Genomic DNA, 140,599 nt, shown 5'->3' with positions numbered 1-140,599 from the left:
GGGTTGTATCATTGCACTGTATTTATTCAATCTACATGCGAAGCAAATAATCTGAGAAGCTGGACTGTATAATCAAGAACAAGGCATCAGGATTGGAGCAAAGCTTATTAACAACCTGGACCATGCAGATGACACAACCTGGCTTGCTGAAAGTGAGGAGGACTTGGAAGACTTGCTGATGAAGATCAAGGCCAGCAGCCTTCTGTATGGATTACAACTCAATGTAAAGACCCAAATCCTTACAACTGTAACAAGAGGTAACATCACGATAAGAGAGTCAAGATTGAAGTTGTCAAAGATTTCATCTTGCTTGGCTCCACAATCAATGCTCATAGAAGCAGCAGTTAAGAAATCAAAGGATGTATTGCATTGGGCAAATGTAGTGCACAAGACCTCTTTAAAGAGCCAGGGTGTCACTTTAAGGATTAATATGTGCCTAACCCAAACCATGATGTTTTCAATTGCTTCATATGCATGTGAGAATTGGATCCTGAATAAGGAAACCTGAAGATGAGTCGGTGCATTTGAGAAGAATGTTGTAAGCATTATGGACTGCTGGAAGAGCAAGCACATCTGTCTTGGAAGAAATGCCACCAGAGTCCTCCTTAGGAGCCAGAATGGCAAGATTTTGTCTCCCACACTTGAAGAGATCACTCCCTGCAAAAGGACACCATGCTCAGTAAAGCACAAGGGCAGCAGAGAGAGGAAGACCCCAATGCAGTTGATGGACATGCTGGCTGCAACCACGGACAAAACAAAGCACTTACGAAGGTAGACCACGACAGGCATTGTCTCCTTCTGTTGTGTGTGGGGCAGCCATGAGGCGGAAGGGACGGGACAGCTCCATTACAAGAATACTCTTGAGTTCTGGCAAGATGGTGAGCTAGGCAGACATGCTACTCGGGCCCCAGATAGCCTACAGAAACGCCTTCTGGGACACAGCTAACCTTCCCGGGTTTCAGTAGGGAGAATCCAGGTCTATACCAGTCCAAGGCCGATTGACATAAGGCAGAGGTCAAAACCAGCTCTATCCTCCAGGGCTTTCTACCATGTCTGACATCACCCTCCCTCCCATAACACTCTACTTCTCAGCCTGAGTTTAATAATCTACTGCAATGGCTCCCCCAGAACGAAAACAATTAGTGGTAGTTGACAGGGTACCACAAGTCAGGATCAGAAAACATGAGGGACACAAACTTTGGCCCACAGGAGTGCCTATGCTCAGCTAAGAGTCAAGTCTCTTTTGGCCCACAGCCTCCCACCTGGTGGTTCAGTGGCCTCGGTCTCTGGAGGCTGGGAAGTTTGCCTGCTGCTCTGTCTCATGGTCCCGCCTCTGGCACTTCACACGGGGATCGCACACAAACCAAGCTGGTGCTGTTTCCTCCTTGGCAACCCCAAGATTCTCTCTTTCTACGTCTGAGATGGCAGAGGAATGGCAAACTGGACCAATCCCCAAGTTAGAGTCCCCTATACTTTATTTTCATGGTCCCACCCAGTTGTTGGGTGGGTCTTATAGAGAAATGGATAAAAGAGCTATAAGTAATTAACTTCATGTCACTATGACAGCAAAGACACCAGAGATCTACTGGGACAGACACAGATGAGAATCCTGGAACCCTATGACTCAGAAGAAAGGGCGAAGATTCAAAGCCCAGACTGAACACAGGCAGCTAGAGATTTCAACTTATGTGGCAGTTACATCATCTCCTGTCAACTTGAGTGAAGGGGTGGAGTCTGACCTGTCAATCAGGTCATAGCCAATGATGCCTCTGTGTGGGCGTGTCCTCCTCCGGAGGATTCTGGGAACTCCTGCCTTCCTCCCTGGAGGCAGGACACCCACTCTCTCTGCTACACATTCTGTTGACAAGCCACATGCAGACACGCTGATGGCAGCCAGAGCCCTGGAGCTGGAGGAGCCCCATTTAGAGTCGTGCCAGCGCTCAGATGTGTCCACAAGACTTTTAACCCATTGACCTGTGTTCTTCTGCTTTCATCATCATTGCATGTGCTGTTTGAGTCTGTAGAAGAATTTGTGGTGTAGTATTGGACATATGAGCTAGTGTCGGACTTAAGGGCTATCAAACATATAGACTCGATCTGGATTGGGCTAGGATGCATTTTTTTTCTTTTTTTCCATTTTATTAGGGGGTCATACAACTCTCATCACAATCCATACATATACATACATCAATTGTATAAAGCACATCCGCACATTCCCTGCCCCAATCATTCTCAAAGCATTTGCTCTCCACCCAAGCCCTTTGCATCAGGTCCTCTTTTTTCCCCCTCTCTCCCCGCTCTCCCCTCCCTCATGTGCCCTTGGTAACCTATAGGATGTATTTTTAATATACAATTACTCTTGGATATAAACCTCTCTCTTAACACACATATGAGTGTCTCTGGATTTGCTCCTTAGCCGACCCAGTGTAACACAATTTGCAATGAGCACAATGAAACATGAATAGGAGAATAGTGTAGCTATGGGATTTTCAAATGGAGTAATTAATTTCAAGATTGAACAGGCTTTTAAGCTTGGGAAGAAATTCATAAAATGCAAGATAACTTCTAAGAAAATTAATAAGCCTCATCAAAAGAGAAAATAGTAAACACTGGAATATCAGTAATTAAGAAAATAACAAGAAAGTCCATAAACAAAGTGAGCCATGCACAGACACTTGTGTGGCAGAAACGAGGTCAGCAGCACTGCAAGTAGTCGAATGCTGGCAGCAGAACAGCATCTATCGACAATCACCCCAAACACAGAGGATTAAATGCCCGCGACAGTCAAAAGACAGGGAAATACAAACAGGGCCCGTCAATATTCTGTCTGCTAGAGACACAAAGACAGAGACCGACTACAGCCAAAGATGGGCAAAATATCACCCTAAAGGCAATCCAAGGAGAACGGGAGGGCAATATTTATTTCTGATGAACTAGACTTTAGGGCAACATCAGCATAGAAGACAAAGCAAGGCCCATGTAAAGGAGAAGGGGTCAAATCTGTCTTGGAAGAAGTACAACCAGAAGCGAGGATGACGACCTCATCTCATGTCCTTGGTTGTCAGGAGAGAACTGATCCCGGAAAAAGACATCATTCTTGGTAAAGTAGAAGGTCAGTGCGTGAGTCTGGGTGGACTACAGAAGCAAATTCATGGACACTCATCTGTGTATAAGAAAGAAATTTATCTAAAAGCGCAATTGGATATTGAGAAAACATCCCAGCCCAGTCCAGATCAAGTCCATAAGTCCAATATTAGTCCAAATGTCTGATACCAATCTATAAAGTTCTCTTCAGACTCACGAAGCACATGCAATGATCACAGGTCAGTGGGTGGAATCTTGTAGACCCAGTGGTGGTGGGAGCATCTCGGTGTGTGGCCCCTTCTGCTCCAGGGCTTTGGCTGCATCGGTGTAGCTCCATCAGGCTCCTTGTCTGTAATGTCGCACAAAGAGTGAGCGTGTGTCCCACCTCCAGCGAGCTATGTCTCTCCTTAGTGCCATCAGGCTGCGACCTGAATGACAGGCTAACCTCCACCCCTTCACTCATAAGTCTCAAACTGACAACAGATGGTGTAATGACCACAGTCAGCAGAAAGGAGGAAGACTCTGAATGAGGTAGAGTGACATGGCGACTCAGTGAGCTCAGGCATGCTAGCGAGTGTGAGGTCAAGCAGGACAGGGCATTGTCTCGCTCAGTTGGGCATGAGTGCAATCTGACTCCATGGTTCCTAATAACAGCAACCAACCAAGGGTCAACTGGAAAGAAAAGAAGGTCACAACCATAATAAATAAGTATGCACCTAATTAAAGAGCCCCAAAGCACTTTAATCAAACTCTTACAGAACTGGAGCGAGAAAAAGACAGTTCTACAATAATGTCAAACTCAAAACTCACTGGCACTGAGTCCATTCTGATGTCTCATGACCTCGCAGGACAGAATAGAAGTGCCCCTGTGGGCTTCCTGGACTGCAACTCTTCACAGGGGTCAGCAGCCTCATCTCTTTGCCTTGGAGGGGCCGATGGTCTCCAACTGTTGACCTTTCTTTTAGCAGCTCAATTTATAACCACGATGTCACTAGGCCTCTTGTCTTTAACACATTACTTTCAGTGCAGCAAAGAGCAGCTACAAATGAACTACCAAAGGCACAAAAGAATAACGCAATTGACGCTCCATCCAGCCACAGCACTGCACACTCTGAACATTCTCCAGAGTTCCACAGAAGTGAGGCCACAAATCAGCCTCAGTAAGTTAAGAAAGTAGCAAGATAGTACAAAGTCTCTTTCTCATATCACAATGGTATAAAGTTAGAGATGAACAGAGGAAGACCAAGGGAAATTAAATATAACACTCTGCTTAAAACCTACTGATGTAGGAGGCAAAGGGCATTTATAGAGGTCTAAATATAGCCATGTACATATGTAAATACACTTATATATGACGATGGGTAGATAGATCTATATACATATATTTATAGGTTTAGTATTAAGGTAGCAGATGGACATTGGGCCTCCACTCAAGTATTCCCTCAACGCAAGAACACTTTGTTCTATTAACCTGGCATTCACTCATGCTCACCTTCCTGACCCGATCACTGAAGACAAACGGGTGCATAAGCAAATGTCACGAAGAAAGCTGATGGTGCCCGGCTATCAAAAGATATAGCGTCTGGAGTCTTAAAGGCTTGAAGGTAAACAAGTGGCCATCTAGCTCAGAAGCAACAAAGCCCACATGGAAGAAGCACATCAGCCTGTGCGATCACAAGGTGTCGAAGGAATCCGGTATCGGGCATGATCAGAACAAAAAATCATATCATTGTGAATGAGGGGGGGAGTGCAGAGTGGAGACTCAAAGCCCATTTGTAGGCCACCCTTACAGAAGGGTCTCAGGGAAGAGACGAGTCAGTCAGGGTGCAGTGTAGCAACAATGAAACAGAATTTTCCTCTAGTTCCTAAATGCTTCCTCTCCCACCCCCAACTATCATGATCCCAATTCTACCTTACAAATCTGGCTAGACCAGAGGATGGACACTGGTGCAGGTAGGAACTGGAAACACAAGGAATCCAGAGCGGATGATCCCTTTAGGACCAGTGATGCAAGTGGTGATACTGGGAGGGTAGAGGGAAGGTGGGGTAGAAAGGAGAAACCGATTACAAGGATCTACATGTGACCTCCTCCCTGGATGACGGATAACAGAAAAGTGGGTGAAGGGAGACGTTGGACAGGACAAGATATGACAAAATAATAATTTATAAATTATCAAGGGTTCATGAGGGAGGGGGGAACAGGGAGGGAGGGGAAAAATGAGGAGCTGATGCCAGGGGCTTAGGTGGAGAGAAAATGTTTTGAGAATGATGAGGGCAATGAATGTACAAGTATGTTTTACACAATTGATGTATGTATGGATTGTGGTAAGAGTTGTATGAACTCCTAATAAAATGATTTTAAAAAAGAGTTGTTGGAGCCCCCAATAAAATGATTTAAAAACAAAACACAACAATAAAAAAAAGAAAGGAAAATTCCTTGAATGAAAACACAGTATACCAAAACTTTAGAGAATAGAAAAAGTTGTGCTCAGAAGGCAGTTGATAGCAACAAATGCACATATTAAGAAAAGAAGAAGAAAAAGAAAGAAAGAAAAAATAAAAGAAGAGTCTTAACTGAACATCTTTAAAGTAGAAAATAAGCCCACAGTCACCAGAAGAAAACAAATGTTAAGGATCAGAGTAGAGATGAATGAAACAGAAAAACAACAAACAGAAGATGTGGCAGTTGCATAATCTCCAGTCAACTTGTGAAGGGGTGGAGTCAAGCTTGTCAATCAGGTCGCAGCATGATGATCTCACTTGTAGGCACTAAGGAGATACATAGCTCACTGGAGGCGGACACACGCTCACTCCCTGGGACACATTATGGACAAGGAGCCTGATGGAGCTACACCGGTGCAGGAGAAGCCACACACGCTGAGATGCTTCCACCGCCACTGGGTCCACAAGGCTTCCCTGGCACTGGCCTGTAACCTTCCTGCATTCAGCATCATTGCATGTGTTTTGTGAGTCTGAAGAGAACTTTATAGATTGGTGTCGGACATATGGACTAATATTGGACTATGAACTTGATCTGGACTGGGCTGGGATGTTTTCTCATTATCCAATTGCTTTTTGATATAAGGCTCTTTCTTATCCAAATGAGTATCTATGAATTTGCTTCTCTAGTCAACCCAGACTAACACTGAATCAAAAGTTGGTTCTTTGAAAGGATTCACAAAATCAAAAATTACTGGCAAATCTAACAAAAGAAAAGAAGATGCAAGCAATATGAATTATAAGTGCAATGGATGAAATCACAACAGAAACAGCTGAAATTTAAAAAGGATAATAACAGAAAACTGTGGAGAACTATACTCCAATCGATTTGAAAACACAGAGGAAACACATTTCTGGGAACACATTACATACCTAAACAGACACAGACAGAAGTAGGAAACCTGAACAGATCCATAACAAAAGAAGAAAATGATCAGGTCGCTAAAAAGCTGCCGGAAAAAAAAAAATCAAGACTCAGACAGATTCCCTGGTGAATTCTATCAAACTTTCAGAGAAGAACTGACACCGATTCTACTCAAACTTTTCTAATAAAAACTCACCAATTCATTTCATGAAGCAAGAATAATCCTGATGTCAAAACCAAGCAGACAGAACCTCTGAAAAAGAAAATTACAGACCAACATCTCTCACTAGCATAGATGTACAAGTTCTCAACAAAATCCCAGTCAGTACAATCCAGCAATATACTTAACATAAAACAAAACAAAGTGACCAAGTAGGATTCGTACCATCCAGGAAATCGAGGATATTTCAGTATTACAAAGGCAGTTAATATAATCCACAACATAAATAAAACAAAGGAGAATCATATGATAATATAGATAAAACAGAAAAGGCATTTGAAAAAACCCAACACCCATTCCTGATAAAAACATTCAACCAAATAGGAACAGAAGGGAAATTCTTTATCATAATGAAGCTGGTGCATCAAAAGATTTCACTGACAGAGGAAGAAGAGAAGCTGCAGACTGGTGTGTGTGTGTGTGTGTGTGTGTGAGTGTGTGTGTGAGTGTGTGAGTGTGTGTGAGTGTGTGTGAGTGTGTGTGGTGTGTGTGTGAGTGTGTGTGGTGTGTGTGTGTGAGTGTGTGTGTGTGGTGTGTGTGTGAGTGTTAGTGTGGTGTATGTGTGAGTGTTAGTGTGTGTGGTGTGTGTGTGTGAGTGTGTGTGTGGTGTGTGTGTGAGTGTTAGTGTGTGGTGTGTGTGTGAGTGTGTGTGGTGTGTGTGTGAGTGTGTGTGTGAGTGGGAGTGTGTGTGGTGTGTGTGTGTGTTTGAGTGTGTGTGTGAGTGTTAGTGTGGTGTGTGTGTGAGTGTTAGTGTGTGTGGTGTGTGTGTGTGAGTGTGTGTGTGGTGTGTGTGTGAGTGTTAGTGTGTGGTGTGTGTGTGAGTGTGTGTGTGAGTGTTAGTGTGTGTGGTGTGTGTGTGAGTGTGTGTGTGAGTGTTAGTGTGTGTGGTGTGTGTGTGTGTGTGGGAGTGTGTGTGTGTGGTGTGTGTGAGTGTGTGTGGGAGTGGGAGTGTGTGTGGTGTGTGTGTGTGAGTGTTAGTGTGTGAGTGGGAGTGTGTGTGTGTGTAAGTTTGAGTAGTGGTTTATGGACAAGGGACTAATCTCTAAAATTTATTTTTAAAGCTTCAACATCTCCTTCCGCCGTGGTACCCACCGAAGAGTCGCCGCCATGGCTGTGCGCTACCCTATGGCCGTGGGCCTCGACAAGGGCCACAAGGTGACCAAGAACGTGAGCAAGCCGAGGCACAACCACCGCCGCGGGCGCCTCACCAAGCACACCAAGTTCGTGCGGGACATGATCCGGGAGGTGTGCGGCTTCGCACCCTATGAGCGGAGGGCCATGGAGCTGCTCAAGGTCTCCAAGGACAAGCGGGCACTGAAGTTCATCAAGAAGCCGGTGGGCACACATATCCAGGCCAAGAGGAAGAGAGAGGAGCTGAGCAACGTGCTGGCCGCCATGAGGAAGGCCGCTGCCAAGAAGGACTGAGTGCCGTGCCCCCCTCCCCCACCCCCAAAATAAAGTCTTTCCAGGAAAAAAAAAAGCTTCAACATCTCAACAATAAAATAATAATAATAATTCAATTAAAATTGGCAGAGAACATGAGCACATGGCAAAAATATTACAAAACATAAAAAGGATTCCTCTTTGATGCAACAGTTATCTCAGAGAGAGACAGAGAGAGAGAGACACACGCTTCCAGCAACTTGTGGGCTCTTTGGGAGCAGTATTGTGTTGGTAGTAATGCACACAGCACTGTGCTCACCAGATAGAATGAAATGCCCCTTGATCTCATCCCCTGTCGTTTCCCTCCCCAGGTGCAGCCAGTCTTCCGTTTCTTCTGTGACCCTTTGATAGCATTCTCAGTAGGCAGGCGCTATGGCCGAATGACTCGTCACTCTACTATTTTCCCTACCGTTTTCTTTCATAGCATTGCGAAACTTACTTACTCTTATTTACCAACCTTCCTTGCCGCTAGAAGCAGCCATGTGACTGGGTTCTGGCCAATGAGGTGTAAGCAGAGCCTGCTGCGGGGAGCACCCAGGGGGTTCCACCTGCTCAATAAGATGCCCTACTTTCTCCTTGACTTGGACACTGTGCACTTTTTGAGATGAGGTTGCCCTTTTGCTTCCTCGAGGAAACCAATCTGATGGTGTGTGAGTCTGGGTACTTTAGAGAAACAAATCCACAGAAACTCAAGTATAGGAGAGAGTTTTATATAAAGGCTGAGTGCACATCAAGAAAACATCCCAACGCAGTGTTGCCCAAGTCCAACATTAGTCCATATGTACAACATCAATCCACAAAGTCCTCCTCCACCTCACAAAACACACACTGTGACACCAACTGCAGGAGGAAAGCCAAGTCAGTGAATGTGTAAGCATCTCAGCGCTGACAGGGGTCTCCACACGGCTGCTCCAGCACCCAAGGCTACATCGGGGTAGGTCCATGTGGTTTCTCCTCAGGGATGTCTTGCAGGAAGTGAGCCTTGCCAGCTGAAGCAGGGAACTGGCAGCTGCACCCTGGTCCGACCATCAGGAAGCAAGAGACACCCCCCACACACACACACACACATTTCATTTCACCCACAGAAAGCATGTCTGTTGGATACATTCCTAAAAGTGCAGATTGTCACCTTTATGAATTTGAATCTTCCTATGCAGGAACACAGCACGCCCCTGCTTTCAGTCAAGTCTTCTGTGATTCTCAGCAACAGTTTTAAAGTTTTCTGAAGCCCTCCACCTAATTCATAATAAGAAACTCATTGAAAGCACAATAACGTTTTTCTGCATTTCGATTTTATGTTTCTCCTGACGTTTACAAGGGGGCTTCAACAAGTTTGTGGGAAAGTGGGATGCAAAGGCAATGGAGGTGACCGCTAGACCTGCTTTCTGGCAGAGGACAGAGACCCTGAAGGTGTCCCTGGTGCCCTTTGTCCTGAACATGGTTGCACAGGCAATGGAGCCCCGCTGGGAGGGCGGGGTGGGGACCATCTCTTCCACTGGAGGTCCTGTCACTAGGCATTCGCTGTCACCAAGCTAGGCTCCCATGGCGAGTTTGACGTCAACACCAGGAAGTCGACCCTGTTCATCCCCAAGCTTCCTGCCAGCCACAAGATCCGTCCCAAGGAGCATTTCAGGGGGCACTAGGCCTCGGACGACGCCAGCACACAGAGGATGGCCTCTGTCCTCGGCACTCTGTGTGGCGTCCACAGGGATGGACGACACGATGGCAGCGTCTGTAGGGAGGCCTCCTTCGAGGGCATCAGCAGGTTCGGTGCCGATAACTGCACCGTTCACCCCGAGATGGTGGAGTCTCAGGTATTTAAGACAGACCTGGAGCAGGAAGGTCTCGGCTACACCAAGAAGATTAACCGTGTGGTCCTGTGGGGGGTGGTGAAGGCTGGAGCAGTGGGCACGAGAGGGTATGGGACGGAAAGCCTCTCCAAGCACTACTGCCCCTCTGGGTGCCGCCAGCACCACAGCGCCGACACCTGCGCCAGCCACAGTGGAGACCGCACCACACCGAGACGTGGGCCTCCCAGCCGGGGTGGCCAGGATACTGCTGCCCCTTTCCCGCCAACAGCAAGTGCGCCTCGGGCCAGAAGGCCATTTGTGAGTGAAGCCAGATGTCTGGGAGCCCAATATGCACCACGTGGTCGACCAGAAGCAAGCCCGCATCACCATGCTTAGCGGCAGTGTGGATGCTATGGGGCAGGCCTACCTGGGAGCTGTGATCATGCCCCACGGTCTGGGCCACTTCCTGGGCATTGACGTGCATGACATGGGAGGAAGGCCGCCACGGGGGCGTGGAGGGCATCGACCAGCCGGGCCTGGAGCTGGGCATGGTGCTGACCGTGGAGTCGGACGTCAATTTCCTCGACCATCTCCTGGACGAGGCCCTGCTGGACGCCGCTCACACTTGCTTCATGGTCAGCGATGTCCTGCTGCGTGTCCGAGGAGGGCGTGGTGGTGACTGAGAGCAGCATGGGGTCGCTGACCTGGGTGCTGCTCTCTGGAGTGGAAATACAAGCCTACTGGCTGCCAGGACAAGGCCCCTGGCCCCAAGTAGAGCTGGCCAGCCAGCCCAGACAACACGGCCTGGCCCTGAACCCACTCTCGTCAGCGCTCAGTCCCCAGACTGCCAGCCCTGCAGGGGCAAGAGACGGTGCTCAGAACCTGAGACTTGATTGTGCCAAAGAGTGCGGCTTCCTGAGGGGACAAGAGGCTTTTCTATTAATCTTGACCAAGATCACATCCTTAGTCTAGTAGGGACAGTGATTTTTCAAACGTTGGATGAAAGCAATGCTCTTCTTTCAGTAGCAGCCAGAACTTGTCTTGCTGCATTTGTATTCCTTTGTTCAGGAAAAAAATGTGTTTCCAAGGTGTTCACTCAAAAGTCAATGCGTAATAAAACGGTTCGTAAAATAAATAAATAGATAAATGGCAGTGGAATTTTTCCCACAAACTTTTTGAATCCCCTGGTAGATCAAAGTACCTGAACTTTTCAGTATCACAGTCATTGAAAACATTTCCCCTCTCATTATCCTTTCCCTTGACAAGCCTCCATCCACCCCTACCTCACCGATGATGATGGTTATTTTGTCCCCACCACAGTATTAAAACACTGGTTTAATAGAATTTAAATTATTCCTCTTGGATTTTCCAGGAACCCAATCCTATCATCTGCAAATAGTGATGTGACACTGTTTATTTTACAACTCGTATACCTTTTCTTCTGGAGCTCAGGTGGCAAAATGGTTACAGATTGGGAGGCTAACCACGAAGTCAGCAGTTCAAAATCACCAGCTGCTCCTCAAAAGAAAGACGAGACTTTCCACTCCCCAAATGGTGACAGTCTCAGAAGCCCATCGGGAAGGTCAACCCTGCCCCGTAGGGTCACTGTGAGTCCACACTAACTCTATGGCAGTGAGTACAACCTAGCAAGTCCAATGCCCATCGCATCATGACAATGCGGACAGGATCCGGTGATGCCTTCTGAAAGCGAAGCCATTCTTCGGCTCAGCTGCTAAAGCATGTCTGCTTGGACGTTCTAGTCCGTTAGGAGCCATCTGCATGGGGTCATGTTACCAACAGCAACTTGAAAGAATAGAGAAGAAACTTCAGGGGGCACAAGATTATGTTAAGGAGGGAGACGCAACTTTGAAGAGACAGATACACGTAGAAACTGTTGAACTGGTGTATATTTTACTGCGCATATTCTCAGTAAAAATAATAAATAGATAGATAGATAGATAGATAGATAGATAGATAGATAGATAGATAGATAAAGGGACAGTCATCAGACCATGAAAAGGCAGGAGAAGGTGACCCCTAATCAAGACAAAAAGAAACCAAGAGAAACAATTCCCCACTTACAGGATCTTGAAATTAACTTTAAACCGCTATCAAAAACCTGTCTGAGGATTTAAAGAAAAAAAAATAGACCCGATGAATGGACAAATGAAGAATTTCAACAGAGAGATAGAAACTATAAAAAGAGACGAAATGGAAGATTTACAGCTTAAAATGGTATCTTAAAAAAGGGAGATCTGAGGGTGTGTTAAACAGCAGCCCGGGTACTGCAGCAGAAAGTGAAAACAGGCAGGAAGGACAGCAAACTAAATGATCCAGGTTGAAGAACAGAGAGAAAGAACACTGAAAATGCATGTTCACTGAGCAGCGACCTGTAGCATCTGAAACACGCCCAGTCACAGTCTTCAAGGAGAAGAGAGAAAGACGTGGGCAGAAAAAATACTTTGAGTAATAATATTTATTATTTGATGGAAAATCTCCCCAATTAACAAAATTAACATACTGACTCAATAAGCTCAATCTATTCAAGCACAGTGCACTCAAACCCCTGGCACATCATAGTCAAACGGCTGAAATCCAAAGATTTGGAAAAATGCCGTTTCGCCACAATGAAACACCACTGTGTATGTGCTTTACTGATGAAACTAAACAAGGGTGTTAATAGCACATGCGGGTGAAGCGGAGGGGCAACTAGAAGCCACAGATCGCTGGGAGAAGCATAATGTGGCCCAGTCACTCGTCAAACGCTGGCAAGCGCACACTACCCAGCGTAGGCCAGCCTGCTTGGTAAAGTACAGGGTCAGCTAGGGAGAGAAAGGCCCTCCAGGTGGGTGAACTGGGCGGCCGTCTGGTCGGCTGGGCATCAGTCCCTGTGAGTTGAAGTGGCGTGTAGCATGGGCCCAGCGACTCCAATCCCATTGCTTTTCCTCAGAGGGAAAAGGTCATAAGACCAACCACAACGTGCACAGGGATGTTTGTCGAAGCTGCAGTCATCCGAGGAAAAAGAGGGACGCTATCGAAATTGTGACGTCGTCCTGCAATGGAATATGACTCAGCAAAACCAAGCTGGCACGGACCCCACATGGATGAGTATGAGAAACTTTTGGTTGAGCTTTTAAAGGCCAGACACAAAAATGTGTATACTTCTTGATCTATGTCCATGAGACTCAGGAGCAGGCAACGCGAGTCTAAGGTGTTTGGGAGCAGGGTTGTTTCACCCCAGGGGTGGGTCACTTTATGCAGCCGTGGAAATGGTTTCTAATCAGATTGGGGCTTTGGCTACAAGGGTGTAGCCCTTGTCAGATCTCATCAAATTGTGCAGACAAGACCTGTGCACTGAAATGCTAGTCTCCACTCCAGGGGACCAGTGATTTGTGGGGGTAATGGCTACACTGGGCTGGACAGAACACCGGAAAGTTCTCGATTCCAGCCTGTCCTTTGGTGGTCACTAAGGCAGTGTGCTCTGGAGAAAGACGGCACTTTCTACTCCGGCGAAGAGCTGCAGACACCCCAGGGGCAGTTCTGTCCTGTCCCGCAGGGTCTCTATGCGTCGGTGTAGACTCAATGGCAGTGAGTTTGGAAGAAGGCGCTCACCAAATGAAGCAGCATGTCAGAAGGACACCAGAGTGGGCTTGTCCTGGGGGCCAAGTCTGGGGCAATCTGAGTTGCGGAGCACATCAGGAAAGCAGCCCTTGGCACACACAGAGGCGAACGAGAATTCATGCATCTGTGCGGGTTAATGCCAGAGGTCCGGTTCACACGTGCGAGACTTCATTCCAAACACAGTGTGTTGACACACATGTTGGCGACCCGTCTGCCTGCAGACAGGCTCTCTCAGCTGTACACTTGTCTCAGGCTCCTTAGGGTACCCTCAAATCACGACCATAGTAAAAGGTCCAATTGAGGTAGTGGCTGCCAAGGGCACCTGCTTGGGCAGAGAGGGTAGGCAGCTCAGGAGGTGGTGATGGCGGCTGCGTCTGAGATTCAGAAGGACCTCTCTTGGCTGAGTTTCTGGACGGACACAGGATCGTCATGGCATAGACAACAAAAAGATGTTAGGAAAACCGGAAACCGTGTCATGAAAAAAAGGCCAGGAAAGTTGGGGTGCGGAACATTTCCCAACCCAATAATGCTCTCGCTCCTCCTTCAAGGTGAACAAGGGATGTCCTCTGAGCATCTCTTGAGGCCTTGCCCCGTGCACCCAAGTCCCCGATCCTGCCCCTCAGACTTTCTTTTGGTCCCAAACCCAAAGGACATTTCAAGGCACCAAGGCTTGCGTGCTCTGAGGATGCCAAAGTAAGTTTCCCTTTTGATGTGTGAGGAGTTGGCTCCTTGGGGGTGGGGTTGGGAGAGTGGGGCAGGGAGGGAGGGACCACCGCCTTCAGAAGTGGAGCCTACATGAACACAGATCATATGTCTTTACTAGGCTGTTGGTTTTCAAGTTAGAGCTTCCTAAAACATATTAAATTTCCAATGAAAAAGAAGTGCGGTCTGGACGGAGACCGTGTCACGGACAGCCGCCTCCTATTTTGCTGTTTCAGACAGAAAGCTTTCTAGGAACAAAAAGCCCGATCCGCTCTTTTTGAGCTGCCCAGTGTGCAGCTATAAAGTGATGAGCGTCCCGAGATGGTCACCTCCCCCTGGTGCTCTTACAGATGCCAAGGGGCAAGGGCTTCCTCGCGTGGCGCAGTGCTGACACCTGGAGCCCGGCGGCCATGCCAAGGAGGAGGTTATTTGCTTCCGTCAGTCACCTTCTTAAACAAGGTTGTGTGTTCTGACGCTCTCTCCTGTGGAGCAGCTGGTGGGTTTGAGACGCCGCTGACCCTGCCGTTGGCAGCCTAACCCTTAGCCTGCCATGAAGGTAGTGTTGAGAAGCCATCCGAACCAAATCAAGAACATGCTACCACCAAGCGACCTGTGAAGGCCATGGAGTCAAGGAAGAGAACTGGTCCCAGCTGACGGAGACCACAGCGATGGAGCAGCTCCTTGCAGAGTGTGGTTCAGGACCGGTTCTCTGGCTGTGAAGGGCGGTATTACAACCACGGGCACAGGTTTCCTGACACTTGAGCTACAAATGTTGACCCCTCCCCTCCCCCAAGACCCAGAGTTGCCACTGGGAAGACTGGCTCAGCTCCCCCCCCCCCCCCCCCGCGTCAGATTAGAGCTGTGCCCATAGGCTCTTCCGTTACCAGGCTTTCCCTCCGAGGACTCGGGAGATGTGAGCGGCAGCTTTGCGGTTAACTCCACAGCATGGTAACCATCATATCAGCCAGTACCGAGCTGCCTCTCTTTATCGCGAACGCAGTCCCAAGCAATTACCACATAGACTCGTGTAGAAGCCGAGCTTTTCCGCACATTTTTAAGGCAGCTTTTGTGGTCATATTAGGTGCCTGGGCTTATGGTGGCTCTTAGATCGTTGCGTGAGATCTACCCATCTATTGACTCTTCTTTTATTTTTATGATCTGCGCCTCTTTAAGGATCGGTGCCCCTCATTCCCCCTGTAGGCATGGAGCCCGATCCAGTATCAGCATCTCCCATCGCAGGCTGCTGAGGACAGCTCAGGGCTGCCCAAGATACCCACCCTCTGCCACCAATGTGGGTGGGTGAGCAGGTGGGGGTCCCCAGTGCCTCCTTGGAGATCAGAGCTGGGTTCTTGGTTCTGATTTGAGGGCTTCTTGCCACTGCACCTCACCAAGGCATCTCTCCCTCATCCAGGATAGGTGCTGCTAAAGGCAGGTTTCAACAGCCAACCAAGAAAAGAGAAAGAAGCACTTCCAGCTCCCCGAGCTACAAACCCCAGACCTCGGGTAAACGCATGGACCCCCAGAGATTCAGCCCCAGCTGCAACGCGCTCTTCCTCGCCTGGGCTGGCATTTATAGAAATGCGCCCCGCCCCCAGTCTTCCAACAACATAAATGACAAATCTGGCAAACCTTTGATGTACAAGCCTTCTCTTCTAGGCTGGGCTTTGTGCTAGGCCCCCTGGGACGTGCTGGGATCTGATTCTAATTGCAGGTTTGAGAGCACAGAGTGGTGGTGGTGGTGAAGCAGCTGCCTGCAAACTAACCACATTGGGCCAGGTCAGAGCCAGGTCTCCACACAGGGCAGGACCAGACTCAGCAGAGCGGCGAGAAAGGGCCCTTTCTGCTTGGTGAGGACGTTCAGGTGATCTAAGACACCCCAAATGCCTCTCTCCATCTCGGGTCCAAACCTTTCCCAGTTACTCTTCTGAGTTCCTCACAAGAGGCTGGACGGGGTAAAAACCCAATCCAGCAACCCGCCGAGCAACACTAACGGCTGATGCTCACACGCAGCAAGGAGACTATGTCAGTGGTGACAGGAATGTTCATGTCCTCTGTGTTCGTGGATCTAAGACCCTTCTCCCTCTCCAGTGCCATTAAGAGTATCCAAATGCCTCCCGCACACTTCCTGGTCTTCATGCCCGCCACCATGTGCTGCTCGTTGCCTCCCACCGACCCTCCACCGCTGTGTGCCAGTCACTCAAGATGCCCCATCATTGACCAATGGTACCTGGATCCTCATGACCTGAAACCCAACCAGGTGCCATGTCAATGATCCCAGAGTCTTACCCTGGAAGATCTATTGTGTGCACCCAGTGCTGCTAACAAACCCTGAGCAGATCAGGATACAAAAACAGTCCTGGATAATTTTAGCAGCAAGGGACTGAATTCCGGAATAAAGAGCACTGAGAATGCCAAATTGGGCAGGTGTGTGCTTGAACTTCAGAAATTACTCTCAAAACTACATTGCAGAATTAGCCGATGGGGTGATTAAGGATGACCACAAGTCTTTCCCAGCTCCTCCACTCAATAAGTGGCCTCTAGTTCACTACCCCTGAGTTTGGACTGGACTTGTGACGAGCTTGGATCAAAACCATGCATTAGAAGGAAAACTGCACATTTAGAGCCTAGGTCTCAAGAAGTCACATCGCTTCTTCTCTTGCCCTTGTGGGAAGTGGAAACCTTGTTGAACAAGTCCAAGGCAGTCTTAAGATATTGGATAACTAAGGATGCCAGCTAGACACATAAAAGAAGTCATTAGGGACCGCCCCCCCCCCCCACTAGAGAACCCACCAATCTGTAGAATCATGACCTGGAAGCCCATGCACGAGTATGGACATCCAAGTCCAGCAGATGAATCTCCCAGGGGAGCCCAGCACAAATTGTCAACTGGCAGAATCGTGACCTACACTGATGTCTGTTGTCTTCAGTCACAGAACTGTGGGGCAACGTAGTACACGGAGAAAGGATGACGGTGAGCGGTCAGGAAGGTGGGGAAACCAGGAGATGTCGTCCGTGCATTGCTGCTGGAACTGTATTGCCTCAGGATTGCTTACTTTGGACAGACCTCGCTAGACGCGAGTATCATGGATGACGGAGCAGATGGCCAGCGAACATGCGGGAAGCTCACGTCTGGACTTGCAAGTGGGAAACACGAAAAGCTGCAAGGGCAGGCACCGCGACACTTGCCCTCCAGTTTCCTTTGAGCCCACTGGAGCGGTTTACCTGAGTTACCTGCTCAGTTCAGCACTGAAGAGGACAAACCAGCCGAAGATCTCCTCCAGCTCCATTTGTGGGCCTCACATCACCACTGACCCTAAACTTGAGAGGGAAAGGCCGGGCATGCTCTAGGGTCCCCCTCAACTCCTCCACAGTGGCTGCACCAGTGGGCTCAAAGGTAACAATGGTGAGGATGGCACAGAGCAGGCGAGCTTCATCCTGCTGTGCATTGGGCACTGTGAGTCGGAACTGATTCGACAGCTCCTAGGACAACCACAGAACCCTACAGAAGGCCCAAAACCAGACGTGACAGAGAGAGACTGATGGGTGTGATAAACAAAAGTTTAAAACTTCTGATCAGCAAATCACATCTTAGCCAAAGTCTCTTGTGGCACATAACCCAAAATGAGGAGCAGATTTGACCATTAACAATTAATTAACAATTTGCATTCAGCAAGGGACACCCCTCCAAGTTTGGGAGCTTACTCGCAGCATGCATAATGGATGAAGTGACAGACTCCCTGCCCTGTAGAAATTAGAAGCATCTTGAAGACATCACAGACAAACATCACGGGGGCAGGCTGGGGCACAAACGAGGTCTCATGTTCTCATTCTTCAAAGAAGACCCACACGGTCCCATCCCGGAGAAGCCGGTCCCTTTCCGGGAGCTTTCCACGGGGACAGCCGCCCTGCAGAGTGGCTTGGAGACCCCGTTTCAGCAAGCTCGCTCTTGGCACGGTGCACCCGCTCCAGTCAGCCTGTTTCTCAGCAGCAGGATTGCTCAGGTGGCTCCCGCAACAGCAGCTTGAAACGCCCGCCACTAGGGTACTAGAGAAGGTGCTAGAAACCAGTGCTTCTCCCAGCAGAAAGCTTGAGACTGACAGGGGCTAAATGTTGCTGTGAGGAGCCGTGACTTGGCGACCTTCTAACAGAATGAAATGTTGCACAACCTGTCCCGTCTGCACGGCGGTAGATAGGCTGGAGTCTACCGTTTCAGCCACACATCTATCCAGCTCGCCAACAGCCCCCCTCACCTTCCGTTACCAGCCATCCTTCCGTTACCAGCCATCCTTCCGTTACCAGCCACACGGTCCTTTTCTAGCCCCTGATCTTTCCCGATGACGTCACTGTCACCACCATCACTGCAGTCTCCTGCTATGTGTAGGGCCCAGCTGCCATCTCGCCACCACACGGAACCACTCCGTGTCGCCACTCCATGTCGGAGTCAAAAACAGAGGAGCTTCTCTTACCCCCATGTTCTCATTCCCCACAAGGGCCTCTTGACCCAGAACCTCACTGGAACCCCTTTGGCAGGGAGTCAGGGGACGATGTCCTTGTCAAACTTTTAGCCCCTGGACGGAGCAGGGGGAGGCAGGGAGGGCGTGGGGAACATACAAGGACTGGTGTGGGGTGGAGTGGCCACAGACAGAATCTGATGGGTATTCGGTAGGAAAGTTCTGGTATCCACAAGGAGGACAAGGTGGTCAACCCTGACCTTCCCAGCAGCCACGTTCAAAGCTGAGGACAGTGGATGTCCACGTCTCCTAGAGCTGCTGTGACAAAGTCCCACAGCACCGTTGATGCCTCAGAGCAGATGTCTGCTCTCTCATGTTTCTGGAGGTGACATTGAACTCCTAGCAACAGCAGGGCTCATGTGTACAGCACAGCAAAGCACTGGCCGGTCCTGCTCAGTTCACACAGGCACAGGCAATAGAGCTCACGAGGATCGTCCTCTTCTCCAGGGACTGGATATCCTGACAATACATCCAAAGTATGTGCCCCTCTCTCCTCCACGGAGCACTCTGGCTGTCACTCCTCCAGGACCGCTGTCTCCCTGCTTCTGGCCGTCCATGGAATATTCAGTATGCATTGTCAATGCCATAATTTAAAGGCATAAATTCTTCTCTGGCTTTTTTTAAAAGACAGTTTTATTGGCACTTCATTCCATGTCATACAATTCAATAGTTCAACTGTATCAAGAAGAGTGTACAATCATCACCGCAATCCATTTTAGAACATTTTCCTCTCCCTTGTTGTGTCAGCCAGGGTGGACTAGAGAAACAAATTCATAGACACTCACATGTGAATAAGAAAGAACTTTATATACAAAAGCAATTGAATATTGAGAAAATATTTCAGCCCAGTCCAGATCAAGTCCATAAGTCTGATACTAGCCCATATGTCTGATAACAAACTATAAAGTCCTCTTCAGACTCATGAAACACATGCAATGGCACCAAATGCAGGACGATCACAGGCCAGTGGGTGGGAAGCCTTGTGGATCCAGTGGTAGTAGAGGCATCTCAACACTGACAGGGGTCTCCACGTGGCTTCTCCAGTTCCAAGGTTCTGGCTGCCATCAGCCTGTCTCAATGCGATTTGTCAGCTGCAATGTCTCCCAGGGAGTGAGCCAAGAGCGAGAGCGTCTCCAGCCTCCAAGGAGGAATGCAAGAGTTCCCAGAATCCTCAGGAGAAGGCCATGTCCACACAGAGGCCTCATGGGCTAAATCCTGATTGGCAGAGTAGACTCCACCCCTACACTCTTAAACCTCAAATTGACACCAGATCATATAGCTATCACGTTTGTACTCATTGTTGTTGCTGTAGTTGTTATTTTTTAATTGTGACAAAAGTATGCGCCACAAAATGTTCTCCAGTTCAACAACATCTTTGTGTCCAATTCAGTGGCATTGATTATACTCTTCATGTTGTACAGCCACTATTGATGTCCCTCTCAAACTATTCCACCACCATTAATGTCAACTCCATGGCCCTTAGGCAACGACTCTTCCTCCTTCACCCATGGTAGCCATGGGTCAAGTTTGGTTTCTTTTTACTTTATTTTAAAGTAGCTTTCTTGATCTAATAATCACATAGCATACACTTCCATAGTTAAGTCACTTTTTAAAAGAGTTGTATATACGTTGTCACAGGTAGTTCTAATGCTCCCTCCCCCATCTCTCATTTGTTGCTTGCTCCCCATTACTCTCCCCCTTGCCTCCCCCACCCCTTTTCCCAGGCATCCCCTTTTTCCATGCTTCATAAACTGGGAAATCTAACAGAAACCATTTTTAAAATGAAATGAAACAGAAAGACGATAATAATAATATAAAGATAAAAATAGAGTAAGAAAGAAAAGACTACCAATAATATTTTAAAAGCCAGAGAAGAAATTTCTGCCACGGAACAAGCTAGAAATGTTTGAGCCTAGAGTAAATTCAGATTCAGTCAAGAGGGAGGTCAACTGAGTAAGTATTGTATTATACCATGGTTTGATCCACCATGGTCAAGTTTACAATTGTCTCTGTCTGATAGGAAAGCTGTTCGAGCCCCTCACCTGTGGCCAGAGGGCATCTGCCAGAGACCTGATCCGACCGACAGTCTGCAGATGGGTTTGGGGCTCCCACTGCCCTCCATTGTCTTCTGCAAATTGGATGCTCACAATTTAAGCTCTTATATTTCCCCCTCCATCATATTTGGATGTTGTTGTCATCTTTGTGCTTACTAAGGTGATGCCTGACTCAGATGACTGATTTGAATACAAGCCTTTAAGACCCAAATTGATAGCTGGGCACCATCTGCTGTCTTTATCACACCTTGCTGTAACTCCCTTATCTTCAGTGATCTCTTCATGAAGGTGAGTATCAGGCAGAGCCATGATGTGAAAGCTAGCTGTCCTTGGATTGGAGCAAGAATATTATGATGAAAACCAACCAGAACAAAGCAAACAAACAAAAACCAACGAAGCAACAAAACAAGCATTTTTACTCACCGCCCCCCCTAGGCTTATGGGTCTGTTGGGTTTTCAACGTCTATCTGCATTAATTTGAGTGGGTGCTGTCTTTCTATTTCATCTAGATTGTAGAATTTGTTTGAAAATAGCTTTTCATAGTGGTGTGTTATTATTCCTTTTATTTCATGTGGAGCTGTTGTAATGCCACTCTTTTAATCTCTTATTCTGGGTACTTGCATCTCCTCTCTTTTTTCCTTTGTTAACTTTGCTAGTGGTCTGTCTATTTTCCTAATCCGTTCAAAGAACCAGCTTCTTGTCTTGTTGATGTTTTTCATTGTTTTTGGTTTGTTTTGTTTGCCATATCATTTAATTTTGCTTTCATTTTTATGATTTCTTTCCTCCTTTTATTGGAGAGTTTATGCTGTTCTTGTTCTGATTCTTGAAGATGCTGTGTAAGGGTGTTGGTTTTGAATTTTTCCTCTTGTTTCGCATGTGTTGATGCTATCATTCTCATTTGTCACAGGATTTTAAAAATTTCCTCTTTTATTTGCTTTATCACCCTGTCACTTTTCAGTATTGTGTTGTTCACTTTCCATGTGTTTGTATTCACACTTCTGTTCTTTTTGTGATTGATTTCTCATTTTATAGCGCTGTGGTCTGAGAAGATAGGTTGTAGGATCTCAATTTTTTTTTTAATTTCCTGAGGCGTGCTTTGTGGCTGACTGTGTGGTCTGCCCTTGAGAATGTTCCATGCGTACTGGAGAAGAATGTACACTGTGTTTTTGTTGAATATTCTGTATATGTCTAAGAGGTCGATTCTGTTGAATGTGGTGTTGAACTTTTCCGTGTCTTTATTGAGCTTTTTCTTGATGTTTTTCTTTCCTTGTGAGTGGCTTATTGAAGTCTCCTGTTGTTGTTCAGGCACCGATATCATTTTCCAATTATGTGAGAATTTGATGGATGTATTCTAAGGGTCTTTCATTGGAAGCATATATGTTTAATATTGTTATGTCTTCTTGGGCTATTATTCCCTTGATTGTGATGTAGTTTCCACTTTTGTCTCTTTTTATGTTGTTTTCCTGGAAGTCCAGTTTCTCAGAGATTAATATCACTACCTCTGCTATCTTTTAGTTGCTGTTTGCTTGGTATAATTTTACCCAGCCTCTGATTTCTAGCCTGTTCATGTCTGTGCTTGTGAGGTGTGTCTCTTGGAGACAGCATATTGATGGATTTTGCTCTTCTCTATTCTGCTACTCTCTGTCCCTTTATTGGTGCATTTGGCCCATTAACTTCTAGTGAGATTATTGATATGCATGTATTTTTAACAATCATTTTGATTTATGTTTGTGAATATTGTGTTCGAGCATGTATGTGAGTTGTGTTTAGTTTCTTTGTTCTTCCTGTATTACTTTGTTGTTTTGGATGTTGCTCTGTGTGTGTTGGCCTTTGTGAGGTATTGTCATGTATGTTGGTTTCAGGTTTGTGTATGGTTGCTTTTTTGGCCATAGCACTTCATTGAATATTTTTGTAATGGTGGTCTTGTTTTGTGAATTCTTTTAATTTCTCCTTGTCTTGGAATTCTTTTTTTCCTCCATTATATTTGAGTAATATTTTGCTGGGTGTATGATTCTAGATTGACAGGGTTGCTGTTGTTGCTTTTTTCTTAAGTAATCTGTATTTGTCACTCCATTATCTTCTGCCTGCCTAGTTTCTGCTGAGACATCTGAAGTTATTCTAATTGCCTACGCTTTGCATGTAACTGGCCTTTTTTGTCTGGCTGCTCTTAGAATATTTTGCTTGTCATTGATGCTAAACATCTTAGTTACAATATGTTGGGGAGTGTTCCTTTTGGGATCTTTCCTGATTGGGGTTCCTTCAGCTTCCTTGAGGAAAGTTGTCTTGCAGGAGTTCTTTGACTCATTTGCTTCCACTTCTTCTGGAATCCCTGTAGGCCGGAGGTTGTTGCACTGGATGGTGTCCCACGTTGTTCTCAAGCTTTCTCAGTCTCTTTTGCATTTTTATTTGTTATTCTTTTGGATTGGAGTCTACAGAGTTGTCTTCAAGCTCATGAATGTTGGCTTCCATCTCTTCAGCTCTGTGTCTCTGTTCTTTGATAGTATCTTATAATTCTGTTATTTTAGTGTTTGACTTTGTGTTTCTCCTTGGAGTAAGCCATGGAGTGAGGTCCTTAGCTTTCCTATTATTCACTTTTCCTCTCAGACTCTTCCTTCATCTGTGGTAGGAGTGCTGTCATCTTTTCTTTTTATTTCTGATAATTCCATAGCCTGTTCAATTTCAGGCATTTCATTGAGGTCTTTTTGGTATTTGGTTATTTTTGTCTGTTTTTCTTTGTTTGTTTGTTGTGTGTGTGTGTGTGTGTGTGTGTGTGTGTGTGTGTAGCAATAACTTCTATCATTTCCTTGACATCTTGGTGTAGCTGTTAGGGGTGTTAGGGAGATTGGATTATTGGGGAAGTGGGAATAGACTCTATCAGATGGTGCACATGAGAGGGGGTTAGACAGTTTATATTAAGCATCTGGAGGAGAGTGTTAGAGAATAGATCAAAAAGTGGAAAAGGAAGTATTAGAAGAGGAAGAAAGGGAAAAGGAAGCAAAAAAAGAAGGATCAAACAGTGTTCGTTGGTGGTTTAAAATAAAGGAAGTTAGAGCCCAAAGCCTTGCTTTGCCATTATTGAGGACTGGGTAATGATCTTTGAGAGAGAGAGAGAGAGAGAGAGAGTGGAAACTGTAAGTGCAGGGTCAGCTCTGGGTTTTGTGAAGATGAGAAGGGAAGAGAAGGATGAACAGGAAGACAAGGAAGAGGGAAGATGGGTTAAATGGGCTGTGAACCAGAAGTTTATATATTAAAAATGTATAAAGAAATGCAAGGAACAAAAATATTAAAATAAAAATAGAAAAAATACTAGAGTAAGACTCAGAAGAGCTGTTCATGTAGGTTTGTTTGGGCTCCAAGCTTTGCCCAGGAGCGGTCTCTAATGTGGGTGCTGACTTGTGGATTGGTGATGTATTGAGGGACTACAAAACACACAAAGTAAATTGAAAGCAAAACAGTAAAGTAATAATATTTCCCCTGTCTTTGCATATGCTAACAGATAGGGAAGTCCTGATTAAAGATTAATTATAAGAACAGTGCACAACTTTTTTTTCAAGGGGGGAGAGTATAGGAATGCTAGAAGACAGAGCAACAACAATACCAACAGAAGAACATCTGGGGTCTAGACCTTGTTCTGGGGGGAAATCAGGACTGTGGGGAACAGAGGTCTTATGAGCAGTTGGGGATGGTGTCTGGTATTGCGTTGTTGTACTAACTTGTGGTCTTTTAGGATGTCAGGGTAGGTGTGAAATTAGGGCTAGGGGAATGATTTTGGATCTCTGGTATGGCTCTAATGATTTGGGTTAGTCGTCTTAAGGGAATAGCCCTGTGATGGATCAGGTCAGAGGGAATGGGGTTCACTCTTTTCGGATGATGGAGGTGACCAAATGGAGAGGGGCTATACCTGCCACATACCTAGGTGATCTAGAAGGGAGGAATGAAACAATAGCCTACTCAGAGGGCAGGTTGCTTATCTGAGCAACTTAGGGCGTTTACCAGGGGCTGGTGTCATGAGACAGCCAGCAAATATCTAGGTCTACCCAGTATGTCAGCCAGGAGTGGCTTCTGGGCCCTGTGCCTTTTAATCTTTGTCTCATGCCCAAACTCCCTGTTTGTGTGCTTTGTAAAATAACTATTGCAGTTTCTACTTGTATTGTTATGCTAGTACCTTTAATACCTTGCTAATTGGCCAGGTGTGTGTTATCTGCTAACCAAAGAAGTTTTTAAAAAAGCCTTAAGAAAGAAGGGGCCATGCAGAGTTGTACCTCAGGGACCGTGCAAGGGGGAGCAGGGGGACGAGGATTCGTTTTGTTGAGTGGGTCGGTAGGCTGTGCTACCCCTGCTGTTTGGATGGTCGGGCTGTGAGGATATCAGACCAGAGCTCCTTTGGCTTGGGCCAAGAGTCAAGTTTATGTGTGCTTATATCCACCACAGGCTGGTCATGTAGCGCTATGTCCCTGCAGTTCTGCCAGTCAACCACCCTAGCTAGCTTCCGGATCAGGAAACACCAGTGGGGAGAGTTGGGGATCTGTGCTCTGCTGGCTTGTGCTGAGGGCCAATGACAGAGGGGAGTCTACCAGCAGATGTTGCTGCCCTTTTATTTTAATAAATTTGCGTCTCCTCATCTTTATGCTGAGATTCTTGCATCCTGGGAGTGTAGGACACCCCTTTCTGTGGCCCTTCTGTGCTGGTCTCTGCAGAGCTCCTACTGTGTGGGCTACTCAGTTGCCGTCTTGCTCCACCAGCCTGACTTGGTCTTCTTTAGTCCTGGTTCAACTTTCAGATGTGCTTGAGGTGGTAAAACATGCCATGGCCTAGGTGAGGGGTATGTTAGTCCTCAAAGTGACATCTTTGCTCTTTAACACTTTAAATAGGTTTTGTGCACCATTTGCCCAATGCAATGTGCCATTGATTTATTGACTGTTACTTCCATGAGCATTGGTCGTGGATTCAGGTAAAATTGAATCCTTGACAGCTTTGATCCACTGTATTTTTCACTTATCTTGATGTTGCTTGTTGGTCCAGTCGAGAAGATTTTTGTTTTCTTTACTTTGAGGTGCAATCCACGCTGAAGGCGACGTCTCTGATCTTCATCAGTAAGTGCTTAACGCGGCTTCACTCTCAGCTAGAAAGACTGTGCCATCTGCATGGCGTAGATTGTTAACGGCCTCCTTCCACTCTTGATGCCATTCTTCTCGTAATCCAGCTTCTCGGACGACTGGCTCAGCATACAGATTGGTTAGATGTGGTGAGAGGATGCACCCTGGCGCACACCTGTCCTGGGTTTCAACCAGGCATCATCCCCTTGTTCTGTTAATACAACTTCTTCTTGTTCCAGGTCCAGGATCCTTAGGTGCCATGTTGAGTCTGTCTGTGTCTCTTCTCATCTCTTCCAGAACCCCCCTCAGATGGATGGAGACCCCAATGTACCCTTGTGTGACCTCAGGTTGTCCTCACCAATTGCCTCCACAAATACCTATTTCCAAACAAACCACGTGTTTTGGGGGTAGGAGAAGGGTACAACTCAGTCTCTGATAGAGGTGAGCCAAGGATTGCACACCACCCCTTCACATGTATGTAAAGAATTAGATGTGAGACAACCTGTCAGATTGTGCTGCCTTGAATCCTAGCAATGACAGCAATAAAATCGCTTGGTAAGCCTACACACGGAAGTGGGAAGCAGACCAGGTACAACCAGAAAAATAAATTATTTTAAAAACTTGATATGTTATAGTCATCCAGTCGCCCAGTGAGCATCTACAACATGCCAGGTTCTGGTTTACATGTAGGGACAGAGCACTGAAGAAATCATCACTTTCTGGAGAGAGACCAGAAACAAACCAACTGTTAGTCTGGGTACATTAGAGAAGCAAATCCACAGAAACTCCTATGCATAAGAGAGAGTTTTATATAAAGGATAAGTTCACATCAAGAAAACATCCCAACCCAGAGCTGTCCAATCCCACAAGTCCAATATTAGCCCACAAGTCCAACATTAACCCATATGTCTGACACCAATCCACAAAGTCCTCCTCCATCTCACAAAACAGATGCAATGATGCCGACTGCAGGAGGAAAGCCAAATCAGTGAATGTGCAGGCATCTCAGCGCTGGCAGGGGTCTCCACGTGGGTGCTCCAGCACCCAGGGCTGCATCGAGGTAGGTCCATGTGGCTGCTCCTCGGGGATGTCTTGCAGGAAGTGAGTCTTGCCAGCTGAAGCAGGGAACTGGCTAAGGCAGCTGCATCCTGGTCGAACCATCAGAAAGCAAGAGACCCAAGAACTAGAAAGGGGAGGCTCACTGAGTCATGTATCCCTCTGCCCTTCAATTAACCCCACATTTGTTTATCGGCCAGGTTGGCACAGTAAACTTTAACTACCTCACCTACCAATAAAAAAATATTGTGGCGCTGTGTACGTGCTGTGGGGAATCCAGCAGTGAGAGAATTCCCATTTGGGTCGAGGAGTTAGCAGAAACAAAGGCCCTAAAGTGACCAGTGTCTCCACAGGGCAGAGAAGGAAATGAGGGATGGAGTTGTTAGGATATTTATGGATTTTGTCTTTTCTCTGAAAAAGGAAGAAGGCCTTTGGCAGGCTTTAATATTTCCACATAGAAGAACAAGGAGAGGATGAGGAGGTGAGAGTGAATGTGGAGGAGAAAGTGGGGGAGGAGGAAGAGGTGAATGAGGAGAATGAGGTGGGGGGAGGAAGAGGAGGTAAAGGAGGAGGAGGGGAGAGGGGAGGAGGAGGTGAAGGTGGAGGAGAGGAGGGAGGAGGAGGGGAGGGAGGAGGAGGTGAGGGAGGAGGAGGGAGGAGAAGCATCATCGGAGTGGATGCTGATTGGAGCTCTCCAGTCCCCTTTTCCAGATCAGCCTCTGTGAGGAGGCCACTACGGCTCTGCCTGGGAGTCAGGACATTCTGGAGAAGATCTGTGATGAGCATCAGCTTTTCTTAAGTCCTGATGTTAAGCCTGTCTCCGCTCCAAAGGCCGTTCCGTGTGCTTCATTCAGCCTCCTAGGGGAAAGACTGATCTTGTTGTGGAGGGGAGAGCGACGGCAGATCATGGACAGAACCAGCCTGACAGGGCAAGAAGGATGTTGTAACCAACACAATTCAGAGTTGGGGACCAAGAAGGGGTGCGCTGCACCCTCATGTCACTAGAGTCACCCTCCTGAATTGTCTGAAGTTGATCCACAACATGGTCCTGGCATTTTAAGACCATGTTTAGCACCTTGCAGACATGGACTCAAACAGGTGCTTCATTGCTATTTTGTTATGGACATGTGTGTCGACAAGGCTACATAAAAAGGATGGAAGGCCACAGTGGTGGCACAGGACAGAAACACTGAGCCCTCTGCCGAGGATCCCCACAGCCTGTGTCAGATGGGGTGAGGAGAGACTGCCCCACCGTGGGATGCATTAGTGTCTCCAGTGTCTAGTGCTGCTATCACAGAACTACAAGATGGCTTTTGTATTCCTGCACAGTGGAGAAGGCCAGACATCTGAATTCAGGCCACCACCCCTGGGAAAAACTTTCTCACTCTGCAGGCTCAAACAGAAGTTGCTGTCTCCTTTCACCACGTGCAGTCCCGGCATCCCTTGGAGAGCTGCATGTGTCTTGGCCTTAGACTTCCTCTGGGTCTAGGAAGTTCTCAGCTCAGGGACCCTGGGTCCAGAGCACCCATTTAGCTCTGAGCTCTTCTTTCTTGATGGTATTGAAGTCTTGCTCTCTCTCTGTTCACTTCTTTCTCCTTTTACTGCTTGTGAGACCAAACGTGATGCAGGCCACACCGAGAGAGCTCCTCTTACATCCTATCCTGGCTCTGAGCTGAGTTAGGGTACTGCATCTCACCCTAACTCCCTCACGATCAATTGACTGGTAACATTATGGAAAGATGGTTACATCATTCCATAACTGCCAAACCACTAAGAATCATGGTCCAACAAAGTGGACACGTATCTTTGGGGGGCACAACTCAATCCACAGACCACGTACTTGGGACTTTTAAAATCTCTTTCAACAATGATTTGTGATGTGTGCATAAGCAAGTGTGGTGAAGAAGGCTGATGGTGCCCGGCTATCAAAAGATATAGCGCCTGGGGTCTTAAAGGCTTGAAGGTAAACAAGCATCCATCTAGCTCAGAAGCAACAAAGCCCACATGGTAGAAACACATCAGCCTGTGTGATCACAAGATGTCGAAGGAATCAGGTATCAGGCATCAAAGAACAAAAAATCATATCATTGTCAATGAGAGGGAGTGCGGAGTGGGTACCCAAAGCCTATCTGTAGGCCACTGGACATCCCCTTATGGAAGGGTCGCGGGGAGGAGATGAGCCAATCAGGGTGCAGTGTAGCAACGATGAAACATGCAACTTTCCTCTAGTTCCTAAATGCTTCCTCCCCCACCCTCCAATATCATGATCCCAATTCTACCTTACAATTCTGGCTAGACCAGAGGATGTACACTGGAACAGATAGGAACTTGAAACACAGGGAATCCAGAAATAGACTCTCTTCAGGACCAGTGTTGAGAGTGGCGATACCAGGAGAGTGGAGGGAGGGTGGGGTAGAGAGGGGGAACTGATTATAGGGATCTATATATAACCTCCTCCCTGGGGGCTGGGCAACAGAAAAGTAGGTGAAGGGAGACGTCGGACAGTGTAAGATATAACAAAATAGTAATTTATGAATTATCAAGGGTTCATGAGAGAGGGGGAGGGAGGGAGAGAGGGGGAAACAATGCGGAGCTGATACCAGGGGCTTACGTGGAGAGCAAATACTTTGAGAGTGATGAGGGTAACGAATGCACAAATATGCTTTATACAATTGATGTATGTATGGATTGTGATGAAAGTTGTATGAGCCCCAATAAAATGATTTAAAAATAAAATGAAACGATGATTTGTGATTTTTAGTTGACAATCTGACAGTGGTCTGCTAGGCCATAGTTTTCAGTATTATATAACCACCACCCCCATCTTGTGATATAATTGTCCTCCGTTTTGTAACCTAATGTCATTATCCTATTTGTTGCGAATCCTTGCATTTATTATGTTAATGAGGCTAGATTAGAGGTAGTTATGATAATGTGGCAGGATGCTCTCTACAGGAATAAAAATTGAGTCAGTCTCCTTTAAGATATAAAAGCGATTTAAAAATAATAATATAAAAATAAAGATATAAGAGAGATTAAATAATCTAGCACATATCAAGATCTACTATCACCAAGAAAGAAGAGCTGGGATCCAGGTGCATCCCATGGACCCTCAGTTCCTGCACTGAGAAGCTCCTTAACCAGGGAGTGACTGATGCCAACACATGGGGATACGTCCAAGGAGCACCAGGCCACAGATGCGGAATGGAGACAAGGACCCTCCCCCAGAGCCAGCACAGACAGAAAGCCTTCCCCTAGAGTTGGCACCTTGAATTCAGACTTCTGCCTCCTATAGATAATACATTTCTCATTTGTTAAAGTCGTCTGCTATGGTGCTTCTGTATAGCAGCACGAGATACACATACGAAAGCATACATGCTCATGGATTCACATGCCAGACTCTTAAAACTTATGCACGAGGGGTACCCAAAAAAACCCTATGCTCATTTGTTTTTTTGATGTGAGGGGTGATAGTGCATTTGGAGTTCATTCCACCGGATCAGACTGTTAATCAGCTTTCTATTTAGAGGTCCTGAAAAAAAATGTGCAACAGTGTTCATCAAAAAAGGCCTGAATTGTGGCAGGCAGGGGGACTGGTTTTGCCACCACAACAATACACCTACTCATGCAGCCATCTCAGTGCGCCAGGTTGTGATAAAGAACAGCATGCCTCTCTTGCCCCATGCACCTTACTCACCTGACATTTCTCTGTGCAACTTCATTTTTTTTTGTTTGCCCTGTATGAAGAAGGACATGAGAGGACAGTGATTTGACAAAGTATAAGAGGTGGGGTGGCGGGGAATGAGGGAGGTGCTGTCAGCCATCCAAACAGATGAGTTTGAAATTTTGTTCCTAGAATGGAATCACAGATTTGAAAAATGTATTAAGTGTAATAGAGAATACTTTGAAGGTGATAAGTTTATTTTGTTTTAAAAAATGTAAATACATAACTTTGGAAAAAAATCCGGGTTGGGGGGAGGTTCCCCTTGTATGTACTCAATAAAATCCCAATTGGAATGATACTGCAACTCTGGAAATCAGTCAGTAGTTCCTTATACGTTAAACATATACTAACTGCATGACACAGCAACGGAAATCCTAGGCATTTATCCCAGAGAAATGGAGATCTATACTCTTAAAACCATAAAACAAAAATTATACATTAGTGTCCAAAGCAGTTTTATTTGTAACAACCCAAAGTGAAAACACCCTGAATGTCCTTTATAGGATGAAAGGTTAAGCAAACCCTAGTGCAGCCACACAAGGCAATCTTACTCAGCAATAAAAAGGAATGAGCTATTGAGACATGCAGCAACTTGGGTGGATCCCAAGGGAATGTTGCTGAGTGGAGAAAGCAAGTCTCAGAAAGTTAGATACTGCAGGATTACATTGATAGAATATTCCAGAAATGACGAAGTTACTGTGCTGGTCTGGGTAGACTAGAGAAACAAATCCATGCACACACATATGTATATAAGGGAAAGGTTTATATACAAGAGGAGTTGAACATTGGGAAAACATCCCAACCCAGTCTAGTCCAAGGCCATAAGTCTGATATTAGCCCATATGTCCGATACCAATCTCTACAGTCCTCTTCAGACTCACAAAACACATGCAATGAATCCAGATTCAGGAAAATCACAAGCCAGTGGGTAGAAAGTCTTTGGGTCCAGTGGCATTGTAAGCATCTCAGTGCTGGAAGGGATCTCTCTGTGGCTTCTCCGACTTCCGAGGTCTAGTTGCGTCCATGTGGCTTGTCTTCTACAATGTCTCCCAAGGAGTAGCAGAGAGAGAGAAGAGTGTTTTCCCCTCCAAGAAGGAAGTGCCAGATTTCCCAGAATTCTCAGAAGAAGGCCATGCCCACAGAAGTCTCATTGGCTATCTCCAAATTGACAGCCTAGACTCCATCCCTACACTCTTGAACCTTAAATTGACACCAGGTTAGGAGACTGCCACAGTTACAGAGAGGGAAAGCAGCCTTCACTGTGGATTATGACTCAAGGTAAACAAGACCAAAAATCCTCACCACTGGCCATTAGGTCACATCATGAGTAATGGAGAAAAGGCTGCAGCTGTCAAGGATTTTGTCTTGCCTGGTTCCACAATCAATGCTCATGGGAGCAGCACAAGACCCCTTTAATGTGTTGAAAAGCAAGGATGTTATTTTGAGGACTAAGGTGTGCCTGACTCAAGCCATGATATTTTCAGCTGCCTCATCTGCATGTGAAAGTTGGACAATTGGATAATAAGACCAAAGAAGAATTGATGCATTTGAATTCCCTGCTGGAAACGAATATTGAAAGCACCACAGACTGCTAACAGGACAAACACCTGTCTTGGAAGAAGTAAGTCCAGAGTGTTCCTGATAGGCAAGGATGGCCAGACTTCTTCTATATTTTGCCCATGTTTTGATGGGCTGCTTCGGTGGCTGCCACAAAGGGCTCAGGCACAGGTACAACAGTGAGGGCGGTGGGGACCAGGCAGGGGCTCCGTCTGTTGTGCATGGATCCCTACAGGGTGGAACTGACTGGAGGGCTCCGAACAATAGGCTGAAAAAACTGAACAGTCAAGAAAAAAATGGAAATTTCAGTTGCAATATTAAAGAACTATATTGAAAAATAGTGAATGATGCAGGAAGCAGCAAACAAAGATGGAAAGAATACAGAGTCACTGCACCAAAAAGGACTAGCCAGCATCCCACCATCTCAGGGGCTGCACATGAGCAAGAACCAGTGGCGCTGAAGGAAGAAGGTCAAGTTGGACTGAAAGCATGAGCCTAAAGCAAGGCTCTGGAATGGATGGGACACCGAGTGAAATGTTTCAATAAGCTGATAAGCACTGGAAGCACTCACTCATCTGTGCCAATAAGTTTGGGAGACAGCTACCTGGCCAGCTGACTGGAAGAGATCCATATTGGTATCCATTTCAAAGAAAGGGGACCCAGCAGAGTGCTCAAATCATAGAACAATAGCATTGATATCACCTGCAGGCGAAATTTTGCCGAACACAATCCAACAACAGTTGAAGCAGTACATTGACAGGGTTCAAGCCAGATTCTCAAGAAGATGTGAAGCAAGTGACGCCAGTGCTGACATCAGGTGGATCTTGGCTCAGAGCAGAGAACACCCCAGAGGTATTTCCTGGTGTCTTCTTGACGATGCCAAGGCAGTCAACATGGCTTAGAGCAGCGGCTCCCCGCCTTCCGACGCCGCGACCCTTTCATACAGCTCCTCATGTGGTGGGGACCCCCAACCATCGAAGCATTTTCGTTGCTACTTCATCACTGTAATTTTGCTACTGTTATGAATTATAATTTAAATATCTTATATGCAGGATGTATTTTCATTGCTACAAATTGAACATAATTAAACATAAATTAAAGCATAGTGATTAATCACAAAACGATATGCAATTATACGTTGTGAAATAGTTATGTGTTTTCCAATGGTTTTAGGTGACCCCTGTGAAAGGGTCGTTCGAGGGCTTGGGACCCACAGGTTGAGAACCGCTGGCCTAGGTCCATAATCAATACTGATGGAAGTAACAGTCAGGAGACAAAAATGACGCATTTCTTTCTTTCTTTCTTTCTTTTTAAACATTGTATTGGGGCTCGTACAACTCTTATCACAATCCATACATACCTCTATTGTGTCCAGCACACCATGATGCATTCCAGTAGGTAAATCTACCACACGAGCCTTCTTTATGGTGTTGGAAAGTGAGAACATTACTTTGCGGGGTAAGCTGCACCTGACGCAAGTGTGGTCATTTCAGTGACCTCGTTTGCATATGAAAGTTGGACACCGACTATGAGGAAGGCTGAAGAATGACGCCTTTGAGCGGTGTGTGGAGAAGAACACTGAAAGCACCATGGACTGCCAAAAGAACAAACAGCTCTGTCTTGGAGGAAGACCAGCTTCTTAGAAGCAAGGACAGGGAGGCCTCATCGCACATGTTTCGGCCCTGTTGTCAGGAGGGAAAGGAGATCAAGCTTGGTAAAGTAGAAAGTAGAGACAAAGAAGAAGGTCCTGGATGAGATGAACTGGCACAGGCCCTGCCACAGTGGACGTGAGCATAACTACTGTCCAGGTGGCACAGGACGACTGGGTAGTGTGCACTTCTTCTGTACACGAGATCATTAGTGTTAGATCAGACTCAACAGTCGCTAACAACAACAGGATGGCCAATCTGTCGAACCCCCTCAGAATCTCATTTCTTCAATCACAATGCACCTCGTCAATGTTGTTGCTATTAAGGGCCTTCAAGTTGTTTCTGACCCACAGTGACCTTATGCAAAGCAGAATGAAACACCACCCAGTCTGGTACCATCCTCACAATTGTTCCTATGCTTGGGCACAGAGCTGCAGTGTGCCAAGGTACCAATTCATCTCCTGGAGGGGCCTTTTCTACTTCGTTCTCCTCTACTAAACATGATGTCCTTCTCCCTAGGAAACATGTCCAAAGTCTGTAAGACAAAGCCTTTTAGCCTTGCCTCTAAGGAGCACTCTGAACTTACTTCTTCCAATACAGACTGGTTTGTCCTTTCAGAAGTCCGTGGTTGATGGCAATTACATAATCTCGTGTCAACTTGAGGAGATTAAGAGTGGAGGGGTGGAGTCTAGCCTGATGATGCTTCCTTGTGGGGGTGGCCTTCTCATAAGGATTCTGGGAACTTCCTCTCATTCTCGCTGGATGAGGACCATGCTCTCTCTCTGCTCCACCTTCCTGTTGAGGAGACACACTCAAGAGCTGGAGGAGCCACAGAGAGATGCTTCCACCACCACAGGATCCACAAGACTTTCCACCCACCAACCTGTGGTCTCCCTGCATTCAGCATCAGTGCATGTGCTGCGTGAGTCTGAAGAGGAATTTATGAACTAGTATGGGACACATGGGCTAATATTGGACTTATGGACTTGATCTGGACTGGGCCAGGATATTTTCTCAATATACAATTACTCTTTGATATAAAGCTCTCTTGCACACATATGACTGTCTCTAGATTCGTTTCTCCAGTCAACCCAGACTAACACAATGGTACTTTAAATATTCTTCTCCGACACCACAATTCAAATGCATCTATTCTTTTATGGTCTTCCTTATTCAACATCCAACGTTCACATGCATATGGTGCAAGGGAGAACACCATGGCTTGGGGCAGGTGCACCTTAGTCCTCAAAGTAACATCCTTGCCCTTCAATACTCTACAGAGGTCTTGTGCAGCAGACTTAGCTAGCGCCATGCCTTTGATCTGTTGATTGCTGCTTCCATGAGCATTGATTGTGGAGCCAAGCAAGACAAGATCCTTGACAACGTCAACCTTTTCTCCACTAGTCATCATGTGACCCATTTGTTCCATTGTGAAGAAGCCGGTCTTCTTGACAGTGAGTTCTCACCCAGAGTGAAGACTGCCGTCCTTGATCTCCATTGGCAAGGGCTTCAAGTCCTCCTCACTGCCAGCAAGCAAGGTGGTGTTGTCTGCATATTGCACACTGTTAATAAGCCTTCCTCTCATACTGATGCCACACTCTGCTTCATATAATGTAGCTTCTCTGATTACTTGTGCAGCACACAGATTGTTGTCCACCCTTCCTGGTTTTAGACTTTTCAGTATTCCCTTGTTCTGTTCGCACAGCTGCCTCCTGATCCATGTGCAAGTTCTGTGGGAGTGCATTGAAATGTTCCAGGATTTCCATTCTTCTCAAGTTCATTGACAGTGTGGATGGCCCACACCATTGCATGCCTTGGTATAGTCAACGGAACACAAGTCAACATCTTTCTGGTATTCTCTTTCAGCCAATGATATCCCTTGTTCCACATCCTCTTCTGAATCCGGCCTGAACTTCTGGCCATTCCCTGTCAGTGTACTGGGGTAAGTGTTGTTCCATGATCTTCATCAAAATTTCACCTGGGTGCGATATCAATGACCCTTCTATAGTTGGAGCACTCTGTTGGGTCACCTTTCTTTGAAGTGAACACAAATATGGATCTCTTCCAGCCAGTTGGTCAAGTTGCTGTCTTCTGAATCTCCTGGCATAAACGATCGAGTTCTCCCAGTGCTTCTTCAACTTGCTGAAACATTTCATCCATTCCTGGAGCCTTGTTTTTAGCTCATGTATTCAGTGCAGTTTGAACTTCTTCCTTTAGCACCATTGGTTCTGAATAGGTTACCTCATAAAATGTTGGCCATAGCCTTCTGCAAACCAGATCTTCACAATTTAAGTTCTGATACTGTTTCCTCTTCTGATTTTGGATTTTATTATGAGCAAGCCTTGAATTACACAGGCTGGTGTGCTTCTGCTATGTGGATTTAGTGGACGCCTTGCTTCAACGGCAGTCTGTTTGAACACAAGCGCTTAAGATCCCAGATGCTATTCTTTCTGATAACTGGACACCATCTAGTTTCTTTACCACACTTTGCTATGGCGCCCATATCAAGTAGACTCTCAGAGTACTTTTTGAATCTGTCATCCACGGCGTAGTCAACTGTATGATTTTCTGATTCAAATTGGCCCAAACCCTCCATTTCGTCTCACTAACACTGAGATTCTCTCTCTTTGTGTGCTCCATTTCACATTTGACAACTCATGCTTCCATGTGAGTGTATGAAGGTAGGTCAAAAGTATTGCCACAAAATCACAGAAACCTCGATTAAACAAAGACATTAAAAATGTGAAGCTATAATTTCTTGAACATACCTCCATCTCAATACCATCCTAAAGATGATGTTTCTATCTGCAACCTTTGCCAGCGATTCCGCACTGTTTGGTTTATACCATGCCAAAGTGGCATCTTCAAAGGACCTTGTTCTTTGACTTTGGAACATCATCCACTGGAACCTAAACCTCACTAAAGAATAATGATGAAACTGTTGACACCTCGTGGCATGGATGGATTTGGAAGACACCATGCTGAGTCAAGTTAGTCACTCACACAAAGACAAATATTGCATCAGACCACTTGTAGTGGTGACATAATTTCTTGTCAACTTGATGAATAAGTGTAGGGGTGGGGTCTAGCCTGTTAATCAGGTCACAGCCTGATGATGCCTCTTTGTGGGCGTGGCCTTCTCATGAGGATTCTGGGAACTTCCCCTCTCTCTCTCTCTCTGCCTTCCTCTTCCTGTTGATGAGCCACTTCGAGTCATGCTGATGGCAGCCAAAGCCCCAGAGATGTGTCCACTGTCAATACATCTACAAGACTTTGCGCCCGCCAGTCCGTGATCATCCCGCATTCGGCATCATTGCGTGTGACTGTGTGAGTCTGAAGAGGAGTTTATGGACTAATATCAGACTTATGGGCTAATATTGTACTTATGGGCTTGATCTGGACTGATCTGGGATGGTTTCTTAATATACAATTGCTCTTTGATATAAAGCTCTTTCTTATACACATATGAAAAGATTTTCCTGCCAAAAGAAACTGATTTTGATGGTATGGGATGGAGAGGAAGCACATTTTAACAAAGAATGAGTGTGCCTCCCATTAGCTTGTGCGTGTGTAGGTTATGGGCGGCTGGTTCTTCCACCTGTCTCTGCGCTCACTGTCGCCAGGCTCTCACTATGAGCACCCAGGATCATGAAGGCCTGGGGGCACTGTGGATTGGATATCAGACTGTTAACTGTAAGGTGGGCAGTTCAAAACCACCAGCCTCTCTTGGGGGGAAAGATGGGTTGGCTGCCTCTGTAAAAATTTACAGTCTCAGAAACCCTGTACGTGGTCTCCAGGGGTCAGAAGTGACTTCATGAATTTGGTTTTGTTTTGGGCTTGGGGGAGTGGGCGAGTTCTCAGTGTGTGTGTGTGTGTTTCCCCATGTAGTAGTGCTCTACAGTTACAGGCTTGTGGTCAGGCACCTGTCTCCCCAGTGAGGGGGAACTGAGTGCTGCCTGGGCATCAGTTAGGTGGGGAATCCACCCCTTACTGTTCCAGCTGTCACCCATTACTCCCTGTCTAGAAGGACAAGCCACAGAGCCCTAGGCAGAGCAGAGTCTCAGCCTCAGTCCCTCTCCGATCCACTCCCTCCATTTCTAGGGTGCTGAACTGGACTCTTCGTTTTTTAAATCATTTTACTAGGGGCTCGTACAGCTTTTATTACAATCCATCCATCCATTCATTGTGTCAAGCACATTTGTACATTTGTTGCCATCATCATTCTCAAACCATTTTCTTTCTACTTGAACCCTTGGTATCAGCTTCTCATTTCCCCCTGTCCCTCTCCCACCCTCCCTCCCTCACAAACCCTTGATAATTTATATATATATATATATTTTCATGTCTTACACTGACCGATGTCTCCCTTCACCCACTTTTCTGCTGTCCATCCCCCAGGGAGGAGGTTATATGTAGATAATTGTGATTGGTTTCCCTTTTCTCCCCAAACTTCCTCTTCCCCTCCTGGTATCTCTACTGTCATTATTGGTCCTGAGGGTTCTATCTGTCCTGGACTCCCTGTGTTTCTGGCTCTTATCTGTACCCATGTACATGCATGCTCTGGTCTAGCCAGATTTGTAAGGTAGAATTGGGATCATGATAATTGGGGGGGGGGTTAGCATTAAAGAACTAGAGGAAAGTTGTGTCATCGGTGCTACACTGCACCCTGACGGGCTCCTCTCCTCTCACTACCCTTCTCAAAGGGGATGTCTAGTTGCCTACAGATGGGCTTTGTGTCTCCACTCAGGAGTCCCCCTCATTCACAATGATATGATATTTTGTTCTGGGTCTTTGATGCCTGATACCTGATCCTATCAACACCTTGGGACTGCATAGGCTGGTATACTTCTTCCATGTGGGCTTTGTTGCTTCTCAGCTAGATGGCCGCTTGTATATCTGGAAACCTTTAAGACCCCAGACACTATATCTTTTGATAGCCGGGCACCATCTGCTTTCTTCACCACATTTGCTTATGCACCCGTTTTGTCTTCAGTGATCGTGTCAGGAAGGTGAGCACCATGGAATGCTGGGTTAATAGAACAAGTGTTCTTGCATTGAGGGAGTACTTGAGTCAGTCAGGTGAACTGGGCTTTTCTATCTGCTTGGCCTTCTCTTGGCCACGGCCCTCAGGGGGCAGTGAGTGGGGTTGGTGAGTGGCAGAGTGCCCACACTTACCTGGACAGCCCCCCTCTGGTTGGGAGCAGGACCCCTGCGGCCACCCCTCCTGCTGAGAGTGTGCAGGGTGTGGGTGGGTGAGAAGTCCAGTGACCATGAGCCTTCCACAGCATCGCAGGAGGTCCACGTCCAAGTCCACGCTGACCCCCAGCAGGGAGAGAGTGGGGACCCCGTGGGCCAGTCCTCCATTCTTGGGCTAGAAGCACTGGGCCTCTGCCAACTGCCCTGCCCAAGTTACCTAGACTTCCTCCGTCCTGTCCAGGCACTGGGGGCTCAGCTCTCAGCTTGGTCACATGGAGCCAACACCCCTCCCCTCTGCTCTGGCCTCCTCAGGTCCTGCCCTGCAGATGGAGAACCCCTCCATCCACCTCTGTTTCCCTCTGCCCCCCAGGACTGCTGCCCCTCTCCTGCTGAGTCCTTGAAAGCCACCCTCTGCCACACCTTACCTCCTCCCTTGACTGTTCTGGACCCCCTCTGACCATGGATGCCCCCACTGCCAAGCCCTTGCCCTGGGGAGGAGCTCTCTGAGGGATTTGTAGTTAACAGGGGGGGTGGGGGTTCAGGGGAAGGATTCTTTCTCTCTATTTCTCTCTCCCTGCATCTGTCCGACCCCAGACACAGCCTGCCATGCCCCCAGAACAGCAATCCCCTCCCCCCAGTGTCATCCTCCAAATGGTGATCCCATGTCCAATCTTTCACACCTCCGGAACAGTGACCCCCTAAACCCAGCCTGCTCTATGCCCTTAGAGCAGTGACTCTCTAGGCCCCAGCTTGTTTTACACCCCCAGGATCAATGCCCTCCCAGTAGTCCCCAAGTGCCTGTTCCACCTGTGGCTTTAGAAGGCCCCTCGCAGACTTCACGCCTACCCTGGGGCTTCTTGTCCACCCTTGGTCCCTGGCTCTGAGGCTGGACCCTTCGAGGCAGGGCTAGCCAGGGTAGGTGAGGTCGTTGGAATCCGCTGGCCGCCTGCTGCCCGGCCTGTAGGGGTTAATGGCTAACTGCTTGGGATGGGCTCCTGGGGGACGCCCCTCCCTGCTCCCTGGGGCCCGTTTCTCGGAGACACAGAAGCCAGGGCTGTCTCTGGGCAGAGCCAGCTGGCTCACTCCCCCGGGCCAGCTCCCAGGAAGCAGCGGGAGGCGGGCAGGCAGGTAGCACTGCCTGGTGGCCTCGGAGTGGCTCCATAGCTGCAGCCACATTCACTCAGGACACTGTCCCCATACAGCTCAACCTGGCCAACCTAGGTCCACTGGGGACCACATGGCACACAGAAGCTGGGGTGGTCTCCCAGAGCTGCACACCTTCCCTGCTGCACCGGAGCCTCAGTGGTCAGTGTCCTCTGCACTACCCTCAGCTTCATGCCCTCCCCAGTATCCCCATACACACCAGACCCTGGCCTGGGGCCTCAGGGACCCTGAAATCCCCTGTACCTAGATCCTCATCGCAAGAGCCTGGTAGCTGACGTCCACAGGCCCCAGGCTGCTCTCACCCCGACCAATAGCTACCCGACCCCGTGGCCACAGCCCCAGCTATTCTTGACCACACAGCATTTGGACCCAGGGCCCCAACAAGGCCCCCCAAGTGTGGGTCTGTGGCTCCCCCGACCCTGACCAGGCTGTGCCTCTGAGCCTCTGCCTGCTCCCCACCATCAGACTTGTGGGGGGCAGACTTGCTGAATTCCTTTCAGGCTTAATCCCTGCAGGCCAGGCCTTGCTGCCTCCCGCTCCCACCCACCCCGCCGCCTCATACTGTGCTAGGCAGTTATGATGGCTTTTTACAGACCTCATGTCTGCAAGCTGTTTTTCCCCTGCCCCTGACCCCACAGAAAATGTGCTCCTGGCTTTGCTCCCGAATCTGCCCACCACCTGGTGCCCTTGCAGGAGAGTGACTGAGGGGTCACCTGAGGTTGACATGTAGTCCCAGTGTTCACCTTTGACCTCTTGGCGTCAACCTCACCTTTGACCTCTGATAACCCCTAGTCTCCCCGTGTGTCTGTCTGTGTCACACTCTGGTGGCTTGCATGGTGCTGTGATGCTGGAAACTATGTCACTGGTATTTCAGATGCCAGCCAGGTCGCCCAGAGTGAGCAGAGACAATAAGGAAGGGCTGGGCTGCCCGCTTCAGCGGGATGAGATGCCCTAAACCTTAAGCCTCACATGGAAACGCCGTTGGATACTGAAGGCCTACTGAATATACCCGAGGAAGGGTGGCTTGCTCAAAGTCATGGCAATGGAGGAGAGCCTTTGGGACCTTCATTTGCTGATGGGACATTACTCAAAAGAAGAAGAAACAGCTATAAAACAGGACTAACAATCAGAACTTGGAATGTATGGAGTATGAATCTAGGGAGATTGGAAGTTGTCAAAAATGAAATAGAGCACATACAGACCGATATCCTCAGTGTTAGTGGCCGAAACGGACTGATAGTGGGCATTTTGAATCAGAAAACCACATGGTTTACTATGATAAGAATGGCATAACATAGAGGAATGGCATTGTATTCAAATTCAAAAAGGACATTTCAAGGTCAATCTTGAAGTTTTGTCTGTGATAGGATACTGTCTATCAGCATATAAGGAAATTAAATCATTCCAACTATTATTCAAATTTACACACCAATCACTAAAACCAGTAATAGACAAATTAAAAAATTCTATCAACATCATCAGTCTGAAATTGATTAAACATGTGATCAAAATGCATTGATAATTATTGATGAGTGGAATGCAAAAGTTGGAAACAAAGAGGAAGGGACAGCAGTTGGACAATAGTTGGTGAGATAAACTAACTGGAGATCACATGACAGAATGTTTCAAGACTGACAACTTCTTCAGGACGAACATGTTTCTCAACAACACTACACATGGACTTCTCCAGGTGGAATACACAGAAATCAAATGGATTATCTCTATGGGAAGAAACCCTGGAGAAGCTTGATAGCAGTAGCTAAAAGCAGGCCAGGGCCTGACTAGGGAACAAACCATCAATTGTTCACATGTAAGCTCAGGTTGAAGCTGAAGAAAATTAAAACAAGTCCATGAGAGACAAAATATAACCTTGAATCTATCCCACCTGAATATCAAGAACACCTTAAGGGCAGATTAAACTCACTGAACACTGATAACAGAGACCTGATGAGCTGTGGGAGGACATCAAGAAGGTCACTCAGGAAGAGAGTGCAAGGTCATGAAAAAGGCAGGAGAAAGAAAAGTTCAGAGTGAATGTCAGAAGAGGTCTGAACCTTGCTCTTAATTGTAGAGTAACTAAGGCAATGGAAGGAAGGATGGAGCCAAAGAGCTGAACAGAAATCGTCAATGGGCAGTTCAAGAAGACAAGTAAACTGTTCTAATGAAATGTACGTAGCTTTAGTTAGAAGACCAAAAAGAAAGAACATGCTCAGCATGTCTTACGCGGAAAGAACTCAAGAAAAATGTCAAATCTCAAGGGGCAATGTTGAAAGCTTCTTTGGGCAAAACATTGAATGATGCAGGAAGCATCCAAAAATGATGGAAGGAATCCATAGAGACACTGCACCAACAAGAATTAGTCAACATCCCGCCATGTCAGGAGGCAGCACATGAGCAAGAAGCCATGGTGCTGAAGGAAGAAGTTCAATCTGCACTGAAAGCATGAGCCAAAAGCAAGGTTTCCGGAGTTGATGGAATTCCCATAGAAATATTTCAATAAGCTAATGAAGTCCTCGTAGTCCTACGCCAGGAAACTTGGAAGATAGCTGCTTGGCCAACTGACTGGAAGAGATTCTGTATCCACTGCAAAGAAAGGTGACCCAACAGAATGCTGAAGTCATAAAATAATATCATTAATATCACATGCAAGTAAAATTTTGCTGAAGATCACCCAGCAAACATTGCAGCAATACATTGAGAGGGAACTGCCAGAGGTTCAGGCTGGATTCAGAAGAGGACGTGGAACAAGGGATCTCATTGCAAAGTCAGATGGATCTTGGCTGAAAGCAGAGAATACCAGAGAGATATTTATGTCTCATTGACTCTGCCAAGGCACTGACTGTGTGGACCCTAATACACTTTGGATAACCTTGAGAACAGTAGGAATTCCAGGACACTTTATTGTACTCACTTGGAACCTGTACATGGATCAAGAGGCAGTTGTGTGAACAGAACAAGGGGCTACTGCGTGGTTTTAAACCAGGGAAGATGTGTGTCAGGGATATAACCTCTCTTCATACTTATTCAATCTGTGTGCTGAGCAAATAATCAGAGAATCTGGACTAAATAAAGAATACAGCATCAGGATTGGAGAATGGTTTATTAACAACCTGTATTATGCAGATGACACAACCTTGCTTGTTGCAAGTGAGGAGAACCTGGAGCTTTTCCTGATGAAGATCAAGAACTGTAGCTTTCAGTATGGATGACAACTCATTATCAACAAGACCAAGGTCCTCACAACTGAACCAGTAGATAACAGCACGATAAATGGAGAAAAGATGAAATTTGTTAAGGATTTCATCTTGCTCAGATCCACAATCAAGGCTCATGGGAGCAGCAGTCAAGATCAAAAGATATTTATTGGATAAATCTGCTGCACCTCTTTAAAGTATTGAAAGGATGTTACTTTGAGGGCTAAGGTGTGCCTGACCAAAGCCATGGTATTTTTCAGTCACCTCACATGTGTGTGAAAGTGGAACATGGGATAAGAACATTGGGTTCTCTGAAGGAGAATCCGCGCTGCAGACGAATCCTGAAAGCACATACCATGGCATGCCAAAAGGACATGCACATCTGACCACCAGACGTTCCTTAGAAGTCCAGGTGGTGAGCCTTTGTCCGGGGACACCAGTCCCCAGAGGAGGAACTCATGCTTGAGAGGGCATGAAAAAGGGGAAGGCCCTGGAGAAGATTGGCAGACAGCCTTGGGCTCCCACCTCGGACCAACTGTGAGGATGGTGCAGGACTGGGCAGTACTTTGTTCAGTTATACATAGGGTTGTGACGACTCAGGGCCGATGGGGAGAGCCTCCCGCCAACAAAGCCCTTAAAAAGTGTTTGGTGGCTCTGGGCCAAGCGATGCTGAGCCAGGCTGCGAGCCTTCCTTTAGCTGCATTGACTAGGAGCGCTAATGCACCAGGTGGCTTTGCCCAGGCCTCGAAACCCTACACAGGACCTGCCTGCGGTGTCTACCCTACACAGCACTGCCCCACCCGTGCCGCAAGGAACAGAGGAGCAGCGTTCAAGGAACGGGGGAAGCCAAAACCTTTAAGTTATTAAATCAAATATACAGAGTGATTCATTTAATATGTACATATTTACAAAAATGCACTTTCACAAGGGGCGGCAGGGCCAGGGGCAGGGCAGGAGGTGGCCAGGTGCTGACGTCACAGGGGAGGGGTCTGAGTGAAGGCACTTGTCAGGAGCCCCGCGGGGCGGAGCCACGGGAAGGTCACTTTGAAAGCACAGTGGAGGCCTCTGGGGTGGCGGGGAGCTGCAGCGGACATGGGACAGCAGGGCACAGGCCAGGGAACGGCCACAGACCACGTCGACAGAGCCGACAGCCATGGGTCCCGGCGGCACCCAAGGACCCCGCCGGCCACCATGGAACATGCTGACCGCCATGGGCCACACTGACCGCCACATGTCCAGCCGACAGCCAGGGGCCCCAGCGGACCTCTGGCCCCGAGCCTCTAAGGTGCCCGAGCTAGGAATCAAAAGAAAGGTTCTGTAAACAGTGTCCAATATCTGGTAGCAAACACGGGATTTGGTGAGAACACAACCCCCCCTACAAAAATAGCCACTCTCCAGGGACACGCCGAACCGCCACTGCCGGACCCTCACCAATAATTTATACAAGGTTAGAGAAACGTAGAAAATAAACATTTGTTTTTTGCCTTTTTCTCTTTTTTTTACACAAAATAAAGACACTGTGCGCCCCACTGCCCCCGGCGCGGGGCCACGCCTACTCCTTGGCAGCGTCCAGGGTGTGCTTGGCGCTCCAGACGGCCCGGTTGTCCACTTTGGGGCCCGAGGCCCAGTGGGCTGGTCGTCCAGGCGCGCAACCCGGGTCTTTGGTGCGTTTGGGGGCGAGGAACTTGTCCACCTCCAGGGAGTCCTCCTCGGGCCGACCCAGCTCGTCGTCCTCCTCGTCCTCGCTGCCCGCGCGGCCCGCCGGCCCGGGCAGCGTCTCGGCCGCCCTCCGCGGCGGCGGCGTGAAGTTCTTGCAGGGGTAGAGCGCGTCCTTGGCCCCGCCTGCCGGCCGCTCGATGGGGTTGCGGATGGGGTTGAGCGGGGCCCACTGGTTGTTGGCGCTCTCCTCCCGCGGCAGCCGGCTCCGCTCGCGCTCTTTCCTGCGCTTGCGGGTCCACCAGACGCACACGGCGATGCAGGCCAGCCAGAGCACGATGAACGCGCTGCACAGCGCGGGCACCAGCAGGCCTGTGGGAGGGCAGCGTGCTGGGGCTCAGGCAGCCCCGAAGCCACCCGCAGGGCCCAGGGGGTGAGGCAATTGGATAAAGGAGCGGGGCATGCAGCAGACTGCCCGCCTGGCCCAGGGGTGAGGCAGGGGCAGGTGGGAGGATCATGAAGGTTGAGATGGGCTGGGCAGCAGACCTGCCTGCCCAGCCCCGTACCTGTGGTGGCCCCACCCAGCATGGCCGTCTCCACCTTGACCTCGGTGACGGCCAGCAGCAGGGAGCTGTTCCCCCGGTGAGTAATGGCGGTGACGATGGCGTGGGCGGCGCTCTGGACCAGGCTGCTGTCCCCTGCGTCTTGGGCGGGGCTGAAGGACTGGGGTGGGGCCGGCCAGGACACAGGGCTGAGGACCACGCCTGGGGAGGCTGTGCTGCCGCTCAGCAGGGCCAGCTCTGTCAGGGGGCAGCACCCCTTCTCCGGGGCCTCCATATACCTGCTCTGCCCTTCCCCCACCCTGACTGCAGCCCCTCAGGAAGCTGTCCCCCACCCACGGAAGATGCTCCAGCTCTTCCGGTGAAAGCTTTCCCCACGCCCCTAGCATGCTTCCCGTGGGCCAGTATCAGTGATGGGCATCTGCTAGACGCAGCTTGGGCCTGAGCTACCACTGCCCCTCCTCCTACCCCACCTGCCCCCCCCCCCCCCGTGCTCCCATTGGGAGCCTCCTACCCAGCCCTGGGAGTCCCCCCACCCTCCCCAGCACTCACAACGGCCACCTCCACAGCACTGGGCCCTGAAGACGCCCGGGCACAGAGCAGCAGCAGCAGGCGATCGCGGGCCACAGCCCGGGTGGCTGGCAGGGTGCGGATCCCAGCACAGATGGCGCCCACAGTGGTACCCTGTGCAGACCCATAGCATGAGAGGGGCAGGACTCTGCCCAAGGGGCGCCCAGGCCAGTCAGCCCTTTCCATCCCCTGGGGCAGCAGCAGCTGCAAGGTGACTGCACCGGGGGCCCCACCTCATGGCGTTCTAAGTCCCAGGCACTGGGGGAAGAGGGGAGGGCCTGAGTTCCAGGGGAATGTCCAGAGCTCAGAGTAGCCGGTCCACTCCTAGCTCCAATCCATCAGCAACCAGAAGAGCAGACCCCAATAATAGACATGATGTCCTGGGTCCTGCCACCAACCCCCTGCACACACATGGTTGCCTATAGGCTACCTAATGGCTAAGCCCCATTGCCAGGGTTGACTCACTGGGGGCACTTGGTCTCGGTCGAAGTGTAGCGTGAGGCGGGCACAGTTGCTGTCCAGGTGGCCAGAGTGTGGCAGGCAGAGCGTGTTGGATGGGAGGGGCTCCTCGGGGCCGCACTCCCCCCAGGCCGCACAGGGTGGCTGCAGGCACTGGCCTGGTGCTTTCTCCTGGCATCTCTGCCCGAGAGGGCACTGAGCACTCAGGACATCAGGCTGACTGGTCATCAGGCAGGGCTTCCACCCGCACCATACCTGGGACAGGCATGGCATGAGCATGGCACAGTGGCACAGACCACAACCTAGGTCAGTCCTCCCAGCTGCACACCCGCCAGCCCCGTGTCAGGGCCCAGGCTGCATGCTTCCCCAGCAGAATGCCCCCGGAAGCCAGAAGGAGGGGGGAGCCCCGCAAGGCACAGGCCTTGGGGTCTGACCACTACTGCCCTGGCCCAGCCCGTCTCCCCAGGCCAGGAAGAGGGTCAGGGTTACGACAAATGTGCACACCATCAGGTGGACTAAAGTCAGATGTGGGCAAGGAGGCACTGCCGCCAGGCAACCACCCTCTGGGGTCCAGTGTGGGCTGGGGTGAGGGCAGAGGGCCCGCACCTTGCTGCAGTCCCGACGGCCATCCAGACAGCGACAGCTGTTACAGTCCTCCAGCCAGGAGCTCCCGTGGGAGAAGGGGGTACCCCGAGACCAGCAGGACCGCCCGAACCCGATTACTGCATGAGAAGCCAGGTGGGTGACCACCCAATAGTCAGTTCCCCCTCTCCCCCACCCCATCATGATCAGCCCCTGCCAGACATAGCCCAGCCCCCTTCACCTGATATGCCCACCCTCCAGTAGCTGTGGATCCCATAGGCCTCCTGCCTGGCACACTCCCACCCAGCCCACCTTCCTGGCACCGTGGGCCATCCCGGCCAGGTGGGCAGCTGCAGCGGTAGCCATTGATCTCATCCACGCACGTGGCCCCATAGGCGCAGGGTGAGGACTGGCACTCGTCGATGTCTGTGGGGAGTCAGGGCTCAGCAGCCAACAAGGGCAGGTGAGGGTGGCCTCGGTTCACCTGCCAGCGGGCCCCGGAGCTGCAGCTCCCAGGGAGAAAGACTGGGCTTCCTCCTGCTATAAACAGTGTCAGTCTCTACCCAGCAGGGGACGCTGTAAGTCAGCACTGACTCCTTGGCAATGAGTGGGTTTGGCTTGCAGCCTACCCTACCCTGCCCTGCCCTGCAGTGAGGGGCCTGGGCAGAGGTCTCAGGTAGAAGCCTGCCTGAGGGGTCCAGGGAGAGGCACCCTAGTCTTCACTGAGGCTAGAGACTGCACAGCCCAAGGGTGTGGAGAGTGGACCCCCGCCCAGGGGCCAGCCACTCACTGATGCGGCAGTCAGGGCCAGCGAAGCCAGGCGCACACTCGCAGCGGAACCAGTTAATGCCATCCACGCAGATGCCACCGTTGTAGCTGCGGGGAAGAGGGTGGGCTTCAGTGGGGGTCTGCTGTGCCAGCAAGGCCTGTGGCACCCCACCGCTGGCAGCCACTCACCAGGGCAGTGGGTTGCAGTCGTTGGTGTCTGGGTTTGAGGAGGGAGTAACAGAGTGGTCATTCCAGCAGCTGCCCGCCCAGCCAGCCACCTGCACCACCAATGCCAGCGCGGAAGGGGGGGGGGCGCAAAGGGGGAGCTGGGAGGAGTGGGGAGGGCTTCTGGAAGGAAGCAACCCTGATCGAGGAAAGTAGGAGGTGGCGGTGAGGCTGGGAGGGGAGGGGAGGGGTCTTCACAGGGGTGAGGGGCTGTGTTCGGCAGGTAGCCGCGGCTGGCAGTCAGCAGCTGCAGGTCCCCCACCACACCCACACCAGCCCCCCTGCCTCCGGCCTCACTGTGGGTGCAGGTTCGGCCCTCCCAGCCGTCCCGGCAAATGCAGGAGAAGGAGTCTCCGCTGCCCACACAGGTGCCACCGTTCATGCAGGGGTTGGGCAGACAGCTGCTGTTCTCAGCTTCAGAGGGCAGAGAAAGAGGGGCTGGTCAGCCAGCCGGGGCAGGCCCTGCTCACTGGGAGCCCCAGGGCTCAGAGTGGGTTTGGGGTGCCCAGACCAGCCGTCTTACCAATGGTGCAGGTGCTGCCCTTCCAGCCTGGGAGGCAGTCACAGCGGAAGGTATCACCACTGTCATAGCATGTGCCTCCATTGCTGCAGGTGTAGAGGTCACACTGGAACTCCCCTGTGGACACAGGGGTCTCAGCAGGTGGGCGGGCAGGCGGTGGCCCCACAGTGGTGCGCAGGCAGGGCACTCACGAGAGTGGCAGGTCTTGCCCTTCCAGCCGCCGTCGCAGGCACAGTGGAAGTCGTTGACAAGATCGAAGCAGCGGCCACGGCTGTGGCAGGGGTCGGGGGAGCAGTCGTCTAGGTCTAAGAGGAGCATGCCCATCAGCGTGCTGTGGTGGAGCTCAGGAGGGCTGCCTGGGAAGGGGTGCCCACCGGAGCTGGGCCAAGGACAGACAAGGGGCCGGGTGGGGAGTGTGGGCAGCGGGAGCAGGCCTAGCTGCAGAACCCCTGAGGGGTGGTGGCCCAACACATGGATAGGTAGCCCCCCTCCCCCAAGCCCCAGTCTGGGCACTGCCCGGCTCCCCACCCCCACTCACTGATGTCACAGAACTCGCCCTCCCAGCCGCTGGGGCAGAAGCACCGAAAGGCGTCCACCTCGTCGATGCAGGTGCCCCCGTTGTGGCATGGCTGGTCCAGGCAGTCATCAATGTCTGCAGGGGCCAGGCGTGTGGGTAGGGGCCAGGAAATGCTGCACCACCAACCCCACCCACAGCCCCGCCCACAAATCCCCACAGCTCCTCTCCACCACCTCCATTCATAGCCCCATCCATGGGTCCCCCTGACCCCGCTGAACCCCTATTCGCAGCCCCAGCCCAGTGCACAGCCCCATCCACAGCCCATCACCACCCTGCGCACTGCCCACCCACTCACTCTCATGACAATAAGCACCGGTGAAGCCACTGTCGCACACACAGGAGAAGTTGCCACCTGGCTGGCTGATGCAGTGCCCGTGAAGGCCACAAGCGCCACTGGGCGCAGCTTCGAGGCCACAGCCATCAACCACTGCAGCACAGGAGCGGGCTGGGTCAGCTGTGCCTTGCAGCCAGCACCCCCTCCTATGGCCGGCCCTCCCAGCCCCGCCCCGCAGTCCCACCTCGGCAGGCCCCGCCCCGCAGTCCCACCTCGGCAGGCCCCGCCCCACAGTCCCACCTCGGCAGGCCCCACCAGGGCATGGCTCCCTAGGCACAGAGCAGTTTTTGCCGCCAAAGTCGTCAGGGCATGCGCAGTAATAGTCGCCCTCCAGGGTGTAACAGCGGGCCCCGCTCTGACAGGGGCTGGGGTCACACAGGTCCACACCCACCTGTTGGCCCAAGTGTCTGTAAGGACCCAGCTGGGGAGTCCAAAGACAGGCCAGCTCCATGGCTGGCAAGCATGCGGGCAGCCAAGCCCCTGGGAACCAGCCACCCCAGGCAGCAGGTTAGTGGTGGGAGACCCTCTAGGGCCTGAGCCTTTTCTGCAATGGTCCCCTGCAGGCAGCAAGGCCAGCGCCCTACTGCCCCTCTATCCTGGCCTCTCAGAGCCAGCCAAAGGCTGCTGGTCAAGGCTGGACCTGCCCTGATGACAGGAGCCTGCTGGGAACAGCAGCATCCACCCTGAAGCCCTCCAAGGCCTGAGGAAGGGAGTAGACCAGTGCCCAGATGGCAGCAATAAGGCTGAGGCCCCCAGGAGGAAGCCTGCCCTGGCAGACAAGACTCTCACAGAAGCAGCTGCCCCAGCCCCCACCCAACCTTCCAGACTCAGCACACAGTCTGTCCTTCGGTCCTGTGTCCCTCACCTCACAGAGGGGCCCAGACAGACCCTTGGGGCAATGGCAGCGGAAGCCGTCCACGAGGTCCTGGCAGAGGCCACCGCCCCGGCATGGGCCACTGGCACATTCGTCCCACTCCAGCTCACAGTGCCGGCCACTGAAGCCTCGAGGGCACACACACTGGTACCCGCTGACCAGGTCCTGTAGTGAGTGGGGTCGGTGAGGTGGCCTGTGCAGGGGACCCCCAACCCCCAGCCCACCGGCCTTGCCTCACCTTGCAGGTTCCGCCATGCTGGCACTGCCCTCGGCAGTCGTTGATGTCTGGGAACAGAGGGGGCGTCACGTGGAGAGCCCAGGGCCCCAGCCCTGCCCCCTGCACCCCACCCCATACTAACTGATGTGGCAGTTGGCGCCCTTCCAGCCCGGGAGACAATCACAGTAATAGCCACCAATCAGGTTTTTGCAAGAAAAAGCGTTAAGGCACGGCTTCCCTTCACATTCATTGGCGTCTGCGGAGGAGACAAGGGAAAGAACTGGGCGGGGGCACCCTACGCAACAGCAGCAGCAGCAGCAGCAGCAGCAGCAGCAGCAGCTCAGCCTCACATGCGCGCACACAGCGCCCCCGTGGGGGGCCTTACCCAGCTGACACGTGGACCCCACCCACTGCTCTGGACAGATGCACTCGAAGCCGTCCACCTGGTCCACGCAGGTTCCTCCCGCTGCACACGGGTTGGAGGCACACTCGTCAATGTCTGCAGAGGGGGAAGGGAACAGTATGTGGGCATCGGCGTGGGGGCAGGGCCATGTGTAACAGGCAGGCCTGGGTGCGGGGCCATAAAGAGGTGGTGGTCAGGGAGCAGAAGAGGGTCCAATCGGAGATGGGGAGCCTGGGGGCCTAGGGGCAGATGGGAGGCTCACAGGATGCTATGGGCGACAACACACGGAGATGTGCATGGGAGGGTTGTGCATGGGTGATCGTTGGGGGTAGGGGGTGCACGTGTGAGATCTCGTGGGCGCAGAGCCTCCTGTGGCCCAGGACAAGCCTACGAAAGGCACAGCGCAGGGGTGTCAAACTCAATTAAAACACGGGCCATTTGGTGCAAAAGGCAAGTTTCACACTTGGGCCACATCACATTTACAAATTTTGTTAAATTTATATTTTGAAGTGAGGATTCAGGAATATGGATAGGATAATTAAAATACTATATAATTTCTTTTATTTAAACATGTATTTTATTTAATGTATTTATAAAACTAAAATTATTCTTTTTTACCCGGAACTTGCCAGCGCTTTCCTCCTACTAGTTTTCACTTACCTTTTATGTTGTGAAAGGAAAATATAACAAAGTAACTAATAAAAAACACAAAATGTTGGACAGCTGACAAAGTGGTGCACAATCGTCACGGCTTCCCTCTAGCAATGGGAACTAGCGCTGCCGCTAGGGATGGTTGCTAACAGCACAGCCCAGAGCGCTCCTTTTAACCTGGTCGCTGTTGGGCTCTGTTTACATGACGTGACACTGCGAGTGGAAGACATCTCGGTCCCAAACGTCGCCGGAACTGAAGGCAGCGTGTTTATACACATCCACAGGCCCCCCCAGGAAAGGCACTGGGCCACGTGTAGGCTGGTCTTCAGTAGTTAAAGGGTTAACGAGGGAATTTCCCCTAAGCGCTATTTGCTTCATAACAATTTTTCTATTTTCATTTTATTACAGAGCATCGGGGGCCACAAAAAATTACCAAGGGGCCGCCAGTTTGACACCCCTGGCCTAGAGCTTCCCCGGAAAGGTGACACTGGTTCAGACCTGGCAGCCTCATAGGACCATGGCCAGGTCCTTGTGGGGGCAGCCCGGCGGGGACACGCCCCTCACCTCCCAGCCCTCCCGCCCAGGCATGCGCAAGCGCACTCACCCAGCGCGCATGTGGGCCCGCTCCAGCCCGAGGGGCAATGGCACTCGAAGCCGGAAGACACCTCGTGGCAAGCGCCCCCGTTGGCACACGGGTTGGAGGCGCAGGCGTGCTCAGCTAGGAGGCCAGACAGGGTGATGGGTGGGGGACCCAGATGCAGCCCCGGCCCTGCCCACAAGCCCCCCCCCCACACACACCCCTGTACAGCCCCTACCACGGGCATACCCCGCTCGCAGTTCTTGCCGGAGTAGCCGTCCGGGCATGCGCAGAGGTATTGGTCGGGCTCCGCATTGATGCACGTGCCGCCGTTGATGCAGGGGCGGTGGTTCCCACAGTAGTTGAGATCTGTGGGCCAGAGGCTGGGTCAGGCCTGCTGCTGCCCCGGCCAGCTCTACCTCCTCCCCATTCCCTGCACCCCACCTTTGTCGCAGAGCAGGCCACCCCAGTTGGTGTCGCAGGTGCACTGCCAGGGCTCCACGCAGGTGCCATGTACGCAGCCAGGGTAGGACACGCACTCGTCACAGAACTTGCCCTGCCAGCCGTAGTTGCACCTGGTAAGAGGAGGCAGTGAAGTCCACGGGTGCAGGGGACACCCACAGGAGCAGGCAAGCAGCCTGGGCCTTTGAACTGGGTAGGCCCTGGGCCAGGCAGCCTGACTGTCACCGCACTTCCCGGCCGCCCCAGCTGTCGCATCAGTTCCCTCTGGCTATTTTGGGACTCAACCCTGAGCAGGGGCCCGTAGGCAGGCGCCAGGAAAGGCAGGCCTTGCCTGGACCCAGGCAGGCACGCACCAGTTCACACAGGCCAAATGCTGCCAGGGACAGGCAACAGCGGGGTCTAGGCAGGCGGTGGGGGGGTGGGGGGTACGGAGTCCAGCCCTGCCTTCGTGGCCTTGGATACAGCATATGACCTTGTCCATAACTCAAGGACAGGAGCCTTTCTCTAACCACAAGGCCCAGCAGTTGACCCCTTTCCAGATGCGGACACAGAGCCCTCATGGCTGCCCCAGGCTAGCGGTGCCTGGAGTCCAGACAAGGGCCATTCTGAACCCTGTGCTGGGATACTCCAGCCCCACCTTCACAAGTATCTCTGCTCCAGGCACCAAGACTCACGAGGCCCAACCTGTCATCCAAGTCCAGTCCTGCCCCAGCCCTTGGCCAGTGTTCCCCGGGGAAGTCCAGTGGGAGGGGCAGCAGGCAGCAGGGCAGACAGGGCTCTGAGGTCCACAGCACAATGAGCAGAGGGGAGGGCCAGAAAACCCAGATTCTACAGGCTGGACAGAATGCTTGGTTTCTGGACAGAACCCCAGGAGCTCTGTTGTCCAGAGCACACAAGTCTAGCCGGACAGAATGATGTCTAATAACGTCACTTCCACGCCGCCCCACCCGCCCCACACGTGAATTTATTTTTGTCAAAGGGAAAGCCGCGGCCCTTCCTGAGCGGCCAGCCCCTCGGCCAGCAAATGAAGGGCCAGGGCGTGGGGAAGCCGAGGCCGGTGAACCCGCATGCGGTAGACCGGCCTCCCGCAGGGTGGATCCCACTCCCTCCCAAGAGACCATCCTCCAACTGACAGATGGGGAGCCCCGGGACGGCTCTGGGAGGGCTCTGAAGCGCCTTGGTCACCCAGCAATGGAGCTCAGGCGCCAAGTCCCCAGGGGGTGCTCCCAACCCCGAGTGGGGCAGCACACCCGCCTGGCTTCCCCCCCCCCCCCCCCCACACACACACACACAAGTCACTCCTGCAGCAGGAAGGCAGGGCCATCTCCGCAGCATCCGGTGGGGCTGAAACCGGAGCAGGCAGCAGCTGGACCTGCCTACTCCTGCCTACTGGGCGGGCGGGGAAGCCGGTGGGCGGGGCTCACCATGCCTCCTCTCCCCAAACCCTGGGCAGGGGCCAGGCCTGGGGCTTCCTCCCCCCCAAGGGGCATTCCAACTCATGGCTCTGCCCAGGACTGCAAGCCCCCAACTAGCTGCATACAGCACAAGAGGCCAACGGGGTCATGGAGGGCTGAGCAGCACCTATGGGGGTCAAAGCCCTGCCTACTGGATTCGGGTCTCACCCAAGTACTTGGGGGGCAGGCAAGCCCCACCCACTGGGCTTGCAGAGAGAATGGATAGAGTTTAGGCCCACCCACCGAGCTCAATGAGTGACTATGTGGGGACTATGTAGGTGGACTGAGCCCTGACCACTGAGCCCCACCCACTAGGGTCACCTTGGGGGGGTGCAAAGGGGGCGTGGGGACCAGGCCCAGTACTTAATTAGTGTTGGGGGTAGGGGCATGGGGAGGGGTTAGCTCTGCCCATTATGCTTACCAAAGGGAAGTCAAGCACTCTACCGAGTTCATCTCACTGTGGTCACTGAGATGGGGCTGGCCTCAGCCCACCTCACTCACAGAGGTACATCGGGTTTCCCTCACACCCACCACTCCCCTTCATCTAGCCACCCCTCCTGGGGCTCACCCAGAGGACTTCCTTTGGGACTCTTCCCAGTTCTACAGCCCCCAGCCCCCACCTTCCAGTTGCCCTCCCACCACTCCCTCCTCACCTCCCCTCCCCTCCTCCCCACCCAATAAGGAAAGGACAGAGGTCAGGGAAGACCTCAAGCCTTTTAGCCAGAGGCGATGCCACTGAAGATAGCAGGGCATTGGCCTTGCTTCCCTCAGACCCAGCCTTGGCTATCTTTGGAGGAGGCCAGGCGTGCGCCTGTCTGCCCCAGCCAGGGACTTCAAGATCACTGCCCATCAAAGCGCCCCACAGCACAGCCCACCGGCCCCACATTATAGCCTCTACTTCCTTCGCGTCTCCCAGGGTGTCAGGGAGGGCCCCAAAGAGGATGCTGACCTACCAGCCTGGCCCCTTCTCTCACCCCGCATTAAGACCCCTCACCGGCACTCGGCCCTACGGGGTGCAGCAGCAAAGCACTTGGCTGCTAGCTGCAAGGTCCCAGGATGGCAGCTCCCCGCTATCTTTCAGGGCCTGGTGTGAGTCAACCTCCACTCAGCCTCACCCACCACATGTCCCCAAAGGCCCTCTGTTCCCCAAGAGTGCAGGGCCCACCACCTCTCACCTGCCAGATGCAGCCCCTCTCTGACCCCAAGTCCTCCAGAGCCCTCCTTCTCATACTGGAAGAGCAGGCTTCTCACTGGGGTCCCCTTCTGCCCTTACGGGGTGGGGGGAGCTCAATGCTCCTGCGGAGTGTACCCCAACCTGAATCCTCACACATTCTAGGGGCTCGAGGCCTTCCCTTGTTGTGTGCCCTCCCTGCCCCAGCCCCATTGCCCTCCATCTTGGGGCTCAAGGTCTCTACCAGGGTGGTACATCCCTGCCTCTCCTCCCCCCACCCCATCCCCCACCCAGCACACCTGCCTTGCAGTCCGGGCCCCCACTGAGAACCAACCTCAGGCCCCCAGGTCCCCATCTGAGAACTGACCTCAAACCCTAGGCTGGCCCCTCACTCCAGCCAGAGATTGAATAGGAGGTGGCCCTGCAGGGTACACTCACCTGCACTCCCCGGGCTCGCTGCATCCCCCGTGGAGCAGGTTGCAACCTTGCTTGCACACAGCTGTGGACAGAGGAGAGGCAGCTGCAGCCCAGATTCTGGCACCCGGCAGTTCCTTGGGTGCTGCCCGCTGGCCCTCACCTTCCTTGCACTCCTTGCCCATCCAGCCGTCCAAGCAGGCCTTGTTGCCGTGCTGGTCGCAGGTGTAGTGGCCAAAGAAGTCACTGCGCGGCCTGCAGAGCTTGTTGCAGGTGGTGCTGTAGTAGTTCTCCTCGCAGCGCACGCGGACCTGCAGCTCCAGGTAGGCCACGTGCCCGCTGAAGTGCAGGCTCTTCCAGCGATCCTCGGGGTTGATCATGCCAGCGTGCCACACCCGCTCAATCAGCAGCTCCTCTTGGGGGGCGGGGAGAGAGTCAGCCTGCTGGGCATCCCAGCCAAGAGCTCTGTCCTCGGGGTGCACACAGCCAGGGACCCACTGGGCTTGCCCAGACCTCCTACCCCTGTGTGGATGGGGAGACCTGCAGAGAGGCTGCTGGCTGGGCAGAACTGAGCTACACTGGGGGGACAAGAGAGGGACAGTGGCCCAGACACTGTTCTGCATGGCCTGGGCAGGAAGGGGGCCTCGGGAGCCCACCACAGTCTGGGGTGGACTTGTCCCTTCTGGAGTCTACCACCTCTCCTGCCAGGCCCAGAGGACCACATGCTGTCCCCAGCCTCTGCCCTCTACTGTTTTTCCACCTGTGCTCACCACTCTCCCTTTCTCCCCCACCTGTGCCTACTCAGGTACCCTGCCCACCCCTCGCCCACACAGCTGTGGTCCAGGAACCCCTCTGCCCTGCACTTTGAACCACTCTCTATGGAGCCAGTCAAGCAGTGCCCACTCGTTGCTCAGATCGGTGTGGACCAGAAAAGGCAAAGAGATCTCTCTTCAGAGTCACCTGCACTGGGCAACATGGACCTGATGCCTGGCTACCTCTGTACAAGGTAAGCTCCCCTTCATAAAAGGCTGGTGAACCTCAGACAGGCCCTCATGCCCTTACACTCAGACCCTACCCCCAAAGCTCCCATCACCACATGCCTGGCCCCAAACCCCCACTCACACCCTAAGCCCCCCAGACCAATACCCAGAGCCCAGACGCCACTCTCCTCAGAACCCAGACCCCACCAGGCCTGAGGGACACAACAGTTGCTTCTCCAGCCTCATCCTTGCCTCCATTCCCATGGACACCTCTCTGTCCCAAAGCACTCCATGTCTGCCCAGTGCTGGAACACCATCTGCCCACACACCCACCTCCATCCCTGACCACTTCCCTCACCCACAGCCTCAGGAGTGGCCAGAATCCAGACCTCTTGACACCTTCAGAGCCACCCCAGGACAGACTCCTACTCACCTAGCCACACAGTGTCCTCTTCCTTCACTGTCCCCACCCTGCCTCTTGACATGGTTTCCCCGTACTCACACCAGAAGGAAGGCCAGCCTCCTCATGGAGGCCCCAAGGCCTCTAGGTTCTGACCTGCCCCAGGGTCTTTGTATGTGCTAGTCGGCACATCCGAGGCTCTCACACCACCAGAAACCCTGGCCTCCTCCCAGGACAACCTGGGCACAAGCAGTGTCTTGTGAGGAGCCACACAGGCCCACGTTTCAGGAGAGGAGATGGAGCCTCTGAAGGCATGACCTTCACTTCGGGTCTGAAGAACATGCCCAGCCAGACAAGCACGGAAACTGGTCAGGAGGGTGGTTCAGATGCCACGGGGCTTCCCAGCAGCCAGGGCAAAAAGGGAACTGCGCACTTGCTCCAGGATAAGGCTGTTTCCTGGCACAGAGGCCTCTGTCCCAGTCCAGGACCAGGACCAGCCAGGAGGCATCTGGAGGCCAAGGGGAGCCAGCTGCCCAGTGCCCTGAGTGAGGCCCTGCCGGTACTGTCCCTGCCCAGCTACTCACCATCTGGGCTAGTGGTGTTGTCCCAGTCCCAGGCCTCCACGATGAGGGTGAAGGACCGCTGTGGACATGACACAGAGAGGGCTGATCAGAGGCCTGTGGCCCTGCCTGCCACACCTGGGACCTGGCTCCCCTCTCCCAGATCCCCAACCCTGCAGCCTCTGTCTCTTAGACTCTGAGCTCTCTTGCCAGCCAAAGACCCCCTCTCTCCCTGCCCCATCCAATCAGGTGGGAGATAGAGGCCATATCTCTGGACCTATGGGTACAGGGAGCTGCTCACAGCCCCCCAGACCAGCCTTGAGCCAGAGACGGACCTGGGCCAAGAAGCTGCTGGCCTGGGAACAGGAGGTGCCAATTGGAAACCCCTACAACTAGCTGGGCATGGGCTCATGGTGGGCAACACCAGATCCTGCTTCTAGTCCCTGCCCCCTCAGGGTCACCCCTCAACTAAGATTGTCCTGCTCCCGTAAGAGCTGCCTCTGGCAGAGACCACCTACTCCGCCCCCCACCATACCTGGGCCTCCAGCCCATCCAAGAACCCCTCTCCTCACCCTCCTCGCCGCCTCCGCCCCTAGTAATATACAGTACTCTCCACACAAGAGCACAGAGGGGACACAATGCACATACGGGCACATGGTGGCTGGCCCTCACAGGCCATCTGGCCCCTGGGACCCAGGCGGCCATGATGGCTGATGCTGTCAGCCTGTCACCCCAGCAACCGAAGGGCCTGGCCTGCTTGCCCGCCAGCAAAGTAACCCGAGCTCACTGGCCTGGCCTGGAAGCTTCACTCACAGGCCCATGGGCAGCAGGAGGGGTAGCATCATGGCCTACTCACTGCCCACCATCCCACTGCCCAGACTAACTGACCATAACTTCATTTGCAAAAGAGCCACTGTCCACAGACCATGCCCATGGCCCCTCTGTTCATGGCCCCACCACCCACGGCCTCACTCTCCACAGCCCCACTGTTTGTAATCACTACCCACAGCCCCACTGCCCATGGGCCCCAGCAGTCCTGGCAACCATCCCACAGAGCCTGGCTCCCCAACTGGGGACCACAGGCAGGCTAGACCTGACGTCTGGGTCCTGCCCCAGGGTGTAAGGCCTCAGATTACTCATGACCTGGTAGGCCCAGCGCAGGCCCTCACATCCTAGTGGTCTTCTGCACCCACCCCACCTGCTGTCCCCAGGGAGACTGACTCCTGGACCAGCCTTTAGGACCCCCTGCTGCCCTCACCTCGAGATGAACCTCTTCCTCAGGCCCCACAACCCGCCCTCTCAGCTTCACTGACCTATACCTACCTGGTCATCCAGGTGCCGCCTGAGACCCAGAGAAGGCAGCTCACCTCTCCCACTGGGCCTCTTGGCCCACCCCCTGCCCTCTGCCCCCCAGCCCCTGAGCCTAGTGCACAGGAACCCAGACATGCTGAGGAAGCTGCCACAGGTCCCCACCACTCAGCCCTTTGCTGACCCTTCTCTCGACCTTTGCTCCTGGCTGGCCCACCCCACACGCAGCCTCCCATCTGCCTCCAGGAGTGTACACTGCCCTCGCCTGGCCTGCCGCTCTCAAGCCCCACCCCCTGCCCCCAAGTCCAGCCCTCCCCAGGACCCTGGAGCTGCTGCAGCAGCACCTGGCTCCCTCTAGGGCTGTGTTCATTGACCTGCTTGTCTGCCCACTCATTTACTTCTTCACTCCTTCATCCAAGCAGCACGTGGCCTGTGCAGCTTGCTGCTGGGGCTGTGCCTCCACCCCTGGCACTCAAGGGGAAACAGGCCATAGAGTAGGAAGAGGCAGCCAGGAGTTTCCGGTGTGACAGGGAGCAGGTGCCCCCCCCAGCATGCTGGAGGCTGGATGTGAGGCAGCTGAGTGCAGGAAGCAGTGTGGTTTCTGGGATTTCAACCAGGAAGATTACATAGCAGCCCAGAAGGGTGACAAGGGTCAGCAAGGGATTCATGGGGACATGGGTCAGAGAAGTTCAAGGGGCACAGGGCAGAGGGATTCAGGGAGCTGGGAGCCAGTGGATCACAGCCGGCTCCTGCCCCTGCCCCTTGAGCTGCAGAGATGACAAAATAGAAATGGACAGGGCTGGGCTCTGTTATGTGTGAGTACAGGGGTGTCAGGGCAGGGGCACAGGTACAGTGATGCCCACTGTCAGGGCCTGGCCACGTGGGACAGTCAGCTCCTACCCAAAGCAGCCCCAACAGGTCAGTGCAGCCCTTGATGCCCCTTGGGGGCCACACCTGGGCTCTGGGGCCAGTAGGGAGTACCTCTTGGCTCCCAGGAGACCCCATGCCAGTCTGGCAGGTAGGGTTACCACCACCTTCACCAGAGCCCAGGGCTCCGGTTACCTGCTCCCGCAGGGACATGCACCACCCGCCAGCTGGGCTCCTCACACCTGGGCGACAGGGAGCCCTCATGAGTGAACCTGAGCCAGCAAAGGGAGGGGGGCAGGGGGTGCTCTGCTGGGCACCCTGGCCTCCTCCCATACCAGGCTCCCATCCCTGCTGGACGCCTTGGCTCCCATCCCTGCTGGACGCCTTGGCCTCCCCACAGCACCTGGATCCTGTCTTCCTCTAGGACTCAGTTTCTCCTCCTCTCTGCCTGTCCAGTCTCCCGGCGCACCACCATAGGACATGAGGGCTAGGGCAGGGCTGCCGCTTTAAGAGGGAGGGAGGGAGGATGGGGTTCTGCTGGGCAATGTGGGCAGTGCAGGTGGGGGCTGAGCAGCCCAGAGACCACACCCACCTGGGTTACCCTGCAGGAAACAGGGGCCCCACCCTTCCAGTCCCCTCTCAACATGTGTTGCCAAGCTATACCCCTTCCAGTAAACTGCCCAGATCCCACCCCACCCCACCACTACCTCCCCGGGCCAGGCCCCTAAACCCAAGCCCACTGCCCTTTGGTTGCTTCTGACACATAGCGACCCTACAGCATCAAGCTGCTTTGGAGCCTCAGAGGGTCCACACGCTGCCATACACACAGACTGCCCCATCTTCCCCCGGGGCGCTGAGGGGGGAGGAGGGTGCTGGTAGACTTCAGTGATCAGCCTACTGTTTAAGCCAATGCACCACCAGGGCTCCTGGGACCCCCTCCGTTGTGCCATCCCCCCGCCCAATGCTTCAGATGCCCCAGGCCTGAGAGAGACATCCCGGCCTCCTGGACACTGCCCACAGACCACGGCCAGCCTGGAAACTGCACAGCCAGCCAGCCCCCCACAGAGCAGAGTGCTGTACAGGTGCCAGCTCCAAGCATGGGTACGTTTCCTGAAACTTGATTCTCTGCTGCCACTGTCGCCCAGGATGGGGGCACAGCAGGAGGAGGGGCCCCAGGAACTCAGGTGTCGGCTCTGGGGCCACAGACGAGCCTTGTCTGTCCAGTACCCTCTCCCAGAGAACTCAGTCCTGGGTTCCAACGCCTCCCCACACCATCTCAGGAACACCACAGCCCTGGACAGCTGATCCTCTTTAACCCAGCTCAGACTGGGTCAAGGACTCTCAGCCTAGATAGGGGACTCTTGGCCTGGTGCGGGGAGGAGGGGTTAGGGTCCAGACCCTGACTTGGGGAGTAGGATTCAGGATAGGGACTCAGGTTCAGGAGGTAGAGACCCCATGCTTACAGGTGAAGCTAAGGGGATGGGGGCCCATATAGGGATCCCAGCTTTTAGGGAACAGAAACCCTGACTCAAGATGCAGACACCCAGCTCAGCCTGGGAGATAACACTTTCAGCTTGACCTGAGGCTCCGGGCCCGGCCTCAGAGGAGAGGGGTCAGTGAGAGGGAGGGGGGACTAAGGATAAGGACCCAGAAATGCTGGCTCAGGCCCAGGGGCAGGGACAGAAATCCGAACTCAGGACCAAGTACAGGGCTCATTCAGGGGGTTGGGGGAGGCAGGGATCCCGGCTTGGAATCTGGTACAGAGCAGGGGTAGGGGGGCACTGCAGTAGGGGTCCCAGCTCCAGCCAGAGGCCAGGGCTGAGCAGTAACCTACACCCATGCCTCCAGGGCAGACCTCTAGCCCAGAGCAGTCTGAGCAGTTCCTGAGAGCCACTTACCCCTCCCTGACGGCCTCTGCGGCCAGCCTGCTGTCTACCCTCTGCCTTTCACATAGCCACTCCCCCACATCCCCACCCACCGCCCGAGGGATCCCACCTCGCCTTACATCAATGGCATCTAAGGCTTCTGTTTGGGAGCAGGCCCCACGGGTGCAGTCAGGGAGTCCAGGTGTGGGAGAGAGTGGGGATCTTAGCCCAGGCTGTGGAGGTATGAGCAGGCATCGTGGGTGACTTCACCCAGACCCTGCCACACACACACACACACACTCTGACTCTTTCAGAGAGACCCTCGTAGGCAGTCTTAGGCTGGAGCAGTCCTCACCTGGGCTCTCTCGGGCCACCTGGAGCTCCTAAGGGCTGAGGAAAGCTGGGGAGGCCAAGAGGGCTGAAAGGTGGGTCAGGGTACCAGGCCAGAAGCACCCTGGGGAAGACCCTGGGAGGAGGGAGGCTGAGGTGACAGGGCCATCAAAGCCAGAGCCTTCTTTCAGAGACTAGGAAGTAGAGTGGGGCCTGCCACCCCATCCCTGGGTACTCAGGTGGCCACCCTAGCCACAGCCAACCCTCTCCTCCTACCCCTGGGCCCCTGCTGGCCTCAGAGACTACAGTAGCCAAATGGAGTGGGGCAGACCAGTCCCACCCTAGAGAAGGCACCCCCAACTCAGCCCAGCAGTTCACCAAACCTGCCTCCAACAACCTGGTTCTCCAGCTCAGCCTGGGTCAGAGACCTGGCCCCTGGACACACACTGATAGACAGTTTGCAGGGAGGTGCCCTTGAGAGGCCCAGACCCAGATGGAGCTGCTGGTACCATCTGAGCGCCCAGAACATGGTCCAGATATGGGCTAGGGCATCCAGCAGGGCCCTGCTTGGTTCCTCTGAATCCATACCCACCAGGTCCCAACAGAAGGTTCCTGTGTGCCTCCTCCCCAGAGAAGAGGGCAAATGCCATCTCCACTCGACCAGTCAGGTGTCACTGCCCTCTTGGGGGACTTAGGGGAAGGGCAGCCCTGCTCCTAACTCCCAGACAGGGGTGATCTCAAACAGCAGTACCAGAGCCCCTTCAGGGGGCCAGAATAAGGACTCAGAGCAGCTCCCAGTCCCATCCTCTGCCTCCAAGGTCTGGTCCCCGCAGCTGCCCACCCCACTCCCACCAAGGTCACATCAGCTCCACACTCAAGGCCAGCCAGCCGAAGGAGACACCCTGTCCTCCACCCAGGGCCAGGAGAGAGGTGGGTAGTGTGTGTGACCGCCTGCCTGTCCCCAGCCAGGAGTGGGGATAGCAGTAAAGCTGGCTGGGACCCGGTGCCCTAGGCTGGAGGGAAGGCAGGGCCTGCCCCATCCCGCCCGACACCAGCCGGCCAGTGGGGCAGGGCCACGAGGGACACGCGTCGGCCCGCCGCATTCCTGCCGGTGGCCCTGCCCCCACGCCCACGACTGCCAACTTGAGCAGAAAACACACCCTCAGGTAGTGATTTGGAGCTGTGCTGGCAGACGCAAGCCCAGATGACAGGCTGCAGCCCTGCACAGACCTGCCCGCGCCTCCTTTGGCTGTGGGGTGCGGGGGCTGGGCTGATCCGCCCCACTGCTCGGAGGGCCCAAGCTGGGGCATTCTCCCCGAGGTTCACTTAGGGCATGAGGTCAGGGGATAGAAGATGGAGACTGGTCAGGACCATCCAGAGCTGGTGGGTGGCGTGGGGGGAAGAGGGGCAGCCCAGGGTGTGGAGCCAGGGCAGCTCACACAGAAGAGAACCTGCAGCCCACTCAGGGCTCTTTACAACTGGGTCACTAGCTGCACAGGCTCCTGGTGCCAACCGCTAGCTAAATTGCCCAGGAGCCTTGGTCACTGGGTGCATGCTGCCATCACCTCTCCCAAGCTTCCCCCCTGGAGGTACAGCACCAATGGGTCTGGCCTCTTCCCAAGCCTGCCCAGTGTCCACTCTTGGGCTCACATCTCTGAGGGTCACCTGCTCTCCCCACCCTGCCTGTCCTCCCTCACCATAAAACCCACAGCACTGACTGAGAACCCCACCCAGACCTGGCTGCCAGGCTGGACCACATCAGGCAGACATGCCCAGGCCTGGGGCTGCAGCCTCACTACCACGCCCTCACCCAGGACGATAGCAGACACACACACCCACCCTACGGCTGCCCCTCAAAAGAACCAAACAGCCCGGAAGCAGGAAGAGCTCAGAGGGCGATCAAAGCCACCGCCTGGCCAAAGCCCAGGCCCAGCATCTCCGTCGCCAATCCACACCCTGCCCCTTGCCAGCCCAGGGCACGCGGCGCCCGCCAGGACCCCAGGGGCACCCAGGAAGTGGCAGGCGGCGCACGATGGCTTCGGGCAGCAGGCAGTTCGGCCAGGACCTGCCCCAGACCAGCCCCGGCACGGGCAGCGCCCCGGGCAGCCAGGCTGACACGCGCAGGACAGCGCAGGCGCACCCGCGGCTGGACCCTGGCCCGCAAGGGCCCCGCGCCCCGTCCCCGCTGCGGCACACGCGCGCCCACGTGGCCGGGGCGCCGCCGCCGACGGGACCCACAAAGCGCACACTCCGGGCCGGCCCCGCGAGCGCCCCCTGCCGGCCCCGCCCCGTCGGGCGCGCGCTCCGCACGCCAGAGCCGAGCCGAGCCCGAGCCCGCCGGCCGCGGGGCAGCCCGCCCGCCCGCCCGCCCGCCAGGGAGACGGCGCGCGGAGAAGGGCGGCGCGGGGGGCGCACACATACCGGCCAGGCGAACTGGAAAGGGATGACGACGAGGCCCGGGTCGTGGCCGCCGCCGCCCCGGGCCCGCGCCCGCGCCCGCTCCCCTGCGGGGGGCAAGTAGAAGGTGTTGCCGCCCAGCACGGGCGTGGCGCCGTGGCCGTAGCTGCAGGGCCCCGTGGGCGTCACCTTGGCCTGGTACTCCTTCAGGCACACGCGCACGTACGTGTCGCACTCGTCGTGGCCGCAGCTCCCCGCGCGCGTCGTCCGGCCGTCGCCGTCACAGCAGGCGCCGCTCAGCAGCTCCCCGTTCACGTTCCGCAGCGCGCTCAGCTGCAGCTCGAAATAGCCCATGGGCCGCGCCGCCTAAAAATAAGGCAGCGGCGACGGGAGGCGCGGGCCGGGGGCGCAGCGGGAGCGGGCCAGCCGCCGGAAGCGACCCCGCGGGCCACCGTGCGCCCCGTCCCGCCGCCGCGCCGCCTCACCTGCACGCACAGCGCCAGCAGCAGCAGCAGCCTCCGGGGCAGGCGCCCCCGACCCCGCGCCCGCATCGCCGCTCGGCCCGCGCCGCCGCTGCCGCCGCCGCCGCCGCCGCTGGCCTCCGCCCGCCCGCCCTCCGAGCGCCGGCAGCAGCGGCGGCGGCGGCAGCGGCGGCGCGGGCGGGGTCTGAGCGCAGCGGCAGGCGCGGGGCCCGGGTGAGCGGCCCGACCGGCGGTAGTGCAGGGGCGGCGGCGGCTTCAGCCGAAGCTTCCCGCACTCCGGCGGCCCGGTTCCCGGCGGCCCGGTTCCCGGCTCCCGGCGGCGACAGTGGCGGCGGCGGCAGTGGCGGCTGCGGGTCCGGGCCTCGGCTCTGCGCGCCCGCGCTCCCAGCGCCCGCAGCCAACAAGTTCGGGACGAGACTGACAGCTCGCTCGCCCATTCGTCACCCGCGTACCTGCATATGCATGAGGGGGCGGGGCCGCGACGCGGCGCGGGGTGCCGGGGGCTCCCGGGGCTTTAAAAGGCGGTGGAGGGCGACGCCTCCGAGCGCTCGCCTGGGTGCGCGCTACCCGTGCCTCTTTCCAGGGGTCAGCGCGGGCCGGCCGGACTGCCGCCGGGCCCGGCCACCCCACCGGACTGGCTCTGCACGTACCTCCGCCCCCGCCGCCGGGGGTCGGGAGCCTGAGGTTGGGAGGTGGGGGAACCTGAGGTCGCCGCCGTGCTCTCTTCCATCCGTGCGCTAGCGCTCCCCGCGTCCCCCAGGGGATGTCGCCTTCCTGGCAAATCAGGGCCTGGGTCCCCAGGCGGAGCCGGCCCATCCCCCACAGCGCGCCCCCTCCCCTCCGTCCGCGCCGCCACGTTGGCCGCAGGGGGCGCTGCTCGCCTCCGACGCCCGCCGTTCTCTCCGGCTCAGGCGCCCGCAGGTCAGCTAATGCTGGGGCGCAAGCTAGACGCCGGACGCAGGCGTGGCGCGGCCAGGCCAGGCTCCAGTAGGGTAGGTGGGCAAGACCGCAGGGGGCAAAGGCCGCTGGACTGCTCCTTGGTGGCTCCTACCTGGTGGCCAGGCCCCCATGCCCCACCCCTCTGCCTCCAATTGGCCTCCCTCCACTGGACCCGTCTGTCGCCTAGGATGGCAACAGTGACCTTAGACTTAATGATCCTACTGGATGGTGGGGTGGGGGCATGTCACTAGCCCCACATTCTCTCCACTACGGGGGCTCATGGACCCTGGTATGCATGCTGGGGGTGGCCCCTCTCTGGGAGTACTGATTGCCATGGTGGGGTGCGCATGGGTGTGGGTACCATGGAGCCCCCCAGCGCTGCAGGAAGCTAGGGTGTGGCCCAGGAAGGCCTCCCAGATAGGTGTTACTGGGCATACAGTGTGCCCAGTACTGCCCAGGGCACCCTGCCCAGCTCCTAAACCCCCTCCTGCCCCCTAGCTCACAGGCCCTTGTGAGCAGCCTTCAGGATCCAGGCCCCATCCCAGTGTGTGCTGGCTCTGCCCTCAGAGTGCACGCCTCCACCTGCACCTCATGAGCAGGGTAGGGGGTTAAGGTGTGTGCCACAGGACGCAAGCCAGATCCACTGCACACACAGCCCCCACCAAGTCACGGCACTGGGTCTGTACTAACCCTCGAACCTGTCCTCCTAAAGGCCGCAGGGCTCACCACCTCGAGGCTCTTGGGAAGCGGGGAAACTCCCCCACCTTAGGAAACCCACCCTGCAGGGGGTGCTTAGCCAAGCAGTGAGCAAGCATGCAGGCAGCCCTTGCCTGCTGGCCTGGGGTGGGCAGGGGATCAAGACCACTAAGGAGCCAGAGAAGGGCAGATTCAGGTGGCAGCTTGCTGAGGCAGGTGAGCAGGCAGGGCTAGTGCTGGGGCCCTGTCTAAAGAGGCCTTAACTGGGATTTGGTGAAATGGGCCCTCAGAATGACACAGTGCCCCATCCACTGCTCCCGGCCATCCTGCTTCTTCTAGCCCTCTGCTCTCCGAAACAGAGGACCACGCAGACTAGTTCATACCATTGTGTGAGTGGCTGATGGAGCTGGCAGCTGCTAGCTCTGCCCACCCATCTCTAGTCAGCCCCACCTGCTTGCCCTAGGCCCTCTGGGAATGGGACTTGGAGCCCCTTAGCTTTAAGCAGCTGGTAGCCAGCTAGGAATGCTCTGTACCTTTCCAATTCAGAGGCCACACCCTAGACCTAAAGGTGCCCCTCTGAGGCTTTGGTCAAAAACCTCAGCCAGAATGGCCGAGGAGGAATGCGCATTGCAGGCCACAAGGGTGTGGCGTTTCTTCTGGGATCCCCTCCTCTCAGGGACTTCGCGGACAGCTGGACCTTGGGCATGACCCTCCAGAAAGGAGCAGTGTGTGCCTGACACTGAAGGGCTGGGGGCATGGGAGCCTCACCCTTGCCTAGCCAGGCTGTCCTGACCTGTCTTCTCAAGTAAGCACCCTGTAATGCCCTGGGGCCCACTGCCATCAGGTGGAGGGGGCTTCCACTGAGTTCTAAGGTGGGGCAGGCTCAGAGTATGGCCCCTCCCTGGCTAGGGAGACCAGCCTGTCCCGTTTGGACAGAGCCAGCTGAGCTTGGGAGCAAGCAATGCTTCCGGCGGGTGCTTTAGGCTAAATATAGCAGCCAGGGAGGGGGGGTTTCTGGTTACAGCCCCCCCCCCCAGTGCTGGGAAATCGATGCCAGCTCCATTAAGCCGGTTGGCCTTCCCATCTTGGAGCAGAGTGAGGGGGGCTGGACAGGGCCCAGGTCCAGGTGCCCTGTCCACCCGCCAGTGTGGAGCCAGCATGCTCCCCGGGGCAGCTCTGAGCCTGTCCCACCGGCAGCAGCTTCCATGGGGCTCTGATGGTGGGCATCAGGCTGGCTGGCATGGAAAGTGGGTAGAGAGCCCCAAGCCTAGGTCTGTACCTTGCTCACCAGATGTGTGGCCAGCCTCTCAGACCTGCACTGCCCCCACCTTTCAGGGCCCCTCTCCCTAGCACCATATCATTCCCCTGGCTGGGATCCCAGGACACCCCACCTGGCTCCTGGCTGGTATTTGCATACAGGTGGTGCTGCTCCTGTGGGCTGACCGCCACCCTCCTTCCTGGAGTGGCCTTGACAGCTAAACCCAGGGCTGGCCACTGCACCCCTCAGTGCTGCTGCTCCCGTGCTCAGCCACCAACACATCCCCAGCCAGGGCTGTCAGGGCCCCTGGACCTCCATGAGTGGACACTCATACAAGGTTTGCTGCTGAGATCAGTAGTAGGACCGGGGGACCTCAGTCTCCCATACAGAGTCCCCTATCGGGCAATGGCCCTGCCTCTGCCTGCATTAGCAGAGGACCAAGTCAAGGTTGTAACAACAGCCCTGGTCACTCGGAGGCAGCATGCCCATTCCAGGGCTGAGCCCATTCCCCCCCGAGGTCCCTTAGAGGGATTCGGGGACTCTGGAAAGGGGCCTTCCTGAACCACAGGGAGGTCTCTACCACCACTGCACTGGTCCCAAGGGGCACCCTGGAGGGCCTTGCCCCCAGAAACCTCCCTGAAACCACAGCCTCTAGGGCAGGTCAGAGGGTCTGGTGCACATGACAGTGGCCAACAATACCTACCAAACAGCCTGGGCCGGCAGGGGCAGCACAGGAGAGCTGGCAGGTCGAGCCTGCCACCACCATCCCTGCAGTCCAGCCCGGGCCTTAGGGCACTTGCCAGGAGCTGGTCAAGTACTTGGTGACCAGGGCACAGGGGTCCTGAAGGGGTCTCCAGCCTGCTTTAGACCAAGGTGGGAACCCCGCCTCTCTGAAATATAGCATGTTCCCACCAACCCCAGTGACCTACTGCCCAGCAGGCCCAGGCCAGGCCTTCCAGGCCCCTTTCTTGAACACCTTCCTTGCCTATATAGGAAGCCTGCCCCACCTGTGCCCCCAGCCCCTGCTCCTATGGGTTGCCATCCTAGTTGGCCCTGTCCTGGGCTCTGCTGGCTGTTCCCAGGCCTACAATAGGGGCTTCTGCTCCATGGAACTGGGGAGAGGCATCCTTCCATAGTGCTTCCCTCAGAAGGCCTCACCATTCCCCAGCCCTCCCTGACTCCCCTAGTACCAGAGCTCAGACCAGCAGGTACAGGCATGGCTGCACAGCCTTTATTGGGTCTGCTGGTCAGTGGGCAGGGTGGTACTGGGCCCCATGCTAGGGGCCATGTGGCTGAGGAGCCAGACAACACCAAAGATGACGCCAAGGGTCTTGGGAGTGTCAGGATCATCTGCAAAGGCCTGGGCGCTGTCCAGGGGCAGGTGTACAACTTCTATGAGCTCACCCTCTTCTGCCAGGCCCCCGCCCAGGCCGGCTTGCTGGGCATCTGTCACCTCCGCGAAGAACATGGTCTGGTTAGAGCCAGTCAGCCCCACACCAGACCTACAGGAGAAGACAACAGTTCAGCCATCCACAGCAGCCTTCCCCCAACTCCTCATATCCCCACCCCCAGTGCACAAACCCCCCATACAGCGTGGGCTAAACTTGGGAAGGGGATGGGTGAAAGCATTGTAGAGATGTAATTAAGGGCACGAATCAGTTGATTGTAGGTTAGTCAAATGGGTGGGCCTGACATCAAATGAGTTTTAGAGCTGGTAGAAGCCGGAGAGATTCTTGTGCTGGCCTTGTTGAGAGAGGGCCCATGAGGGGGGCCTCTTGGCAAGAACTCACAGCCTCCAGGCACTAGGGTCCCTAATTAACAGCCAGAAAAGTAACAAGAGCCAGTCACACATGTATTGGGAATTAGTTATACCACCGTGCCTTGGTAGTGGGATTGTAGCCCCGCTGACACGTGGCCCCAACATGCTGCCCACAGAGGCTGCTGAGACAGGAAGGGGCGCTGGAACCATGTGCTGCCCAATGATGGGTGGGCACTGACGGGTACAGGTTCGACCAGGTGTCCCACCTGCACCCTGTGGGCCTGGCTAGCTGAGCAGTGGGACAAACCAGAGAGTTCCCCACATAGTCCTGCACCCTGCATGCACCCAGTGGGCCATGGATGGGGCTAGACCAGCTGACTGCAGCATATGTAGGCTGGAGGGCCCACGGCTCAGGAATGGACGCAGTGTAAGGGAGTCCCCTGTTCAGTGGGCGGTGGCCCCAGTCCAGACTGACTTCACCCCAGCTGCTTCCTCGGCCGCCTCCAGCCCCTTATCTCCTACTGACCCCTTCCTGATGGCCCGTTTCCGGAGGCGCCCACGGCCTGTGCCTTTGATGGTGGCAGCAGTCTGTGGCTTCCAGGCCCTGTTTCCGCTGCCTCGTGAAGGACGAGCCCAACAGGGCCCTGGGCACTGCCTTCTCCTAGCCTTGTTCCCGCAGTGCAAGCACATGCACACACATACCTGGCCCTCCAAGGATGCCTCAGCCTCCTTGTCACCTGACCTTGTCACCTGGGACAGTGAGTGAGTGAGCTGCTGCCCGACCCCACCACACACACTCGTCATACACTCCTCATTAGCTTGCAAGTCTGAGCTGGCTGCTCCCAGTCCCCATGGTTCCCCAGTGCCCTCAAACTGGCCATAGCCCTGCCTGCACAACCTCTGCCCCCCACAGGACACTGTCAGGACTGGTCCCAGGCCCCCCTCCTGCCAGAGACCCCCAGGCCCTTCTGGAGCCAGCCTGCATCTATCCTTGGCCTAGGGCCCCTGGCAGACCACTGGCCAGTACTCAGGGTACCACTCAGACCACTGAAGTCTGTGTACTGCCCTCCCCAGACTCAGAGCTCAGGGCTGCAAACCCTGCCTTCCAGATGGGGCTCCCGGGGCAAAGGTCACCCCAAACCTCCTGCAGCTGCTGAGGCAGAAGGATCAGACCCAGGGATGAGAGAGAGGCCCTGTGCCGGGAAACACCCTCTCACTGCCACCCCAACAGTCCCAGGCAGGATGGCATCCCTTAGTCCACACCCTCTGTGCTGGGAAGGCAGACCCAGCCAGTGGGGTCCCAAGGGCTAGAATAGGCTCTGGTGAGGCAGCCCCCAAACCTGGCTCCCCCTCACGAGCCCAGAGCTGCAGCCTCTCCTGCCGGGGCCAGCTCAGCCCCCATTCCTGAGAGTCTGAGACCAGCGCTGACTCACCCCCACCCCCACCCCCACCCCAGCATGTAATCCCACAGGAATTGCAGGCACCTGTCGGTAACAGCTGCCCCGGGAGTCAGCCCCACGTGGCTGGGGGCCGCAGGGTGGGGGCATGGGGCCCAGCCTGCTCCCAAACAAGCCCTGGGAGCCCCAGTTCCGGCCTGGCTTCCTGGAGATGCCACCCACCCTCCCAACCCCATAGTCAAAGAGACATCTGTCTGCCAGCACAGCCCAGGGACAGGGCGCTCACTCCTGGCTGGCCGACTGGACATGCCCTGGGCCACTTGCAGCAGCCTGCAGGTCCAGCCAGCCCACCTGTATGTGGCGACCCGGCGCAGGTCGGATGGGGTCAGTCGATAGCCGCACTCCTCCCAGGCCTCCTTGCAGGCCACCTCTTCCAGTGAGAGCCCTGGCTGGTCCACCAGGCCTGCGCATAGCTCGTATGTCACACCTGCGGAGCCAGGCAAGGCAGGCTGCAGACCCCGAGGAGGCGTGTCCTGGTCCACCGCTGCTAGGGACCCTGGGAAGAGACGCTCAGCCTCGCCAGCATACACAGCTGGGAGGAGAGCATGCACATGACCACCGGCCACCCAGGCCTCAGGCCTTGGGGACCAAGGGACCAGCTAGTGACCCTGGGGCAACCTCACCTGGCCGGAACTGCTTCACCAACACCACGCTCCTCTTGGAGACGTTGTACAAGAGGACGGCCACACTGTGGGGAGGGAGCCGCTCAATAGACACAGCCCTGTGCTCAGGGCCCTCCCTCCCCAGCCCACGCCCTGAGAAAGGTGGGCCCCTGGCTCTGACAGGGAAACTGAGGCCAGATCCCAGATAACAGGAGGTAACTGGGGTGGGATGAAGGGCACAGGGTAGGTGACAGCAGTGGAGCCTAGATGATGACTGATGGGACATGTGACCCCTGCTGGCCAGCTGTTCACTGCTAGCTCCCAGGGGCCTGCCCACCACTGTGGCCCAGCCTGCAGGCCTCAGGGCTACCAAGGCCAGAGGTCTGGAGACTGTGAGGGGCTTTCTCCTCTGGGTCTTCTGTGCCCCTGGGCTGCCAGGCCAGGCTGTGCCCTCACCTGTCGTGCGTCTTCATGAAGTCCCAAGACTTCTGGGTGCCGTTCTGAAAGAGGTGTGACAGCAGTCAGGCAGGTGGCTCCAGGTGGACAGGAATCCAGGGGCCCAACGACCGGACAGCCCATGCTGCACCGGCTCCAGATCCACTGGGTGTGGCAGCAGGGGGCACTCGGTGGGGGACACCCTGGGCTGAGCCGAGGCTGGGCAGGGTGCCAGGGTATCCTAGGCAGGGTACTACAGGGCACGGGGTGAAGCAGGCTGTCAGTTGTCACCAAGTGAGACCCACCACCTGCCAGGAATGCCAAGCAGCCTACCTGCAAGAGCACCAGCTCTAGTATGGTAGGTCCCAACCGCTGGGAGACCACTCACAGCCGGCACTCCACGGATGCTACTGGGAGTCTGGGGGCCGGGGATCCCAACATGTCTATGGCCTCTGCACAGGCTGCTGAAGCCCATGCAAAAGGCTCGCCTCTAACCTAGGGCCCCTGCCCTGGTGGGCTCCCAAGGCCTGCACAGCGAACTCCAAGGGAACTTAGGGGCAGGGGGCAGGGGCCAGTCCACTGGGTGCTACAGCACGCAGAGGTATGAGGGGCCTGCCAGCTGGGCCCCATCCCAGAGGGCAGACTCAGGGCTACATGGGGCAGGGGCCATCCTGTCTGCCTCCATCCCTCCTCAGGGGCCCACCCCCAGTTGCAGCCCATCTGCCACCCAGTCACGTGACAGCCCAAGGCTAGGGGAGCAGCTGGCTCAACCACAGGCTCTGTCCAGGTGGGGGAGGGGCCAGGCATTTCTGCACCTGGGCCTGAGCAGTGGGTCCTGAAGAGGCAGTTGCACTGGGGGCCCAGGGTGGGCTTCCCGGAGGCGGCAGTTGCCTCGGCCCCATAACAGCAAGGAGGGACAGCTGGGTGTCAGGATGCAGGTGGCCATACTGATCTGAGCTTGACCAGGACGCAGTAGCCTCTAGGCAAGGCGGACGGCAGCCTCGGTTTCCATGGGGGGCTGGTATCCCCAAGCACCCAGGTCATAGTGCCCGCAGGCCATTGTGAGGCACTACCCAGCAGGCAAGCTTATGCCTGCCTAACATCCACCTGCTGTGGGGCCAGCCACCTCCAGGACGGGCCCATGTAAGCTGACCCCACGCTCATGTCCTGTACCTGTGGTCCAGCCTGATGGGAGGGGGACGGTGTGGAGCAGGGCTAGGGTGCGAGCACGGGAACACACGAACACGCGCGCGCGCGCGCGCGCACACACACACACACACACACACACACAACCGAGCAGACCTTCCTTTGTCCATCCACCAGGTGCCCCCACTCAGCAGCCCTGCCACCACAGCCTGTAGCCACTTACTGTCAAATGATAGCTCCCATCCAGACCAGTGCAGACCCGCCAGCAGCCCAAAGCTCCTAGAGGGCTGTGGTGAGCCGCCCCGCCCCTCCCAGCGCCCCAAGAACCCCAGGCCCTCCAGGGCTGTGCAGCCAACCAGCAATCCCACGCCCACCAGGCTCCCCGCCCCTTGGCCCCCCTAGACCAGCTGTAAACCTGGACTCAGGGGGCATGAAAACCTGTTCTCCCAGGCCGCAGGAGCACAGGCACAGGAAGTGGGGGAGGGGAGACTGGGGCCAGGGGCGGGGCTTCAGCAGGAGCTGTCCAGAGGCTGGGTACTGGAGAGGCACTACAGACACGGAACAGTGACCCCTTCCTGAGGGCGCGCTCCAGCGGACCACGGTGCGGGAGCCCCAGCTCCGAACATAAAAGGGGGACAGCAAGATGTGAGTGTGAAGCCCACCAGACCCTCACTCCACCCCTGCTCAGGAGGTGGGACGCCGGGCTCCTATCCTGCGTGGGGAGAGGGAAGAGGTTCCACGCCCTGGGTCACCCAGGTCTGTGCGCTCGCCACGGGCTCCTGACCCAGCTCTCAGGGACTGGCAGCGTGGGCGGCTGAGGGGAGGCAGACGGTACTTCCCATGGACCAGGAGGAAGCCCACTTCACTGGCCCCCACGACCAGCCCTCCTCCCTCCTGCCATCTATCGACTCCTTCGAGTCACAGCAACGAGGGCACCGCCTCTGAGAAGCCCTCCCTGACCCCTGTCCGGGATGCCAGGTCAATCATACAACGCCAAGGCACGGGGCACAGAGAAGGCTGGCTGGGCAAACCAGCTTGAAGGATGGGCGGCTCTGGGACCCCGAGGGCAAAGGCGGAGTCAGGGGCGGAGGCCGGCGCTCGACCGGGCGGGGCGCCGGACGCGGGGTGGGGCGGGGCAGGCAGCGGGGGGCGGGGCCTCCTGGGCGGGCCCAGCGGGGGCGGGCCGGCCAAGTAGGGGCGGGGCCTCAAGGACGTCGTGGGGGCAGGGGGTAAGGGCGGCGGGGGGGGCGGGGCGGGAACGGAAGGCCCGCGGCTGCGCGGGCTCACCTGGCGGTAGTGCAGCGTCAGCGGCCGCAGGTACGGCGAGTCGGTGCAGCGGCCCACGGCCACGCCCTCGATCCTGTCCATGGCGCCCGGGGCCGAGCCGGGCGGACGCGGAGCCCGGAGAAGGGGAAGCTGCCAGCAGCCGGCGCGAACGACCTGTGGCCTCTGGGCATGCGCGGCGCAAGTGTGGCGGCGCGGCGCGCGCAGGTCGTGTCGTACCTCGGTGAGCCACGCAGGTGGAGCCGCCCAGGGCCCTCGACTGGATGCCTTGGGGAGTTGCGTCCGGGGCGTGACCATAACGCGTGGTGGCCCGGTCAGGTGGACTTGGGCTGCGAGTTGGGGACTGGACTCGGGTCTGCGGGGCCTCCACGAGGACAAGGGAGTGGACATGAGGGGCTTTGAGGCCGCGGTGGTAGGAACGCCTGGTGGGAAAGGGGCGGGGGCGGGCACCGGCACCGCTGCTCCCCAGGGACATGTGAAAGTCATTTGCTATTTAGAAACCGGGCCCTGTGGCTGGTGAGAGCCCCTGCCGGGCCGCCAAGCCCCAGTTCCAGAGCTGTGGCAGACCCCTGTGGGGCTGAAGCCGCCAGCTTTCCTGGGGACAGATATCCAGGTGTCCCCACAGCAAGGCGGCGGCGCCCCAGAACGGCAGCTTGTGGCCCAGGCAGAGCTGTAGGCCTGTGGGTCAGGGAGGAAGTGCCAGGCCTGCCCAGTCTGAGGAGGGGGTGCTCAGTGGGCACTGGAAAGATAGACTAGCCATGGCCCTCATAACTCAGAAGGGCACTGCCCTCCCACCCCTGGCCAGGCCACACAGGTCGGTGGCTAGAGCACCATCCTGAGTTACCTGCTCCCAAAAGCTGTGCTGAAGGCCTAACCCCAGCACTGTGGCCACCCCTTTTCTGGAAATGGGGTCTTGCAGACTTAATCAAGTGACAGGGAAGTCACACTGTGTTGGGGCAGGTCCTCACCCAATGGCATGCCCTTACTCCCTAATGTGTCAGAGCTGCTATCAGGGACAAGGTATTGAAACATACCTCAGCCAGGAGCTAACAGTAACCCTTTCTTTCCCCTCCTGGCAAGTGGCACTGTGGGCTAGGTGTCGCTGTTAATCACAAGGTCAGTGGTTCAGAGCACCTGCTGTTCCTTGGGAGAAGACAGGGCCACTGCTCACACAGAGTGACGGTCTTAGGAACCCTCTTGCGGGTCAGCTTTGGTTGGATAGCCGAGGATTTGGGCTTGGGGTTCCTTCCTCGCAACCTGTTTCTTTCAATCCTTCCTCCTGGGAATGCAGCCCGTGGCAGCCCGCGAGAAGGGGCCAGCCGAGCCTGCTCTTGAAGACAGTAGCAAACCTCCAGCTGTCCCTGGCATCGAAGAACTTAGATAAGGAAGAAGTGGAGGGAAGCAGGCCAGCCTGGGCCACATTTAGAAGCCAGAGATCTAACTAGCCACTTCCTGGCTGTGAATCAGTCCTGCCTATTTGTGTCCACTCCTGGAAATCTGTTAGTAATTCTTAATACCCTCGTACCCTGCAGTGTAGTTCGGCTTGCTCCTTGATCAGCCAAAGTGAATGAAACCCAAGGAGACCTGGCTAGCTCACGCTAATAAGGCTTGGGAAATTTGACCATCCCTGAGATATCTTGGTTCTGGCATCCAGAACTGTGAGCAAACAGTCTTCCATTGTGTGACATCCCCACTTTGAGGTCCACGGTTACAGGCAGCAAAGGACTTGCTTAGCATCCACCCAGAACTTGTGCCCCTTCTTCTCCCCCCCTTCCCCCACAGGCTGAGCACAGATCTCTTCCTGCCTGTGACCTGAAAATGGCAAGTCTGGTGGCAGGGGATAGGGTGGGAGACACACACACACACACACACACACACACACACACACACCCCACACCCCCCCCTTCCCTGGACTCCTCACTCTGCCCCTTGGTGGGCAATGTGGAATTATTCAGTGTGACTTCTGTCCTTGTCTCTCATACTCCAAGAAATGATGGGCTGGGCCGTGCAAATTGGGTGTACACAGCACTGATGAAGGGTGTTGATCAGTTTTGCTGTTCCCCTGGGTCTCTGAAGAAGCAGGCACAGTGGGCCCTGTGGCCCTCAAGGAAGAAGGGTGTTGGTGACTGCACAAATCTCCGTAAGATTGACCAGTTAAACTGCTACGGGACATTAACCTTGCCGTTCCTCTCCCTTTGGGCCCACGTTAAGCTTGTTCTAGTGTTTGACATTTCCTGCTTTCTTTCCATTTGAGGCTTTTTCCTGTTTTGTTATTCTTGTCAGTTTTTTATTTGGTTTGGTTGTGGTGTTTTCAGAGGTTTTTCTGTGTAGGAAATCCAGGAGGTAAATCTGTAGAGACGGTAACTGCATTGTTGGTTTCTGGGGGTATGGCAGGGGGTGCTACAAGGGAAATGGGGAGTTAATAACAATGAGGGTAAGAAAGAAGGAAATGTTCTACAATTGATTGTGGTGATGATTGTACACCTCCTCTTAAGGTGATTCAACTATTGAATTGTATTATTGTGAATTATATGCCAATAAAACTTGTCTTTAAAGGCAACCCGGTTTAAACATGAGTGATTTCGATATTTAGTGTTGCTTAACAAAGTGCTCTTAAACACCAAACCCTTATTCTGGTGGTGAAAACGTGGGCTCAGTTTACCCTGGTGTCACTGGCTTTGTGTCCCCAGTGATGGACACATGTAGGGGCTGCAATCCTCCTCACGGCCTGATGAGCCAGAGGGCTTGGGGGACATGCATGATGGGTAGCAAGAGACCTCAGCTCTATGCCTGTCTGTTCTGCTACTAAAACCATATCAATGTTTTTAAGTAGGAAAATCTCATTATATTCTCATTAAATGAAATCAATAAAAATTGTGAAAGACGGAGAGCTGGATGGGTTCCGTTGTACTTTTAAAATTACATATGCACAGAAAAATGAAGGCTTGTAAAATGAAGTCTAGGTGGTTGGTTGTGGACGATTATTTTTGTTTTTCTCTCTTTGACCTTTAGTCGGGCTCCAGTAGACTCAGCTTTCCTTCCAACAAATTTCCTACTGGTCTCTCCTTCCACACTTCCCGTCTCCCGAGCTCACTCACACTCGCCCCGCCGGCTTCAGAGGGCGTCTCTGCCCTCTCTGCGCGGATGTGGTCTCTCAGACCACAGAGGATGTTACAGTTGGGTTTTTCCTGCTCCAGACTCATTGTCTGGGTTTCCTTTGATTCCAGAATGAGGAAAGGCCACCCTTGTATTCTGAGTCTTAGATCAGAGGCTCTGGTTCTGTGTGGTTGAGAACCTGGTTAGACCTCGCTGTGAGGTTCAGCCATCCCTAGGTGGGGATCCCCCAAACCTGGAGGGGTAAGGGGTTGTGTGTGTGCACGCACATTTCTCTGAAACCTTGTATCTCCTAGGAGGACCCTTCTGCATAACCGTCCTACCAAACTCCCCCCAGCGCACCCCCCTCCTACCCACCACAGCCCCACGAAGGTTCTTCCTTGGCCTGGTGCCTCGAGAAGGTGGCACTCAGAGAGTCAAGCCCATTTCCAAGCGCCCCCTTCTCCCCAGCACTGCTCAGCTAGCTGCATGGCTGCTGTCTTCATGTCTGGGTGGGCAGGTGCCTCTCTGGGGTAAGGGGTCACTTATACGTGGCTTCCTTCTCATGGTCTGTAACTCCCACCAAATGACAGTGTGGGATTGTGCGAATGAGGTGCTTGTCGCCTACCTGGGAGTGAACAGCTTGCAAATACTACACAGATTTGGGTGGAACCTGCAAATAAGTTGTATGAGACCCTACGGAGGGGTGGGTCAGCTCTGCTGTCCATCAGGCTTAAAGCGAGCCACCCCAGAGCCAGGAAGGGAACTTCGTGTCCACAGAGAAGAGGTGACCTGAGTAGAAACTTGACCTTTGGACACAGTTCCTTCACAAGGCCCTCACATCTCCCAGGGACAGAGCTGTGACGAGGATGGGAGATGTGGCAGCAGGGTCCAGCGTGCAAGGACACAGCGGCTGGTCCATTCACAGAGCTCTAGAGCAGCAGTAGGCTTGCCACACACACATCCCCCTGGGGGTGGGGGACAGCATGCCCTGGGCGCCTATCTGCCTGCAGCGCTAAGGAGTTTGTCACACTTGCCTGGGCAGGGCAGAGGCCAGGCCACGGGGCTCAGGGGCTGAAGGAGAGCCCACCTGTGGTGTGACCATACCTTCAGCACTTCCACAGCCATGAATGTGGCCCATGTGCCCCGCAGAGAGGACTCAGGAGGGTGGCTCATGTCGAGGGTGGAGGTGGGTCTGACCTCAGCCTCCTGGGAATCAGGTGAAGGTGGTGGTGGTTGTACAGACGATGACTCACTGTTTCTCGTGGAGTGAGAGGCCAGACACTCACCATGCCTTTAGTTTGTTGTTCTGTTTGTCTCTCCCTCCCTCCCCCGTTCTCCCTGTGTGTGTGTCCCTGCCTGTGCGTCTGTCTCCTCTCTCTGCCAGCTCTGGGGAAGGCCCTTGCCCCTTTTGGCTTCTGCCCTTAGGCCACCTTCCTGGGGTTGGCATCTTTCCCCTAATCTCTTAACTCCTTTAACCTCATGTCTCTAAAGAGCTTGATTTAAGACATAATGTACACTTATCCCATCCAGGACACAAAGCACTCTCAATGGTCTGCGAAGCCGATCCAAAGCTACCACACAGTGGCTTTAAAGAACAGACTTTACTTTCTCCCAGTTCAGGAGACTCGAAGCCGAATCCAGGGCCTGGCTTGGGAGAAGGCTCACTTTCTGTCTGCCTGAGACAGGGTCCACTCAGCTTTTGTTGCCACACCCCCGCTCCGTGGCACCCTGCACACTGAGACGGCTGCCCATTACTGCTGTCAGGCCCTTTGGTTGGCACCACTTCTCAGGACACAAGCTCGATTAGGCTCAGGCCCCACCCTACATCAGCATGACCCCGCTGTTGCCGGCAGGACAGATGACATCCACAGGGTTAGGGTCCCAACCCCTGTTCTAAGGACATAGTCATCAACAGACACCACTGACTAAGAAGTTAGAGTGGAATGTCTTACACACATGAAATGCATGATTCATTTGAGAATGATCACAAAATAGGCATGCAGGTGGCAGTGTGAGAAATCGTTGGTTTCCAGGGCCTGTAATGCTGCCTGGCAACCTGATTCAGAGCTCATCCCAGAATCAGCCTCAGAAGGTACAAAACAAGTGCTGACAGTTGACCCCAAACCACCCCCAGACTTTGTGGCAATGGTTTCCATTTTCTGATCCCTTTTCACACCTCTGTGTAGGCCCCTGCATCAGGCTGGGTAGACGAGAAACAAATTGATAGACACACACGTAGATAAGGAAGAGCTTTATATAGCGAAAACACCCCATATTGAGAAAACAGCCCAGTCCAAGATGAAACCCATAAGTCCAATATTAGCTCATATGCCTGATACCAGTCTATAAATTCCTCTTCAGACTCACGAAGCATATGCAATGATGCCAGTGGGTGGAAAGTCTTGTGGATCCAGTGGTGATGGAAGCATCGCAATGCTGGCACGAGTCTCTACATGGCTCCTCGGCTCTGGCTCCATCAGCGTAGCTCCATATGGCTTGTCAACAGGAATGTGTCCCAGGGGAGAGTGTGGGTCTGGCCTCCAGTGAGCTATTTATCGCCTTGGTACCTCCAAATAAGGTCATCAAGCCGCGTCCTGATTGACAGGCTATGCTCCACCCCTTCACAAGTTGACAGGAAATTATGTAACTGCCACAGCCACCAAACTGTCCACCTGTTGTTTTGACGAAGTTAGGGCAGTTCAGCCTTTTGTGCCCACTGAGGTTTTAGGAGAGCTGAATAGAGCTGCTGCCCAGCCCCGACCGCTGCATGTGTGTGTGTGTGTGTGTGTGTGTGTGTGTGTGTGTGTGTGTGTGTTAGGGGTAGGGGAGGGGCTGGTAAGCCTTTCTGCTCCTAGGCTTACCAGTCTTCTCCAGCAATCAAGTGTGGGCCGAAGTAGGCACTCCTGGGTCACTGCCTGGAGGGGGGACCAGCTGCCTTCCCCCGCCACCCCTGGTGACTCTCTTTCTGGAGTGCCTTCCTCAGATTCCAGGGTCCGTGTTTCTTCATTTCCCTCCTGTTTTGGTGGCGCGCATGCCCATGCTGTAGCATGCTAGGAAAGGCGCAATTGCCCTCTGGGGGCTTTATTCCAGATTCGTGCTTGAGCGGTAGCTTGGCTGGGAATAGGGTTCTGGGTCTGAAATCACTTCAGAGCGTAGCAGGTGGTGCTTCATTGCCTCTTCATCTCCGGTGTGACTGCTTCCGTCTCCCCCATTCTGGGGTACCTTTGGGGCCCCATGTCCATCCGTTTGCAGAATAGTCTGTTTGCATGGCAGAGTGTGCACTCTCAGTGGTCTGGGCTGCCGGCATCACATCTTTGGGAAGGCCCAACTGTCTGCCAAGAGGAGCTGAACTCTTCCCACCTGGACCTGGAGCTGTTGGGTCGATTGTCAGCAGTTGCTGTGCACCTTCTGAGGCTGCATTTTTAGACGCCCGGGTGTTAATGGTCTCACTCTGCTGATTCTCGGCTTGGGGGCTGCGTACACCTGACCCGAGTGGTTCTCAGTCCCCTGCCATGCTTGTGGAAGCTGGGCAGGGGACGTGAGCAGAGCCATTGCTGCATTTGAGCCATGCTGCTGGTGGTGGCGGCTGAAAGCACCTGGACTGCAGCTGGGGTCTCCTTAGAAGCTAGGGAGGCAAGACTTGGTCTCGAGTCTTTTAGACATCACGTCCTGATGGAGGGGTCAGGATATTGTGCTTGGCAGAGCTTCAGCAAAAAGACCCTCCAGGGATGAACTGGGGCCGGGGCTGCAACAATGGGCCCCAACATTACAGTGCTGTGGGCAGGGTGCAGCCCAGGCAGTGTTCTGTTGTGCATGGAGACCGAATGGGTGGTACTGAGCAACTGGTTGGCCCACAACTATCCAGTGCCCCTCTTTGCCCTTCATGATGTTTGTGTTAGTCTGGGTACACTAGAAAAATAAATCCATAGACACTTGTGCATAAAAAAGAGTTTTATATACAAGAGCAGTTGAATATTGAGGAAACATCCCAGTCCAGTCCAGATCAAATCCATATGTCCGACCAATCAGTAGAGTCCTCTTCAGACTCACAAAACACATGCAACGATGCTGAATGCAGGAAGATCACAGGCCAGTGGGTAGGAAGTCTTGTGGACCCAGTGGCATTGTAAGCATCTGTGTTGGCAGGGGTCTCCTTGTGGCTTCTCTGGCTCCAGCAGTCTTGCTCCATCAGCCCCTCTCCATGCGTCTTCTCCACCAGATGTCTTGCAGAGAGTGAGCCTGTGTCCTGCCTCCAGCAAACTGTTGATCTCCTTAGCACCTCCAAATGAGGTCATCAAGCTACAACCTGATTGACCCCTTCAATTAGAATCCTCTAATTGACACCAGATTATGTAACTACCACAGCCAACCCTTGTCAATTTGACACTTCCACATAATAAGATCTTATCTGTACCTAATAGAATAAGCCTAAAATACATACCATTCAGAAATGTGCCACCCTCATTTAAATATAACATTCTATCAGTGAACAAAACAAAAATATTCTATTCTTATGTGAACTCCTATATCTTAATCCAATAACCCTATGAATATATTCCCCCACCTATGAAAGTTTGTAAACCAACCACTTCGTGCCTTTATTTTGTGTATCCAATTCAAAAAGGGCATTTTGGAGATCCATTGCTGGGCCCTGGGGAATTTTTTCTCCTATCCATGCTGAGGCTTTGATGTTTGATCAGTGACTTCAGTGTGTATGAATTGTCATGGAAGTTCTTGTGTCAGCTGTGTCACGTCCTGTTTGAAACTCCATGCTCTCCATCCTGACAGTCTGTTGGACCTGTCCCTCAAAAGTGACGTCTTCTTTGGGTGGTGGCACATAGCTAAGACTTCTAGCACTGCCTGCCTTCCTATAGAACAGGAGCCCTGGTGGCATTGTGTTGGTGATTTGGGCTGCTAAATCACAGGTCAGTAGTTCAAAATCACTAACTGCTCCTTGGGAGAAAAAGGAGGCTTTCTACTTCTGTTAAAACTAGTTTCAGAAACCCCTGGGAAACCCAGAGAGATAGTTCTATTCTGCCCTGTAGGGTGGCTACACTACCCACCTGCTCTCAACAGATGTCTCTGGCTTCAAGCCGGCAGCAGTGAGACCCCTGCTCTGAATCCTGCTGCCATTCTGGGCCCCAGGAGGGGTGGGCGTAGCAGGCATGCTGTGAATCCACAGTCTCAGAAACTTCTGTACTGTGGGAAAGGCTTACCCCCTCCCCCCACGCTGTGTTCCTGCCACTGGCAGGGGGGGGGGCCTATGGGTCCAATCACCTCAATCCTTGTGGGTTCCAGCCTGTGGTTGTGACAGCCTGCTCCCCCCCCTGCCCCCCATCCCTCCAGGCGCCCCTTGGTCTAGAAGGAAGCACTTAGGGCAGGAGCCTGAGAGCCATGCACACTCAGCCGGCCCCCCCGGAAGGTGCTGGCCCTGGAACAATGCCCTCCATGGACTAGGCTCACTCTCGCTAGGGAAACCCTCCACTTAGAGAATGGCGCTTCCTGCGTTTGTAGTGGTGGTGGAGTGATTCATTCCGCCCCCTCACAGGGCTAAGGGTCCCCCAAGGGTCCAGCGGGGGTAGGGGGAGAACAGGGCTGGGAGGCTCTGGGGGTCAGCGGGGAGCCGCAGGCAGGGGTGGTCAGAGCGCAGAGGATCAGTAGGTGGCCACAGTCCTGCAGCACCCCTGCTCATGGGCAGGCTGGGCTAGGGGCAGCCTGGAGGCTGACAGTGGGGGGGGGGGTTGTGTGTGTGTGTGTGTGTGTCTGGACTGAGCTGGGTAGGGGGCTGGAAGGCTCTCCTAAGTTCTAACTCCTTGGGAAGAGCTATGAGGGGTGGGCTCTGGGGAGGGGATGTGTGAAGGCAGGCACACCTGGGTCCGGCCCTTGGCCACACCCATGGGCTCCCCTATGCAGTCATGGTCTCTGGGTTCCTTCCCAGGGCATGCTGGGAGAATCCCTTTGCTGTGGTCCAGCGCCCATCACCAGCTCTGGTTTTCAGCCTCAGATCTCTAGCTGCCCTGCCTGCTGCCCTTGGCCTGCCGCCACCTGGGTGCTCTAGTGCTTGGTGTCCCCTGGGTCCCTGGCTGCGGCTCACCAGACCAACCCTGTCCCAAGGCTCATGCCTTATTCCATCACCCAGGAAGTGCCTGCACGCCCCTTCAGACTCAAGCCAGAAGTAGTTCATCCTGCTTTGGGGACGCACAGCCTGCTGGAGTATCCCTGCCTCCCAGAGCTCCCCTCTTCCCAGGACCAGTGCTGAGCCCCCCAGCCCCACCGCTCATCTGGCTCTCAGGAACACGAGGGGGCAAGTTACAGCCAGGCCTTGCTTGGTGCCCTACCTCACCCAGTGGCTCCTCATGGTCCTGGGATGGGGCCTTTCTGGATGCCCTGCTTCCGGCCCAGCTCCAGACAATCCCATGTGCTCAGCAGGCTCTTATATGTCTGCAAATGGTCTTCCATCTGGACCCAGAGTTGAGTGGTGGGAGGAACCTCCCTAGGCCCATGGAGCAGAACGGGGGGTGGGGGGTGGTAGGGTACCCGTAATGGGTGCTGAGGGAAGTGCTCAGCCCATGGGCTGTGGGGTGGCAGGGAAGTGGGAGGTCTCAGTGCACCCATCCCGCAGACCCTCCCTTCAGCTACTGGGGGGACCATGTACCCTGTCTCCTAGACTCTTTGCACCATGGTGGACTCACAGGTTCTGTCCTTGGCAGTTGGGGGCAGAGGTTACCAGTCAGGTTACACTCCTGCAGTGGGGTCCTGATCGCATCTGAGAGAGGCCCTACCATAGACTCCTGAGGGAGAAGGCAACGCGACAAGAGGCCAACTGGAATATCCAAAGGTGAGGTCCCCAGAGTGGTGGCACATCTTCTGCTAGAATGGGCTCCATGGGGGCAGGGCAGGCGAGGTGCAGTGTTAGCACCTGACTGAGGCTGGGCAATTAGGGTACTGCCCTGGGTGTGACGCTGGGGGTGGGGTAGGAGGCTAGAGGGAGGGAGATCGTCTATTGGGGCATGGTGGCACACAGAGGGACAGGGAATTTTTAGGGATAGATTTTTAGGGGCATTTTTCGGGGCAGGGGCAGGTGTGAGAGAGCAGAGGGGTGGGTTGGGGTTGGGTGGGGGACAGAGCTCTCATACTGTATGAGGCGGTGGGTCTGGGTTTCCACGTTCTTGCCCTGTTTGAAGTGGTCATTCCATGTCACGAGAGAGGGTGGTGGGGACAACTCCTGCGACCCTGTGCAGGGTCCCCAGTACACTCCCCAGCTCCAGGGAGGGGATGTCCTGGCTCTTACCGCCCACCTTTCAGATTGAGCCACCGAGACCTGCCCAGACGTCTGGGACTCTAACCTCTGACTCCCACCCGGCGGGAAACCCAGGGCAGCCCTCTTTCTCTCCCCCCACCCCCCCACGCCCCCGTGGGGCTCCTGGCCTGGCCTCCGCGCGTCTGGCCTGGCCGAGGCTCCGTGCGTTTCCTGCCCACCGCCCCAGCTTGGTTCCTGCAGGAAGTGGCCGCCTCCTGAACAAAGACGCCGGCGGACAATGGCCATTGAATTGGGCCGGGGCCCTCGGCGCGGGGGCAGGCCACCAGCTGCCCATGCTGATAAGACCCGAGCGGAGGCCAGGCCCCCGCCTAGCCCGCGGGGGCCAATGGGGAGCCGGCGACCGCCCCGCACTGCGCTCGGGGCCCAATTCCAGGGCACAGAGGTGTGGGCCCTGCCCACGCATAGGAGGGGGTCGCTGCGCTTTGCAAAGTGCTCAGGAGTTCGCCCCTCCTCCCCCACCACGTCACGGAGGAGCAAGACGTCAGCGCTTTGTTGGTCGTCCTTTGCATTCACCGCAGCACTGCCCGACCAGAGTGTGCTGGGCGTGGCAGCAGCCATCTCCGCAGGCTCCTCAGGCCACCTGTGCCGCTCACCTGTGCAGGGTCTCCAGTACACTCCCATTAGGGGCTCACCCCTCCTGAGGTCCCCAACCCAAACAGCCAAAGGAGGCCCCACCCACGTGGAGTACTGAGTCTGCGCACGTGGACACCCCACTATCCCCAGGGGCTCTGGCAGGGAGCAGGTTGGAACTGGCCACCAGAAGGGATGTTGTGTGTGAAGGTCCCAGTACCTGTCTGTCCAGGATTGGGAATTGGAGGGGGGGGCGGGGCAGGATAAGCCCCAATTTTTAGCACAGATCTAAACCCTTCAAAAGTTCTGTGCCAGCTTCCTAATGGGCAATGCTTTTGTCAGCCCACCATACTGAGGGCCCCCCTCATTTCTAGTGCTGGCCGTTCCTGATGAGGGGTATGGATGGACCCAGTCTGGTTGTGCATCTAAGTCTGGCAGGCTGGCCTGAGGTGGTTCCTGGTCTATCTGGAGTTCCTTGCCAATACCACTGTTCAAATGGCCACTTACTCTCCTATATTCATGGTCCAGCTCTCACATGCCGATGAGGCAATTGAAAAGATTATGGCTTAGGTCAGGTGCTCTTAGTCTTCAAAGTGGCTCTCTGCACTTTCCACTTCAGTGAGGTCTGTGCAGCAGGTTTGGAAGACCTGTACACTGGGGTGAGCTGAGCCATGCTCTTCTTCCCTGGTATACTCAGCTTCCTGGCTGGGCAGGGTGTGAAGAGCATCTCAGGTTGAGGTAGCCCTGTCTTCCATTCAGCCAACACTTCCTGGTGTCACCCTCCCCAATCCCTGGAGGACACTGTGCTTGGAGAGCTGGGGTGTCAGCAAGAGATGTATGCCAAAGTGCCTGTGACAATGATGCCCTGAAATCGAGGCAGACTCCTGGACTCCAGCAGGGCATGCTGCCCGGTATGGCCACCCTTGCAGCTACTGTTACGCTTGAACCCATTGGACTAGGGAAGGTCAGGAAGGCCCCTGGTCAGAACTGTCACTACTGCTCACCGTCACCTGGTCTATCCCAGCACAGCTGTGGCTGGGTAGTTGTGGACTTCTGCAGAAGACAATGGTGTTACACTTTCTGGTGTTTCAGTTACAGTAATTAAAGGGGAAAAAATCAAAGGCTTCCACTCAATTGTAATTCAATGTAGAAAGATTTTACGAAACAATTTTTTCGTATGCATATAATCTAAGAAATATATTTACGTAATTTACATCTATATACATATTATTCTAGTTAAATGGATAAACATTACTAAGGATTCTCTATGGTCTGGTCCAGAGGATGCCCCTTGGGGATGACACACCAGCTGTAGCACCAGGATCAGGCCCAAGCTTCCGGACAGGGTGTACACACCATCCTCAAGCCCACCTACCTCCTGAGCTGGGCCTGCCCTCCATCAGAACCCCGGTCTTTGCCTGAACTAGCCTGGCTGCCACCCATCCTGCAGCTGTGCTGTCATGAACAGCTCAGTGGCCACAGACACTCAAGGCCAAGGGGTAGATGTCCCTGCAGAGCACAGCCAAGGGCAGGGCTGACTTCCCACCCCTGCCTAGAAGTAGCTCTTGACCCTTCTTGCAGCCAGCATGCCTCAGATCTGTAGCACTGGGCACCACTATGGTGACTCCTGGAGCCTGCACAGAGGCCTCACAGGGTGCCTGGCCCAATTTCAGCTCCATCTGGCATGTGACTGAGCCCCTCCCGCAGGCAGCACGGCCGTTTCCAGCTTCATCCTGCTGCCCATCAACCACCTCTCCCTCCATGTCTGGCTTATCATCCCCCCAGCAGCCAGCAGGGCTGAGGCACGTTGTGCACATTCCCTTCAATGCTTGGGTCCCCCAGGGCCAAGAACACCCCCACCTCCAAAGTCTCACTCTTGCTTCTCACCTGGGACTGGCATCACCTCAGTAAGAAGCAAACCTCACCACACTCAGGGTCACCAGAGGGACCCGGCCAGTTTACCCCCCTCCCACACTCCAATTATAAAGCTCTAGCTGCCCTACCTCATGCCCCTTTCCCCATTCCCCCTTGCCTCCAATAAGCTTCTGAGCTTCAAGGCCGGCCTATTCCTCCTCTAGGCACTCCCCACCTCCTGTGGGGCCCTGCTGTCATCATGTTCCACTTGGGGCGAACGTCTTGATCTTTCATGGGACCCTCTGCAAGAACCCACCCCTTGTTCACTGCATCCTGGCCTAGGGGCCTAAGGATAGAAGTTGGGGAGGAAGAGGAACCCCTCCCTGCGCCCGGCAACACCCCATGTGGACGAAGGATGGGTGGGAGATGAAGGGTGCCCTGCTGTGCTCCCTGCAAGGGAAAGCCATGCCTTGCTCTCCCAGGCACCAGCCCGCGTGGGGGGTGGGGCGCTCCATGTGCACACACAGGTGCACAGGCGCTGCACTGCTCCAGGGTGCTGTCAGATCTAGTCCAGGGCGTACCCAGCTTCCACGCCCGCCCCGCCCTCCCACCACGTCTACTAGGTACCTGAACGGATTCCTGTGTCAGTCCCCTCAACGTCTAGCCTACCCTGAAATGCCCACTGCACTTTCTGTGGGGAGCCCTCCTGCTGCCTCAGGCTGCGGCTGTTCTGCAAGACCCAAAAGAACTTGGGCCTGCAGCCACTGCCTGTATTCTGCTGGCCCGTTAAGCTGATCCCATATTGAGCCCTACCCTCTGGCCTCAAGCTGGGCTTCTCTGTGATGCCCAGACTGCTGGTCACCTGAGCCTTGTAAGGAAGGACCTGGCAAACACCCCACCCTGAACCCAGCATGCTGGCAGCAGGGCTCTTGGGCTACCAAGGCAAGACGCTGTCCGCTGCCCCACATGTGGTCCTCCCTGGCCTGGCTTGACCTAGCTTAGCTGCCCATCTGTAATCAAGACCCACCCTCACAACTCCTGCTCAGCAGGCTCCTGCTCGCCTCTTCCAGGTAGACTGCTGCCCCCCACCTGGAGGAAGGTGCAAAGTCAGGTCAGTGGTAGGTGAGGGCCAGGTCAAGCTGTGGCCACCACGTGGGTTGAGAGCAAAGTTCGGGGCACCACCAGGGTCCCTGCCCTTGCTCATTGTAAGGGGACAATGACTTCCTCTCCCAACAGGAAAACCATCAAGAGCCTCCCTTTTGCCTTTGAAGGGCCTGGGTAGCCTTGGACCCTGCCCTGTGGCCCCCACCCCTGGCCAGTCTGGCCTGGGCCCAGCCCCCTCCAGGGACCAGCCAGGCACGTAGATTCACATGGCAAGATGGCACAGGCTGGTTAAGGCGGCCTTGTACAGCGAGCCCGGAAGGGTGAGGGCTTGGGAGGTGCGGGGAGGGAGGCTGAGCAGCTTCCGCGGTGGGGGGTGGGGCAGGGGGAAGGAAAGGTCCTTCCCTACCACAGCCCACTGCCATCACGGCCCTTCTGTGTCCACAAAGAGGCATCGTGCTACTGCAGCAGTGGGTCCCAATGGGTGCTGGCAGCTCAGAGGACACCTGGGCTGGTGCGGGGCCTAGGCAGGACCCCAGGGGGCAGCTCTCGGAAACAGCTGCCTTCCCCACAAGTCCTCGGGTACCCCTGCCGGTCTGAGTGGGCTGGGGGTGAGGTCCCCCCAGGGTAAGATCCAGGAGGATTCTCTAGGGCCACAGGGCATGGGAGGTGTCTTGGGCTAGAGGGGTGATGCATGGTAGGGGCAGGTCTTTGGGTGCCAGGCATCTGGGCAGCCCAGGTGAGGCAGAGGACTTGGATCTGGTCTACACAGTCTGCTGGGTGAGCAAGTCCTCAGGCCCCTCGAGGGACTGTGGGAAGCAGAGGTTTGCACGGGGTGCACCTTCCCTCTCAGCGGGTGTGGAACAGCTGTAGCTCGCACCCAGAACGATCCAGAACTTGGGATTAAAAAGTGAATGCAAGGCTGTCACCTCACAGGGCAGGTCTGGCCAGGGTCAAAAAGAGGCCATGCTGAGGGCAGACCCCACCCCTCATGCTACATGAACCGCCATGGGCTTGTCCAGGGGTACCTGTACCCCTGAAAAGGTAAAGTGGAGACCCTCCAGGTGGTGCTTCACACACATGGTGCCTGCGGGCCCAGCCTGAGTAAGTGGTGTGTGTAGGTTCGGAGACAGGGTACCTCAGACCCCAGACGGGGACCCTAGGTTGAGTGGGCAAGCTGGTCCAGGGGATGACCTCCCTCCCAGGTGGGTCTAGAGAGCTCTTAAAGGTCATGGAACACTCAGCTCCGGGCCAGCTGAGCAGCCTTCCACCACTGCAGGTTGGGAACACAGGGCTCGGGGGCTGGGGAAAGCAGAGGGCAAAAAGGGTGCCAGGTTCCTGGCCCTCCAGGGTGGGACAGTGCTGCCCTCTAGAGGTCAGGGCCTAGAAGGCCCAGGTGCCTGTGGGGACAGTGGGCAAGAGACAGAAGGAGCCTTAGGCTTGGCCTTAGGCCTGTCCAGCATATGTCCCTTATGTGGCCTTATTTGGACCCTACTGTGGGTGGCATGAGGGGTCAGCAGGAGGCTTCATGGAGCTGAGTAGACAGGGAAGCTGGGGGCCAGTTCTCCTTGTTCGGGCTGCTCCATGTGGACAGGGCTCCACACTGGCTCGGCCCATGCCTCTAGGCCGACTGGCACCCATGGGTTGAGTGAGGCCACAGTGAACAGCAGGACTGTGTTTAGAGGAGCCCAGCGGGTCAGACACTGAGAGAAATGACCACGGAAGGAGCTGACCCTCTCAGGGCCCCCCAGCCCGACTCCAGTGGGCCATTATATATACCCTGGTGGACACACCCCAGGAGCAGGTCCTAGGTGTCTATGTGGGGCTGGCAGCTGTGTCCTCGAGGAGCCCCTCTGCCCTGCCTCCATTCCTACCCAGAGTCCTTTCCAGAGGTGGACACATACTCTGGCAAGGGCCTAGATGCCCCTTGGGTGGGCAGCTGGCACCTGGCTTCCTAAGAGCACTGGAGTAGCTTGGCAGGCCCGCCTGGGAACAGCCGGCAGGTACTGTGGACCCAACCGCCCATCCTACCTAGTGCAGGGGCTCCACCCCATAGAGGCGGAGGCTGGGAGGGGCTCTGGGAAGGACTGGTGGCCTGGGATTTGTTCTACAAGGACAGCTGAGAGGCAGGGTCATAATGGGGTGGCCCAGAGGGCTGGGACTTTCCCTCCATTCAGGGCTGCCTACATGGGCAAAGGTCAAAACAGAGGTGCTGAACTCATCCACTCCCAGCAGGCTCCTCTGTGGCTGGGGTTGTCCTTCACACAAGAGGGAGGCTTGCAGGTACAGCCCAAACCCACCTGTGTGCCCCGGGGACACCCATGTCCAAGGACAGTGTTCTCACAGGTCTACACCCACCTCTCTGTCCAGACCCCTAGGTATCGGGTCAGGTCACTTCATCTCCCTAGGGTCTGAGACAGGGTGCCCACTGTCTTCCCAAATTCACCCTGTGACGATGCCCCTGATGGGACTCCCCTGGAGCATCCATGCTGATGGCCTCAGGCTCCTGGCCCAGAGGGGGGGGTCCCTGCTCTGCACAGCCTGCCCTTACCTCCACCTGGAGGGCCCTCAGACACAGCACAAATGCCTCATCCAGCCACTGAAGCTGCTGAGACAAAGCCCAGGGTATACCTGACCTGCTCCCCGGACTCCCCAAATCCAATGCAGCCAGGTACACTCCCTTCCAGTGCCCAGCCTGCTCTCCCACATGGCTTGCCTCCATGCCTGAGCCTGACCTCCCCCCACATAGATGTCTCCTTTGTCACCACCATGCCCATCCCTGCTCCTGGAGCTTATCCATCTGTATTTGTTCATCTGCTCCATGTCCCTGCCCAAGAGTGGGGTGTACTCTGCCCCTCTTGACTGTACCTACTTAAGCCACCTTGGGGTCCCAGGACACAGGAGCAGCATAACACCCCTTTCAGAGAGCCCAGGCTGTGCCAGAGCTGGACTGAACACTCGGCATTGGCAGCGGTGAGCAGAGACAGCCCTACAGGAAGGCCTACAAGGGGGTGAGGGTCTGAGGGCTTAACCTGGAGGGAGGTAGCTGCCTCCACCATCATGGCCCACCTGACCACTGATCACCACAGATCAGCCTGCCCAGAGCCTCCCAGGAGCTTTGTGGCCCACTGGCCACAGGTGCAGGTACAGGGACTAGGCATCCAAAAGGAACACGACCTCTCCACCAGGGCCAGTTGCCCCACTGGCACAGAAGCTCCTTGCTCCCTTCCCTGGGCTCCCACCCAGAGCCGGGATCTAGGCTCAGGCTACCCTCCAGAGACAGGGAGCCTGGTTCTAGGAGGTCAGAAGCATATCCCCTGGCTGTACGGCTGAGCCAGCATAGGCTGTACAGGGCAACCTCCAGTGGGGATGTGCTGACTCTGCCAGCCAAGACAGACCTGGCATCTCTCCATGCTCCTGGGGCAGCACTTGTATCGGGGCCCAGGGACAGTGTCAGTCACCTGTTTTGGGGCCCCTACCGGTGGTAATCAGTGACCATAGGCAGGGCTAAGCCGGCGCCCAGGCAGGCTGCCTGGCCTGAGTGACCACACAAAAGAAGTGCCAGTCCAGCTTCGTGCTGGGTGGAAGCAGCCCTACATTGTTCCAAACATGATCCAACAGCAAAGTCCCATGTGGGTGGGCGGTGGGCGGGCAGATGCCCCTCTCATCACCAAGTCTCTTGCCGGCCCTGCCTGTGAGCCGAGGCTGCCTTGTCGGACATCCAGGGGGCTGAGGGCCATGTCCACTGCTAGAGGTGGCCTGGCCACCATGAGGGGCCCCAAGTCAGTAGCCATCGTCATCGTCACCATCACAGCCATAATCTGCAAAGCATGGGGGACAGTCACACAGGGTGAAGGCCCCCTTTCCCTCCCCACTCCTCTTTCCCTGGAGCCCAGCCCACCATCCCTCTGCCCAAACCTGCTGCTGTACAGTCAATTCTGGAAAACATGGAAGGGCTGGCCCGTGGGCCTCTAAAGCTGTCAGTCTTTATGGGGACGAACGACCTCACCCTCTCCAGGAGATACCGGGACCACCTACCGTCGCTGCCCATCATCTGCAGGGCACTCACGCAGGGCTCGCCCTCCTCCTCCTCGGCCTCGTCCTCATCCACGTCCTCTTCAGGGTGGAATGCCACGGGTCCGCTCTCCACCACGACCGGAGGCCTTGTCAGCTCGGCACCAGATGTAGGGGAGCTCGGGAGCACAGCCTGAGAGTTGGGGAGGGAACAATGACCACCCTGGAGATACCAGCCAGCCCACCAGCTGTCTCAGGTCAGCATGGCCACGGCCCCACAACAAATGTCAGGCCAGTCGGACCTGGGGATGGTATTAGTGCTGGGCACACATGGCGGCCGTCACTGAGACCCCCAGAGAGGGCCTGGGTTTGGGATCATATGGCTGGGGCCCCTCCCTCTTGGCACCCCCATTCCCCCAGACCACCAGGACACACCTCTCTGAGGGCGGCCTTCTTGGCTGGCTGTGTGGACACCAAAGGCCTCAACCTGCAAAGGAGAAGAGGTGCGAGAGTCAAGCCCAAGACCACAGTCCCTCCCCTGGGGGTCAGCCCACAGTGTGGCACAGTCAGATGTGGTCCTGGGCCCACCTCCACTGTCCTGGAGGCCTTGTGCACCAAGGGAGCTGTACTCATGTTGCTGGACCTGCCCGGGCCAGATGCCCCATCCATCTTTTACTGCCCCTTCAAAAGGTAGATTCACCTCCCCCCTCCCCTCAAAGTCCGCTCTCTTCCATCAGGACCTGGCGCATGCGCTGCTGGAACCTGGTAGGCTAATGTGGGGTGCAAACCCTTCTGCCGGGCTCCACTGTTCTTTGCGGTGGGGCACGGTTTCCTGCTGGAACGAACATCTGTGTTTCCAGTAAATGTGTCTGTCCACTCCTTTCCCTACCCCAGCATGACCTCCCAGCCTAGGGGGACTATGTTGACCCCTTATCTGTGCTCCCAAAGCTCCTGCCTGCAGCTCCACTAGCCAAGGGTCCTGTTTGCTTAGGACCACAGCCCATGTGGGTGGGCATCCCCTGTCACTGGGCTCCCTACGGTCTGAGTCGGGTGGGGTCACCTTAAGACGCCATGAGATCCATGGGCTGGTGCAGCAGCTCCTGCAGCTTACCAGTGGAAGCTAGCTCACGGGCACCCAGTGGGATCACTAGGTGTCAGCACTGACCGGACAAATTCACATGTCTTCAAAACCAGACTCCAGGCCTCGCGGGAGCAATCCACGTGCGCCCGGAGCCAGTGAGCAATGACTTTTAAGTGCAGACATTCCAGGAGCTGACTCTGGCTCGGTGGCCCACTCTGAGGGGTTACCACCAGGCCTTCGGCAGTTCCCTACTCCTGGGAAAGTGGAAACGCAGGAGGGCAAGGCCCAAGATGAGATAGGGACTGAACATAGGAGGGCGTGGCCTGTCTGGAAGTGGGAGGTGTTTTACGAAGCTGGGGTGGGGGAAGAGAACAAGCCTCATTGAGGGTGTGGGATGATGCTGGGCCCTGGGGAGTATAGAGGATGTGGCATAAGCACTCTGCCTGACCTTTCAGTCTGCCCCTCTTGTAGCTCCCACTGGCCTTGCCCCACTGCTCTGAAATACGTCAGCCCCCACCACCTCAACTTCCGCCAGTGTGGCACTGCCCCGGGAGTGCATAGCACACTGCTCCTCAGCTCCAGGGCCCCCAGCATTGCCCCAAAACTTTAGGGCCACTCTGAGGGCAGTCCCCTTAGCTGTTTGCAGAGTGCCCCCCACAGCTGGTTGCTGGTGCTCTTTTCAGCCAAGGGGCCCTCATCTACGGGGGCCCCACGTGAGACAATATCCAGTCTATTGGGACGGGCTCACTCAGGGCTGGGGTCCTGAGCTCCAGGCTGCCATGGGAGGGCACACCGCCTCCTCCTGGTCCAAGAGGCCCCATTTGGAAACAGCTGTGTGGGAGCACAGGGAGCTGTGTGGGAAGCAGCTGTGTGGGAGCAGGAACCTAGGTCCCATGACCTCCCTCCCCCACCCCCCACGCCCAGGTTATAGCAACCAAGGTCCTGTTGCAGCCCTGTGCTGAGGTTGTGAAGAGCTGTAGCCTGAAGCTGGGATGCAGGCCCTCTGAGGGTATTCAGTGTCAAGTCTCCCCAGTCCCTGCTGTCCTCAAAGGGCAGGGGCTCTAGACAGGCACAGTGGGCAGAAGCTGCTGTGGTGGGACATCGGGCACAGCCTTGAAAGTCATGGGAGGCGGTTTGTCCAGGTTCCAAGGCGATGCAGGAGGAGGGACAGTGTGGGAAAGCAGATTTCTACAAACATACACGCCTCATGTACATGCACATGCCTCAACTACACACGCGCACACACACACACACACTTCATACACACTTCATACACCCCATACACGCACACACCTAACATGCATATCTCCTGCACACATATGTGCCTCACACGCAGACCACATGCATGCACACATCACATTTATGCACACATCTCACAAACATGCACATACCTCATATATGTGCACACGCACACGTGAATGCACACACGTGCCTTGGGTACAGACATGCACCACATGTGCACATATACACAAACACACAGATACCACATACATGCACACATCATGTATACACACCTCATATACCTCATGCACATCTACACATCGCACATACACGCACACACACATCACGAATACCCACACATTACACACATATACATATATGCATGCACATGTCTCATGGACACACACATGAATGTGTTCCTATATACACACACCCTACTTGTACAAGCACACACGAACCTGTGCATCAGAACATGCATACATGTTCTCATATGCATATCCATGCTTCATACACATGCACATGTGTCAGACATACATACTCATTCACACACTATTCATGTACACACCCACCTACCCACCCACAGCTCCAAGGGCCATGAGCACACAGGTGCCCTGGGCCAGCAGCTCAGCATCTCTGGGAAAGGGGCAGCTCTTAGCACAGGAACCACTGCCTGGAGCATCTCAAGGCAGCCCTCAGGTGATGGCCTGGCTTGGCCTGACCCAGCTCCTGGGAACCGGAGAATAAACCAGGACCCAAGAAGGAGAAACATCAACTATCAAGGCTAAAGGTAGAGTCCCAGCACACAGGGCAGGCCCTCAGGTGACTCTAACTGGTTGGAGGCCAAGAAGCAGAACTAGCACACAGGCAAACAGAGGGGTCCAACTCTTCCCACCCCTCCAGCTGCCTCCGGCAAATTTGGAAGATGTCAAGGCAACAGCTGCACAAAACCAGGCAGGGCCTTGGACCAGCCAGCCCAGGAGCAGAACAAAGGGTTCTAACTGCACGAGGAGCTGCACTGCCCACCTCGCCAGCCTCCCTCTGAGCAGCCTCTCTGGAGACAGGGCTACAGCAGCACTCAGGGCCAGTGGAAGAACAGCTAAACCAAGGCGCCACCTAGGCATGGCAGGGACCCAGGAGCCCAGAGAGGGGACATGGCATCCTGGCACCAAAGGCACACTGCACTTCCTACTGACCGTCTGTGAGCCCCGGGGGTGAGTTTAGCCCACACAGCTTATCCCTCACAGATGTGGCCCGAAGTGACAAGACCCCTTGGGATCACAAGAGCCCCTGGGCTCCTGTTCCACATCTGACAGGAGCAACCCCCGCCCCTGCCCCAACACCCACGCGCCAGCTGTACGGCAGTACCTCTTCCCCGTGCCGGCAGAAGGGTCGGCAGCACCACGGCCAGCCGGTGTCCTCCTGCGAGACAGCTTCCTGGCACTGGCGGCCCCTGGTGGCCCCGGCGGCCCCTCGTCCTCGGTGTTGGGGCCCCCCACGCCCGTGCTGTTGAGGTCCTTAAGCACATGGTAGTTGATCTTACTGGAGATCTTCTTCTGCTCCAGCATCTTCTCTATGGCCTCGCCCGCCGTGCTGGCCTGGATTGGCTCCCGCCTCTTGCACGGCTTCTTGGGCTGCATCAGGCACAAAGGGGATGGTTGCAGAGGCTGGGGTCCCATGGTGCTCTCTGAGGGAATGGCGGGAGTCCAGAGGCTTCTAGGACTCACTACCTGGCAGAAGGACCACTGGAGTTCCCGCCACCCGCCTCACCTGCCCCCTCCCCTCTGGGACTACAGACCCCTCGCCCCTGCACGGGCAGCAGCTCTACCTTGTGCTCCTTGTAGATGCCCAGTGCCTTCTCCTTGGCAATCCTGGCCTCTTTCTCTGTAAGTAGGAGGGCTATGGGTTGGGGGACTCCCTGCCTGAGTATGAAGCGCCTGCCGGCCTGCCCGCCCTCCCACTTACCCCTCTGCTCCCGAAGATACTCGGCGTTTTCACGCATCCATAGCTCAGCCTTCACGCGGGCCTCTGTGTCATCCAGGATGTACTGCACAGGCAGGAGTGGGTCAGCCCCATGCTGCCTCCACACCGGGGTCAGTGGAGGCACCAGGCTGCTGGTCCTGGGCACACAAGCACCTCCTGGTGCTATGGCCTTGCTGCCACTCTGGGACACAGCCCATTATTTACTGGGGCACAAGTCCCCCCAGGCAAGGAGAGAGATGAGCCCAAGCACTAGGAAAAGGTGGTCCCATGGAGTCCCCTTGTCTCACACCTGGGGCAGCATCTTCCCGACAGAGAACAAGGGCTAGAATCCCACTGCAAAGCAGGTGGGTCACACTTGGGCCTGGGAGGCCGGTGACCTTGTGTGGGTGGACAGTCTCTTAAGCAGAAGGATCAGGCAGTCAGGTGCCTGGAAGCCAGCAAAGTGCCCTGCAGAGTGAAGGACCCCAAGACTGGTGGGGGCCCAGGAGCTCAACTGGCTGGAGGGACCACCAGAGAGGTGGTGGCTAGGCCTTCGTCACAGGCCCCAGCAAGTGGCAATCCTGGGCCCTGCAAGATAGATAGGCCAGCGACCCCAGACATACACAAGTGTGACAATAGCTTACTTTGTCAATTTCAAGGTCATCAATTCCACTGAGGTCCAGTTCACCATCTTCTGAGGGGTCTTCTAAGGAGAAAGGTGATGTCAGCTGGCTAGGCCAAGGCCCTGCTCTCTGCATGCCATAGCGTCCCCCTGAACTCACTAGCCACTCACCTCACAGAAGGAAGGCACTGACGGCCACCTCCAGGGACACAGAGGCCCCAACAAAGAGCAAGGTTGAGGGTCCACATCACATTCTCCCACGAGTACCCTGTAGCTACCCTGGTCCTGCCCCTCCTCTCCACTGTCCTTCACCTCTCTGTGGCCACCATCCAGTCCTATCAGCTCCGACCCCACTTCCTGCCTGTCAGCTTGGTGGGGATCTCCCTGACTGGTACTGTGCCAACACTGTGTAGACCCCCCCACCCCTTGCCTGGGTACTCTGACAGTCAAGCAAACAGCAGGCACTCATGTTCTATTCCCTCCTCGCTCAGGAGCCCAACCACAGTCATCGGGGGAGAGGAGCCTGACTCCCGGTCTGACACTGCCCAAGGATGCCCAGTCTGTATCAGGATGTTCCCTCCCGGTTTTGCAGAGGATAATGCAGGTGAGTTCCTGCTCCAGGTCCCACTTGCTGGGAGGCCAAGAATTCTTGTAAGCTCATGGGGGCTTACTTCTCCCAGGAAAAGGCCCAAGAATCCCCACACTTGATCTCCATGATGGAACAAGACCCACCATGCTCAGCCTTAACCCCCCGACACCCTTGGGCAAGGAGCAGCAACACCCTCTCCCCCAAGCACGTCACCCCTAAAAATGCCTTAAAAGAACTTGCTCGGGAAGTTGGTGGGCCTGGAGGGGCCTGCCTCTGCATCCTCAACTGCCCACTAGACAGTTTCTGGACCCCTTCTACCACTGACGGCCCCCAGGAGGCAGTGTCCCCGCCCCCACCCCCACCGCAAGCTCCCAGGACTCACTGGGGTCCCGGCTCGGGGAGGAGATGCACTCCCGGATCGACTCAGAGATGCCCAAGCTGGCGGCTGTGGGCAGGGGCCCAAGCAGGGACTCGAGGGCAGGGGGTCGGCTCCCTTCTTCGGGATTCCCCACAGACTCTGAGCTGGCAGGCAGGCTGTCGCCGAGGAGCTCCCGGTAGAAGTCCTTGTTGAGGTGGCTGGCAGCAGCCTCCAGTTCCTCGTCCTCTGCATCCTCCTCACCAAACAGGCTGGACACAGTGTCCTCTACAGACCCTGGGAACACGGTTCACACCCCAGTCACCCAGGAAGAGATCCAGCTCCATGAGACACCTGCCCTACAGGAGGACACGTCCCTAACCTGCAAAGGCAACTCTTCTGAGCACCTCCAAAGCCTGGCCAGTGAGCCCAGGGCCGCCTTCCCACAAGGTGCAGGGAGCTCTTCCCAATGCAGACAGAGGGTGCTGGGCACTTGCCACCCACACGCAAAGGAGTATGCCTCCCTTTCCACCCCACGTAAACACCAACTCCCGTGACAGACCCGTCATACCTCACATTAACTCAAATTCCGCTTACAGACGTCATGCACCTCAAGTGCACAGAACTCCAGCCGCAAATGCTGCATGTCTCCCACCACCTGATTCTGTCACAGACACTCACCTCCTGTGAGAACTGTCCCCCATCAGACCCTCACCTCCCGTGAGAACTAACCCCCGTCAGACTCTCACCTCCCGTGAGAAGTAACCCCTGCCAGACTCTCACCTCCCGTGAGAACTAACCCGTCAGATTCTCACCTCCCGTGAGAACTAACCCCCGTCAGACTCTCATCTCCTGTGAGAACTAACCCGTCAGATTCTCACCTCCCGTGAGAACTAACCCCCGTCAGACTCTCACCTTCCATGAGAACTAACCCGTCAGACTCTCACCTCCCGTGACAACTAACCCCCGTCAGACCCTCACCTCCGGTGAGAACTAACCCCCGTCAGACTCTCACCTCCCATGAGAACTAACCCCCGTCAGACTCTCATCTCCCGTGAGAACTAACCCTCGTCAGACTCTCACCTCCCGTGAGAACTAACCCCCGTCAGACTCTCACCTCCCGTGAGAACTAACCCCCGTCAGACTCTCACCTCCCGTGACAACTAACCCCCGTCAGACCCTCACCTCCGGTGAGAACTAACCCCCGTCAGACTCTCACCTCCCGTGAGAACTAACCCCCGTCAGACTCTCACCTCCCGTGAGAACTAACCCCCGTCAGACTCTCACCTCCCGTGACAACTAACCCCCATCAGACCCTCACCTCCGGTGAGAACTAACCTCCGTCAGACTCTCACCTCCCATGAGAACTAACCCGTCAGACTCTCATCTCCCGTGAGAACTAACCCCCGTCAGACTCTCATCTCCTGTGAGAACTAACCCTCATCACAGACCCTCACCTCCCGTGAGAACTAATCCCTGTCAGACCCTCACTTCCTGTGAAAACTAATTCTTGTCAGACTCTCACCTCCCATGAGAACTAACCCCCGTCAGACCCTCACCTCCCGTGAGAACTAACCCGTCAGACTCTCACCTCCCGTGAGAACTAACTGTCAGACCCTCTCCTCCCGTGAGAACTAACCCCCGTCAGACCCTCACCTCCCGTGAGAACTAACCCCTGCCAGACCCTTATCTCCCGCGAGAACTAACCCCCGTCAGACCTTCACCTCCCATGAGAACTAATTCCTGTCATAGATCACTCACTTCATCCAAACGTCAACGTCCTAGGACAGACCCCTCACACCCCAACTCCTGTCACACACCCTCAATACACTTCACACACACCCCGCACCTCATGTCAACATGAACTCCAACACACTGCAGGACAACACCATCTCCACCAGGGACCTCTACAGCAATAAGCATATGAACCCCATCACAGACCCTGCCTACATCACCCAAGCTTGGACTCTCCCCACAGAACTGCACCCCATACACGACATACAAGCACACTGCATGTCTTAGACCCCTTATCTCACATAAACATAAGCTGTCAATGGTCCAAAATGAGAATTCAAATTACAAAGCTTTACAAGAAAGTATGGAAGATAATCTTTGTGACTTTCAGTTAGGCAAAACATTTTGTAAATATGATATAAAAACTGCAATCTCCAAAAGGAAACACTGATCAATTGCATCTTGTCAAAATTCAGCACGTCTGCCCTTTGAATGCTCTGGTAAGGGAATAAACAGGTAAGCCCCAGAGATGAGGGACTGTCAGCAAAGAAGGCCTCTGACAAAGGGCTTATGTCTGAAGCACATCAACACACACACCGGAGAAGACAGAGACCCTTCACCAGAAGAGACGCAAATAAAATGCATGAAGAGATGCCGGACAACGTCAATCCTTGGGAAATGCTCATGGCAGAGACTGACCACTAGCCACCTGGAGACGCAGAGGAGCTGGGGCACTCGCATATCCCGGTGCATGTCCATCCACCAAGTCCTGAATACCGAATCATTCCTACCACGGCCTCGCCAGCCTCCTCCCAGGCAACACCCACACAGACTCACAAGAATGTCCACTGCCGTTCTCTGTGACGACCCCACGATGGAAACAATCCAAACGTGCTTCAACAGCTGAGTGGACAGCCTGTATTTTTATGGACTCCTCCACTGGTAGAGGGGTCAAAGCACCAGCTCACCACAACATGGATGGATATAAAAATTCTACCCAGCCCAAAAAGCTAGACTAAAAAAAGGAGTACAATGGAATCCGATTTACATAAAAGTGGAGCATGCAACCAATCCACAGTGATAGAGAAAGCCCTACTGGCTCCCTGGGGACAAGGCAGGGGGACTGGAAGTGCTGGTTATGTCCACTGCTGTGAAGCTGAGGCCAGGACCGTCCAGAGAGCCTTCCCCTGAATCGGTCCTATTTGAGCTGCCCTGGTGTGGTGCTTCTAACAGCTGCACTGGGCGACGGGCACTGCTGGGTCCGCACCTGGCCAACCACGAGCACAAAGAAGCGTACTTCTCCATGTGCCAGAAGGGACATATTCAATCGGAATGACAAGATGTCTTACCACCCTTTCTCTGGGTGTTAAAGCTGCTGTCCTGTGTGTCTGCTGGTTTTAAAATGAATGCAATGTGACATTTCTGGGGCCACCAACATCTCAGCACCCCTCCTCGCCTAAGCCATAGTGGCAACACAGCTCTCCTTGCCCAGCAGAGTGTGAGACTGGCAGGTTCTCTGCTCTGTCCACTGCCGGACCCTAGAGGCCAGGCACGAGGGGGCATGCCAGATGCACAGTGTGTACTTCTCTTGCGAATGGAAGCTCTTATCAACCCCGGGGGTTATTTCTTGTTCTACATCCCCAACATCATCAGCCCAGGTCCCATGTCCTCTGCCAGGGTGGCCTCTGCTCCTCATAAAATTCCTGCTAAGCCAAAGCCGCAGCTGAGGACCCACAATAATCAGGTTGCCCACCACCCAAAGACTGCAGATGACGTTCAGGGAATGGCCATCCTCACTGTAGCTGGTAAGGTGGAATGGCTCCCAGTGGGCTTCACTGGGGAAGGCAACACAGCCCCCGTGAGACAGCAGGTACACAAGGGCAACAGGGAGTGCGCACAAGCCCTGTTTGAGCATAGGAAGTGAGAAGGAGCTGCCTGGTTGGGGCTGACATGTCCCCCGTGTGACAGGGCGAGTGTGGACTGAGGCAGAGAGCAGGGCATCTGAGGCCCCGACTGCTCTGCGCCCCACAGAGCTGTGTGCCAAACCCAAGCCAGCAAGTCAGAAACAGCCCACAGGAACCCCAGAAGGGAGAGTGGACGCTTGTCACCTCACTGTCCAAGACAGCACAACAGGGTAAGGTGTAAGTAAGCATTCCGATTTCTGGGACAGTCCAGAGACATCTGGATGGGAGCCAGGCACTTCCTGTGGGCTCCAACAGCACCATTCTCAGACTCAAGAGAATACATGCAGAAACGGCCACCCACGCCAGACATCACCAACACAAAACAGCTGCAGAACTATGGCAAACACTAACAACAAAACCCAGACTTCAAAGCCCTCTCTATGTTAACCCTGGGATTTACACATACACCGAGGGCCCGAGAGAAGCACCTGGGAACGCAGACCAAGGGCCCCTCTTCCTAGAGGGGTGTGCTAGGCGACGTGTGGGGAGAATACCTTGCCCCAGTGGGCACGGCCACCAGCACATGTGTGTGCAGGCCAAGCAGAGGGCTAAGGGAGGCAAGGTTCTGAGCCAGGGACTTCAGACGGCACTAGTCAGAAGCAGCAGTTGGAGAGAAAGCAGTGACCTGGCCTGGAAGGCAGGAGCTCTGGGGCCTAGGGGCGGCAGCTGGACATGGGCTGGGTAGGCCATCAGTCCGGTGGGGCTGAGATCAGGGCCTTGATGGAAGGTGTCCAAGGAGCGCACAGTGCAGGACATAAGCCTGGCTGGAACCTTGTGATGAAGGCCAGAGTTGCAGGGGTCAAGGGGCAGGAGGGGCTATGCTCACCATCTTTGGCCAGAGTGGCCAGGGCCCCCTTTGCCTTCGGGCGGCTGCTTTCAAGCTCAGTGTCAATGGCGTCCTGGTAGCTGGAGATCTCACCTACGTGATGAATTGAAAATAAGTACCAACGTACTTTCCTGGAGCAGCGGAAGCAGTGGTGGGAGGCCATTCTGTTCACTACCTTCCACTTCCTCCAGTTGCTTGGACAGGACTTGCTCCAGCTGAAAGACAGGCATGAGGTTGGGGTCCAGTCAGCTGCTCACATGTCTCCTGGTTCCAGGGGCTCAGGACCCCGCCTACCACCACGCCCAGCACCAGCACCAGCAGGCAGTGGCCACAGGAGAGTGGATGTGGGTGAACATGAAGCCAGGCCATTCCAACGAAAGGAACCAGAGTGACAGGGACAGGTGGCCAGGTGCCAGCGGAGGCCCCAGCATAACAGCCAAGGGTCGGGCACTGTGGGGTGTATCAGTGGTGCTGGGATGGGGGCTCCAAGCTCCTCAGGGGAGAGTCGATGGCTTGCCAGCGTCTCTCCCAATGGCATCAAGAGACTCCTTCCCAGACAGGGTTTGGATGCAGTGCCCAGCAGCAGTCATGGGGAGCAGCCTGACCCGAGGCCCAGACAGTGGGCCACTTGCTCCCTGCCCCCTCTAAGTCCAGTCAAGAGCCCCAGGAAGGCCCACTTCCTCAAGACCAGTGAGGTGGAACCCCAGCAAGCTACTCCCACAGGCTTTCCCCTCCAAATTCTCAGCCCAGTCCTTAAACTGGCCCCTTCTTACAGCGACCCTGGGACAGGGAAACTGACACGAGGTGGGTCCCGTGTTCTGCCTAGATTGCTTAGCTGTGCTGCTTGTAGGGACCTGCCAAGCACCCTGAGGAGGGACTGCCCACCCACCCCATATCGGATGCCGCGAGGGCGCAGACCCTAGAATGGGAGGTGCCGGGTGCTGGCCCCCACCTGCTTCATGCGCAGCTTCCGCTGGCCGGCTGTGTAAGAGGGTGGGTCACACTCCTCTTCTAAGTCGATCCTCATGAACTCGTCTATGGTCAGCTGGCTGGTGGGCGTGTCCTCAAATTCCGTGAGGCTGAAACACCACAGGACCATGCCTGAGCCCAGCCCCTGCATGGGAGCTGCCCTCAGCCCCTTCTTAGCAGCCCCCTGCTAACAGCAAGCTTCCAGGGCATGGGAAGGGGGAACCATGTGGCTGAGTTGGGGGGCCCAGGTCAGCACAAGGAGAGGGGGGACACTCGGTCTGCTCTACTTGCACAAATTCCTACATTTCAGAACATTTTCAAAATGTTCAATAAGTTTTAAAAGAGAATGGAAAAGCCCCAGGCCAGTTGCTGCAGAGCCTAGTGTGGCTCATGACAAGCCTGTCAAGAGCTGTGACCCCTACGCCCTAATGGGTAACTTCCAGAGGTCGGCAGGCCTTTCTCTCATGACCCTCTGCTTCACCAGGAGGCTCCTCAGAGAGCTCAAGACCAAGGAGGTAAAGTGGAGCAGTGCCTCCAGCCCCCAGCCGACCTCAAGCCAGAGGAAGAGCAGCCGCTGCATGGTCCGCTCCCTGTCCAGGCTCGATGGAGCTGCTGCCACGTGCTTAGCATGGCAGGTTTAACAATGGCCCTTGTTCTTCCCACAAGGAGCTGGCCACGTGGATCCTTGAGGACCAATGTGGCCCCACAAGTCAAAGCCTAGCTGCAACCCCTTCTGCCTGCTTCTGGCCTGCAGGTGGGGGCCACAGACACCCCACCTGGGCTTGGAAGACACAGAAATGAGCAGGCCGCATGTGCAGGCCCGTTGCCCAGAGACGCAGCCTGAGCTCGGCCACCTCCGGGGTGTCCCGTGGGCATCCCTGTGGGCGCCCCCCAGACACAGAGCACCTACCGCTTGCGCAGCGTGGACTCACACACTTTGACCACACTGATGACCTCTTTGACGGTTCTCCGGAAGTCATGCATCCTGGCTGCCACCAGAAGGGCTGGAACGCAAAGACAGGCCAGCAACTCAGGCACCGCCGGGGATAACATGGCAGCACAACCTGCTCTGCCTGCCACCCTGTGCAGCCTTACCCCTGCCCTGCTCTCCCTGGAGCCAGGGACCAGCAGGCAGTGTCCTCGCTTTGAGATGCTGTCTCTCAGGTCTGGCTCAGGACACACTATGTTAAAAAAGCCACGGGGAGTGGGGCCCCAAGGTGACATTCAGGTACCCATGGTGACAGGACCTGGTAGCCATACCTGCCCCGCACAGTCCCGAGGGGCGGCGGCCCGTGTGCATCCAATCTCTCTTCATGCGCTGCAGCAGCCGCAGGGCCGTCATGGACACCTCGTGGTTCTTCTCCCCAAATTCCAGCAGGTGGGCGAAGCGTGGGATGTACAAGCAGGGGTCTGCAGGAGGGACTGTGTCAGGGGGCCTAACCCCAAGGCTCCCACACACCGTCAGTCCCCAACTCCAGCCCTGACTGTTTGCCGTGCCCAGCCCAATCTGGGTTACCCCACTCCCAGGCCCCAGGGACCTCCCCTAACCCTGGCACCCTGGCCTCTCCCCTCCAGTCCTGGCTCCTACCCGAGCCAGAGTTGTCCCAGACACTGCACCCAGTGGGGGTGATCCTCACAGCACTCTTGATGCTGGTCAGCAGGTGGTGCAGCTGCGGGGGCCGGGCCTTGCGAGATCCCACTCCCCACCCCTTATCTCAGGCATAGGAAAAGTGGCCACACTGCAGAAGCCCACCATCTGTGGCACTTCTCACACATCTCTGGAGGTTTCCTTGGGGCAGGCCCCACAGAATGGGACTTGCTGGGAACAAGCATGAGGTGGGGTTCCAGACACAAGGCTCAGACAAGGCTCCTCCCCCTTGCACACACACAATGCCAGTAGGGCAAGCATGGACGAACATGTGTGCACACACATGTACAGGCCCAAAAGCCCTCACGTGTGCAAGCACTCACAGTGCACTGCTCACAATTCTGTCCTCCATGATAACCAGTGAGGCTAACTGAAGACAGATGGGTGCATACGCAAATGTGGGGAAGAAAGCTGATGGTGCCCGGCTATCAAAAGATATAGTGTCTGGGGTCTTAAAGGCTTGAAGGTAAACAAGTGACCATCTAGCTCAGAAGCAACAAAGCCCACATAGAAGAAGCACACCAGCCTGTATGATCATGAGGTGTCGAAGGGATCAGGTATAAGGCATCATCAGAACAAAAAATCCTACCATTGTGAATGAGGGGGAATGTGGGGTGGTGACCCAAAGCCCATCTATAGGCCACTGGACATACCCTTACAGAAGGGTCGCGGGGAGGAGATGAGCCAGTCAGGGTGCAGTGTAGCAGCAATGAAACATACAACTTTCCTCTAGTTCCTAAATGCTCCTTCCCCAACCCCCACTATCATGATCCCAATTCTACCTTTTAAGTCTGGCTAGACCAGAGGATGTACGCTGGTACAGATAGGAATTTGAAACACAGGGAATCCTGTGGATGATCCCTTCAGGACCAGTGCTGAGAGTGGTGATACCGGGAGGGGGTAGGGAAGGTGGGGTAGAGATGGGGAACCGATTACAGGGGTCTGCATTACAGCCTATCACCTCCTCCCTGGGGGATGACCAACAAAAAAGTGGGTGGAGACGTCAGACAGTGTAAGATATGACAAAATAATAATAATTTATAAATTATCAAGGGTTCATGAGGGAGGGGGAACGGGAAGGGAGGGGAAAACAATGAGAAGCTGATACCAAGGGCTCAAGTAGAAAGCAAATGTTTTGAGAATGATGATGGCAACAAATGCACAAATGTGCTTGACACAATGGATGGATATGTGGATTGTGATAAGAGTTGTACCAGCCCCCAATGAAATGATTTTAAAAAAGAAGAAGGCAGAGAGACTAATGAAGAAAAAGAAGTAAATACATGGCCACCCACCAATAAAGAGTTTAGAAACAAAAATCGGGGCTGGTGCTTGGAAAAGCTCAATAAAAACACAAACGTATAGCATGTCATGCTTGGTAGCGCAGAGGTGCAGCGAAAGAGAGGATGGAGCAGTTGTGAGGATGGTGCCAGCCTGGGCAGTGCTCCGTCTGTTGTTTTTAGGGTTGCTATGGGTTGGAATAGACTCGATGGCACCTAACAACAACAACAACAACTAGCAAGTCTATTCTAGAAAAAAAACAAGCAGACATTAGGAATGGGTAAGGCTATGACCACAGATATACACATGTTAACTCATGAGTAACTCTATTACCACAGAGTCAAGACCCCTGTGAAAAGTACAGAATGTCTACATCATCACACCACCTCTACCACGACCCAGATGGAGCACTGGCTGGGCCTCGGTGCTCACAGGCTCCCCCATCAGCACTACCCACCCTTAGACCCTAACACTGTGTGACCTTTGATTTCCAAATTCTCAGTCATGCAGCATGTCCTTGCCCAACAGTCTGCCTCCTGTGGTGCTGAAAGCAGTGCCCTAGGTATTTCAAACAGCAGCAGCGTGACCCATGGTGGGCAGCCTTGGGAGGAGTTTCCAGACGAACACAGACTGGGCTGGCCACTCCTGGGGGGCCGGCCACTGAAAGCCTCGTGAGCAGCAGCAGAACCTTATCTGAGAGAGTACAGGAAGATGAAAGACCTCAAAATACACCTGGGGAAGAGCTGCTCCCTCAAAGTTGAGTTACCTTTAATGACGGAGAGGGAGCAAAGCTCGCAGGACCTTCCTTTACTCAAAGGGCTAGACTTGAAGTGAGAAGAACCACAGCAAACACCCATGGGTCATTAACGAAGTGTGAATCTAAGAAAACTGGCAGCTCTCAGAAATGAAATGAACATTTGAAGATTAACATCTTAGGCATTGGCAAGCTGAATCGGACTGGTATTGGCCACTTTGAATCTGACAATCATATACTTCAGCTTCTCTGATTATTTGCTCAGCATACAGATTAAGTATGATAATAAGCCAAAACTCAGCTGCACAATTTCCTGAATTTGAACCATGCAGCACCCCCGGTTCTGTTCAAATGACTGCTTCTGAGGTCTATGTACAGGCTCCCTATGAGTACAACTGTTACTCACAAAGTTGAATGCTTTTGCACAGACAATAAAACATAAGTGAATTTCTGCTCATCTCTGCTGTCAGCCAGACCCATCTGGTATCAGTATTATATCCCTTATTCCACGTCTCCCTCTGCATATACTCATGTAACCATTTTAAAAGTGATTTTCAGCAAAATATTACTTGCATGTGATATTCAAATGACACCACCTTGCTTGCTGGGGAGCGAGGACTTGAGGTGCTTGCTGCTGCTGCTGCAAGTCTGCAGCCTTCAGCTGAAGGGCTATAACTCAACGCAGAGAAAACGAAACTCCTCCTGACTGCTAGCAACCCCCCATGATCAATGGAGAAGAGACAGAAGAGGGTAGTCAAGCTCCAGTTTCTATGGAGCACTTGGCGACCCAGTCCATGTGCTCTAGACAACTGGGGTTTTAGATTCTGTTCTTTTTTTTTCCAGACTTGAATTTTTTTTTTTAACGTACACGGTTTCTTCTTTTGGGTAGCGGTGTTAGACTGTCCAATCCAAAGTTAACTTAGTCCAACTTGATGAAGCTGATATCCTTCGTGTACTGACGGAAACGCTGATGGCACATATTGAGGCCGTTATTTCCGGCTCAGACCGTGCCCACGTGGCAAGAACGGGAACCCTGGCCGAATTTCCGTGGGTGGCTCCAGCAAGCTGCTGGTGACCCCTCTTGTTTCCAGGCTCTCTCCAAGGCAAAAGCTAGATTCTGTTTTTTCGAGGAACACAACCCCCTCCATAGGGCACCCCAGGAGGACTCGGTGTGGAACCCCCACAGGGTCAGCTGGGCTCTACCTCACCTGTAGCCTTTGGCTCTAATGTGAGCAGCAGCAGATGACTGCTATCCCAAGGGCATAGATCTTGCAGACTTTGGACTTTGGTTCGAATCTCTGGCCTTGAGGGTACCCAAAGAATGGTGGCCCGGAACTACCACAAACTTTCTGCTTTACAATGCCCTCCTTGCTTCATGATGACAAGTATTGATCTGGCAGGCATGGCTCTGCTGTTGGGAATGAATATTACTGGAAGACTTGCCCAACCACCAACCCTGTTGCTTGTGCAAGTAGTGTCCAGTCACCTCAGAGCTCAACAATTCAGCAGTTCACAGCTGGTCCAGACTCGTATGATTTACTTTTCTCAACAGTGTTTTAAATTTTATACCATTGGTTAAACTAATGAATAATGGTAACGCATTGTGCTAACCACAAGGTCAGCAGTTCAAAACCACCAGCCAGCTGAAGGATGAGGCTTTCTACTTCTGTGAAGATCTGCAGGTACAGACACGCACAGGAGGTAGTTCTAGGTCACTACGAGTCAGCATTGACTTGATGGCAGTGGAAGTAATATCCCAAGGGGAAAATTGATAATGTTCTATAATATAAAAGGACAGTAATATCTCCAAGGTAAACCACGGATGCATGAATAGATTTTGGACTTACACTTAATTCTAGTCCCAATCTAAGAACGATGTAAGTATAAGTCTTGCCATCCTTGTCTCTAAGGAGTACTCTGACCTTACTTCCTCCAACACAGACAGGCTTCGTCTTTCAGCTGTCCATGGTTCTTTCGATATTCTTCAGCACCACAATTCAAATGCCAGCAATCCTTCTACGGTCTTTCTAATCTATGTCCAACTTTCAGATGGACATGATGCAATGGAGTTAGCTGCACCTTAGTCCTCAAAGTAACATCCTTGCCCTTCAAGACTCTAAAGAGGTCTTGTATAACAGATTTACCTAATGCAATGTGTCTTTTGATCTCTTGACTGCTCCTTCCATGAGCATTGATTGTGGATCCAAGCAAAACAAAATCCTTGACAACTTCAACCTTGTCTCTATTGATCATGATGTTACCTGTTATTCCAGTGGTGAGGATTATGGTCTTCCTTACATTGAGATTTAATCCATACTGAAGGCTACCATTCTTGATCTTCATCAACAGTTTTCAATTCTTCCTCACTTTCAGCAAGCAAGGTTGTATCATCTGCCTATGACAGACAATGATATCCCTTGTTCCATATCATCTGAATGTGGCCTGAGCTTCTGGCAATTTCCTCCCAATGTACTACTGCAAGCATTGTTCGATGATCTTAAGCAAAATTTTTCTTGTGTAATAATATTACTCTATGAGCATTCCATTGTGTCACTTTTCTTTGGGATGGGGACAAACATAGATCTCTTCCAGTCAGTTGGCCTAGTACCTAGCTTCCAAATTTCCTAGAATAAACAAGTGAGTGCCTCCGATGTTTCTTCAGCTTTCTGAAACATGTCAGTGGGTACTCTGCCAATTCCTGGAGCCTTATTTTTGGCTAATGCATTCAGTGCACATTGAACTTCTTCCTTCAGCCCCATTGGTTCTTGGTCCTAAGTTACCTCCTGCAATGGGGGACTGGCGACCAGTTCGTTTGGTGACTCTGTGTCTCTCTCCATCTTCTTTGGATGCTTCCTGCATCATTCAATATTTTGTCTAAAGGTCATTAAAAAAGACAGGAAAGAAATCAGATGGTGCCCAGCTAGCAAAAGAATAGGATCTGGGGTCTTAAAGGCTTATTTTCAAACAAGCAGCCATCTAAGTAAGGTGTCACCTTTCATGTGGAAGAAGCACACCAGCCTGTGTGATGCGAGGATTGCAAATAACATGATCCAAATCTAAAGGATGAAATGGAACCGAAAACCATTTGCAGGGTGAATTAAGCCTCTGTGAATATCCTCTGATCCTCGTTAGGGATGTGAACAGCCATGTTATCAGAGGGCACTGTAAAAGCTGCTTAAGGCAGATGTAATTAGGCCAAAATGCAGCATCTTGCCATTTGATCTCCTTTCTGATCTATTCAAGGCGGTTTCCATTCATTATTATTATTTTTTAAGTGAAGGGGAAATACACATGGATTAAGCCCCTGAAGAATCCCTTCTGACCATGGACCAGGGATATGAATAGTCTTATTAACATGAAGAATGCATTGTAAAGTGGATTGTTGCCGATGAAATCAGGTTACAGTCTAGCACCCTATCATTTGAACTACTTTATCTCTATTTTAAACTTGTTCTAGTTTTTAATATTTTCTGCTTTCTTTTGTACTGAATTTTTAAAATGTTTTACTTTTGTTATTATTGTTAATTTTTGCTATTTAACATTTTTCTGTATATGAAACCCAGGATAAAGAAATCTATAGAGCCAGTAAATGGCTTAATGGCTCCTTGGGAGTATGGCAGGGAGGTTAGTAGGAAATGGGGGGTACTAATAACGAGCACAAGGGTGAAGAAAATGTTCTAAAACTGAGTGTAGTGATGAATGCATACCTCTTCTTAACGTGATTGAGCTACTGAACTGTATGATGTGAACTCTATGCCAATACATTGTTAGTGGGTAGGCAAAGAGATATATTAGTAGGTAAGTGGAAAGATAACAAAGTGGTCAAGGATTTCATTTTACTGTATCCACAATTGAAGTCCATGGAAGCAGCTACCAAGAACTCACATACAGTTTTTGTATTGGGCAAATCTACTGCATAAGACTTCTTAAAAAGCATTAAACAGCAAAGATGTCATTTTAAGGACTAAGGTGAATCTGACCCAAGCCACGGTATTTTTAATTGCTCATATACATGTGAAAGCCGGGAAATGAATAAGGAGAAGTATCGATGTATTTCAATTATGGGTTTTGGAGAATACTGAAAGTACCATGGGCTTCCAGAAGAACAAACAAATCTGGAAGTACAATCAAAATGATAATTAGAAGCAGGATGGTGAAATTTTGTCTCATGTACTTTGGACATGTTATCAGGTGCGAGCCCTGGGAAAGGACATTATTATGCTTAGTCTAGTGGCAGAGCAGAGAAAAAGAGGAAGACGGTCAGGAGATGGGAAAAGTGGGCAGAGTCCTTGTCACAGCTGGGAGAGCACTGGGTGGAGAAAGATGAGTGCTGCAAGCTACGCAGAGTACCTGAACAAATCCAGTGTGACCGGTCCACCACCGTGGTAGAAAAACACACTCCAAGGACTGCCACTGGCAGTTTCTTTAGAAAAGGACGCAGGGGCGGCGAGCGCAGGGCACACTTCCAAGTGTCCGCGACGGTCCCCCGACGGCCCCCCACATGGCCAGAGGGGCAGCTATGCAGCTGGCAGGACCGACCCCGCCCCACTCGCCAGGGCCTAGGCGGGAGGGGGCGGAACACCGCGGGGCGGAGTCGGCGACGCGGGGGCGGGGCCTCCGGGCGGGCGGGGCCCTGCGCGCGTCGTGACGTGACCGGCGCAGCGTGACGCGCGGGCGGCGGCGAGTAAGGGCGGCGCGGGCGGCGAGCTCCAGCGGGGCGGGCCAGCGGCGGGCGCGAGGTGAGGGGCCCGCCCGTCCGGCTGCCCGCGTCCATGCTGCTGCCCCTGGCCTGCCTGCACGGCCGCGTGGCGCAGTGCCTCACCTCCCTCCTTCTGCTTCCAGAGCCGCTCCCCCAGCCCCGGCCCGGCGCGAGGGCGCGCGGCACGGCGCCGACATGCGCTGAGGCCGCCCCCGCGGCGCTGCCCGTGAAGATGGCCGCGGAGCTGTTTCCCCGCGCCGCCACAACCGCCGCCGCCCCGGCCGCCGCCGCCACGGCCACGGACATCGTCAACAGCAACGCCGCCGCCCCCACCGCCGCCGGCAGGAAAGGCGGCCCCCGCTGCCCGCCGTGCGCCCCGGCCCCGCCGCCGTCACCGCCCGTGCCCGCGCCGCCCGCCCTCGACAACAACAACGTGGACAGCCCCAACTGGCAGTCCTTCCACCCGACGCTGCGCGAGAGGTGAGTCTGCGCCCGCGCCCCGCGGGCCCCCCTTCCCCACGGCCGCGTGCATGCCCTAGCCCAATGTCCACCCTTTGCAGGAACGCACTGATGTTCAACAACGAGCTCATGGCCGATGTCCACTTCATCGTGGGGCCCCTGGACGCGGCCAGGAAGGTGCCCGCCCACAAGGTGGGTAGCAGGGTTCGGCGGCCACCACCCCCGGCCGTGAGCCCTGCTGGGCACAGCCCCACCCATCCATCCTGCCCCTGCTCCCACCCCTGGGCGCCAAGTTCACTGCCCTTGGCTCCCGCCCACAGTACGTCCTGGCTGTGGGCAGCTCTGTCTTCTATGCCATGTTCTACGGGGACCTCGCAGAAGTCAAAGCTGAGATTCACATTCCTGATGTGGAGCCGGCGGCATTCCTCATCTTGTTGAAGTAAGCCAGCTAGGCACAGTGCAGTCTGGGGCTCCAAGAAAACTGGGTGCCAGCCCCAGCCCCTGGGGACACCCACCCCAGCCTCACTCAGGCCCTTCTTTGCCTAGGTACATGTACAGCGACGAGATTGACCTGGAAGCTGACACTGTGCTGGCCACCCTCTATGCTGCCAAGAAGTATATCGTCCCCGCCCTGGCCAAAGCCTGCGTCCACTTTCTGGAGACCAGCTTAGAAGCAAAGAATGCCTGTGTCCTGCTCTCCCAGAGCCGGCTCTTTGAGGAACCTGAGCTAAGCCAGCGCTGCTGGGAGGTCATCGATGCCCAGGCTGAGATGGCACTGCGGTCAGAGGGCTTCTGTGAGATCGACCGGCAAACTCTGGAGATCATTGTGACTCGAGAGGCCCTCAACACCAAGGAGGCTGTGGTCTTCGAGGCCGTGCTGAGCTGGGCTGAGGCTGAGTGCAAGAGGCAAGGCCTGCCAGTCACCCCACAGAACAAGAGGCACGTGTTGGGGCGAGCCCTCTACCTGGTGCGCATCCCCACCATGACCCTGGAGGAATTTGCCGATGGTGCAGCCCAGTCAGACATCCTGACCCTAGAAGAGACCCACAACATTTTCCTGTGGTACACGGCTGCCAAGAAGCCCCCCCTCGAGTTCCCGCTGACCAAGAGGAAGGGCCTCGTCCCCCAGAGATGCCACCGCTTCCAGTCCTCAGCCTACCGCAGCAACCAGTGGCGGTACCGGGGACGGTGCGACAGCATCCAGTTTGCAGTAGACAGGAGGGTCTTTGTGGCGGGGCTGGGGCTGTACGGCTCCAGCTCAGGGAAAGCTGAGTACAGTGTAAGAATCGAACTGAAGCGGCTGGGCGTTGTGCTGGCGCAGAGCCTGACCAAGTTCGTCTCCGATGGCTCCAGCAACACCTTCCCCGTCTGGTTTGAGCACCCTGTGCAGGTGGAACAAGACACCTTCTACACGGCCAGTGCAGTCCTGGACGGCAGTGAGCTCAGCTACTTTGGGCAGGAGGGCATGACGGAGGTGCAGTGCGGGAAAGTGACCTTCCAGTTCCAGTGCTCATCTGACAGCACCAATGGGACGGGCGTGCAGGGTGGGCAGATTCCGGAGCTCATCTTCTATGCCTGAGGCACTGGCGTGGCAGAGCACTTATTGGCCCTCAATTGGCCGCCCACGTGACCTTAAAAGGAGGCTTCACCTACTTTGTATCTGTCTCTCTCTCATGTGTAGGCAGCTGTGGAAAAAAAAGTTTGTCCACACAGCTAGAGCCTTGTTTGTTTTGAGGCCTCACCAGTATCTGTTGTCCACTGGGGTATTTGTTGCAGGCAGAGGGCAGCCTTTGGGGGGCAAGGCAGGCCCTGGCATCCTCCCAAGTAGCATCTACAGGTCTGCTCTGAGGCACTGGCTATGCCCCAGTCTCTTGGATTTTAAGTAGTTTCTAAGTTTAGGGGAGTCACTTAAATCCGTTCATCTATTTAAGTGGTTTTCAAAATAAAGTTCTAATAAAATGACAGCCACGTGTAGAGAAATGACTGTGGGACCCTGGCCCACGTGGTCAGGTTCTCACATCTGCCAACTACCCTCCAGCTCCTCTAGAAACAATATACCCCACCCTCCACTGAGTGCATCCCAGGGGGACCGCTGTCCCCACCTTGTCCACAGGCTACCAGCAGGGGGCTGGGGCCATGCCCACACGCTAGGAATGGCAAAACTGCTTCCTTCAGTATCAGGACTCAGACCAGCCCCCTGTGGGAGGGCTATGGATTTTGGCAACTCAGAACAGCCCCTATAGGAGTGGAATCAGGGTCATAGGCTCATAGGAACCACCTCAGAGCAGGGGTATCTGTTAACTTGTCCCCTCCACCCTGGATCCCCAAGGACAAGGGTTCTGGAAAGGCCTCCGCTTAGCCCAAGGGACATGACCTTGGGAAAGAGAACTAGGCCAATAAGTAGACCTTCAGTTCAGTGTCCCTATACTGTCCCATGTTAACCTGCCCTGCTGCTGGCCACCTTCCTGCCCATCACCGGTCCTAGTGAGTAGAGCTCTGTACCCAGGTCAGTACAGAAGAGTCCCCCTAGGTGGCTTCCTGGGAGGTGAAGGCCAGCTCTGCCGTGGCCCGGGAGCAGCCCGCCCCCCACTCCTGCACTTGGCCATTGTCCCAGCTTGACACATCCACCCATCGTGGGGTATGCCATTCTGCACCCTAAACCGCCCATCTTACTGTCTATCCTTTCAGGAGATTTACCCTCCCACCTGGCCCTCAGTAGCCCCAGCACATACCTATAGCTGGGCCAGGGATGCCCAGCCCGGGAGTCACCCATGCGAGCAGCCCCAGCACATACCTATGGCAGGCGCATTGATGCAGAGCTCTCTGGCCAGCAGGAGAAATGTCTTCCCCAGCACGTACACATTCACCTGGCAGGGAGACGGAATTCCAACAATGATGTGTGTGCTTAAGGGAATGGTCTCATCTTTCCAGTAACACGCATTTGATTGCTCAGTCCTGAACAAACCCCATGCCCTGAGCACAGCTGGGCAGGACATTTGAACTGGTCATGGCCTCTACAAGTCCTCCACCCTCGGCCTCCCGATGGCCACACACTCATGACAGGCGCCCTAAGGGACCTGGAGCCACAGTACACTCACCTGCCCAAACTGATCTGCCTTTGTTGCTACCCCATGAGCCACTGTCCATCCTGATGGGTCACTTGCTGCACTCAGCTCTCGCCCCCTCCATGACCCTCCCTGCAGGTCCAAGTCTAGAAGGTCCTCTGCCCAGGGCAGCCCCCAGACCGTGGACCCACAGTCCAGAGGACCAAGCCCCTTGAGCCTGCCTGGTAGAATGCATGGTGCGCATACACCAGGTTTACGTGTGAACACAAGTGCATGTGTACTCGTGTGTGCGTGCAAGCGTGTGCATGTGCCAGGTTTTGAACTGATTCAGCTATGGCTGTCAGCTACATTGGAACCGAAGCATCAAAAACAAACCCACTGCCATTACATGGATTCTATTTCCGTGTTTACTAGACAGACTAACATCTCCACAACAGAGTGGACGTTCCTCCACAGACAGCTCACAGCATTCAGTGGGCAGAGAGGACCTTTCTCCTCAGGTAACTCCAGTGTTCAGAGCAGACCTCTTTCCTGGACCTCTTCCTATGAAGCTCATAATGTAGCAGTGGGCAGAGTGGAGCTTTCTCCACTGTCTCCTGAGGATCTGCTGGGAGGTTGGAAGCTTCTAGCAAGGTCTCAGACACACAGTCACTCCCACAAAGCGGTTGCCCTAGTTCGCCCTTCTTACAACCAGGTCTGCTGTAGTTTTGCCTCAGCCATGACTGGACCAGGCGGAATCGTGTGCGTGTGTGTGCACATGTGTTCTCCTATGCTGTTAACACAGCTCTTGTGCAGCCCTTCCCCAGCTCTGGGTCTCGACCATCCTAGCTGAGCTTTCCATTTGGATTTGAGCATCAACACTCAGTTACTGCCCCCTCTGCCCGCCGGGACATGGCAGCCCTGACCTGCCCAGCACCATCAGTTTCCTCCAGGAGTCCCAGGCAGAACAGCCCTGAGAGCTAGCACCTGGAGGCTAGAAGCGGGGTTCTCTGCGAAGACCCCAGTGGGAACCACAATGACCCAAGGCTGGAGATGGTAACATATACCAAGAGGTGGCTCATGGGCCAGCCAGCAGCCTGTCTCGTTGAAGCCACCTAGGCTTTGCCTTTAGCTCTGTCCACTTCTCTGCAGGACAGCAGGTAAACCCCTCCCTCCAGAAACTGCTGTCTTGTCCCCAGCCTGCTCTTGCCTTGCCTATGAAGCTGCCCACCCTGGACACAGTGTCTCCCAATCTCTTGGTCCTGTATCTCTCTGAAGAGCTTGTTACAAAGAGTTTTGTGAGTAAGCACTTCAGAGAGCTTCCAGTTACACAGACACTCATTAGCAGAACTCAAGCTGTACCCGCTGCTTCTGGAAGAGATGCGGCCATTGGTCCCTCAAGCAGGTCATGACCGAGTCCTTTCTGGGTCCAAATCCCAGGGCACCTTCACATGTGCGCTTTCAGTGGCTGGGTTGTCGCCACAGGCCCAGTACCCCATGCACCCTCCTCCCACACACAATCCCTGAGGGTGCACCTGGCCAAGGCAGCAGTTCCTGGAGTGGCTCAGGTACCTGGCCGCCCATGTTTCTGCCCCGCAGGCTCCACCATGCTCAGTTTGGGGTCAAGAGAATCCACAGGACCCTTTCTCCAGAAAATATGTTTCCAGAGTATAAGTGAAAGTCTTATGAATCCAAATGGGTGCATAAGCAAATGTGGTGAAGAAAGCTGATGGTGCCCGGCTATCAAAAGAGATAGTGTCTGGGGTCTTAAAGGCTTGAAGGTGAACAAGCGGCCATCTAGCTCAGAAGCAAAAAAGCCCACATGGAAGAAGCACACCGGCCAGTGCGATCACGAGGTGCCAAGGTACCAGGTATAAGGCATCATGCTAAAAAAAAAAAGATATAAGTGTGTGTATGTATGTGTATATGTGTACATATGTATATATATACCACATTAAATGAAGGGGGAAGTGCAGAGTGGAGACCCAAGGCCCAAGTGTCGGCCAATGGAGATCCCCTCATAGAGGGGTTTAGGAGAGGAGATGGGTTAATTAGGGTGCGAGGTAGTACCGATGAAGAACACAGCTTTCCCCCAGATCCTGGATGCTTCCTCCCTCCAACTACCATGATCCGAATTCTACCTTGCAGGGCTGGATAGGACAGAGGCTGTACACTGGTGCATATGAGGGCTGGAGGTACAGGGAATCCAGGGTGGATGATACCTTCAGGACCAAGGGTGTGAGGGACGATGCTGGGAGAGTGGAGGGTGAGTGGGTTGGAAGGGGGGAACTGATTACAAGGATCCACATGTGACCTCTTCCCTGGGGGAGGGACAGCAGAGGGTGGGGAGGGGAGACTCCGGATGGGGCAAGATATGACAGGATAGCGATGTGTGGATTACCAAGGGCACATGAGGGAGGGGGAAAGGGGAGGGAGGGGGAAAAAAAAGAAGAGGACCTGATGCAAGGGGCTTAAGTGGAGAGCAAATGCCTTGAGAATGATTGGGGCAGGGAATGTATGGATGTGCTTTATACAGTTGATGTATGTATATGTATGGATTGTGATAAGAGTTGTATGAGTCCCTAATAAAATGTAAAAAAAGAAAAGAGGAGAAAAAAATGATTAGGGCAAAGACTGTACAGATGTGCTTTATACAATTGATGTATGTATATGTATGAACTGTGATAAGAAATGTATGAGCCCCAATAAATTGTTAAAAAAAAAAAAAAAGAAAGTCTTATGAATCCATTTGTTCTTCTGAAAGACTACTGAGTGCCAAGTAAGAGTGCACTGAGGCAGCTGCAGGGTCCTAGCCAGGCTGCCTCTGTGGCCTGCTCAGAGCACTGGCCTTCACCTGGGCCATCGAGCCCCAGGAGAGCAGCTGGTGCCCGTGGTGCAGAGTCTGGCCCTGAGCTCCGGCTCTGGCAGTCCAAGCTCGCACCTGAGAAGAGAAGCCAGACTTACCTGGAGCAGGTCGCTGAGGTCCAGAAGCATGTCTGCACAGGAGTCAAGGAGCAGCATCAGGAGGGCAGGTAGCAGACGTGGCAGCAGCGCCGAGGCGTGCCCAGCTGCAGGGCCTCGGGCTGTGCAAGTCCAGTGTCTGGTAACGGCGGACTGAGAGTGAGGCAACAGTGCCACGCTGGCCAGAACCTCTCCTGTGTCCCCACTTCCACTTTCCCACATTGACTGAGTGGGGGGTGGAGGGAGGTGGTCTTTGACCTGTTCCTGCAGAGGGTGCCCTGCATCCATAGAGCAGCACTTGGGCATTCAGCACCACTGTTAGGGGTCTGGGGGAGCTGACTTTCAAGAACCATGTGGACATGGAGCTCACAGGATACAGGAGCTCGAGGGACACGCGAACACAGGACACCCTAGGTAATGGCGTGCTTGGTGGACAGAACAAGGTTACAAGGTACGGATGACTGACAGGGGCTGATACGTAAACACAGGGCACACTGGGTAATGTTGTGCCTGGTGGTGGTCAGAGCATGGTTACAGGGTACAGATGACTGACGGAGCTGGCTGTATAGTGCCTCCTGCCCTATTCTTTAACCTTTGTTGAGTTGGAGAATTTTCAGGATAAAATATTGGGGGAAACTACATATATTTATAAGAGAAATGAGAATCAAGTATTTTCATTAAGGTTGACATCTACACAACAGACATCACACTGGTAAGCAGTCACTCTACCTCAGCCCATGGCAACCACATACCACAGACGCCATGGTACCCACCCCATGCCACCCAGGTCCCTGACATCAGACCTTTCTGACCCACCTCTGTCCTACAGTGTCCTAGTCTACAGGGGCCCCCAGAATCAGCCTGGCAGCACACCCCCCCCCATGGCCACACTATGTTCACTAGCCACAAACACACCAGGAACAGTATCAGCCCTGGAAGGACTAGGGACCTAGACGCTGCAGGCTTCGGAGCAAGGAGTGTCTCAGAGTCAGTGGACGGAGCAACAGAAAGAGGCATATCTGCACCTAGATCATTTCCCGAATCACTAGTCTGACACGCCACCACAGATATTGCCGACTCAATTACTACAAGGCAGGCGTCCAGGGCAAAAAGGCACCGATAGAGACAGGAAGTAGGTCAGAGCTTACCAAGAGCTGGAGAGAGGCAAGGAACCCCATCGGTGATGGTGCACAGCCCTGTGGGTGGGCATGATGCCACTGTGGCATGGGGCTAGGACCCTGTGACATGGCGTTTTATGGCCAGACCCAGGATGAAGAGCGAACAAAGCTGGCTGCCCATGTGCGCAAGCTGAGCAGCACTCTGCTGGTGGACACACACACACACACACACACACACACACACACGAGAGAGAGGGAACCAACCCCTGAAGACACAGGTAAGGGAAGATGCTGCGGAAGCTGCAGAGCTCTGGCTCCAAGTAAAGATTGCGGAAGTGCCGTGAAGTGTCACAGGACTGGACTGGAAACCCGAGAGTCAAAGATTGAGAATGTTACCTCTGCGGTAGCTGACAACTAACAATGAATAGATTCTTGATTACTCTAAAATGTTAAAAGAAGGGAAGGAACAAAAAAAGGGAGGCACACAGAAAACATGGCAAGATGGTAGAATTAAACTCAAATATATCAGTACATCAAACTAATGTAAATAGAGGAAATTCTCCAATGGAAATACACAAGCACCTTAAGACTGACTCAGAGATGCCATCTTCCTAAAGAAGGACACCCAATCAAGAAAGACTGCATTTGAAACGGCAGACAAGATGGACGGTGACGCAAACACCAAGCAGAAGGAAGCCAATGCAGACTCACCAACACCAAGGCCACTGACACCCAAGGACAAAGCATCAGGGACGCAGCGGGCCTTTCAGAGTATAATCAGATTCAATCCCACCTGGAAGACACACAGCCCGGTATCTCTACCCTCCTAGAGACACAGCTTCAGAACACAATGCAAAATCCAACAGAGTAGGAGGGTAAGTAGGTTAAGTCTGAATTCATGGTGAGACCTGGCCACACTCCTCTTGCAGAGCAAGCTGACCAGAGACCTAGAGATGCCTGAAGGCCATGATGCAGCAGCCTGACTGGCTGGTAGGACAGAGCTGCCCGCCAAGCACTGCAGACACACATCCCTCTGAAGCACGCACCCAGACGTGCCCCAACTCACCAGGAACAAGGGCAATCACGCAACACGTGGTCTTGGATCACAGTGGCATGCAGCAGAGATCAATCATGAGAGAGGGCCAGAACACCCCCAACGAATTGTCAAATGCACAAGACACTTCTAAATGGCTTGCGTACTTCAGAGGAGTGACAGTAGAACTCAGAAAATACTTTAAACTGGATGACAATAAAGTTATGACACATCAAGACTCGTGGAATGCAATTACCTACCGCCCACTTGGCTGGAAATTCAGCCTCAAACACATACACTGAAAAATAGACTAAATCAAGAACCTGAGCTTCTATCTCAAGAAACTGAAGGGGCGGGGGGGGGGGGGAGTCAACAAACTAGGGGGAAATGGATGGAAAGAAACCAGGAAAAGGAGAAATCAACCTACCATAAAACGCACAAATTAAACAGGGAAGGTGCAAGTTTGGCTCTTTAAGAAGAAGAACCGAAATGTGAAGTGGGCCAGGGTGTGCAGAAGTGAGGCTCTCAGGTCTGCTGGCTACATGTGACATCAGGGCACTGCGTCCTCTCCAAAGAAACCTCAGAGGCCGGCCCATGTGACGCAGCACAGGGCCAGGCTGAAGCTGGCTGCTGGAGCTACAGACAACTGGTTTTGTTTGGGGGCATTGACTAGCAAGGAGAGGGTGGGCAAGGCAGTAGGTGGCGGGAGCCACATGGTGAGGGAGGGATAAAACCCCCCATGGCACTCCCATGGAGGTAGAACCCAGGCCCTTACTGCTGTTCCTCACAGAACACACAGTGTATGCTGGAGATAGGCCTCGTTCACAATGGCAGATACCTGCGAGGTTTTCCCCCAGGCACCTGCATGGTTCCCAGACGCCTTGTAGATATGGCACCCCAAGCTGGTTACTAGACCACGCGGCATCTGATCAGAGCTGCCGATACCAATGACAGGGCCCCAAGTCTGGGAGAGACAGACCTCAAGGGGAAAGCAAAACTGCCCCTACTGCCCGCAGCAAGCCGAGAAGCTGAGCACCCACAAGGATAGTGCACTCTCGGGAAGCATGAATGGGAAGACTTGCTGGGAAGTTCACGCGTCTCCCAGAACAAAGGGGTAACTTATGGAAAAGAGAAAAGAGGGCTGCAGGTCAGTTCCAAGTGCAGGCTAAGGGAACAAAGCAAAGGAAGAGGGAGGAGAGTCAAAGGGACGAAGGAAGAAAGTCCCCAACGGAGAGGCAGAGGCTGCCTTCTGTCCCCTATCACTGGACACATTTCTGCTGTTTCAATCTCCAAGCCCCCACTTTCCGGGTGGGGTAGTTATAGAATCATTTGTCAATTTAAGGATTAAGAATGTTGAGGTGGAGTCTAGCCTGTCAATCAGATCAAAGCCAATGAGGTCTCTGTGTGGGCACGATCTTCTCCTGAGAATTCTGGGAAATCCAGTACTTCTTCCTTGGAGGTGGGAGAGACTTCCCTCTCTCTGCCACTTCCTGGGGGACCTTACAGTTGACACATGGAACTACCCTAGTACCCTGAGCCAGACAAGCCACATGAATGCAACCAGACCTCTGAAGCTAGAGAAGTCACAGAGAGACCCCTGCCAGCACTGAGATGCTTACAACGCCACTGGACCCAAAGACTTTCTACCCACTGGCTTGTGATCGTCCTGCATTTGGCTTCATTGCATGTGTTTCGTGAATCTGAAGGACTTTATAGATTGGTATCGGATATATGGGCTAACATCAGGCTAATGGCCCTGGACTGGACTGGGTTGGAATGGTGTCTTAATGTACAGTTGCTCTTGTATATAAACCTCTTCCTTATACATATGTGTGTCCATGGATTTGTTTCTCTAGTCTACCCAGACTAACACACTGGGGTTCCGGTGGAGAAAAACTTCCAAACTGGGATTCAACACCTAGCCCAGTACATTACCCTCCGGTACACTACCTATTGTGGCTGTGTGCTTGCTGCATGAAGGCCCTTCCCACAAGTTCTCTGCTCACTACAATTTACTTCCCCAGTCCTCTTTCCTCAGAGTGGGCTCTCACATAGCGCAGGGGTCATGAACCCCCGCCCCAGGAGAGAAAGAGGGCACCCACAGTAACAGTGAGGAAACACTCCCCCCTCACATGCATGTGTCCACAGTGGGTGATGGGTGTTCAGGACATTCTCGGTCACTGCCAGAATCTGTTTAGGAAACATATGCCTGAGAGATTTTGAAAATCAGTTCAGGCAAGCAGGCAGGTGGGGGGGGGGGGGAGGAAACAACAACACATACACACAGGTCTAGGAGGCCCCCTCACAGACACTGGCTGCCCAAGCCAACATCTGACCGACTGGCACAGTCCAGCCACTGGGACAGGGGCTCACATGCCACTCAGCTCTTGGCACCGTCTTCGAAACCCCCAGCATACCATGAGCAACATGGAGCAGGAGAGGCTTGCCCATACCTTGACTCAGTGTGGGCAGATGCCTGTCTCCAAGCTCAGTTACACTCAGCATCCCAGTTATACACAATCCACCAATTACTCACAGCCTACCCAGCACAGGCCCACCCAGTGTACGCTGGCTGTCCAGTACCCACAGACAACAGTGACTGGCTCCACAGAAGGACATGGCTCTGTGTTTCTGTAATGATGGAAGCAGATGGAAGCCCTACCACCTGGTGAGGCAGATCTCTGTCCAGCAGGAATGATGTGGATTATAATCACCAACAGAAATAGATTTGCCCGTTTTTTAATCACTCTGAGGTCAATGGGCTTCATTTTTATTACATTACTGCTTGGATGTGGGCAGGGCCTGGGGCATGGAGGGACACTGACCGAGACACACACTCCTCACCCCACACAGCAGTCCTGAAGTCACAACACTCAAAGCCGCCAGCAGCCACAACCACCCAAGAGCATGGTGCCATCTACCCAGGTAGAGCACAGGGCCAGAAAACAGGAAGTCACTGATGTTGGGTGGCCATGGTGCAGCAAATGTCAGTGTGGGAAGAAATAGGAGGGTGGGGGCTAGGAGCTCTAGGGCCAGAGAAGCTCTGATCACCTTCTCTGGGTCCTGGAAGAACACCCTGTGCCGCCATGCTGGACAAAGTTCCCCAGGTCTGACTTGTACCTTTACCATCAACCTGTGCTCTGAGTGAACCTGAGGGTCCCACTGAGACACATACAGGAAGGATATGAGGCGTGCCTTCTGTCCGGCAGACCAGGTAGAGGCAGGCGGCGATGACATGGGCCATCTTACGGCCCCGAGTCAGGTGCCTGCTCACGGCCATCTTGAAGAAGTTGAAGGCCGTATCGAGGCAGTGCTGGTTCAGCTGCAGCTGGTTCCCCAGGTGGTGGATCTGCCGCTTCCCTGGCACAAAAACACAACACCTGCTCAAAGGGACAGATCGACTGGGTGAACATCAGACATACCACCTGGGGACAAGTGGGGACTATCCATAAAGACAAAGACACTGCTTAAGGAACCCCAGCCCTCACCCTACCCCGTGCCACAGGGCCGGATGAACCAGAAGATGGTGCTGTTCACCATTAGTGAATGTGCTGAGTCAAGATTCCATAGGGGAATCCTGGTCAAAAGGGGAGTGATGTGGAACAGAATTTCACACTCCCCTGGAACCACACTTTCTGGAGCCATGGAGGCCGGAAAAACTCCTGAAACTAATGCCTGTGATCTTTTCACACCTCATACCAAAAGTACTTCTTAAAGTTGTATTAAAACCAAACAATAATTTAGCTTAGCCAAACTAGTAAAGAACATCTGCCTTAATTGTTATGCCATCTGAAGATCCACTGATAGAGGACCAAGTTGACCACAGCATAATAAAAGACAAGCGAGAAACTGCAGAGCAGTGAGCACACGCAGAGGAGGGAAAGAAGGGATGGCCCAGCATGGTACTGGGTTGTAAACACTGTTATAAAAAGGCAGGAAATGTAGAATTGCTACATGGTTTTGCTTGGTATAGTATAATCTCAGCAACTAAATTTAAGAATATTAAAAAGAAAAAAAGAGCCAAACAAATCCTTAATCTCACTGACTTGTCAAAGTCCTTGAGGATTTGCAGCGCTGCCCCATGGGGTGCTGCCGGGCGGGGTGTCTGAGGCTGTAAAAGCAGAGCAGATATCTTCACCTGTCTCCTGCAGAGCAGCTGGTGGCTGGAACCACCGACCTTTTGGTCAACAGCCCAATGTTTACCCTCCAGAGCCATTGGGACGCCTGAGTGAAATTGTTACAATTGCGGCAACGGGAATTACCCAGTGTGAGGAACAGACAGGAAAACAAAATGTGAAAAAAATGAATAAAGCCTACACATATAAGGGACACCAAGAAGACGGCCAACATAAACATTTTGGAGAAGAGACAAAACAATAATTGAAGAATAGCTAAGAACTTACCAAATTTGAGAAAAGCATGAATGATCTGAGGCGATCGGCCAGTCAGCTATAAAGGGATTTGGGAGGGACACGCACCCTACTCAGGTCACAGCCCTGATTCAACTCAAAGTGGAGTCCCCTGTTGTTGTGCGAAGCACTGGCCAGTTGGTTCTGACTCATAGCGACCTTGTGTAGGACAGCGCTGACCATCTCCCAGTCCTGTGCCATCTGTACACTTACTACGTTGAGCCCCTGCTGCAGACACGATGTCCATCCATCTCATTCAGTCCTTCCTCTTTTTATGCCGCCCTTTTACTTCACCAAGTATAATGTCTTTCATCAGCAGCGGGTCTCTCCTGACATGCCCAAAGTATGTCAGACCAAGCCTTGCCACCCTTGCTCCCAAGGATCATTCTGGCTGTACCTTTTCAAGACAGGCTTACTTGTTCTTCTGGAACCCCACGGTACTGCCGACCCTTCACCTGCACCATGATTCACATGCATTGCCTATTCTTCAGCCTTCCTTATTCAATGTCTAATTGTCACAGGCATACAAAGTAATGAAAATGTCGGGGCACCCTAGTCCTCAAAGTAACATCCTTGCTTTTAAAACAATTTCAAGGGTTTTCTACAGCAGATTTCCCCCATGCAATGTATCCTTTGATCTGACTGCTGCTTCTATGAGCATTGATTGTGGGTTCAAACAACACAAAATACGCGACAACTTCAATCTGTTCTTCACTCATTTATCATGTTACCTATCAGTCCGGTTGTGAGGATTTTAATTTTCTTTGCATTAAGTTGTAATCCATACTTACGGGTCCAAACCTTATCTTCATCAGCAAATGCTTCAAGTTCTCACTTCAACAAGCAAGGTTGTGTCATCTAAATATCAAAGGTTATTAATAAGTCCTCTTCCAACCTTAATAACTGAATTCTTCTTCATAAAATAGCTTCTCTGATTATTTGCTCAGAATGGGGAGAAGATACAGCCCCGACACAACATTCCCTGATTTTAAACCAGGTAATAGTCCTTTGTTCTATTTGCACAACTGCCTCCTGGTCTGTGTACAAATTCCCAATAAGCACAATGAAGTGTTCTGAAATTCCCATTCGTCTCAAGGTTTTCATAGTTTGTAACATAATTTGTTATGATCCATGCTGTCAAATGCCTTGGCATAGTCAAAAAAACACAAGTAAACATCTTTCTGACAGGCTCTGCTTTCAGCCAAGATCCATCTGACGTCAGCCATGATGCTTCTTGTTCCACATCCTAAACTTCTAACAGCCCCGTCAGTGAGCTACGACAACCGCTGCTGAATGATCTTCAGCAAGGTGTTACTTGTGTGTACCATCAGAGACTGCTCTATAAATGGTCCCATTCTGTAGGGTCACCTTTCCTTGAAATGGGTACAAATACCACTGGCCAGCCTTCCTGGCATAGACCAGTGAGTGCTTCCAGTGTTTTGTCAGCTTGCTGACACATTTCAATGGGTGTTCCATCCACTCCTGGAGCTTTGTTTTAGGCTCATGCTTTCAGTGCAGCTTGAACTTCTTCCTTCGGGACCCCTGGCTCTTGCTCATGTGCTGGCTTCTGAGAGGGTGGGCTTTCCACTCGCTCTCTCATTGCAGTGACTGTGTTCTCTCCGTCTCATGGTGACGCTTCTCGCACACTCAGTGTTTTGCCTCGGGAACCCTTCAGTAACTCAACTAGAACTTCGCACATTTCTCGTCAGTTCTTTCAGTTTAAGATAAGCCGAGTATGCTCTTCCTTCTTGGTTTTCTAACTCTAGGTCTTTGCACACTTCATAATATTTTACTTTGTCTTCTCAAGCATCCCTCAGCTCTTTGACTTATTTCTTCCTTTTGCCTTAGCCACTCTCCGGTTAAGTGCAAGTTTCAGAGTCTCTTCAGACATCCACCTTGAACTTTTCTTTCTCTCTTTTTAATGACCTTTTGCTTTCTATATGTATGATGTTCATGAGGTCATCCTACAGCTCATCATGACACGTCTCCTAAGTGCTTATGCATCAAAGCTGCTCACGAGATATTCTTATAATTCAGGTGGTATATATTTAAGGTTGTATTTTGGCTCTCATGGACTTGCTTTAATTTACTTCAGCTTCAACCTGAACTTACATATGAGTAATTGATGGTTTGGTTCCGCAGTCAGCACCTGGCCTGGTTTTAGTTGCTAATATTGAGCTCTTTCCACAGATGTAGTAAACCTGATTTCTGTGTGTCTCATATGGAGAAGTCCATGTGTATGGTCTGTCACCTTGTGGTTGCTGAAAACAGGTGTTTGTGATAAAGAAGTTGTTGGTCTTGCAAAATTCTATCATCCAATCTCTAGCTTAATTTCTATCATCTAAGACCATATTTTCCAACTAGTGTTCCCCAAACTTTGGCATTACAATTACCAATAATTATCAAAGCATCTTGATTGCACGTATACTCAATTTCAAACTGAAAACATTGGTAGAATTCCTCAAGGTCTGCATCATTAGTTTTAGTAACTGGTGCATTTGAAAATGGTTGTATTGACCGGATTCCCCTGTATGAGGACACACATGATCCTATCACAGACAATGCTGTGTTTCACGATAGATCGTGCAAATGTCCTTCTTTATGATGAATGGGGTGTAATTCCTATTGACTCTATCATTCCCAGCCTGATAAGCCATAGGACTGCCTGATTCCAGATGGCCAATGCTAATCTATTTCAGCTCACTAAGATCCAGAATATTGATCTTTATGTGTTACATTTCATTTTTGATGACTTCCAATTTTCCTAGAGTCACACTTCATACATTCCAAGTTCCAGTTATCAAGTGATGTTTGCAGCTCTTTTTCTTCATTTTGAGTTTTGCTCACACAGGCGTTCCTCCGTCCACATCATTGACTCCGCTTTGAGGCGGCAGCTCTTTCCCATTCAGTTTGATCCACCATAGGCAGTAGTTTAATAGTCTGACACTATCTCTGACAAAGTTCTGCTGTTACGCATGAGGTTTTCATGGTCAATTCCGCCAAAGCAGACAGCCTATTCCTTCTTCTGAGTCTTTCTTAGTCTGGACGCTCAGGTGAACCCTGCTGACATTTGAAATACCAGTGACATAACTTCTAGCATCAGTCACACACAAGCCACCACAACTTGACATGCAAGTTGAAGGGATGTGATCAGTTTTTACCTGGATGAAAAAGGAGAGAGAAGCAAGCAGAGATAGAAGAGCCTGGAGCAGAGTGCCTCCTTCAGACCCGAGGTCCTGCACTGAGAACCTCCTGAACCCCAATCAAGATGAGTGTTAAGACACAGAGATCTCTAAGGGACACCGAGCCCATAGGTGCTGGTTAGATTAAGGAAGCCTGCCCCTAGAGGCACCCTGAATCTGGGTCTGAAAGCCTCCTAACTCTCGGAGATGAGTTGGGAAAGCCACCCTCTTGTGATGTTCCAGTTTTAACAGTGTGAGGAATTGCCAGCAGGATGAGTTCAGAGAACCACACACAGGAACACCAGAATCAAGCGAAAGAGAGAATCCTGAAAGCCGCAAGACACAAAGCAGCTTCCGCATTCTTGGAGCACTTAAACCACGGAGGCCAGAACACTGTGGAACGATCCAGTTAAAATGCTGACAGGAAGATACTGTCAGGGGGAATGTGGCAGCTGTGAACACTTACATCCAGGAAGCTCTCAAACCTCACACCTGAAGGAGCAACACACGGAAAAGCATAGCCCCAGGCAGCAGGCCACAAACCAAACGCACTGCCATCAAGTCACTGCCAACTCACAGCGAGCGACCCTGGAGGGCAGGGCAGAACTGCCCCTGTGGGCTTCTGGGACTAAATGCCATCAAGTCGATGCCAAATCACAGGGGCCCCATAAGACAGGGTAGAACTGCCCCTGTGGGCTTCCAGACTGCACCTCTTTATGGCAGTAGAAAGCCCCACCTTTCTACAGAGGAGTGGCTGGAGGTTTCCAACTGTCAACACATAAGCACTAAGTGGACACGACTGTGGACAATTACAGATAACAACTCAGTAACCAGAGGAAACGGACCAAGTTCATAAAAGACAAACATCCAAAAACAAAAACTCACAAAAGCCATGTGGATCTATAACAACTAGGGGGTGGACTGTGTAAGAAAATCAGGTGTTCTACCCAATGTGTCAAGGAGAAAAAATGCCAATTGTTCACAAATGCTTCCCCAAAATACAGATCCTAACTCGTACTATGAGCACAGCGCTACTCTGCCCGGCAGGCACGCAGACACATGACAAGCCCAGAACACCGCAAACCAGCGTCTCTCTTGAACATAAACATAAAAGTTGTTCAATAAAGTTCTGCCCAGGAGAATCTTGCTATTTATATGAGGCTTCAAAACATTGGTGAGAAAATGTAATTAAAAGATAATGGAATTTTTCCCATCAACTTTTTGAAGCCCTTGATATAAAAAGGATTCTATGCCATGACCAAATTGACTTTATTCAATGACTGACCTACAACATATCAACAGAACAAGTGATAGAAAATCACATGAGCATCTCAAGAGACATACAAAAGGTACTGGCAAACTGAACATGATGAAAATACTCAACAAGTGAGAAAGAGAAGAGCACATCTGCAATGTGGCAGAGGGCTGACCCTGCGGAAAGCTGGACTCCCACTCTGGTCACTTCACTCAGCCTCTGTCCAAAGTCCCAGCAGGGTAGTTACGCCCGGAAACACGATCAGTGGTGTGTAGACAAGAGATGACCTAGCAGGCCTGACTGCTGCCCCTCAGGGAAGCCTGGCCACACGGCTAATATAGGAACGTGAATTTCAGGACCACTCCAGTGTTCCCAGGGCTGCTAAGAGTGCAGGCTGTACCTGAGCTGCTTGTTCAATCAAGACTCTTGATACAAAATGCCTGCTTTCCTCCTGGGAGTGGCTGGGTCAGGCCACCTCCATGGCCAGCCCCCACAACCTCCCCTCCCACAAGTGCCCTGGGAATGAAGGCTCTGCCAAGCCTGCTGCTGTGGCAGGAAGCCTGTCCTCAGTGAAGCTTGTGCCTATGTCCTCAGGACCTCACTCCACACGCCTGTCCCCACGGCCGCTCCTGCGCCATCTCCCCTCACTGCAGTAATCATCAGCAACCACAAGGGCAGATGTCCAGCCCTGCATCCTCCTAGCACACCACTGCACTTAAGGATGGTCCTGGGGACCACAAGCACTAAAGGAACCCAAGATGGCAATGCAAGTAAAAGTATTTCCTTTGCAGATGATATGCTTATGTCTGCAGAAAACCCAAAGAAACTGAACGACGACTCACTCACGAGAACAGCAGCGTCACCAAGCAACGTTCAAGAGCAACATGAAAAGTCAGCTATTTCTAAGCCCAAGCAGTGACCAATCAGAAAAGGAAATGAAGACAACCCATTCACAAAAGTGTCAAAAGCAGAGCGCACACTCCGCAACCGCACAACAGTGTGAGGAGGAATTAAAGACTAAATAACTGGAAAGGCAGCCCATGTTCATGGATCTGAATACTTAGCATTGCTAATATGGCAATACTCCCCAAATTGGCCTACACATCTGATGCAATTTCTATCAACAACCCAGCTGACTTCTTTGCAAAACTCAACCGGCTGATCCAAATATGTATGTGGAGATTCAGTGGACTCAGGATAGTCACACCAACCTTTGAAAAGAACTATGTTAGAGAACTTACATTGCTTGGCTTCAAAATTAACCCCAAAATCTTCAGTCATAACAAGAAAGGATAGTACCAGCAAAAGGGACTCTCAAGTCCATGGACCAGAACTGAGAATCTATCAACTAACCTTCAAGTTTAAATGGGGAAAGAAGAGTCTCTCCAACAAATGATGCTGGAAAACTGGGTATCTACATATGAAAGACTGAAACTAGACCCCTACCCCACACCATTGACAATGATAATTAAGGACCTAAAAGAGCTAAAATGTTCAGGAAAAGTCTTAAACGTCAATCGTTCACCATTCAAGGAAAGAAAAACAGGCAAACTGCACATCAGGAAAATGAAAAACCTGTGCTTCAAAAGACATTATCATCAAGAAGTGAAAACAGCTTACGTGTCTTACCAGGGGACTGCAAGTCAGGAAGAAGAGACCCCGACTTCAAGATGGCCAAAGGACATGTCTCCCACTTGTCATAGACACTTTCACAGGATACAGCTAAGTGTGGCTAAAAAGTCCTACTGCTGTGAATCCGTTCTTGCTACTTCACCCAAGCCAGTAAGGAGTATCCGGCAGAGGGCCCCAGAGACTACACTGAGCAGGTGTGGTAGAGAGAATCTTTGAAGCACACTCAGAAGGACAGCTGAAGGAGGGGACTCAAGGGATATGTCTTCACAGAGGTGACAGGAGTTGACCAGGCAATGAGGTTGCTAGTGGAGGGAAGCAGACCCCCAAAGAGGGTGCTTGGGCAGGGGTGGGGCAGGCTTTTCCCTCAGCCCCAGTTCCAGCTCCTGGAGCCCACCCCTCAGAGGCATCTCGGGAAATACCATTTTGCAGGGTCTGTGCTCTGGACTCCTTCCCCAGGTTCACATGGAAGCCGCTGCCCAAGGTCGGGGTTTTGCCAGCACCTGGAGACACAAAAGAAAGGTCAGGCCCAGCTGTGGAGGGAGGGACTGTGCAGCCTGGGTTCCGGGAGTGGGGAGACAACAGGCTCTTGGTTGGGGAAGCGCCTCTCCTGCTGCTCAGCCAGTAGGGTCCTGGCTCTAACCTGGAGCCAGTGGCAGTGGACTGTGCCTGCTCTCGGAGCCCGCTACATGCAGAGTGGCTACCATCACACCACTCAGGGTATGCATGCATTCTGCTTCCCATGTCCCCAGAGGGGTCTCGGCCTTGGTCTGTCCACCCCTTCCTGAATGGCCCCTGCAGTTAGTCAGCCCAATACATCTCTAGCCCTGGTGATCACTGCAGACAGGGGCAGACTGGCCAGATCTGCTGGGCACCTATGCAGGCACTGTCCCACCAACACCAGCCTCTGCGCTCTCCTCTGCAGGCTTCGAGGGTGGAGGCTTCTGCAAGTCCAATCCCTAAGCCTAGCTGAATATGCCTCCTAGAAACCCAGTTTCCAGGGCAGCACCTTCATGGAGACAGCTGTCACACTGCTCTCATGGAGCAGCTGGTGGGTTCAAACTGCCACTCTTCCTGTTGGCAGATGAGCTCTGAGCCAGTGTTCCACCTGGGCTCCTGCAGGCCCACCATCTCCTCCCCAGGGCTCCTGCACGCCCACCATCCCTGTAATCTGGTGACTGTTTGCCATGATCTCACACAAGGTCCTGAGCACCCCGCCACAGTGAAGGGATCTACCACACCCCAAGTGAGAGGATATCGAAGCACAGGTGCCCAGAAAGGCAGAGCTCAGAGGCCTGGGAACCTGTGGTCAGCAACACAGGTGGGGGCAGGCAGGACCCCTTCGGTCAGTGCGGCAGCACCCCAAGTACCCAAACTCACCAAACAACAAGGAAGGGCATGAGTGAGGCCCAGCCGAGCCCCTGCCCACAGGCCAGGTCCTGCGTGGCAGTGAGTATGGGAGCTCTGGAGCGGTTACCCTTGGACGGGCTCTACAAAGAGGTAAAGCAGAGGGTACCTGCTCTGCTCCGGGGACAGGGCGTGCAAGCCCTCTCGCCATTCAATTTTCAAAAGAAACAAAATCAACCGATTGCTGCAAACAAAAGGGACACGAACCTTTACAGACACTCACTACTGACTAGAAAACGGTTACTGGTCAGAGCGTAACACACCCACTTTCTAGAACCAGGGGTTTTCAGGCGGCTTCCTCTAGCAGGCCCCTTCTTCTGCCAGCTCACATGGGGGACTGGGTGCCACACAGAGCGGGGCTGGGGCTCTGGAGGTGTGGGGCTGCAGGGAGCGTGCTCATAGGCAGGCAGGGCTCTGAAGAACACACTTCCGCTTGGCACACACAGTGAGCTCCAGTGCCGCGCCATGGCAGCCATTCCGACTCCTCGCGAGGCTCCAGGGCAGAATAGACTCCCCTGTGGGTTTCCTACGTCGTCATTTCAAAAAATCGTTTTATTAGGGGCTCATACAACTCTTATCACAACCCATACATACATCAAGTCTGTCAAGCACACCTGCACATTCACTGCCCTCATCATTCTCAAAACATTTGCTCTCCACATAAGCCCCTGGCATCAGCTCATTTTATCCCCTCCCTCCCCACTCCCCGCTCCTTCATGAACCCTTGATAATTTATAAATCATTATTTTGTCATATCTTGCACTGTCCAAAGTCTCCCTTTACCCACTTTTCTGTTGTCTGTCCCCCAAGGAGGAGGTCACATGTAGATCCTTGTAATTGGTTCCCATTTTCCACCACCCCCTCCCCCTCCCGGTACCGCCACTCTCACCACTGGTCCTGAAGGGATCATCCGCCCTGGATTCCCTGTGTTTCCAGTTCCTATCTGTACCAGTGTACATCATCTGGTCTAGAAAGATTTGTAAGGTAGCATTGGGATCATGATAGTGGGGGCGGGAGGAAGCATTTAGGAACTAGAGGAAAGTTGTATGTTTCATCGTTGCTACATGGCACCCTGACTGGCTCATCTCCTCTGTGCAACCCTTCCATAAGGGGATGTACAGTTGCCTACAGATGGACTTTGGGTCTCCACCCCGCAATCCCCCTCATTCACAATAATATGATATTTTGTTCTGATGATGCCTGATAACTGATCACTTTGATACCTCATGATCACACAGGCTGGTGTGCTTCTTCCATGTGGGCTTTGTTGCTTCTGAGCTAGATGGCCACTTGTTTATCTTCAAGACTTTAAGACCCCAGACACTACACCTTTTGATAGGCAGGCACCATCAGCTTTCTTCACCACATTTGCTTATGCATCCGCTTTGTCTTCAGCGATTGTGCCGGGAAAGGTGAGCATCATGGAATGCCAGTTTAATAGAACAAAATATTCTTGCATTGAGGGAGTACTTGAGTGGAGGCCTAATGTTCATCTGTTACCTTAATACTATACCTATAAATATATGGACATAGATCTATTTCCAGATCCTCATATATAAATATGTTTACATGTGTACATGCCTGTATTTAGACCTCTATAAATGCCCTTTGCCTCCTAGCCCATTCCTCTATTTCCCTTTACTTTCCTCTTGTCCCACTTTCATGCTCAGCCTTCATTTGGGTTACAGTAATTCCTCTCGGTTACATTGCCCTTCGTCACGCCCTACCAGGCCTCCTACACCTTCCTCACCACCGATTTGAATCACTTGTTGTTCCCTTGTCCCTGGGTTTGTTACCACCACTACCTTCCCCCACCTCCCCTTCTCCCATGTCCCCCTGGAACTGTGGGTCCCGTTGTTTTCTCCTCCAGATTGTTCATCCAGCCTATCTTATTTAGACAGACCTGCGGAGATAATATCATGCACAAAAACAAGACAGAGCAAAACCAAACAACAAAATAAAACAACAACAAGACAATGACAAAAAAACAAAACACAACAAGACAGAAAAGCTTATAGTTAGTTCAAGGATTGTTTGTTGGCCTTTAGGCGTGTTTTCCAGTCGAGTCTGTTGGGGCACCAAGCCCTGGTCCCAAAGTCTATTTTTGGTATTCCCTGGGGACTTCATTGCTCTGTTCCCCTTGATGTTCTGTTCCACACCCTTAGTGTTTTGCCTCGGTGTGTTGGGATCAGATCTGGTGCAACACCCACACTGTGTCACCAGTGTTGTCCCCTGTAAGGATATGGGTCAGTAAGGGATGTCGTATCTCATAGTGGGGCCAGCCATATGGTCCTCTCTGTGGATTGGCTCCTCTGAGTGGGAATATCATCCTCAAGGGCTCGTGGCCCAGTATGCTCTACTCTCTCTTCCTCCCCCTTCATTTGCTCCTGTGTGCTCTGATCAGACATGTCCCTCTCCCAGAGCTGCAGATTCAGTGCTGTCCTCTGAAATAAATTCTTCTGGGGGAGGGGCAGGTGTCCACGTAGTTGGGATTGGGGCCAGCCCCTCAGACCCCTCCATGGTTCCCTACTCCATGCCGCAAGCCGTCATTCTTACCGAGAGCAGTCTCAAACTGCTGAATTCACACTTGCATTTAGCAGTCCAGTGCTGAACCCACAGCACCGGTAGGGCTCCCCGTCCTGATACCCCTATACTTCTTCCTTCCTCTCCTCCCCCTGCATGTCCACCCTCCCCTGGCTCTCTGTTCCTGCTGTCTTCCTGTCTGTCAGGATCCTGAGTCACCCTCTGGGGCCACCGACTTGTCCCTGCATGTGGCCCAGGTGACAGGCATAGCCCTCCTGTCTGCCCCCTCTGTTGAGCTGGGTGCAGCAAGGACAGCCCGCCGGGATGGGAGGAGGGACTCAAAGTGTGCCAGCTCCTTGATACAGGCTGGCTCACACTCTGCAGCACAGAGGGGGAGGTGACCTCAAGGGGCAAAATCTGACAGTCATAAAAGCCTCCAAACCCAGGGCCATCGGGCCAATGCTGACTCACAGAGACTCAATGCTGACTCGCAGGCAGGGTAGAGCTGTCCTGTGGGTTTCCCTAGCTGTAACTCTTTATGGCAGGTGAAAGCTTCATCTTTCACCCACAGAGCAGCGGGTGGTTTCTAACTGCTGACCTTGCAGTTAGAAGCCCAACACATAACCACTATGCTACTAGGACTCCTGGACAAACAAGCTTGAACAGGATAAAAGCTACTACAAATCTCAGTATGCTAAAACAACACTGCGAGTAAAAAAGAAGCAAGTTTACAGCTAAAAGAAAAGGCACCGCCTCTGGTCACCTCGGCCAACATGCAAGACACTGGCTATGTGCCATGAGGAGGAGCTGGACACAGCAAGCAGGCTGGGGCTACTGCAGGGACCCCATTCTGCAGGACCTGGGTGTAGCCATCAGGTCTGCTCCAGGCAGCCAGGCAAAGGTCACTCCCTTGTGGACGGCAGGGACAGAGCACCTGGACAAGAAGGACCAGAAGTGAATCAGCCCACGGGAACAGACACAATACCCGACAACTAGAGCAGGGGTTCTGGCCAGAAGAACAGAGCTCAGGAAGTCAGCACAGAAGTCCTCCCTGGACTAGACAGCGTCAGACAACCTGGATTGATGGGAGCATCTAGGAGCTAAAAGTCTGAGGGGTCACAGCCTCGGGAGCCTGAGGGTGCAGTTCTACTCCGTCAGCCACCATCACTGACTCAAAGGGCTTGATCTGCACCTGATTCCACTCTAAGTAGGGTTCTTGTTGCAATGCCCTTGACAGGAGCATGTGCGCGAGCCACAGCCGGCCACGGAGGCCAGGTGAGGGGAGAGGGAAGCAACTGACACAGGCCTACCACCTGTGAAGGTGGTAAAAACCGAATGCTGATCAAGGCCAAGGCAAGAAAGTCTGCTCTCAGATAGGAGAACAGCTTGCACAGCAAATCCCAAGGAACTCATTTGAGGAAGAAAGTCCAGGAGCAAGGAAGTTTAGCAAAGCTGTGGGAAAAAAGACCAGTGCACAAGAGTTCACTGTGTTTTCACACACTAGCAACCGCTTACAGGAGACAAATTCTTTTAAAGCATCAATTACAGTAGCTCCAAATAAATGCAGGAACTGTACAGAAAATTCCCCAAGAATGGAGACCCAAAGAAAGCCTGACCAAGAGGGGAGACCCACTGAACCCAGACCTCCACACAGAAAAATCATGGATTCTCCCAATTTGACCAGTCAACTTAACCCTGCTGTGACTTTCTGCTTTGAATTCTGGGTGATATCATGTGTTTTCAGTCACAGGCTGAAATTCAGGGGAAGTTTTGGGGGACAATAAAATGGACTTTGACAGTTACATAGGGCACACCAGGCTGGACGCTGCCCCCAGGGTTGAGAGACTTTTGTCGTGGGGAAGTCATGTCCAACAGGCACACACAGATCTCAGCAAGACTCTTCTGCAGACATACGCCAGTTACCCGATTGCTGAAAGAGGAAGACACAGAAACTGCAGTCACTGAAGTAGCTGTGAAAAGGAAAAGCAGAGTTGGAGGCTTTGGAGGCTCACCTCTAGGCCCTAAGAATCTACAGGAAAACAAGGCCTGGGACTCTGACAAAAGAAGTGGCATTGAGCAGTTGGACAGAGGCAAGGGCCTGGGAGAAAGGCCAGGCAAACACTGGTGTTGACCCAAGGAACAAAGGCGGTTCAATGTCTGGAGCAACCGGGGCAGGCAGATGGGCGGTTGTACCCCCATGCCATGGGGTTGCCATAAGTTGGAATCAACATCAGCAACTGACAACAACATCGGACAAGAACAGCTTTGAAGAACACTACACATCTTATCCAAATACTAACTCCAAGTGAGTCAAACCTAACATAAAACTAAGTCGCTTAGAGAAAATTCCCATGATTTGGAGTTGAGCAAAGCCTTCCTAACATGGTATCAAAATCACTGTTCATAAGAGGAAAACAGATAAAGCTGATCACATGAAAATTTAAAACAGGTAGCCATCTTCCAAAGTATAGACTGGTCACAAATATTAGGATGGCAGAATAAAAACACGAACAATGCCAAGTTCTGATGAAGATGCAGAGCTTCCAGTGAGAAAGTAAAATGCCTTAACCATCTGGCAAAATCTGACCGTTTCTCAGACACGTGCCTCCCATATACTCAGTACTCACCCTAGGGAAGTCCCCTTCTCATTGCCATCGAGTCAATGTTGACACCTAGTGATCCTATAGGACAGCGGTTTTCAACCTGTGGGTCGCCACCCCTTTGGGGGTCCAACCACCCTTTCACAGGGGTCACCTGATTCATAACAGTAGCAAAAATTACAGTTATAAAGTAGCAACAGAAATGATTTTATGGTTGGGGAGTCACCACAACATGAGAAACTGTATTAAAGGGTCACAGCATTAGGAAGATTGAGAACCACTGCCTTAGAAAGAACATGGTGAGTTTCCAAGACTGTAACTGAGGAGCAGCTGCTAGTTTCTAACTGCAGACTTTGCAGATGGTAGCCCAACATACAGCCCCTATACCACCAGGACTCCTGAGAAGTCCCGTGGAGGGATGAAAACTTGTATCCACACTGAGGGCTACACGAGTGGCTATAGCAACTCTAATCATGATCACCTCAAACTGGCAACAACCCAAAACACTTGGGCCAGGGAATTGCCCGGATGAACAAACTGGGGTCCATCTGTCCCACAGAACCAACAGTGGTCCATCCACTGCACGGAACAAACCAGGGCCCATCTGCCCCACAAAACAAATGGCACCAATCCCTGTCCCCGAACCAACCGTGGCCTATCTTTGCCATGGAACAACCAGGGCCCATCCATCCTGCAGCACCAGCGGTGCCCCAGAATAAAAAAGCGAAGCAGCGATGGCGGGGAGCCTAGAACCACCGACCTCTTAGCAGCCAAAGCGGCCCAGGACTCTCTAGCTGTGGAATGCGAATCCTCAAAACAATGGAGACCAAGGGTTCACACACACGGCCATCCATGTGTCTCTCAGAGGACAATCCCATGAGAGTACATGCTGCCTGCTGCCTTTATGTGACATTCTATAGGGATGGAGGAAATGGGAGTGACAATCCAGGATGGGGGAGTGGCCGGGAAGGGCTTTTGTCCTCCTTGTGGTGATTATCAGAATCTATATATGTGTTAACATTTATAGAACTCTACACCAACATAAAGCCCCAGGCCCCGGCTCGCTTTCTTTTTCTGACAATTCTGCTTCTAAAACCAGAGTTCTGCAATCGTGTCGTTTAAAGGTCCCAAGGAGAGTTCTGTGTGTGTGGCTCACACCCTAGCCCAAACCCACTGCCGCCGAGTCCCTGTAGGGCAGTTGTCCCGCGGGGTTCCCAAGACGAAATTGTCGCTGCATTGTCACCGCCTGCCGAGCGCTGTAGCCACCGGGGCGCCCCTCAACCTCGCCTAGTTCAGACCACCCGCTTTCTACCCCGGAGCGGCCAGCCTCTGCCCCAGGCACCCCCCCCACCCCCCCACCCCGCCCGGGCACAAACTCCGGGCCCAGCCCCCGCCCCTGCGGGTGGCCAGCTCGAGCTCCCGCACAGAACCACGACGCCCGCACATGTCCGCGGGATCCCCGTTCCCGCGGGGTCGGCGTTCGGCGGGGCTCCTGCCTGCCGGTCCCCCGCCCGCCAGCCCGGACGCACCGTCCAGAGACACGAACTGGCCCACAGCCGAGGAGCCGCCGCCGCTGTTCTCCACGAACTGCACCTCGGACACGATGATGTTGTCCTCGAGCACCGAGCCGCAGCCCGTGCACACCGCATCGCCGCGCGCCGCGTCGAACTCGATGTCGGTGCCGCCGCAGCCGCGGCACACGCGGCCCGTCATGCCGGCGGCCCGGGCGCTCGGCTGCCTCCCCGCCGCCGCCCGCAGGCCGCCCGCCAGGCCCGCCGCGCCGAGTCTCGCGAGGCCGAGGACGCCGCCGCCGCCGCCGATTCGCAGCAGCAGATTCGCCGCGCGCGCCTACGCCGAAACGGCCGCACCCGCTCGGAGGAGACCAGGCTAGCGACCGGGGCCGCGGAGGGCCACGAGAACTCGAACCGACGACCTCCGGCCCGAGAGCGGCCGCCGTACTTGGACCCAAGAACCAGCACGCCGAACGGGCGGCGCTCCAGGATCTGGGGGCGGAGCAAGGCCTCCTGGGGACCCGGTCTGTGGGGCAGGCGAGGATAAGAGGGGCGGGAGTGGGCGGGGAATTCGAGTGATTGACGGGTCCGAGGATGGGTGGGGGCGGGAGCGGTGGGCGGGCCCTGGGGCGGAAACGACTGGCAAGTCTGTTGATGGGGATTGGTGGAGCGGGCCAGAGGGCGATGGGCGGCCCTTAGAGTGGCGGGTCTGGGAACACAGGCCTGGCTCGGCCGCGGGGCCAGCAGCAGCGGGCGTTGTCAGAGAGGGACAGGGCAGGTAGTGCTGAGCGAGTGTGCAGCCTGAGTGGCAGACCGGACCTGCAGAAGTGGCGCCTGACTGGGACTAGCCAGGCCCGCGGGGCACGGCGGGGCAAAGCCCAATAGGACAGAGTGGTGGCCGTGGTCTGCTCTGCTGGGGCGGGGCAGGTGATGGGCGGGGCCTTCTGAGGGTGGAGATTTTGAGTGACCACAAAACCTTGCTTGTGGTGGGCAGGGATATACGTATGGGTACAGGTGCGTGGCGGGCGGGGCTTGAAGGCGGGGCAGACCACATGGTTGGACACTGTGTCCCCTGTTCAGAGTGGACCCTGTGCTTTGCACTCCAGAACTATCCGAGCAATCTGTTCACATTACCCACAAACCCCA

General features: G+C 53.8%; 4 protein-coding genes and 1 pseudogene across 9 annotated transcripts; 2 read left to right on the top strand and 3 right to left on the bottom strand.

Annotated features, from left to right (window-relative positions):
- The first annotated feature begins 7,766 nt into the window (after positions 1-7,766).
- Positions 7,767-8,107, top strand: LOC142426306 (large ribosomal subunit protein eL36 pseudogene; annotated as a pseudogene).
- Positions 8,108-44,756: 36,649 nt separating this feature from the next.
- Positions 44,757-65,157, bottom strand: JAG2 (jagged canonical Notch ligand 2). 2 transcript variants are annotated; one of them, XM_075530961.1, is made up of 26 exons: positions 65,092-65,157; positions 64,631-64,972; positions 57,864-57,921; positions 56,063-56,314; positions 55,924-55,984; positions 52,843-52,973; positions 52,648-52,767; positions 52,426-52,539; positions 51,153-51,266; positions 50,910-51,023; positions 50,789-50,835; positions 50,542-50,715; positions 49,917-50,067; positions 49,638-49,769; positions 49,304-49,417; positions 48,957-49,070; positions 48,769-48,882; positions 48,543-48,659; positions 48,210-48,237; positions 48,043-48,128; positions 47,565-47,678; positions 47,277-47,392; positions 46,677-46,925; positions 46,194-46,325; positions 45,648-45,804; positions 44,757-45,453 (listed from the first exon to the last, which is right to left on the bottom strand). In XM_075530961.1, exons 1-26 carry the CDS (start codon positions 65,155-65,157, stop codon positions 44,978-44,980), a joined length of 3,693 nt encoding a protein of 1,230 aa, XP_075387076.1. In that variant the 3' UTR covers positions 44,757-44,977. The 2 variants fall into 2 exon arrangements, with proteins under 2 accessions (XP_075387076.1, XP_075387077.1); XM_075530962.1 differs by lacking the exon at positions 50,910-51,023.
- Positions 65,158-69,198: 4,041 nt separating this feature from the next.
- Positions 69,199-74,817, bottom strand: NUDT14 (nudix hydrolase 14). Its single transcript, XM_075531126.1, has 5 exons — positions 74,668-74,817; positions 72,256-72,299; positions 71,821-71,885; positions 71,489-71,729; positions 69,199-69,483 (listed from the first exon to the last, which is right to left on the bottom strand). Exons 1-5 carry the CDS (start codon positions 74,746-74,748, stop codon positions 69,213-69,215), a joined length of 702 nt encoding a protein of 233 aa, XP_075387241.1. The 5' UTR covers positions 74,749-74,817; the 3' UTR covers positions 69,199-69,212.
- A 10,451-nt stretch (positions 74,818-85,268) lies between these two features.
- Positions 85,269-139,927, bottom strand: BRF1 (BRF1 general transcription factor IIIB subunit). 4 transcript variants are annotated; one of them, XM_075531258.1, is made up of 18 exons: positions 139,472-139,927; positions 131,835-131,915; positions 124,124-124,297; positions 118,790-118,821; positions 115,576-115,648; positions 105,201-105,350; positions 104,851-104,944; positions 103,924-104,050; positions 103,147-103,186; positions 102,972-103,064; positions 98,475-98,744; positions 97,526-97,584; positions 96,885-97,083; positions 96,748-96,803; positions 96,288-96,553; positions 93,056-93,107; positions 92,645-92,813; positions 85,269-92,427 (listed from the first exon to the last, which is right to left on the bottom strand). In XM_075531258.1, the coding sequence occupies exons 1-18, from the start codon at positions 139,653-139,655 to the stop codon at positions 92,390-92,392; spliced, it is 2,157 nt and encodes a 718-aa protein (XP_075387373.1). In that variant the 5' UTR covers positions 139,656-139,927; the 3' UTR covers positions 85,269-92,389. The 4 variants fall into 4 exon arrangements, with proteins under 4 accessions (XP_075387373.1, XP_075387372.1, XP_075387376.1 ...); XM_075531257.1 differs by having other exon boundaries at positions 85,270-92,427; positions 97,526-97,587; positions 139,472-139,926; XM_075531261.1 differs by having other exon boundaries at positions 85,271-92,427; positions 96,885-96,966; positions 139,472-139,924.
- On the top strand, positions 112,278-114,740 carry BTBD6 (BTB domain containing 6). 2 transcript variants are annotated; one of them, XM_075531263.1, is made up of 5 exons: positions 112,278-112,362; positions 112,466-112,802; positions 112,883-112,973; positions 113,102-113,220; positions 113,328-114,740. In XM_075531263.1, the coding sequence occupies exons 2-5, from the start codon at positions 112,555-112,557 to the stop codon at positions 114,358-114,360; spliced, it is 1,491 nt and encodes a 496-aa protein (XP_075387378.1). In that variant the 5' UTR covers positions 112,278-112,362; positions 112,466-112,554; the 3' UTR covers positions 114,361-114,740. The 2 variants fall into 2 exon arrangements, with proteins under 2 accessions (XP_075387378.1, XP_075387377.1); XM_075531262.1 differs by having other exon boundaries at positions 112,319-112,802.
- Positions 139,928-140,599: the final 672 nt, after the last annotated feature.

This window comes from Tenrec ecaudatus, chromosome 14, assembly GCF_050624435.1.
Source record: "Tenrec ecaudatus isolate mTenEca1 chromosome 14, mTenEca1.hap1, whole genome shotgun sequence".
NCBI lineage: Eukaryota > Metazoa > Chordata > Mammalia > Afrosoricida > Tenrecidae > Tenrec > Tenrec ecaudatus.
The sequence above is the reverse complement of the archived record's forward strand: the minus strand, read 5'-3'. Positions and strand labels throughout refer to the sequence as shown.

What these genes read in the sequence shown, in the direction of transcription:
- BTBD6 (XM_075531262.1), top strand. Translation starts at nt 112,396, where the DNA reads ATGCTGCTGCCCCTGGCCTGCCTGCACGGCCGCGTGGCGCAGTGCCTC. An exon ending in CACCCGACGCTGCGCGAGAG is followed by an intron (nt 112,803 to 112,882) that starts GTGAGTCTGCGC and finishes CACCCTTTGCAG; the next exon opens with GAACGCACTGATGTTCAACA. An exon ending in GCATTCCTCATCTTGTTGAA is followed by an intron (nt 113,221 to 113,327) that starts GTAAGCCAGCTA and finishes TTCTTTGCCTAG; the next exon opens with GTACATGTACAGCGACGAGA.
- NUDT14 (XM_075531126.1), bottom strand. Translation starts at nt 74,748, where the DNA reads ATGGACAGGATCGAGGGCGTGGCCGTGGGCCGCTGCACCGACTCGCCG. An exon ending in TGACGCTGCACTACCGCCAG is followed by an intron (nt 72,300 to 74,667) that starts GTGAGCCCGCGC and finishes CACCTCTTTCAG; the next exon opens with AACGGCACCCAGAAGTCTTG. An exon ending in GGTGAAGCAGTTCCGGCCAG is followed by an intron (nt 71,730 to 71,820) that starts GTGAGGTTGCCC and finishes CTCTCCTCCCAG; the next exon opens with CTGTGTATGCTGGCGAGGCT.
- BRF1 (XM_075531257.1), bottom strand. Translation starts at nt 139,655, where the DNA reads ATGACGGGCCGCGTGTGCCGCGGCTGCGGCGGCACCGACATCGAGTTC. An exon ending in GCAACTGGAGGAAGTGGAAG is followed by an intron (nt 103,065 to 103,146) that starts GTAGTGAACAGA and finishes TTCATCACGTAG; the next exon opens with GTGAGATCTCCAGCTACCAG. An exon ending in GTATCTTCGGGAGCAGAGGG is followed by an intron (nt 96,804 to 96,884) that starts GTAAGTGGGAGG and finishes TCCTACTTACAG; the next exon opens with AGAAAGAGGCCAGGATTGCC.
- JAG2 (XM_075530961.1), bottom strand. Translation starts at nt 65,157, where the DNA reads ATGCGGGCGCGGGGTCGGGGGCGCCTGCCCCGGAGGCTGCTGCTGCTG. An exon ending in GGGGTCCACGTGTCAGCTGG is followed by an intron (nt 51,024 to 51,152) that starts GTAAGGCCCCCC and finishes TCTCCTCCGCAG; the next exon opens with ACGCCAATGAATGTGAAGGG. An exon ending in GGGCGAGTTCTGTGACATCA is followed by an intron (nt 49,071 to 49,303) that starts GTGAGTGGGGGT and finishes TGCTCCTCTTAG; the next exon opens with ACCTAGACGACTGCTCCCCC.